The sequence below is a fragment of the Synchiropus splendidus genome, chromosome 12 (genome assembly GCF_027744825.2).
Source record: "Synchiropus splendidus isolate RoL2022-P1 chromosome 12, RoL_Sspl_1.0, whole genome shotgun sequence".
Lineage (NCBI taxonomy): Eukaryota > Metazoa > Chordata > Actinopteri > Syngnathiformes > Callionymidae > Synchiropus > Synchiropus splendidus.
Genome location: NC_071345.1, coordinates 15048201 through 15192379, shown reverse-complemented (window position 1 = coordinate 15192379; position 144179 = coordinate 15048201). Strand labels below are relative to the sequence as shown.

Here is a 144179-nt window from a genome sequence, read left to right as displayed (position 1 = left end):
ATCTCCTGTGCTCTGCCTTTGCTTAAGAGCCAAATTCGGTCTTTTGTCAGTGGTCAACTGTGTTTCATCAGATCTGAAACATATCGGCACAATGAGTCGACTTCTTTGATCTGGACTGAACTTTGCTTCAAAAGCCTGGTGAGCCTGAGCGAGTGCTTAATCCTGTAAACAAACACTGGAGTACGACGGCATTGTCCATTTGTTGTTGCGTTACTCGTAACCTGAAAGTTATCATGCTCAGATACACAACACAAAAAGGAATCCCCTTAAAAGTGGAGGTTTGCATAGATGAAGATACCGCCGACTTGTGCTTCCAATGGTCATAATTCATCATTTGCATGTGAGGGAAAAATTCTAAACAACACTCTAAGAACTTCATTAAACATATGTTAAAGCTCAGCTTCACCACAAATCTTCACTTAAACACATTTGTGTTGTTGACTTGTCACACAAACCAACCACTAAGCCTTTGCTATGAGGCACGCGCCAGTCTGAGCCCCGTACACTCGCCTCACCCACAGCTGGCCATGTAGCAAAACGTTCTTCTCTTTGTTCAAATCTGGCTCTTATGTGTCGTTTAAATTGTCACTGTGATATTTGATTTTAATTGTGTTGTTCAAACCTTTTATTGCCTTCAAGCCTTCTCGGTGAATATTGCTGATGCGGCAATATTTTCCACTATTAAGCTCGACTGCATTACTCCGTGCGTCAGAGTGAACATAAAACCTGTGTATGACTTAATCCACAGATGATTAATGAACAAAGTGGATTACAGCATCACACTTTCCATGATGACCGCTGGCCTTCCTCCGTCTGCTGAGCACGTACAGTCCATATGAACTCTGCGGCGAGTTTGTCCTGCTCAAGTTGTTGATGGGTGTGGCAGCGCTGGCTTAGGCACAACATCAGGGGTCGAAAACCTCATCGGACAAGGGACCAAATCTGAGTGGTGGAATGACTTGGTGAATGGATTTAACAGTGTTTGGTTTCATGTGCCTCATGTGTACTTTGTCTCGTGATGACAGTGTCAGTAGGTTCAACAGGTTCCCTCTGATCGCTTCATGTTTTGTTCCGGTCTTATAGCTTCTTCTTGTTCTACGTTGCAGTTCTCGATACTATAGTCCGACGTGTCATATAAGGACGTACATTGTGAGCTGTCAGATCACATCCAAGCATGGGATTGCAGAGCATGAGAAGAGGAATCGCAAACTGTGTTTCACTCTTGACTCACAGCACGAGTATCAGTACCACGTCTGAAGAAATTGCAAGGTCAAAAACAGCTGTGTTATCATTGCTATCCGTGGTGACACTGTATCAAAGTCAAATTGTAATTTTCAGTGTTTTAAATTTGATTTAGCAAGTGTTTTTGTCTGACAAGAATTGACTTTTTTTGTTTGTTTTGAGCTCATGCCAAACATTGAACTTCAACACAACGGCGTTTTTAGTACTTAAAAAGCATATACAGCATGTCGCCCCAAATCTTAAACCTCCCATCGCACTTCTATAAAAACTGTGAATGAGACGTCCCCACTTTTATTCATATAGATCCCAAAACAGTGGCCACTTAAAGTCCCTGTGCTGTTCTTGACCGGTATGTTAAACAACTGTCAAGAGCTGCAGCTAATCTCACTTTTACAAGGGTTCCGTCAGGACATGGCTTGTTCACCCTTCTGTGTTTCAAAAGCAGAAGACAAATCATTTTTTCCTGTGGCTGTGAAGGTATTTTAGTTTGTTCCATCTTCATATTGAGAATTATTTTCACATTGTTTGCATGCGCCTCACCAGGTTGGTCAACCGCGGTCAGTGTCGCTCACTCATCTGCAACATCAGATGCACTCCTTTGAATGACTTCAGTGTGAAACGTCCGAGGAGCCTCAACACTGTGTTTCAAAGGCCACAGGTTGGAGAGCAACTGTTTATAGTGGCGCAGGCAGACAGTCATCACGTGTGGCACTAGCCCATGTAGATCAGACGCGGCTGCGCGGTGTATTCAAGCCGTCCAAATCCCACTCCTTGTACATTACTGACCTGCCCCTCCTCCCCCACCCGCCTCATTACAGCTACATTTCCTTCCTAAAAGGCTCATTATCTGCCATTTAAATCCTAATTAGTTGCATGCGTGCAAATAGACTGCTGCCATAATGGAAACCATGCTAGTTCCAACATGATACAGTACTGGGCCCACGGTGTGGTCCATTGTTTACTCACGTCTCATGACTAATGTGTGGCTTTTTAATGATGTTGAAAAATGAGCAAAGCTTTGTCCAGTATGAGTAAAATCTGCTTTCTTAGTTTATTAAAAATACGTACTGTTATTTCCTTTGGTGAGCGAAAGATTGTTGATCCAAGAACCCCATGTAGATTTAGCACCTTATGGATGAAACAGCTTCACTTCTTGGCTCATGATTCACCAGACACAACCTCAGGGTTTTTCAGCAAAGATGGTGCTGAAGCTCTCCAGCAGTGATGGACATGGCCTGACCATTTTATCTCTCACCTCCTGTTTGGTGCTTCTTACGACAACACCATGAGTTACTTTGTTTCTTCTCTCTCTAATGAAAATGTGCTATCAGAGTGTAAATAGTCTAAACACGCTGCTGGAGTGGACTCTGGCGTCCTGTTGTTTTGTCTCACATGCTCACTCTTCGGAGAGGTTTGGTTTCATCATTGTTGAATGAATCTTAGGGGCTCAGATGGGCCTCAGTCGGTGAGTTTAACCCTTTGGGCAGCAAAGTTTTTTCAATGAGATATTCATCACTAGTTGATAAAAGTATTTCTAAAGGTTGTAAGCTTGAAAATAGAGATGAAGGCTCACTTTAAAAAAGAAAACTCTTCAGTGGAACCCAAAGTTGTGGCTGGGAGTAAATTTGCACTTTCTCATTTGTCACCAGGCGGCAGCCATAATAAATTACATAATTTTTCAGATGTTTTTCTGATCCACTGGAGACATTCCTCCTCATCTCTGAAGCAACAATGATGTGGATGATGATGGCTCAGTATCATCACTGTCGTTTACAGCAGGATCGTGAGCACCACTGCTCCTTTGTAGTTTCTTCTACTACATCTGCCGATATTGCCTCATTTTGTTAGCAGTCCTGCTTCTTCCATCACTGTCTATTTACTCCAAAACATTTGAATAAACTCACCAACAAGTGTTGCTCAGATTGAAATGACGTGTCGCCATCTGCTTGTGTGAAGAAGTCAATATATCAGGCTTTATATTTCCAGCTTGGCTTGTTTGAATGTTGCAGTTTTGTGACAATGCTACTTAAAGTGCCAACTCGAAAGAATGCCAATCTCTCAAAAGTTTGTTTTAGCTATGTCATCATTAAAACCACAATTATATAAGCACCATGGATGTGTTGGAGTGTCTTTTGTGCAAGATGCTTAACACATCGAGTGAGTGATGCCTTAGCTTTAGCTTAAAGTTAAAAGTGAAATTGTACTCTTCACATCCCTCTCTGCTTATAGACAAAATTCAGACCATAGATCAACCAACTCGTACTCTTCAATCCTCAAGTGGATTTCTATTACTTGCACTTTCTTGACTTTAGTTTCTTTTCTTTACTTCAGAGTTTAACTGACTGGCTTTTAAATGTCTACTTTTGGGTCCATTTATGGTCATTCTATTGTTCTGTTTTATTGATCTAATGTGTGCCAACAGTCCCATTGCCAATCACTGTACACAAAGGTCCTGCCTCACCACCGATGAGCATGCGCTCCAAGCCAGGAATCGCACGTGATAAAATGAAGTAGAAGCATCACAACAAGATGTTAAGCTAATATCAAACTGAATAACAGGGCCTCTTATTGTGCTTTTTGACAATCAACAATCCATATTATTGCATCGTAGTAAGGGGGATCGCACAAACACTGTATTTGCCTGTGTGACCCTACATGTCGGAGGAGCCGCCTGAGGTCAGAGGCATGAGTGGGAGGGGCTGTGGTGCGGGTTGGAGAACTCAAATTAATTCCCGTCAGATGCCATTAAATAAAATTAAATGTTTAAAATACATTTGGGTGGTATTGATGAGTGAGTTATCAACATTAGTTCTGACCCTTGTTTGCACCTCCTTTATAAACCAACATCTAATCTGCGTGTTCAGACGGTCCACAAACACAAGATTCTACAGTAGAATTGGGGATCCATCTCAATAGCTGAGTGGGAACTGAAGCGATCTGCCGGGGTGCACATCTCTTCCTGCTTGAAGGCAGGCTGAAGGGCGGTGTGGTGCTCGTTTGTTGTAGTTCCTGACATCGCAATATGATAGAAAACAGCTGGAGTGTGTGTGTTTGATTCCTGCGCTCCCCTCCATACTGTGTGAACGTACAGCATATATCGGCATCTGAGCTTTCTGTCATTTTTCTGATGCAGTGGAAATCCCCAGTTGCCTTCAACATCTGAGCGATCAATCTGGCAGACGTCAGTCAGGCGCACTGCAGGTCTGTAAACAGTGAGACAGCTCTTGTCAGGTCCACATGTGCTTACAGGACAACAGTCACTGTAAAAAAAACGACAGGCGGCAAATGTGCAAAACAAAACATCGCTGTAATTCCCCTTCACACGTGCGCAGTCACACTTTCCCCAAACACACTCAGTCAATGTGGGTGGCTTGAAACAGACGCGCTCAAACTAAACTGTGCAGATCATAGTCTGATCACATCATGATGGTGACTGGCGGAAACTGACGGAGGTCATTCCAGGACACACGGGCCTATACTGCACATGCAGGTGTTTGTTTGTGTGTGTGTCCACAATATTAATATCAATAGCAACCAAACACAAATGACTATAATTACAGTCATGTCCGGGAAGACAAGAAAATAATTGCTTTCATGTAAACACAATCAATATGACGCCACCTGTGGGAGTAGCACCTGTCAGACACTCATATTATGACTGTTTGGATTGCCTGATATACTGCAGTATAAACTGCCCCTCTGCAGTGAGTGTGACAGGATTATGGATATTAATTTAAGCTGTCTTGTTTCTTGCTTTTGGTTTAGAACAGGGGTTCTTAACCTGTTTGTTCTCGGGTCCCACCTTTTCCAAAACAAATATATCCGGGGCCCATTGACGGAATAGAACTGAAGCCATGTGATCAGCGTAAATATATTTGTTGTCGAACAGTCCAACCAGCAGCAGAACCAGGTGCAAGTCATGTTTATCAGATTTACTAAAGAAAAAACGAAAAAACATACACTTAATGCAAACTGTTGAGAAAAAAAAGATATGTCATGAATACAATTCTGAATAAAATTAATATAATTAAACAATGTCTAAATATCATAAAATATGTTTTCATAAAATAAAATAAAGTAAAATAAAATAAAACTAAAGTGTGAATTAAAGTATTGCCAATAAATGTTTGAATTAATTTTAAAAAACAGTGATCAGTTTTTACTGTTGGGGGGCGCCATCACTTTATCATTTTTCTTTTCAAGAACTTCTTCATAGTTAGTAACTATAACAAATCTGCAGCTGTCAAGTCATTTCAATGACACATCACTGCCATTATATGTGGCAAGTGTATTAAGAATCACTGGTTTAGAACTTTAGATAAAATGGTCTGGAAATGTTTGATAAAAAAACAAATCTAAACATGAGGTGAGAAAACACACAGCATAATCAAAAGCACTCATTTACTCATTTACGGAGTTGTGTTTCTATGCGTGTTTGGCAGCAACCTGTTCACACCGCACCGCATGCTAATGCAATATTTACACTGAAATTTGCACAAGATGCACAGGCTGGTTTATTTGACAACAACATAAACAAGCTGCACCCACAACAGAATGTGTGATAGAGTCCAAGAACACAAAACAGATGGGTCGAGGAAGGCGTATGTGAATCATGTGCCACTCGGAAAGTACCATTTTGTTCTTTGTTCAGCAGGTGTGATTCAGATTTGAGTTCAGCAGTTTTAATCGGACAAAGCCATGTAAGTATAAATATAGGACGAGAGGAGCAGCAAACAGAAATCGGAGAAAGTTCTCTGCTGTAGTGATGGCAGTTGATGAAGGTTCTCCATCATTTCTCATTCTCCATGATCTCACTCCCATGTTCAACATTGCTGTCCACACTATCCTGCAAGACCACCTGCACACACAACCAGACTCTGGGACTGTGCGAGGAAATGCTTCAAGTCTTTCCTTACAGGCAGGATCTAGATTGTCTCACAGGGAGGACATTAGTCCAGGCTTCACCCCATTAACTGTGGTGTTCCTCAGGGGTCTGTCCTCGGTCCCATTCTATACGTAACATACAAGCTCCCTCTCTTGTGTCATTACCACCTCACTTTAGGAGAGAAAATGTAGGATGAATGAGAACTTCCTTCAACTAAATACAGCCAAAACCATGGTTCATTTTATCAATGCCTTGTTCCAGGTCTCACTGCTCCACCCCCCTGCATCCCCAGTCACAAATCTGGAGTTCAGGTTTGACCAACTTCTCCCTCCGACCCTCATCAAATTCATAGATGCAGAGGAAGTATTTGTGTGAGTCACTGTTAGTGGTCATGGGTTTCATGAAACAGTGCCCTCATTTTCAGAGGCCATTAGATGGCGCTGTCTGGTTTGTAATCTTTGGCTGTGAGCAAATATTTAACTGAAATGTCACTTTCATTGCTTTTCATATTCATTCAGTAAGTCTAGAATAGACACATTCAATCAACCTTCCCACCTGTTGCAACCAAGAGCGCCACCTACTGAGCTCGAAGATACTGTCTGATGAAACCTCATCAATCGGTTGTGCATCTACATCTGACCTGAGATGGACCGATGACCTGTCCAGGGTGTCCCCTGCCTCTCACCTCGAAAATATGAAGGCTAAAGGTGAGCTATGAGTCCAGAGAGAAGACCTGAAAGAAGCCTGTAAAAGAGGGTATAATGTCAAACGTCTAAGGGATCGTAACAAATCCAAAGAGCAAGAATGTTATTGTCGTGCTCATGGTAAATTGTTAAGTCTAGAATGGACATGTAGGTTTGCATCTAAATGATCGGGAACAATAGGTGTCTTTCACAGTGTGGAATGAATAAATGATACAAAGCATCCCTGTGTAATATCTCGGTTTTTGTACTGTATTTTTTCCATTGTTTGTAGCACATACATAATTTGATGAGAATATTGCATTCCATGTTTTGCAGACATGTAATATTATCCAGTATATTTGATTGTAAAGTCTCTGATTTTGGTCAGAGTGTTTTCATATCTCATTGGGGGCGGGACATTTTCAAATTGGGAAATGGCTCATCTGTAAAAAAAATTGTTCATCTGAAAAAGCATTTTCCCTTAATTCTATTTTTAAAATGTTTGTTTCCCATGTATTTCAGTTTCATTCTCCTGACACCTGCGTTCCACGATGAATGGAAGAGGACTAATGATTGACAGCTGTTAAGCAAGTGTGTGTGCTGTGGATTCCACTAACTGCCAGAGATTCATGGAAATTGCTTCATCACAGCTGCGAAATACACAAATTTTCACTAACATGAACTTGGATGCAACAGATGTATTGTTCACTCCTGAGCATGTTCCTTCACAGACTTAGATTTGGGGGTTCAGCATCGCACTGCGAGCAATACACAGCAAGCTTTTGTTTTTTTTTAGTTGGACACAGCAGCCAAGAGAAATACAGCGAGTGTGTTTTCCCTTCGCTTGGTGTGTAGAAACATGGAGCAGAGATACACATGCACACAAGACAACATTTTATCCAGGTGACTTTTTGTCTTGCTCATGGCCATGAGCGGGTTTCTCAATTATCCCGTTCATGGCAGCTCCTCCACCCCCCACTGGTCTAGCAATGTATTCAATTCAACTGGGGGCTTGGTGTTTCTTCCCTCCGACTATTCCCCTAACCATTTCTCTCCTTCTCTCTCTCGCCGCTCTGATTTGGCAGAGTATCGTAATCCAATAAAAAGCCTCAGTGTGGGATTTACAGAGAGGCTCCCACAAACTAATGTGCGAGAAGAATGTTGGGAGACTCATGCGAGCGCGGAGTTTGCTCCCACTTTATTCTGCCATAAACACACTGCTGACTGAGCATTATTTGCGTTGCAAGAATCAGGTTTGAGATTGAGTCATCAGAAATGATCTGGTTTTTCTCAGAAGTTTTGTCTCTTGTCGATTTTCTTTCTCCAAACCTGATCAAAGTACAGACAGTTTCCAACTCTGGGACTAAAATATTGCATAATCTAATCTAATCCGTTATACCAGCAGTCAGTGTTCTAAAAAAGTGGATTACAAAAACTTATTTTCTAATGTTTGAGTGGCATGTGATCACTGTTATCCTATCAAAACATGATCAGTGTGAGGGGCCTCTTACAGTAAACAAACCCATCATTTACACAGGTGAAAGTTTCATAGAAGTCATCTTCAGTACCAGTGCCATCTTAAAATGGACAGTCTAATGATTCCATTCTTCTTTACGGGGGATACCAACTTTCCTGAGAGATGGGGAAGTTTGTTTTTGATGGAAGAGGACATACATTTGCTTTCCCAGCTTTGAAGGTTCAGCCATGGTTGTAGTCCTTGCTATGTTAATGTAAAACAGATTTACATTTTGTCAACTTTAATCAAACATAACATTTTACTTTTTATTGTTGTTGCAAAGCAACATTACGAGTATGTGAGATTGAATTTGTGTATATAACTGGACTGGACTCCACTGTTCAGACTGGATTCGTTTTACCTAGGGAAGTGGGGTAATTTCACTTTTAAGAGTGCAATTACATTACATTATATTTTTTGATTGTGACTCATAAAAATGTAGGATCATTTTACGTGCTGAATATCTTGGCAACAGAACTTCAGGTGAAACATGTAAACATGATCTAAAGGCTCTTAAGGTATTTTGTTCAATACATTTTATTTTAGTCATTTCCAGGGACAAAAATTCTGTTAAAATGTACATTACTCGCCCTACGAATCACATCCAGATATATATATATATATATATATATATATATATCATATTATTATATCATATTATTATAACAATGAATCTAATAATGAGCTCTATTATAATTCAAGTCGGAGTAGTAATTCAACCGTGACCTCTTGAGGGCCACATGAGTCGAGGCAAAGGGCCGCATGTGGCCCCCTGGATGCACTTGGCCCGCATCTGCTCAATCTTGTTTTTACTTCACCCCAGATCCCTAAGTGAAACCATTTGAATCCAAATCCGACTTGGAGCACCCCCACTGTTTTTCTCCTTCCAAAGTGATGCAGATATCACACTAGTATTCTGTCATTTCTCAAGTTCCGAGGTGGAGCCTTACAGTACAGCTAACATTGCCTGACTGAGATACGTACAACATATCATCCCACTTCAGATAGCCAGGGATTAGGCCAGGTTAATTCCACCAATCCCACCTCTTCTTGACAGTGCTTCATACCCTCATTTGTCCTCCAACCTCCCTAAATGGTACATGCTTCTGCTCAGTGAACTGACTTGAAGCAGACCCAGTTCTTGCCTCTTGTGTTTCCCAACAGCTCAGGCCCAGCGTTGCATCCAGCAAAGATGAACGATATCATTGATATCAATGTATGTTTACGCAGGCCAGCTTCCATTCGGGGAGAGTCCATTCATGCAGCAGCACGAGCCGAGATCAGGTTGAGTTACTGAACAAAGATAAGCAGCTGTGAGACGTCAGCTTCAGTCGATCCCTGCACAGCTTCGGCCAAGCAGCCTCCTCCACATGATTAAATACACAACACTCACTTCTTCCTGTCGTCACGCAGAAGTGAACACATGAACAAGCAGAGGATTCAGTGAGTGATGATTGTCTTTACTGGACGCTGGTCTTCTCAAGTTTCTTATGAGACCCACCAGGACACAGCTGATACGAAAAAGCTACAACACAAATATTCGGAGATTAATTCTGAAGCTCTCCTATATTCTTTTAGTTTAAATGTATCAATATATATTTTTTTTTTTTTTGCAAAGTCTTTGCAGATCCATTTAACCTCAGTATCATCTCTGCTGGCCTCCGCTCTTCCTGCTGGCGGCTGCAGAGTCCACGCTTCTGGCATAAACACCATTTCTGCCCTTTAAACACTTGGCCACTGGTCTCCTCCCAGTGCTCACTCCTGACCTACTTTTGTGGTTTACTCCCTGTTGTATCATCAGAGGCCACACACACACACACACACACACACACCCAAGGTGGTTTGACACAGCTGACTGCGGGTATAAAAAAACAAAACACTAGAATCAATACCAATCAACACTTGTTGTGGCGAGTAGATGTGATTTTCCCAGTGTTTATAGAAAGCTCAATTAACACTGTGGGAGTGGATGTGGCTGTTTACAAAACAAGATGGTGTTTATAGGCAGGTGGCAGCGGCTCATCAGCCTCAGCTGCTTCTCCGAACAGAAACCACAGATGCAACTGAATAAACAACTTTACTACTGTGATATTGTTTATATTTTAGATGTCAAAATGTGCTTTTTTTGCAGGAATTGAATGTAACCCACTAATAGAGTAGCTTCATATCAAAATTAAATGTAGAATTTTTTGCTTGTACTATTAAAGTAATATAGTAGTATCAGATTTTCCAAAATGGCCGCCTCCCTCAGAACACTCATCTAGATGGAGCAAAAAGGACTATGAAATGGGCAACACATCACGTGGGCACCTCTCTTTCAGATTCAACTGAGCAAAAATCTCAGTCACGAAAACATTTAAAGCAGCTTCAAATAATCTGTTGGTTGAAGAAAACAAAATAGACATGAGTTGCTGCATGTAAGTTGACGCTGATCTGTTACTGTGAATGTGTCAATATATTCTCTCCCTCTCATTTTTTTTTTGCTGTATATCCATTTTTTTTCCCACAAGTATTAGTATCTGTTGTCACAATCTATATTCTGTCTCTATTCAGTTTGACAAAGCTAAAATGAGCAGAAGAACGCCTGACTCTTAGTAATGGTGAGGTATGTTTGCTTGTTGTTGTTTTTTTTTACTCAGCATCCATTACATTAAAGAAAACATCTTGTGATCTTGCAACCTTTGAATGTCCCATGTCTGCAATGTCACCAGCAGCTCAACTCTTCTTTGTTTCAACAGGCCCCACGAGAGTGTCCCTCACCAAGGTTAAAACAAACTGTAAAACAGTAGGCACTGTCAGCTTATGCTGTGACCCGAGCCCCAGTCTGAAGGCCACCAGTTCACCTCAGCAGCTTTGTACAATTCCACACAGGCCGAGGAGGAACACCCTGGTGAGCGTCGCTCCGCACGTGTCAGCCAGACACACTGTTGCAAAAAGCCACACCCTTTGATGTTTAATCATCTCAAATTCAAGACGTATGACAGCGACAGTGACAGATCACATTTGGGCAGACAAAAGAATGAGGTTTCTTGGTTAGCTGGGAGACATGGAGAGGTGGGGTGCGAGCTCATGCTGTTGGTGCTGACTGGCAGATGTAGGTCAAGATGACAGCAACAGACAACAGGCAGCAGTTTAGAAAGGTCACTGTGGGGTTAAAGACAAGAAGGGCGCGTCCAGATTTTCCAAGGAGGGAGGGAAAACATATCAAAGCAAACATGTGGAGCCCCTCCTTCTCAGCTCAGGAATAGCTGTTAGTAGACCTGGACTGCTTTATTCTTGTCCCAGTTATCTCACCATCCTGAAGCATCTGCTGAACACCGTCATGAGGTGCATCACCACTGCTCATGTGAACGCAGTTATTTATTGTGTTTTCATTATTTGGCTGGTGAGTTTTTTAAGGACTCGAAATTGAGATGATTATTCGGGAAATGATGTGCCTGGCTCTGAGGGAGTTTTTTTCAGAAGCACAAAGTTAGTAGCAATCCATGTAAGTGTGGAGTCAATTGCGATCATCAGGAGAAGAGCATGAGAAAAAGGAGGATTAAAGTGTTTGTTTTGGCCCTGCCTGGTCAGGATCTGGGCCGCTACAAAGAAAGCTCTTGTGTGCCGTCTGAGAGGACCTGATTCAGAAGCTGAGCCACACGTTCTTCTCTCTTGTGAGCTGAAAGACCCCAAACTGTTCACTGCACTGTTGTGGACTCCTCTTTCTCGACTTACTCCCATCTTGTGATGAACGTCTTCACCAAAAACCAGATGGAATATAGAAAATTACAGCCAGAAAACAAAGAAAAAAGTCGACTAATGGCACTTAATTGTGAGACAAGTAGTCTGAAATTCAACCAGTCAAAAATAAAAAAAAAAATAATGAATAAAATCTGCATTATTTTTGGCTTTAAATTTCTCAGAGACACAATACTGGACTTTGATCACTGTTTAAATTCTGTCCATTTTAATGGCAATATATTATTCATTTAGTACATTTCTTTCACATGTCTACGGTAAGACAGCCAGCTGCACCACAAAGGGTTAAACAAGCTATAGAACTTTTAAAAAGCCTCTGTGCAGTCGCGGCCTCGCCATGAGACAGCTAATCCCGTGACCTCTCCCCAGGCTGCTGCCCCTAACCTTCTTCCTTACACGACTTATCACTTCGCCCCCTCGCCTGGCTGCATTCTTCAGACTCAACTCGGATCGCTTTATTGAACACCGGATATAGATAATTGCTCCTCTTGTGGATACAGGGCTTTAGTTTTAGTAGTTTTGACTTGAACACCCTCACAGTTAGCTCGGGTCTTGTCTTCATCACAGACAGTTTCATGGCCTTGCACACATTTCACGCATGAAACGCACTAAAGGAGGAAGCCTGCAAACAAGAGAGACATGTTTTCCACCACTTAGAACAATGGTGAACTCTCAACTCATTTCACAGCACTAAAACTCTTAAAGAAAATTTGCAAAATAATAAAAAAAGAAAAATCTAATTTCATCATGCATTAGCTACAACATCATGCTAAAGTTAAGGACTCATCAGTCTTTATAACTGGATTAAGTTAAATGCATTTATATTTTATAGACCTTGTTATAAGTTACCATACATGACTATACACATTCATTACTTAAACCATCCATCCTAACTGTACATTTGTTTTCATTACATCTTGTATAAAGGATTATAAAAGCATTATGATGTCTTATGAATGTGGTACTACCTGATAATAGATGAGACCCTGAAGTAAAGTAAAAGTAAAGTTACCATTTAGGTTGATCTGCAACAATGGAGGTGAGAAAAGATTTTGCGACTGCTTTGTTTCTTTTGTTTGGAGTCCAACATTTCATTTGAAAAGATTTCAGCATACACCAAAGATGTGGAAGTAAGACAGACATTGATTCAACAAACAAATGTAGGAACTTTGACTAACTGTTTTGGATTTTAAAATGTATTTTCACCAACACTTTGTTAAGAGTCTTATTCTTGTCATAGAACTAGACTTCGCTCATTGCCCGGGCAAGTTTGTCTATGTTTTAAAATGTACAGGTAACTATCCATTACTATATCTACAGACAGTTATTTTCATGTAACACGGATCAGATAGATAGATGCGGTACTACCTGATAATATGTGAGAGCTTTAAGTAAAGGGTGACCGTTTAGGTTGATCTGCAACAATACATTTCAGGACCGCAGCAGAACTAAAGTGAATCTTTGCTGTTGCCTGTAAAAGCGCCCTTGTGTGTTCTGTGTATGTGTGCTGGTGTCAGTCAAAGGGAACCTTAATCGACTTTTGCACTTGAGTCGAGCGCGGTCTGGACCAGTAACTACATAAAGATGTAGATGGATGAAATCTCTCAGGGGGATGCGATGACATACTTTTGCTCTGTCATGCTCAAAATTGGAGAAATGTGAGAGGGTAGTATGTACTGTATGGGGGAGCGAGGGGAGTGTATAGTTCCATATTGTTTCAATCAACACGGCCCACTGTGAGGGTTGCATCTGTTATACACTGACAATAGTCGATATGACATGTGGAGCCAGATCTGAGGCCAAGACGAGACTTAGAAGTCCATAGACATAGTTTCATATGAGGGGAAACAAGGTAAGGTAAAAGAGGGATTGGACACATCACCCAATGGAACTGGGTAAAAGGGGAGACCAGGATAAGATGATCAAGTGTAAAAGGATCAACAGAAAGTGATGACTGACGCTCAAAGAAAATGATGACACAACGGGGCTAGGAGAGGTCCAGACGCAGAACCAGCATCTCTTTGAACACATGGAAGGTCGCGGCATGGAAGTAATACGTTGTGCTGAGAAGAGCACCTCAGCTGGGCGGCAACCAGAAGGTGTCCTAAACCATCTGTACATGCTTCTTCTCATAACCACCACAGATTACATCCAGTCACCACGCAAAGTTTGCTGGAATGCAGGTCACACACATAAGGATTTTGAAAATCACAACTCTGTCTCAGAGTCTGGTCAGAAAGGAGCAAAATCAGGGCATTATTCTTATGTGTTGCTCCCTTAAATTAAGTTGTTGTTTTGTCGATCTAATGCATGTTGCTCCTTTACTCATAGATAAGACCCCTAAACTTAGCCTTCACCTTGGGCAGGACTTTCAATCTTTGTCTCTGACCATTTGACCTTTCTTCAAAGCAAAGCACAAGGCCTCAAAAAGGTGACAGGCTTCTCAGGTAGAAACTTGTTTCAGGTCAATAGGAGCAACCTCCTGGCCCACACAACGTTAATATCACTCAGTTTGCCTTTCACCTTGACACATGTCCTCAACATCCCCACAACACAGGCTGTGTTTATGAAATACGAGCGTGTCTGGCTTCACTTCACTCCATCAGGAAGATGATGCCAGGAGTCCAGGCAGGAGGGAATATCTGACAGAAAGTAGGTGAGATAAGAGGGAAGATTTCCAGACACAACAGGGCAGCCGTATTTTCAGAGAGGAACCCGAGGATGATTCCTATTTGAGTTCCTGTTGAAGGCGGCAAAAGTGAATTCACACCAGATGGAGGTGAGAAAAGATTTTGCGACTGCTTTGTTTCTCTTGCTTGGAGTCCAACACTTCATTTGAAAAGATTTCAACATACACCAAAGATGTGGCAACAACTTGTGGAAGTAAGACGGACATTGATTCAACAAACAAATGTAGGAACTTTGGCTAATTGTTTTGGATTTTAAAAAGTATTTTGACCAACACTTTGTTAAGAGTCTTATTCTTGTCATAGAACTACACTTTGCTCTACGCTCGGGCAAGTTTGTCTATGTTTCAAATGTACAGGTAACTATCCATTATTAAATTTACACTTATTTTCATGTAACAGACGGATCAGATGGATGGATGGATAGATAGATAGATAGATAGATAGATAGACAGACAGACAGACAGATAGATAGACAGATAGATAGATAGATAGATAGATAGATAGATAGATAGATAGATAGATAGATAGATAGATAGATAGATAGATAGATAGATAGATAGATAGATAGATAGATAGATAGATAGATAGATAGATAGATAGATAGATAGATAGATAGATAGATAGATAGATAGATAGATAGATCAGTTAAGACAGCATCAGTTAAGTGTGAACTAGTCCAAGCATCGAGCCATGTGGAATCCCATTTCATATCATGCCAACTTGGAAGGTTCTAAAACATCCGTGATTCGTAACTGCTTACAATTTCAACAAAAACCATCCACCAAACTGTAAATTTGTGTCCAAGAAAACAGTGTTGCCCACTCGTGTACCAGGTTTGACCTCCACTTACATAACACACTCACCAGCCCACTCCATGTTTAAAGGAATATCTGTTACACTCTTGGGACTCAGAGCTTCTTATTTTCCCTCTTCCTTCATATCAACCGCTCTGATCACTGCACCCTTGGAGAGCCGCCTTCGTCTGCCGGAGGGAAAACAATATTCCTGGATATTGGTTCCATAACATCCCCGCTGTGCTTTAAATGTGGCCTACTTCTGCCCGTCACATCAGTGTGTCAATCTGACATGCATGTTAGGGGGTCTAATCTGTCCAGTGTGTTACCACACACTGTCTGGCATGAGTGACCTACATACCACATTAACGTTGGACGATGGTGAGGTAGATGTTTCAGCTTTCAAGATACTATAACACAAGGGGGATAATGTAATTATATAGTAATAAAATTACATGTGATGTAATTATATAATAGCAATCACCAGAGAGTTATTAATGTTGTACAGAGTTACAGAAAAAAATGGATATCACCTGAAGATGCAGGTGATTTTCAGAGAGAAACAAGGCTTGGATGACTTTGACAGGAATAACAGAAGGCGAGTCGAAATACTGCTGGACAGTGGAAAGACTCACTCATTTCTCTAAAATAATGTCATTGATAGGGCTGCTCCTGATCCAAAGGATATGAGCTACATCAGTTAGTGAGACAGATGTTTCTCATTTTTTCTTTGTCCACATAGTGAAATTACAAATCAATGATGCTTCCAGATGAAACACAGAGTGAAATAAAGTTAAGATCTCCGGCTGTAGTTTTAAACGTTTCATCATTTCCTTGGTCCCCATTCGGTGCCAGAGAGGCACATGAATTGAGACGGGATGATTTCTTGGTGAGCAGCAGGGACAAAGGGATTGCGCTGTGCTTCATTTGCTCTTTTTATTCAATGCTTTTTGCAACACATTCTCACAGCAGCGTCAACTATCAGCTACTGTCAAGAGGAGTTTTACGTCCTCGGTTGATGTGGTAGTCAGATGTCTGCATTGCACGTTGGCTCTCAGTTGAACCATGGGTCATGTGTCAAGGCAGGATGAGGCTCCTTACTGAGCTGGCTTCTCAACAAAATGTAGACTCAATGGAGGAGTATGGAGCAGCTCTGACTCTTGGGTCATTTTGGATTGATGACAGCATCACTGACTATGACTATAGAGAAAATTGAATGCTTAATCGCTCTGGCCTGGGATTATCTTACAGGAACACTCCTATATACATCAAAATAAAATGAACCCCTCCGATCCAGAAAATCGTGCAGCCGCCACACACACCAATATTAGATAAATCACTGCCATGTCACTGTGGAGCAAGTACAAACGAAAACCTAATTTCTTGGACTAACTCAGCGGTTTAGAAATCTAGTTTACTCCGACCTGTATTGCATTAAATATGGCGATCAAACATATTTTAATTTAGTTTTTCCTTATCTTTAAACACAGAACATCTGTGTTTATGCAAAACGCCAGTCATTTATATAAAGGTAGATTGTGAGGTCACATGGCGCAACAAGAATCATATTGTTTTTATTTCACTTTATATGCAAGGGACGTTGTCATGTATTCATATCGCCACCAAGGCACTCCGGATCAGGAATCTAATAGTAGGGAAAGCTGGTGTTCAGTGAGTTAGTTGTAAGAGGGATGAGAGGATGAAATTGAGCTGTCACTTCGAAGAAAAGAAAGAAAGAGGGTGGACAAATGGAAACCATGTGTAGGTACATTGAAATCTGTGTCAACCTCTCACCTATTGGATGCGAGAGGCTGGTAGAATACGAGACAGAAGTGGGTGAGCGAGAGAAAGTGATCAGTCAGGCCGGCGGTCCTCTTATCCTCTGAGCTTTCCTGTCTCTCCTCGGTGATATAGCACCATCTGCAAGTAGGCCAGGAGGGAAAACACATGGGGTGAGAGGCTTCAATGACAAATGGCTTCCAGGGTTCTCTGGTTTGCATTTATGAAACCGAAAACACACCATTATGAAGCCGGTGGGGCCTGCACCGCTCCGCAACACTCCTTTCAAAACATATTGCATAATCACCTGGACTTTATGGGTGGAAACACAGGTTTATCACTCAGGTTTTACAATGAAATGAGTTTCAGTGTAACATCACACAAATGAGTCCGGTTGTTCTGAACATCCTTCAGGAATCTTGAGGTTCAACAGTGGTTGAGTGAACAAAATCCTACCCAAATGTATCCTTAGACCTGTAAAGCATCAGGTGTGGAGTGTCAAACCAGCTGAGTTAGTATTTGTGCTGCTTTGATCGTCTTTACAGCGAAAGGTTTAGCTCCTTAACAGTCACAGTGTTTAGGTCACAGCGGGCGGCTTTGTTGAGGAGCGTCATGAAAACAAGTCACCTCAATACTGGAGAACTGGAAGGCCAAGGTTTTGGTTTTAGATCAAAGAGTCCAATTGAAAAAAATGATCTGGAAAGCTTACACTTGCAAGTCTCCTCACCAACATCATCCAAGCTCTGCATTCATGAAACATACCGACTTCTTTTAGGCACCTAAAATTGATCACTATATTGGTCAAATTCATTGTGCACTGAGCTCAGACAGCAACGTTTTTTCAGCATTTTTACATTTGAACAATTTTGAGCTGAGGTGTTGCTTTAGCTTAAATTGCAAACAATAAATGGTCTCAGGATTGCATGAGTGAAACTATTACCTACATAGATGTTTATGTGTCACAGATATGACCATTGTGAGGTCAACATTAAAAGAGAAATAGAATATATTATTGCTTCGGATTGGTAAGGACTCATAATGTACCACGGTCTAAAGTAGCAGTATAGAAAGTCAACGCTATTATCAGCTGCAGTGGTTTACTTTTTCACAAGGCAGCAGCCAGTATTGGCTGCGAAAATCGACTAATTAAATGAGTCGCTGGCAGGTTCATAATTTTGAAATAAAATATAAGGAAAACAAAAACTATTTCAACAAAATTTTACAAAAAAATTCAACAAAAAAGTGAAAAGTGAGAAGCAATATTTAAAAAATAAGGCTCAAGACATTTAACTCTATACAGCAGTTGACTTCCTTTGTTTTGTTTTTTTTTTACAATTTACAACACTGCCATCAAACATGTCAATGTGCTGGGCGATATGGCCTACAAATATATTGTAAAATAATTTCTCCGCAACGTAAATCTATTCTTGATTTTATACAATTTCCTTATATGATTTTTCTTTTTTTCTTTTTTTATGCTCCTAACACGTATTTTAAAACCATTTTTTTCTTTTCTAATTAAATAAATAAATAAATGAATCACATTATTTTATTTATTTGATTTCACATTATATTATTTAAGCTGTAAGACTATTTAGTCATCGATATCTACACCTTCATGTTTCACCGTTCCCCTGGCACATAGGATTGAACCTATGTCAAGATCATCACATTGTTTGATGTAATGAGGTGTAATTTTACATGTCAAGCATTTTTATCATTTTTCATAAGATGCTTTATGGAAGAGATCTCTCCTATGATTCTAATACTTCGCTACGCTGGGTACTCCCCCCGGAGACTATCAATATACTTACGTTACACTCGTTGTCGGCCATATTTTTACTCTCAAAGCCCAATAAAAATATGCAATTGACATAATACAAGACTAAATAATGTTGGCATCTATGGCCTATGGATTCGCTAATTGACTTAAAAAGAAAAGAAAAAGAAAAAAGTCTCCGACTTTTCAAATACATGACGACAAATACAGTCATAATAACAAGGAATTCCAGTCTGTGGTGTGGTCCTTTCAGTATTATTGGATGCCCATAACTGGAATATAAAAATGCATGTCAAAATGACTTGGACTTGGCGCTCAAATCCGTTTCAGTAAAAAGGCTGATTCACTTATTATTGTTGTGTCCTTCTTGTCACCAAGACATAGAATGTGTGAATGTTGGAATTTGGGTCAATGTCATGCAGCTTTTTGGGCATCACGGGGATTGTTGAGTTCTACTTCACACGTTTAGTTAACCTGTTGCTCTTTCAGTGTGACGCCAAGACCTGCTGTGACCTCTAGACCCCTGACGCGACCCGCTTGAGAAGCCGAGTCAACCGTGACACATGTTTCGTCAATCATAAATTCACCTTCGCAGGCCTGAACAAAGCACCACATGTGCAGTGCAAGTTCCCCATGACAGACTGGTTAAATCGGAGAAGCGCCTCCTTCCTTCTCAGATCCCGCCCCTCCATCTTCCTTTCTACGTCTTGTACTTTCACACACCAATTTCCGCGGTTCTTACTGGGCCCGTAAACTTCCCTCTTGGTGTACCGATGTTTCTTTTGCAAGTCAGCTAACATCGAAGCCAGGTTATACATTAGTGATGGTCTGACTACTGTCTTAAATCTCACAGAAGATTTCCAGAATCCAAGTCCATATCCTTTAAAGAAAAAAAATAGCTAGACCATGACACGGTTGAGGGCTCCAAGTTTTGGACAACAGAGCCCCAGAAAAGGCTGTGGGGATTTGAAACCGCTTGTTTGTTGGAGTTATTCCTGGAATAAAAGTATTTCCCAACATCCCGGGCTTCCTTGAATTAACTCCCAATAATAAAGCCTTTTTTGAACTGTATTTTGTTTATGATCTCACGGCGCAGACTGATGAATCGATTGAATCAACAATCACACAGACAAAGTCATTGGCAGATAAACTAAGCGAGTTTGTGCAGAACCACCAATGCTACTCCACACTTCTGTCTAATTTGGAAACTCTGCTGATCTTGGACGAGGTGAGTCGATAAATAACAGTGTGGAGAGGTTGTACTGAGGCAGTGAATCATAAAACATGCAGCGCATCTGTAGCTGAGCGCATGTGTGTGCGGGGGCGTGAGACGTTTACGGTGATCACAAGAGTAGTTCCCATCATAAAAAATACATGAGATGGGAATCTTTTTTTATTCATTTTCTTGTGGAAGAATAAGTGAAAATTAGATCGTCTTCACCTACAATACTTGAGGTACACGGCATGAGACAAAAGGACACCATTTATTCACTGCCTTTTGACCAACTGCGCCTACTGTTTATGCTGCATTCATAAAACAACCCGTGCATCTAAAGCCCTATAAATAGTAAGTCATAATAATTTCACAAAAAAAGTTTTCAACCCAAAAAAATCAACAACTTTTTAAAAATCCGAATGGCTAAAAACATCACTCTCAACAACATTTATGTTATTTACAGACAAAATGAGTCGAGTATAAGACATTTTTTGTACTAACTTTAGCTTAAATCTGTTGCGACAAAAAATTCACAGCCTTTTCAAACTTTTTAAACATGAGACGAGAACACTAGCTCAAACAGCCACAACTACACCAGACTCCCTAACACAATCTCACTCGTATCGTCAAGTGAACTTCTGCGTGCGATGTTGACACGTAGGCGCCTTTTTGAACGTCATACCATGGCAGGGGGAAGATGATCAGAAGCTCTACATTGTTACTTCACTGCTCCCTTGAGGTTTCAACTCTGTTCCCAAGACTGCTTTGACATGCAACGTGGAAGGCCGACTCGCTAATGGAAGCAAACGTCCATTTCACAACAGTCAATTTGTTTGTCGGAGTGAGAAAGTGTCCAGCTTAAACGGTTCTTATCGGACTTCTGCGTCACTCTAAGACACAAAATGCACTTAAAAATCACCTGACACCCCCACCACTAAGCCAGCAGTGTATGATCCAAGCTAAAATTCCACACTTGTCCCCACTGCATTTTCTCCTCTATGTAGTGTCACGACTTTTTAAATTATGATTTGCTGAGGAGTAGAATTTGACTTTTCCACTTTGACTGTCCGACAAAAGAATCACCTAAAACCCCCATGGCTCTCCTGCAGGACCCCTCAGGGGCACGTTGTGCAAAAGAGAAAGACGATATTTGCTTCGTATTATTTCTGGAAATGTACTAAAATCAATCCTTTTTGCAAAAGATGGAAATCAAAGGAGGCACCACTCTGAATTGTCCTAAAGCACTTGCCGAAAATGTGCTGTAAAACACAACAGCATTCCATCTGAAGGCCATTAACTCTTCACATCTCTGACCCCTGCTGCCCAGCCTCCCTCCAACACTTAGTTAAATGTTGTGAGAGGTAACGCTGGTCATTTCGGGATTCGTGTTGCGTAATGTACCTGTGAACTGCTGCTTATGTTGCAGCAGAATGGCGTGGCCACATTCTCAATTCAAGTTTGGTCCAGTAAATATTTGTGTCTAATGAGTGAACTGCAACGCTCATGATATCATTTCTCATGGCGGAATTGCCAAAACATCTCCATCGCTGATTTGAATTTCAAAGTTTTTGGCCGGTAGCTCATGAGTGTGGTTTAACAGATGTGCATAACAATTGTGACTCCACACAGTAAGACTTTTGTGCTGCACACTACACTGGCACCAACGCACAATGCGCTTCTAATGGCAAGAGGCATTAGTTCAAGGGACTCATGTGCAAGGAACTCTGGTAGCCCTGGTTGTAATTACAGTCCTGCTTTATGGTGCCGCTTTACAGCAGCATCCTATTAGTCGGAAGGAAACCTCAACCTGCCATAAACTGTGTGGCCGTATTAGTTCGACGTGGTGTTTTTGAAACAGTCTTTAATGTGGTTTGTTCTTGTGATCACCAAAGGCAGTAAGAGTTTCCATTCATCACCGACTGGAGGCAGAGCTACCTTTTCACAGGACGCATCAACAGAAGTTTGTTATCCTGGATTATGGTAAAGAGCAGTGGCATGTCTGTAAACTTGCGTGGATCATGAATCACACATTCACGGAATTGCTCGTCTGAATGTGGTTTCAGCATTAATGCTCAATCCCCGCGCTGAAATGCGAGTCCTGCTTGCTGGAATCGACGGGGTCAAAAGTAAATTATCATGTGAAACAAGATTCAATCGTCATTGATGCAACATTCCAGGACTGACACGTCTCTTGAGTTTCAAAATGAACACTCAAGTCTCTCATGAAGCTGCTGTAGCTGTGGTTCACCTGTAAACTTAAGTTGTATCTATGATTGTATTTCTATTCAGTTGTCTTTAGCTAACATGGGAGACTCAGTCGTACCGAATCAATACACCACATTATCAATTCTCAGCCCCTCCTCTCGTGCACAATCTTAAGGTTATATAGAACGTCTAGTGCAGTAGCGGGTCGTGCATTTCAAACCTTGGCCTTCAGTGATGATGACCATGCATGACTTCCAACAATACCTCTCATTATACCAGGATTTATGGCTGAAATAGGATCCACTACCACATTGCTGCGCCTAGCATCGCTAGGCAATCGCTAGACTAGGCAAACTTTAACAACGGTAGAAGAAGGTGAAGGTGAGGTGAAGAGGGCCACATTTTGCGGCACAAGCAACAGCTCTCTTACAGTAGAATCACACTGCTGCACCAGTGTGCCCTGTTATTAACCTATTGAACGTGAAAAAAAAAAACATCTAATACGTTTGCACCAAGGGCTAAGCCTGGGGTAGTCGACTGAGTGGAAGGGGCGAACAAACCCTCTATTGGTCTGGGTTACCAAAGCAGTGTGGTTGAAGATGCAGGGACAAAGAACTGTGCAACAGTGTCATGCTAGAATGTCACTAAACATCTGCAATTTCATTGGTCCAAAGCTTCCAAATATGTTTACGCCACGTGGTTCAGAGAGCGAGAAAAAAGCAGCAGTTAGTCCCGAAATCACTTGTTCAACGTGAGGCCAGCCTGAAGGCCTTGCTGTCCGCAACTCGTGACCTGATTGGCTACCACAACTACACTGGAAACGTCAAGGGAAATAATTTAATTCAAGACTACAAACACATGCAATTGGAGCTATGCAGTGTGCCTGTGGATGAAAATCAGTCCCCTCCACCTCCACTGCCTGTGTAGTGACAGGTCACATAGATGTACTAGTCTTCCTTTTGCACATCCATGGGCCGAAATATCTTCCTCTCCTTCTTTTGCCCAGTACTTCCATGCTCTCTGTCTCCTCACTGTCCACATCCATATCAGACGGCCACCCTTATCTCTTGGTCAGAGGTCACCAACCTTTGAGGAACCGAGAGCTACTCCAAGTGCAGTGTGACCTGGAGGGCAACCATGGTTTCGGTAAACACTTCTGACATCACAATAAACAATGGTTGATAAAAAAAAGTATATAAAAAAAAATGTCTTTATTTGTGTAGAAATCAATATTCAAAATAATTTAGCCAAAATGTGCAAAAACAATTTATTAAGATTGCATTTAAGGATACTGAAATGTGTATTTATGCCTTGCTTATTCTGAGTAGAGAATTGTATTATTTTAATTGAACGGCCAATGTCATTTGTAAACCCAGGGAGCCATTTAATAGTTATAAATTGTGTTTTCCACAATGTCTCAGGTGTTGGTGCGTGTCGGTTGTGCATACATAGATACGGTAATTGTACAGTGCAACAGTGAAAGATGACAAAGAGGTCATTTCCCGTGCTCTCAGTACTTTTATTAATCGGCACTGTACTTTATTCTTATGTTGGATTCATTTAACCATCCACCATTGTCAGAGACAAACATCACTGGTTGGGTTTTTCCAATGTTTTTTTCAATCCCACTTGGTTCCACATCAGTCAATCATCAGGAATCCATAGATCAGGCCCCTGTGCAACATAGCCGTAGCAAATTTGGATGTACAAAATAACTGACTGCAGGGAACAGACCCAGACGTATTGGCCACAACAGTCTTCCTCATGTTCTCACTCTTTATTTTCGACACAGTGAGCTAATTTAGTCTGGTCAACTTTCCACTTGCTACCACCCACCGACATGATAACCAGACTTGAAGCGAGGGTCAAGCACACAAGGACGTCACCGAAACATCGTCCATATGACAGCAGATAGGACGCACTTGCCTGTCTTCTCACTCCCAGTCTGGCTTCTGTCAGCATGCTGTTTCAGACCAGAAGCAATCTTCAATCATAGAACACAGAGTCCTATCAAAGCGAGCGCTTCAAGTAGCAAGAAACGATCTTAAATCATCTCTTATGTAGCAGTATTTAAAATGCTCCTCAAATCCGGTGGACAATGTTCGTAAGCCGTGTATCGAGCTGCATGTGTGCACGATCCCGGGCGAGTGTGCAATCATGTGTGTCTCTGCGGGTTTTTCAAGGCAACAGCTGGTTCTTGGATCCATCTGTCTCAGCGCTCAGTGTGTCTGCCTGCGAGCAGCTCTGTTCTCATGGTCAAAAGTCTTTTAAGGTTAAACAGCGGTGTGCAACACTGGTGTCTGCTGTGCGTTTCCCATTCTGAGCAGTTGCCAGTAACTTCCCCTGATGAATGATTAATAGTTCTTCTCAGGCTCATGGATGCTTATATTTACATGACTGTGTTGGATGGATTGAAATGTTTTAAAGTCACAAGTCAGACTCAGTGAAATTACCCAATGGACGAGTCTTTTATTTAAATGAGGCCAGAGTTGTGGTCTGATCTGGTACATATGAGGGTGCCTGAAAATCTCTCCCGGGGGGGGTCGATTTTCTTTGCTAGTCAATGGTACCCTCCATATTTCCATCGATGCATGACAACACAGCTAATAATTAATATTTGTCTTTGTTTATCATGTATGGATCAACGATTGTTGAGTTAATGAAAACAGACCTGAAATAATGAGTCTGAGCTGCCGAGAACACATCACTGCTCCATGTAAACACGATACATCACTGTCCTCATCGGTCAAACCTGGAGCCAGAAGGCTGGGGAGGTTACGGGATTTGATCTTTAGGTCTGAGAAGCCATGAAAGTTTTATTTATTTATTCCTTACATTGTTTCAAGGATTGCCGTGACTTTGTGATTTACTAATGCGGCTGCCGTGCGCCAAATACCTCCTGCCGCGGCGCTGTAATGCATCTTCATTCCGTGTTCCTTGGGTTGTTGGGGTGTAGGGTCTTTCAATAGTTGATCCTGTCTCCACCTCGGTTCCTCTGCTCAATAGCAGCTATTCACAGATTAATGGTCTTAGTCATGATCGTTCAAGGAGTCTGACCCAAGTGCAGAATCACGATCAGTAAACAGAAAACCCGAACGACGAGAGTAAGAGTTAACAATGATCTTTAAGTTTGAACCTGAAAAATGGGAAACAAAACTCACAAGGAAAAACTAACACAAAGCGCTCGGTGGTGGTTCAACACGCACGCACGAGGATCAAATATGACACGGAGAAACAGAAAAGGCCAGTCTTAACAACTACACTCACACGCGATCAAAGAAGCTAAAAGAAAACAGGCGAGGAGATCAACTAAACAGGTGATAAAAGGATTCAAACGTGCATGTGAAAAACAGAGATATAAATAGAAGCAACCAGAAATCGGAGGGTCGAGAGAGTGAACGTTACCATCGGAACACAAAGTGACCATCTGGCAACGCAGACTGGAACCCAGGTGTAGAAATCCATGTAGAGTGGTCAGCCAAATGAGATACAGCTACGCTGCCATTAAGCTAGAAGTGAAGGGATGAGAAAACTTAACAACAAACCTCAACACAGAAAAAACAAAACAAAAGCACATGACAAACCTAAACATAAAAGTCTTGAGTTTTTGTTCTGTTTTGTTTTAAACCTGGATCCGAATGCCAATCTGGTATAAATGCTTATAAAAATCTTTTAAGAAACCTTTGGAAAATTCCAAGATTCGGAAAAATTGAATCGCGGGTCCCTTCTTCCAGTTTCCCCCGAATCCATCCACAACTTTTCAAGTTATTTCAAACACAGACAAACAGACCAGCGTGGTCGAAAACATAGCCTTCTTGATGGAGATAACAAACATGGAGGTGAGGGGCCCACTCTGAAGAAAACCTAAGATTGTCATATAGGGCTGCCAGGTTCTGAGGAATCTTTACTCAGAGACAGTACGAGAAACAAAGCATCTTGAGTTACATCTACTATACAACACCACTGACAATGTGTTGTAAGCCTCAAGGCTGTGTGTGTAATATCTGGAACATAATGTTTGTAAGCAGGACATAGCCAACAGGAGTGGCATCCCGCTCCCCTGACATTCCTCACAAGATGCACCCAAGTTTGGATTGGTAGCCAGCAGGTTTTGCCCTGGATCAACACATTCTTCCATTTTAGGTGTAACATACTGATGATAATCAAGTGGACATTGTGTTCCAAGTAGAAGGGTTGAGGTGAGGATGTGTGGAGGTGATGATCCTATCCAAGCCTTGACAGTTCGCCTTGAACATCAGGATGAGAACGTTTGGATTGAATTGAAACGCTTGAGCGTGAATATTGGACACAGAGGTCCACTTGGCACTCCTTAAGATGTGTCGCCTCAGGAGTAAGAATGAGTAGCCTGGACATGAGACAGTGTTGAGCTCAGACGGAGGATTTGTGGAGTGATGACAGGATGAAGCTTCAACAGCCTTTGGATTAAGGCCCAAGATCTTATTCCCAGAATTAGTTTTCGCCCTCATTCTGATGGCGGCAAGACGTGACGTCATATCCGTTTTCTGGTTTACAATTGGGAAGCCAAGCTCAAGCACGTCTCCTGCTCAACAACGCAGCCGATCAAACACACAAGTTGAATATTTGTGACAGGCTTTTATTTTCAAACACCAACTATTGACAACTGTAGACCAAGGACTGTTTGCAGGATCCTCGTAGCTGATGCCAACTGTTACTCCATATAATATAGATACATGATAAGTCACTTGGCTAGAAAGGTGAGAGGTGTGGCCTGACAAAAGCCTCTTTTGCTAGAGTTTTACACGCGTTACGAGAGTTACTTACCGTGTTAGCGCTCTGCGGGGAGAGTAGTTGGATATTGTTTATTTAATCCAGCTCCCACCGCATCTGCGCTGTAGTCCGTGGTTCCAAAATATTACTGTCAGAACCCGTTCTGGCCCCTTGTTATTGTACATAAGCTGCTTTGTATATTTACAAATAGTGAATAATACACTTTATAAATACACAAATACAATCAAGGTCACCATGACTTGCAAAGTCTGACAGAATGTGTCAAATTAGTTTGATCACAGATCCCACTGCATCTATATTGTATATGAGGGGAAAATATATCACTCCCAAAAAGACATGTCAGAGGAGTGATTTTGTTATTTATTTGTTTTCATTTTCATTGCTGCGCCTGTCAAGCTTTATGCCACACTGAGCAGACAGATTTGCAGGCAGAGAATAGTATTTATTGACCAGAGGAAAAGTGTCAATGCTGCTGTTACTAAGTTGAACAATTCGACCATCCAGAAATGAAAACTTCATGTTCATATTCTTTTTTTCTTGAAGAAAACAGATATCTTTGTTTCATAATAAAACAGATCAACTTTTTGTTGAAGCATAAAGACAACAAGTATATTTAAGATTGCAATCATCCGCTCCTCATCCGCACACAAACACACCTGTGTTGAATAAGAGCCTCCCAACAAGACGTGAGAGCACTCGCAGAGAACCTAAACAGAAGGAGACAGTGGGAGGAAGGGAGGGTGGCTCTCCAACCAATAGGAAGATTAGATTTGGAGTCATTCCTGAAGTAATTTTAGGGGGATTTCCCTTCAGAGCCGCACAGCTGATTGCACAAGGGCTTTGACTTTTAAAAAGGGCGATTTAGGTGAGCGAATGAGGGACAATGATGGAGAGCCAAAGCGATGTTGACAGTGTAAGCGCGGATGATGTTGGGATAACTGCCAGTCCGGGAGGGAGGTGGATATGAACAACAGCTTGAGAGGAAAGAGACACACAGGGAGGCTTTGAATAATGATGCTTCGGGCACAATATTAAAAATAATGACCAGGATAACTGATCCGCCGATCAAAGAAGAAATCAGGCAAAGGTCGATCCCAAGGTAAATAACAGTGTGACCCACAGCCAGACTCATATGTTAGGACTTAGACGCCGTATTAGTCTGAGGACGGTGAACATGAGGAGAGTCTACCTGACTATTTCTTTTTAAGGCTCAGATTAGATTGGCGCCAGCCACGTTGACGTTCTAGGTGTGTGTTCCTCTTCATAGGTCTTCTGTGGGATCAGGACTGAGATCCAGCGGTTTGTGTGTGAGTTAAAAAAAGCCACTGGTCAGGAGTTGGTGGGTGGCAAACCCATTTTATTTCCTCCGCTATTGATATGGACAGAGGAACACGCACACTTTCACCCTTGGCATCATTGGCGACAAGTATTCTGCCAGGAACCAGGGCATCATTGACTATTATTGCATAGGTGGTTTCTGTCCAGCAATAACACGCTAATGCTTTCCCCAGCCTCTCTCCTTAACCATCCAAAACAAATGGCTCAACTGAACCAGGACTCTGAACCAAACTGAAACCAAATTATAATGACCCCATTATCTTGATGCCTTCATCCTCACATTGAAGCTTGGATTTGTGGGGTCCAGCCAAATGGTCCTCACAAAGGCATAAGGTACTCACAAGGAGGTGTTATGGCAAGAACTGGTCCCCACAAGTGGAGATCAACTAGAGGCTCACACACTCACACAGGCTTTGCCAATACTGGTTGTGGACAACTCTTGTGTTTTTGAAGTGTGAAATTGAGCCCAGATGTCCAATAACACAGTGGGATCAAGAAGAAGTACGTGTGTGTGTGTGTGTGTGTGTGTGTGTGTGTGTGTGTGTGTGTGTGTGTGTGTGTGTGTGTGTGTGTGTGTGTGTGTGTGCGAGGGGGTTTGTGTGCCACCGACCAAGTTCCTGTCACTACATCAATCACACTGAACAGCAGGGATTTATCGACACTCTCTAGCTGGATGTGATCACAACTGCTTTTGGCTTTTGGTTTTGACCCTGAAAAAAAAAGAGGAATAAAACATGAATATCAGTAATTACAATCATTGATCATTAGGGTAACATTGGGTGCTCAACTGAATTAGTCTAAATCAACCAAAAATGAAAAAGATTTAGGAAAATAGAAGGAGAATCCTCAGCAAACTGGCTGAACCTCTTCAGACATCTGGCAAATTGGGAATTGTATTTGTTTTGTTAAAACTGGCTGCATAAATGTGGAGCAAGTTAAACATCCCAATTGTGCTATTATCAGATATAGTTGTGGGAAACTTGTGGTTTGTGATACTGAACGTTTGTGTTTGTTTGTGTGCTAATCAAAATGTGCGCAGAACGTGGTGACACTCGGAGCTCGGCATGGATCCGTTCTCGCCTGGTGAATCCACCATGTTCTTTGTTCCCTGGCAAACGCTGACTCAGCAGCACAGGCTGTCACCCCTGGTCCAAACTGCGGACTTCGAACCCTCATGCCGCTCTTAATGAGTTTAATCCTGCATGTGATGCACTCCCTGAAGCAACCACTTGTGGTGAAAAACAGTGAAGCTTCTTTGCCAACTGAGATGACACAAAGTTGGCATGATTATGGTAGATTTTTTACGATGCTCACGTACTGAACACTATGTTATTGTAGAAGTTTGCAAGGAGTGCAGGACCGCAGGTTTTGTCTTCCTTCAAAAACAGGTATTAAACAGGGTTCTGAAGCTTGTAGCAGTGCCAGAAAGCCTAAACTGCATATTCATTTCAGCAAAAAGACACTGCAAATACATGACCTTCAGAAGAACCAAACCATTGCACTACTTTGATAAATGGCTCCGTATTTTTATTTATTTTTGTGTCAGCAAACAGTCTTGGATGTGATTTTGGTATGACAAAGCCTTTCGTAAATCAAAGCCAGAGTTTTCAGACATGTGCATAACAAATAATTTTTGTTCTGTTTGGAGTCAAGAGTCTCCTTCAGTATTCGTCCTGACTGTGTTTGTAGTTTCTCCGAGGAAAAATCCTCTGTTAACCTTGAAGCTATCTGCTTCATGGATTGCAATTCTCTGGTCTACTGAGCTATTTTTGTTGGTTACCAAGGTGACCTTTTCAGCACTTTATCAACATGGAGACAAGGAAACTGTGGTAGTCTATATGGTCCTAAGTGACTACGCATGCAGTCCCCTGACACTGAAGCAGGGGAACTATTTCATTTTCTCCTGATAGATTATTTGGGAAATCAATGTATAGCAGGTTGAAATCATCAAATCATTGTGGCTAAAACCTTCTGTCTCCCTCTGGGTAGCTGAGAAATAATGGCTGTCAAGTCTGATCGGTTGACTGTTGCGGGAGTAATCCACAGCTGACCATCAAGACAGCTGTGAGAAGAAGAGAATTCCTGCTCTCCAGTGGAACATCCATTCAAAACAACGCCGTCTGAGTCGTCATTTTAAGCAGCTATCACAAGAAAATCACATTTAAAGGAGTTACTAATCCTCATTTGGACGTCTGACAGAAATCTGTTTGTGAGAAGCAGAAAAGGAAGAAGCACCCCCTGGGTGTTTCCCCCCCCCTCTTCTGTTCCTCTGCCAACCAGAGCTCTAAATGCATCCGGCCAATTGTGAATGAGTAATTGTTCAAACGTGCTGACAAATAAGCCGATGCAAACTGCCGTTACGTTGTGGTCACAACCTCACCGAGCGACCAGGCAATTAGATGAAGGTTATTGTGGACTGATCATTATACTACTGAATACCAAAAGTGTGGTGTTACGCATCGACTCACCAGGCAGAAAGATGGAAATTGAGATGACTGGCAATCATCAGAAGGTTTCTCACAAGCTCTAGCATCTCAGCTAGTGTGTTGGCTTCCCAATGCCAGCATGACAAGCTGTGGCCAGCAGCGTTGCTGCTTGATATAGTAATCCAGGCCCTGGGGGGGAAGCATGCGTGTGATTTGGGGGAACACAGGTTTTAAAAAAAGTTCAATACCAGGGTTCACAACCACAAAATTTGGCGATAGATATGTTAAAGCGACACACACTTTGATGGCTGGTTTATTCACATTGGATTAATATTGTCTGGCAAAGTGTTCCCGCACCTATTTACCAAAGTTGCCCACTGTCTTGACATGTTGCAAAGATTCTTGAGATGGGACAGCGGGACTACACTGAAATAGTTGGTCATATTCCACTTTACCTGATGTGCTGGGGATTCAAATGACACCCAATACCCAATGGTGACTCAAACGTCAACACCGGTGGAAGCCAAAGGAAAGGGGCAGGCTTTCCCAAGTGAAGGAAGTGAGTCGGCTAATTATTTCCTGGAAGTATGTCAGCGCACCCCTGTGGATACAGTCCATTAAAGCTACAAAATACGTATTAGATTTCATTGGATTTTAACTTTAAAATGTGCAGGTCAAGGGCATCCCACGTGAGAAGAGACAAATTTACTCTGCCTGTGTTGCATGTAACTGTAATACAAGAATGTTGTCCACACAAAATAAACCATGGCTCAGCAGCATCTCTTAGAAACACAGTCGGGCTACATAAACACATTTACTTTCGCAATTCCATCTTTTAAAGATGCATTACCCGACGGACTGTCAGGAGGTGATCTGGTTTTCTGAGGCACATTATATTCCTGGTGTTGCTTTTCACTTCTAGAAAGAAATGCTTTGTCTCTCTGGTGGCATTCGAGGCCCTTAATCCTGCGTGCGGGCGTCATGATGCCAAAGACACCAATGTTAAGCAACAACATGAGTGAGAGGATTTATGTTTGGCTGAGAATCTTCTCTGCAGAGTGAAACACAACAGCGCTTCACCGAAATTGGTTGGGACGCACAAATCTGCGGGGATCACTGGCTTTCCGCTAGAACGCCTCAGCAGTTGGCATTTTTTGAAAAGGCTGAGTGCTGAAATGTTAATGTGGTTAAAACATGTACAGATTTGACAGCTCTCGTCCAAGAGAGTAATTATTAAATAAATAAATCCAATGCCACACAGATTAACTCAGTCAGTGGTGGAAACTCCCCTCAACTGACCTCATATATATTTGGAGAGCAGGATTATATGAAACATGAGGATAGTTGTGTTTGCTGGGATTGTAAATTTGTCAATCGATCAACAAACAGTCATTTACATGGTAAAGAAAAGTGCTGGGTGGCAACATGTGGGGGCAAAAAACTGGTGTCACCCCAAGGTTGGTATCTGGATCTTGCACGTTCTGACAGAAGTTGGACGGAGGAGCGCAGGATCCTGCCAGATCCACGGGTGTTAAAATCGCACATCCATCGTGAGGTGAGAGAGAGAGCTTTAAAAACAAGCATCAAAAATGTTTAAGATCAATCATAAAACTCACTGCACTGGAGCAACAAAAGTACAAAGGTGATGTGTCCATATGTTCTGAACAAGCTGAAGGCGTGACTGGTCGAGGTTAGTTGTCCAGTATTAATCTTAGTCACACATAATAAATAGGGAAGGCTTGATACCACTTGTCCTCATCCCATACAGTAGCCTGACGGATCTGATCCGATACCTTCTACTTACTACTCAAAAAGTTCATGGTAATGTTTATGAATGTGAGGTGCTTAAGACTGACACTGAAGAACACCACCCCACCTCAGTATGGACAACTGTGCTCTCAAAATGTGAAGCCTTTAACAGCACTGGTAAACACAACAGACCCTGCATCTAGTGATGGGCCGATGAGGTTTCATGAAACAGTCTTCTCATTTTCAGAGCTCAGATGTTGACGCTCTTGGTTTGAAAGTAATATGAGGTCTCATTAAAATGGATGTTTGGATCCAATGATTTATGAGCAGAGAGCGTCATCTAGTGGGCTCTAACAATGAGGACGCTGTTTCATGAAGCTTCATTAGCGCATCACTACCAGCGTCAGTTCAATGTTTTTAAAGATAGATAGATAGATAGATAGATGGGTAGACAGACATACAGACAGACAGACAGACAGACAGATAGATAGATAGATAGATAGATAGATAGACAGACAGACAGACAGACAGATAGACAGACAGACAGATAGATAGATAGATAGATAGATAGATAGACAGATAGATAGATAGATAGATAGATAGATAGATAGATAGATAGATAGATAGATAGATAGATAGATAGATAGATAGATAGATAGATAGATAGATAGATAGATAGATAGATAGATAGATGACAGACAGACAGACAGACAGACAGACAGATAGATAGACAGAATTCACTCTCCTACAGTGTGAGGACTCACCATATTATGACTAGCATAGGGATGAATAAGATGGTTCAGTAATTGAATCACAATCTCCAGTAAATGTCGAATGCTATAATCCTTTTTTTTTTTGTATCAACAAGACTTGCTCTCTTTGTTCATTTAATTAACTCGGTCCACTGGGAGTGAAACAGATTAAATTCAGTCTTGATTGCAATCGTATATGAGTTTTTGAGGTAGACTCCCACACACGCTCACCCACACACACAGACACACACTCACGCTCTCACTGACAAACAAAAACACGCACGTCAGCAGTCGTCATCAGCTCTGTGTCTGTGTCACCTCATGAGTCAGAGTGACCAGGAACACCCAGACTGCAGATACAAGAGAGTAGTGGGCGTTTCTATCAGGACCCGGTGTGTGTGTGTGAGTGTCTGCGCGAGAGATTGTGTGTAGCTCAGAGGGGGTTTGTCCAAACAGTTGAGCAATCTAATCTTCAGAACACATTTTGTGAGGGAGAGTCGCTGCTTTCATTCACTTTATTGCTGTTTTTACTAAGTCTCTCCCACTGCTCTCCTCTTGTTGTCGTCCAAATGTGTGTTGTCCATTCGCGTGTGTGTCCACAATCGCTTCTTTTAAACTAATGGCGAATCACGGCACATTGAGCTATTGTTGTAGATTGGCTACTGAACGATGAGCTTGCCCTTTACGGAAGTGTTCTCAGGTTCATTATGTGTGAACATTTATTTCCTATTAGCTTGAGGTCTCTGGAAGTGAAAAATGAAAGGTGAATATTCCTGCCGTGAGCTTTAACCCTGGCAAGACAACGGTCTCCCGACCTTGGCGTCTTCTGTGTTTTCTCCTGGTTACCATATCACTTCATCAGTGCCGTCTGAAACCTCCACTGGTGCCAGCAACATTTGGGTGCCAAGACCTTAAGAAAACACAGGGTTCGCAATGAGCCAACAAAAGAGGCATATAGATCTTTATCAATGCGGAATTGAACTGGTCCCAGTCTTTTCGGAGAAACTATATGACGGGATGGACTGGACTTGATGGTGCGCAACAGGAGTGGTTTCACCCATCCATGAGTGCTCACGCCTCTGTTGGAAGTCACTTTAAACGAGCACATATGGTCTTATCTGGACAATTGGACATATTTTTGTGCGTTATAGCAAGAGGATTAAAGCTTCATGAAACAGTGTCTTCATTTACAGAGCCGGCTGGATGGCACTCTTGTCTCAAAAATCTTTGGATTAGAACAATCATTTTAATGTTTTTGCCTGAGAGCGCCACCTACTGAGCTCTGAAATTGAAGATACTGTTTCATGAAGCCTCATCAGCACATCACTTAGCCAGACTACCCCTGTGATGCCCTTCACAGATTAAAATGAGTCTGGTTTCTTGCTGAAGTAATCAATTTTTGGTTAAAATTGTTAAAGCCATTCTTTGCACGTGTTGTTCTCTCAAATAGCTCGCTCTGGCCTCCACTGTATATGCAAGCTGAGATGTTTTGGATGTGTGCTGGGATCGTGACTGAGTGCCAATTTTATGAAGCAAACTCTTCAAATTGGAGAGAGTATGATTTGCATGCTGTAAAGAGGGAGTGAAGTGAGTTTCTGCCTCTAATGTGATCTTTGTTTTTCGGCATTTCCCATCAGCAAGTCAGTCTTTAGTGCGGAGCCACCTTTATATTTAATGGAATTCAGATTTCTAGTAGTAAATACAAACTTGATGTGTCACTAATGTGGATTGTTGGTGGATGCAGAATAATAATATTTGACAATCCGAGTGTCAAATTCAATCACGAGTGAGGACAAAACATTTTTAACACTGTCCAAGTCGAAGGGCGAACAAGAATCTATGACAACTGACAGTCCTTCAACTGCAAATAAGAGTTTAAACAGAGTGTGTTGGCATAAACCCCCTCAGTGGTTAGTGTCAAAATACATTAACTGTCCTGTTTCACCAGTGTCACAAAAACACAATGGACACTCAAAGCTCAAAAGCAAATCAAATTCTCCCAGTTGATTCCTTTTTCAGAAGTTTAGGATTGACTGTTGCTGTCTGTGCTTGACAGTATTGAATTTAATTTTGAGCCACCTACGTATAGATATTCAAAGCCCTTTTGGACAAACCCTATAGGACAATGAGCCTTGAGTTTGACTGATGTTTTCTGAGCTTATTTTAAAGTAAAAATTGCTTCATTGCTGAGTTTTAGTAGGAATTGGTGGTGATTTTGTTTGGAAATTTTTTTCAAGGTCTGTTTCACAGGTAACAAAACATTTTTATTGCACACACATCCTATTGGTAACCTGCTCTGTTATGCAAGTGTTGCAGTGTCAACAGTTTTGTCATGAGTTCCGAGAAATGACTGTACAGTATAAGGAGCTAATGTTAGCATACCCCTGTACATTCACCTACCGCAATAGAGGCTCCTTTTGAAGTATGGAATGTCCACATTTCTACGACACATAATCCATCTTGATGTTTCATACTTTTGGGATGAAAGTGAATACCAAATATCCTTTTTATTATTGAAAACATGTAGCATGTATGTTCATTTTTTTGCATTTTGCAACACAATAAAATAGATCCTGTAGCCTGATGCAAATGCTGTACGACACCGGTGATAGAAAACCCAGCAACCAAACTATACCATGATAATCGAGTCCATGCACCAGCACTCTTAAGCTTCTTTTATGTCACATGTGACAGCAAAAAGAAATGCATGGTTTCGGTCCGTATTCTTTGGACAACTCTACTGCCCTCAGTGTTGTTTTGGGAGCACAAATTGAATTTCCCTGTAAGAGGATTAACACAGTTTAGCATCTTGTTCATTTGGAACACCTGACTCAATGCTAGGGATTAACTTGAATTTCCTTGTTCTGGGAATTAAACACTGGAACATTTTTTTATTTCCTTTTAATCAAACACATATGGCGACAACTCTGGGATCCCATCTCATTGATGCTGATGTTGAAGACTCAAAGATCTGAACTTTTGACACTCCCCTTCGCTGCTATTGGAAGGTTTTATTAAATTTAATTCTTATTTTTTATTATTTATTTACAATGTTTTTGTTATCTTAAATGAATTACCTCTAACACTACGGCTAAACATTGATGAATTCGCCTTCGATCCACTTCTCCACAGATATGAAAGTGTAAGCAGAGCTGTCTTTGCATGGCCGGCGAGTCAGATAAAAACATAAGACTGCATCTCTTGGGCTTTGCCAGATGTGCAACACAAGAAATTTAGGAAGGTGTGAAAAATAAGTCAGCGAATGAATATGAATCCCCAGGCTTCAGTGGTGAGTGGATACATAGTCATGATGTTGGAGGAATGCGGGTCGGGTTTTCTCCTTTACATTCTGTCACTGCCTCTCAGATCAAAACTCTGCTGGAACCACCACAAACATAAATATTTTTGTTTAACATATGTGGAGATGGTTGAAATACATATTCATTCAAGGAGATTGACTGTCGACAATATCACTTTCCACAACCTACTTTTTAAATAAACAATGGCAGAAAGTTTTAAAAGCAGTTACGAAATCGAGAGACCTGGCCGAATTTCCCTCCATGCGAGGGACTGAATATTAAACATGTCACAAGTTTGCCTGCCAGTTCCTGTATCTGAGACCAGTTGAGACCAATTCAGCACCTTGTGTACATCAAATGTACGTTTGTCATGAAAATTTATGATCTTTTTTGTGTGTGTTATAAAGGCTTTAAGGTCTTTGGAAGAGTTTCTAGAAAATCCAGTTTCTAGAAAATGGTCATGATGAAATTTATTTCGGGAAATTTTCTGAATTCACATATTTCTACTTCACTTTAATGGACTTTGAGCGAGCCATTTCAATGTCTCCATTGCAATCAAACGCTCAGATTGACTTAGTTTTACCGGGTGGCATCAGGTGAAGTTAAAATTCGCCATGTCAGCCATCTTTACCCCACGTTTACCAAGTGTCTCATCTTGAATGATAGATTTAGCATGTCATTTGTGTGACTTTGTGATGCTGAACCATGGCATTGAAGTGCTCCGAACCCAATTTAACTTGGTGGTGGTGAATCAATTGCTCAAGCTTGTAAACCCTTAGGCCCTGTCTCAAACTCTGTGGAAACATGAATGTCCATTGTCACTGAAGTGAACACAATGTTTTACCCACTTAGTAAACACACAAATAAGCAACTTAAAACGATCACTGGGCTTTGTGTTTTTCATTGTCGTTCATGTTGAGACATGTGAAGTCAGGATTAGTTATGTTTCTCCTGTTAGTTTGGGATGTTTCAGTCGTATTATCATCTACTTCCTGCTTTATTTTGGTGAGTTTTGTCTCATCTTCCTGTGCGCACCTCGTGTTCCTCAAATCTTGTCATTGTTTGTACCTATGTTCCCCATACCTGCACCTCTGTTCATTGTCCTTGTCTCTTGTCTTGTTGTCAGGGGTGTGTAGTCAAGTCAAGTCAAGTCTATGTGCATTGTCAGTCAAGTTGAGTTTTGTCGTCCTTCCTGGCAAAGCACCTCCAATTGGAGTTTTTGAGGCGTTTAAGTTGGACTTGTTACTGCACTCCTTTTGTGGTCCTCCCTTTGTTCATTGTTTTCCTCTTGCATCTCGGTCCTACCCAAGACGGTCCCATGTCACTCTGTGACTCTGACAGGAATACGACATTGAGCGCAGCGTTGACGCAGAATAAACGCCACTGCCAGGACTAGTGTAGCACACATAAGAAGCAACACATCACATCAGTGATGCATCGCTGTACTCCAGCCATATAAACTGGTGAAACAAGGGGCTTCTCCTGCTGAAGAGATGCAGGTATATTCAGCTTCAGAGGCATTATGATGGTTCTGGTAAAGACAGCTAACTACCTCTTAGATTCATGAACATAGCAGTAAAAAAACCTTTTCACTTATAATATTCAAATAAACAAATGTATTATCAGAATGTTGCTGTTCAATTCTGCAAACCCAGATTCTCCTCTTGCATTCCAGCCTTCCAGTTCCCACTGTTTCTTCTCCTCTAGCTGTTTGACTCCCTCCACATCCACAGTAATCCCACATTTCCCATTCCTCCTCCCTCGGATTCTGTTTATTGGACTCTTTAATCTTGCTCCTCTATGTGTTCATTAGTTTACGCTGTTTGATTTATGGCGGTTGTCACGGGCAAGCAAGGTCTCACATCTGGCGGATCACGGACACCAAAGCTAAAGCAGCAGAATGCACACACTCAGCAATTAACATACACTTATACTTGCAGGCAGAGAGACTTTCCAACACACAGCCGACATGTCTGTATCTATTACCATGACAGTGATCAATAACATTCCCACCCTTTTCTTTGAAAAACCCCTAAAGACCTATCACACTCTGACGCAGTTTCTTGCACAGCCAGTTTAGTGTGGGGCAGTAAAAGAGAACACACTCGGCACATTTAAGGCTTAAGCATGATAAACATACTGATGTGGTTGCTATATGGTGTGTCACTATGTGCCTCAAGCTTTTCCCAGATGTTGGGTCCTCTCATGCTGTCGCATTGTCGCACTGTTTACCCTCAAAAACTTCACACAACCTGAGTGGAAAAAAAAAGTTTTGTTTACAGGTGGTTGTCCAACACATTCTCACTCCGACTGCGTCACATGTCAACAATACTCAAGTGGGCTTACATGCGCAATCTTGCATTTTATGACATTCTAAAAGAATAACTGGGGTTTAGGATGGGAACAGTGGGGCTCATGAGCTTGACTCACCGTGTACACTTCTCAGCACAGTGAGTCAAAACGAAGATTTGAAACTATGTTGTTGTCACCGATCCCATGCTTCCATATGTTCCTTATGTTAGTATTGCTGTTCAGCAATATATCCACCAGGGGGAGCAGCTCAGAATCAAAAGTTTATGACAACAACAAACACCAAAAGCAACATGGAAACTGCAGAAGAAGAATCGATAATGTACCTCTTGCACAAAAGACCGAACAGAGGCAGCATTGTAGGAGGATGATAAATTTATCACGACTGGAGGATGGAGGATTTCCACCATTTTTAAGTCTTCTGTCTCATTTGAGCGACATATCAAGTAGTGACAGCAACACTGCCACCACGGTCTGAGGTGGTACTGCATCATTAAAGGCTGTATCCATAAGCTTTATGCAGAAATATCTAGATCTGTATGCAACATTGAGCATAAAAGGGCCTTTAGGAGTGATTGTGTTGTTGCATCTGGTCTTCAGTGTGTCCTGTTACAGTATATTCCACTTCTTTTTGTAGGTCCCTTGTTCTCACTATGAGCTTGACTTTCTCATAATGGCGCACACCTGGAGCAGATTATCATCAATCTAGACATAATGTTAGAAACCCTGTACTGTGCACCAGATCGCCTTTGCTACCATGCAGGTGACTTGGCTTTCTCATTTGGTCTTTTATATTCTTCGTGTTCACCTCCTGACCATTGAGCTTTCACAGTTCTACGAATGAGTTCTGTTCTGCCCCACCCTTCTACTTCATGCGTGACTTTATGATAAATTATTTTATTCTCATTGTTCGACTCTCTGCAGCTTTTTACCACTCGCCTTTGGGTTCCACTCACACCTAGTCCCTGACAAGTCCATCTATCTGGTCTTTGGTCAATGCCGCACTGTCCAGAAAGATTCCCTGTCCTTGGCTTGTCCCACGGTTTGGAAAAGTAGTCCATGCATCTGGTCTTGATTTTGTTTTCCCATGGTGCTAAGGAAGAGGAAGTGTATCGGCTCTTTGGTTTGTCCCATGGTGTCAAACGCTCCCCATGACTGGTCTCTGTTTTGTTCCTGTGTCTCATGTTTTGTCCGTCCCCCTGTCCTTCTCTTGGAAACTCCAAAAGACAATGACCACAGACAGGATCAACAAAAAGCATGATGAACATGATGCTGTCAAACTCAATATAAAGGAAGCCATACGTATTTTGTGATGCTCTAAGTTATTGATGCAGGGCCAATGGTTTTAGCGTGATGGGAGGCTCCTTAACTGAACCAATTTTTCTTGGTCCTACATACTGTCTCCTAGTTGAGAAAACATGCTCATGCGGCTTGACAACTTCTGTAGCCAGCTTTAGGATGGATTTAAACCAAGGAAGCAAAGACCCTCTCCAAACCCTCAAAACACATGTGGTGGTAGTAGTTGAGGAGGAGTTGATCTGTGGTTTCATATCATTGGGGGAAAAAGTTCTACTGGGAGAGTGAATACCAGGGAGAGGAAGTGACCTTTGACTGATGAACTTGGCACTAGTTTCTATGATTCCCAAAAGGAGACTCCCATAGGAGTCTCTGGTAGCTTTCATGTGGGTTCTCTCTACCTGTCTGCCTGCCTCCAACTGTATTAGGTTGTCCTTAGGTTGTCCCATATTCAAGGCTGAGAAAAGAAAAAATATAGAAGTATTTTACAGCGAAGCATCCCAAAACACCTTGGACTTCTTTCAGAGGGATATGTTGCAATTGGGAGACTGTTTTTGGGGGTGGACTGAAGCTGCTCGACAGGGGTTTGCGAACTCCGAGTGCTACATCCATATTTATGGTGAAACCTATCATTTCCCTGGTTACCCCTCCTAACACTTTCTCAACAGTAAAAACAAAAACATTGTTCTCCTGAGCCGCTGCTTCATGACACCACAGTAGGAGTCTTCCTAGCCACAACTGCCGTCTTTACACCTCACTATCATCTCCACTTTTCTCCCACTGTCTCTTTTTATTGGCAGTCATCTCTCGTCCATTTCAACTCAACTGTATCATAACAAACATATCGTCGCCATGGTTACTTTCCCCACAGAAACACGATCACGGTGAAACTCCGCCAGTCCCCTTCCTGGTGCCTCGTAATTTATGTTTGTTAGGGGAGACCCTTTTTTTTCTCAAGGGTTGTTAATTTCATTTTTAGAAACATGCAGGTTTTTAAATGCCCATTACAGCACAGCTCGCGTCAGAAGGACCTTTCTCTGTTACGTCATTCAGTCTCATGTATGATTTTCCCAGATGAGCTCACCTTCCATATGCTCCTTGACACCACCTGGCTGACGCCGACGTCTGTTCAACATAAGTGAAAGTAAGGGGTGGGGGGAGAGGGTTGCAGGTGTTAGTGTTTCTTCACATTGTTTTAGACTTTTAAACCGTTATTTATTTGTCTGTGTAATTGTTCAAAACCTCATTTCTGCAAGTGAAATGTGTGTGTTTGAGTGTGTGTGTGTGTTACAAGCACGGGATTTAGGTGTGGCACATTTAAGAAGGTCAAGGGTGATCTCATATTCTCGTCACTGGTACTGTGCTGAGGTTGGGAAAACAAAGCTTTTGTTTGAATTGCTGGCTGAAATGTCTTTCTTTTTTCAATAGAGGCGATTGTCAGTGGCATAAAATATATTTCTGAATTTGTATGTCTACATGGGATGATACAGCTCTGCTGACAGAAAGCAGGCCAGGTCCCTGGTTCGCTCTGACCTCATTTGGTCGCCTGTGGAGGTCTCACCTTGTCATACGTTGTGTTCGCGAAAGTCCTTGAGTGGTTTGCATGACCTTGTGTTGAATCCCTGCAGCCGATTACGGCATCACGTAAAGTCACCCGTGTTTCTGTGAATCTTAAAATGCATGCATGGGAAGGTGCCGACACTTAAGATCACTCCCTCATTTCATGTGGTGACGGTTCCTGTCATGGCACTGTAAACAGCATTATAGGTCTCACACGTTGATATATTCACGAGTGATAGGTCAGATATCAGGGGTTTCATAGCTGTGGACTCTGCAGCCAGCCCATCTGTTGCATGAAGCTCCAAAAATAGGCTTTTCTTAGGTGCTAAGTGAGTTTTGTCTGTAGTCAATGAATTTAGGAGTAAAGTAATGCAGTACTGTGGTTGGTATGTATATGCCAATTGTCAACACACAGACTGTAAATATGCTGAGTCAACACATGCTACAAGTCCGATATTGCACTCACTATGAGAAGTTCTTAACAGTTACTCTCACTCGACAAAAATCTAATTTGCGTTCCTGAGAGTCTGTTTCTAAGCAACTTTAATCTTGTTTACAACAGCGTAGTTTGCTCCCTCTGACCTCGGTACATATTGTGGGGAGTAAATGGATGAATTAATAAATGTATTGCAATTTATGAAAGGAAAAATGTGTTATAAAAAGTAAACACTATCACATCACTGGAGTCTCATTTCAGCAAGATGGCACAGAACCCTTGTGAGTCTGTCAGTCTGTATGCCAAAGCCACAAAGACAAACCAATGAATTACCACCTGAATGCAGAGTGGGCAGAGCCTTGTCTGTGAGCAAGTGTACTCAGAGATAAAAGTCCACAATCTGGTCACCTCACAAATTCGCTCATAAAATGCATTTGTATGGACAGATCAAGTTTTGATATTGTACAAAATATATGTTTTATTCTTAAAATGTGTGCATTTCTCCCACACCCTTCATTACTTCTTGTATTTTAATGAGTTATGAGTATTATTATGATGACTTATATGTGTTTCTTTACTTTACAAAGTGATTTATAAAAGCGTAAAAAGTTTTTTAAATTTTTTTTTTTTTAGGCTAATGTTTGACATAGCCATCCAATTAAACAGTAAGGTGCATTTTTTGAGCTGCCTTGCAAACTCCAGAAATCAATGTAAAAATTTGAAAAATGTGAGTGGAGGAAAAATTCAAGCTTAACTGTCATCATGCTTCTTGGTTTTTGAATATTACCATGAAAATTGTGTTCCCATTGGTTATGAAATGTAATATCTTGTTCCTTCCTTCGTCAACATGTGTGCAATTTCCTTTATTTAAAGCTTTTTTAGTGTCAGTTCAGCATCAAGTGAATGATGAAAATAATCTCATGATTGAGTCTGAAATATTTATCTTTGATCCAGACTTTATAATAAAAAGAAAGTCATTTTATTTCAATATTTATCAAGGGTGTCTTAAAGTTACCCTTCAGCACTGATTTTTGAAGTGTGTTTGGAGCATTACAGTGTAAATGGATGGTGTGGCCTGAATGGTACCGTCGAGGCTGAGAAAACTTAGAGAGTCTCCTCCCTTGTTTTCCCTGGAGTTCATGTTTTCAATCCCAGCGTTCCGGGAGAGCCCTCTGTCTGAGGATATCCAGGTCACCCTTGTGCACAAACACACCAGTGGTCAGATGTGTGCAGGTTCACATGGAGACATTTTGCCCTCCTGAGGACACAGGAAAAATGAACACCACAAGCTAGTGATGTCAGTTAAATACACACTGAGAAAAACAGATTTGTTCCTGGTAACATCAATGAAACTTGATATGCCATTAAACACAACCAACCGTGACCATGTTTTGTCAACAGTCATTAGCTTTGTTTTTGTTGTGGCTTGGCTTAGAAGAAGGACTTCGCCGAAGCACTTGAAATAGCAGCTTCGAATGTGACGTTCTTGACACTCGTGGAGTGACAGTCAGTTTTCCAAATCCAAACTTGGAGTGGGAAATGAATGTCATGGAAGACGGTGTGTGACGTGGGGTCATGATGGTTTTCACTTCACGCAGCGACATGGAAAGGCTGGTGATCTCATGGAAGGGGTTGCTCTTCTACAAAGAGTGAAACAGCTGTTAGGAGAATTGTCTTGAACAGAAGAGGACAAGAACAAACAGCTGAAGCTCTTCAGGACACCAGCAGCAGACGACAAGCATGAATGCTTAACATTGAAATCTCCAAAGTAGCAGAAGTAGTGGGCGTGTACACCAAGGGTTGCAGAACTATTTTTTTTTTTCAACAAAACAAAACTTAAAACCAAAAGTGTGGTCAGCATATAACAGGGTGTCATTCTCCAATGACAATAAAATCATTGGTCCAAAACTCAAACAAGGGAAGCAAAAATGATCAAGTGATCAAGTTGCTGGCTCTACAGCATATATTGAAGAGTCTGTTAATGGCTTTCTTTGTAAGTAAAAAATGGTCACAGGAGACACTTTGCTTTGTTGTGCATACAATCATTTGTTTAAAAAAGAATTTTCCAGATTAATTGTTAATATTTATTACCTCCACATACAAGCCTGTCGACAAGTAAAGCTTGAAAACTGACTTTTATTCAGGCCATTGTGCGACGACGGCCTGATCAGGACTCTTGGGAGCTGATGTGGGTAGTAGAATAATGTGTCACTGCCAACAGGGCGATGTACGGTGATCCCCGGAGTCCTACAACTCAAAGAGAACAAAAGAAGTGAGGGGTCACTGGATGCTGCTGGGACGATAAGAGTGACGATCCTAGCGGATAGACGCCTCAGATGGATTCAGCTCAGGTGATGAGCCAGACCATCTTTTCCTCTGGAAAAGCTTCGGGAAAACAGGAAGTCAATAGACGAAATGAGAGCAGGCATGAAGACACATTACTTATTTGTTTATTCATGTATGTATTAATAAATGTATTATTATTGATATATAATATGATTATTATTATTAGTAGTAGTAGTAGTACTGTAGTAGTAGTAGTAGTAGTATAATAATAATAAAAACACAACACATATACTTGTTTGCTGCAGTGCATTACTTAAAAAAATATTAGATTAGATGGCATTTAATAAAAAAAAAGCACTATTTGAAATGATGATCATGGTTTTATTGACAGCTTTCTGTTTGTTTATTTATGTGCCATTCTAGTAAAGAACGCACAGTCAACAGAATTTTGGTTGACATAGGTAAACAGACAATATTGTCCGCAGTGAAAGTCGCTGACATCTGTTCAGTTGAATCTATTTGGATTCCATCTTTATAGACGTGTGACAAAGGGCCTTCATTCACCATTTTGTGTTACCCATGTGCCCTGCTTTTGACCCAGCAACACGGACGACACGTGTTTACTCGACCTAATCATTTATTCCAAGTGCTTTGAAGTATGTTTTGGTGGGTTAGAAGACAAATTGAAGGCAGTGTTTACAGCGCTGCAAAATTTGGGGCCCTAACCCAGTGACCCGGCGGTGAGGATTCGCCAGGGCAGGGTGAAAAGGATGAGATGAGAAGGTGGTTAAAAGAAGAGCCTGGAGTAAAAGAACTCCACAATGAAAAGCTGTTGATCAAGGCGGAAGAGTCAGAAAATTGATTTCATTTGAATTTAATACAGTTAGCTGGCGCTGTGGAGACGGCTGCCTCTCCAGTAGCTCTTCAGTCTTTAGCTCTTTTTTACCTTTTTCAACTTCTTTTCATCTACTTTCTTCACTCTCCCGGTGGAGTGATTGTGTGTTTTATGTATCCTATGGATACTTTAGACTTTTTAACGAAAACAAGAGCCAGTTTCCTCACCTACTCACGCGAGGACCTGCTGGCTCTGCAAACAAAGGGACGAGCCGGGATACGACATCGCATTCCGGTGGAGCTGAGGAGGAGACCTCGGGGCTGCAAGGCTGGCGCTAAGCTAAAGACCGAGCGTACGGAGAATCGGAGACGCTACAAGCCATCAATTCCCTCCGTCATCATGGGGAATGTGAACTCGCTGCCGAATAAGATCGACGAGCTGTCCGCACTGAACAACCAGCGGATCTACCGGGAAAGCAGTCTGTTCATCTTCACGGAGACATGGCTAAACCACCTCGTTCCGGATGCTAACGTTGACCTGCCTGGATTCACTGCTGTGAGAGCTGACAGAGACACTAAGGCAAGCGGGAAAAGCAAAGGTGGGGGTCTCATCATGTATGTGAACAACCGCTGGTGTAACCCAGGTCATATCTCCGTAAAGACAATCTCTTGTTGCCGGGACCTCGAGCTGCTAGCTGTTAGCCTGCGGCCATATTATCTGCCGAGGGAGTTTAGTCACGTGATCACCGTCTGTGTTTACATCCCTCCGAGAGCGGACGCAGCCACTGCCTGTGAGAAAATCCACGCTGTCACAGCAAGGCTGCAGACACAGCACCCTGATGCACTCATGATCATCTCTGGGGACTTTAATCATGCAACTTTGGACTCTACTTTGGCTGCTTTCAACCAAGTTGTAGACTGTCCGACCAGAAACAACAGGACAATTGATCTACTGTATGTTAATGTACGGGATGCATACAGAGCGACTCCCCTCCCCCCACTAGGGAAGTCTGATCACAACCTGGTCCAACTACAGCCACTGTATATCCCCCTTGTCCAAAAGCAACCGGTTGAAACCCGATCCATCAGGAGGTGGTCCCCTGAGAAGGAAAGTGCCTTGAGAGACTGCTTTAACACCACAGTCTGGGATGTGCTGTTGAACCCGCCTGGTGAGGACATAGAGGAGATGACACACTGTCTGACAGATTATCTTAACTTCTGCATCGACGTGGTCTCCCCTGTCAAGACTGTCCGCTACTACCCTAATAACAAGCCATGGGTCACGCGGGAAGTCAAGACTGTCCTCAACAAGAAGAAGACTGCCTTCCGGAGTAGAGATAAGGAGGCCATGAAGGCAGCTCAGCAGGAGGTGAAGCACTGTGTGAAGGAAGCTAAGGACAGCTATAGGAGGAAGGTGGAGCAGAAGCTGAGGGACAACAACATGAGGGAGGTCTGGCAAGGTGTGAGGACCATCACGGGTTTCAACACAAAGTCCAGAGCCGGCGGGGGGACAGTGGAGAGGGCAAACGAACTGAATGACTTCTTCAACAGGTTCAATCAGCCCCTGCCCCCCCCACCCCCACCCTCACCACAGCCATCCCACCCTCCCCCCTTCACACAACAAAGCACAACAACACCCTCCTCCTCCCCCACATCAACACCATCGCCACCACACCTCACCACAGACCAGGTCAGAGGAGAGCTGAGGAAGCTCCGACCCAGGAAAGCTGCAGGCCCAGACAAAGTGTGTCCAAGACTACTGAAGACCTGCGCTGCAGAACTGGGGGAACCAGTACAACGGATCTTCAACCTCAGCCTCCAGACTGGGAGAGTGCCAACACTCTGGAAGACATCCCGCATTGTTCCAGTTCCGAAGAAGAACCGGCCCAGCGAGCTGAATGACTTCCGACCAGTGGCACTCACTTCACACCTGATGAAGACGCTGGAACGGCTCTTCCTCAGCCTCCTCAGACCTCAGGTACAGCACGCCCAGGATCGCCTGCAGTTTGCATACCAGCCAGATGTTGCCGTGGAGGATGCCATCCTCTACCTACTCCATCGAGCCCACTCCCATCTGGACAAGGGAAGCGGCACAGTGAGGATTCTCTTCCTAGACTTCTCTAGTGCCTTTAACACCATCCAGCCTTCTCTGCTTCGGGACAAACTGGGCAGGATGGGAGTGGACCCCCACCTGGTGGACTGGATCTCCGACTACCTCACTGGCAGACCACAGTACGTCGGGCTGAAGGACATCACGTCTGACACTGTGGTCAGCAGCACAGGAGCCCCCCAGGGCACAGTGCTGGCCCCTGTTCTCTTCACCCTGTACACATCAGACTTCTGCTACAACTCAGAGCTGTGTCACATTCAGAAGTACGCAGACGACACAGCCATTGTCGGGTGCATACGGGATGACAGGGAGGAGGAGTATCGGAGACTGGTCAGGGACTTTGCTGCATGGTGCCGCACCAACCACCTACAGCTCAATACCTCTAAAACGAAGGAGCTGGTTATTGACTTCGGGAGGTCCAAACCAAGACCGCGACCAGTCCTGTTAGAGGGAGCTGAGGTGGAGACTGTGGACTGTTACAAGTACCTTGGGCTGTGGCTGGACAATAAACTGGACTGGACAACACACACCAGCCACCTGTATAGGAAGACACAGAGCAGGATGTACTTCCTGAGGAGACTGCGGTCCTTCAACATCTGCAGTAAACTGCTGCAGATGTTCTACCAGTCTGTGGTTGCCAGCGTCCTTTTCTACACCGTGGTGTGCTGGGGGGGCAGCATATCCAAGAAGGACACTTCCAGACTGGACAAACTGATCAGGCGGGCCGGCTCTGTGGTCGGCATGAAGCTGGACTCTCTGGTGACCGTGGCAGAGTTGAGGACTCTGGACAAACTGCTGGATATTATGGACAACACCAGCCACCCTCTGCACACCGTCATCAGCAACCAGAGGAGCTTGTTCAGTGAAAGGCTGCTGCTCCCCAAGTGTCGGACCAACAGACTTAAGAACTCCTTTGTACACCACGCCATCGTACTCTACAACTCCTCACTTGGGGGGAGGAAGTAGTAGGGTACACCACGCTTTACCACATAGAAATGGACACCTGCTCTTACAATGTGCAATACCCATCTCAATGTGCAATAACCATCCCTACGGTGCAATAACCCTTTTTAACCTAGTTTAATTTTTAACTTTTTTATTTTATTTTATTTTATTTTATTTTATTTTTTTATTATATATACATTTTTTTAATCTTATTTTATTTTCAATTGTATTTTTACTTCCAGGTTATTAGTATTATTATTTTTATTTCATTTGTATTTTCTTTCTTATTACTCTGTGTGATGCTCTTCCTAACTGCATGCCCTTCCTTGCCTCTATTGTTACTGGAAACGTAAATTTCCTGGAGGGAGTCATCCCAAAGGGATCAATAAAGTCAAGTCTAAGTCTAAGTCTAAGTCTAAGTCTACAGCCAGTATGTTAAGCCTCCACATGGCAGCCAGAGAAGTGTTTGGCATCAGATTACTTTCATAGCACAATTCCAGATTTCTGTTTCATTATTTAAGAATCGTATGAGAACAAAAAGTTGTTTCTCCCGTTATGTTTTTTTTATTTTTGTCGCTCATTATTAACTTCTTATCAGTCTTTACTTCACAATATCACTTACAGTCAGACACGGTTTTCTACACGGCAAAACAATGAGCTATTCTTTTTTCCCCCCAACAACTACAGGTGTAAATGTGAGAGTGAGTGGCTGTTTGGCTTAGCAGAAAGCGTGACCTTTCTCAGAGGTCCCCCATCACTCGCCCCATGACTCACACTGGCTCAAGAGACCCTGCATTGCCAAGAAAAGGAGCTGATGATGAATAAATGAACTGACATGCACGACAGCGATTCCTTGTCTTACATGCAAGAATAAGAGATTTTCCCAAATTCAATACCTTGGAAGCAACAACCACAGTATGTTTTTGTTATTCTCAATATTCTCTTCGTCGCACGCCACAGTTCATCAATACTTTCACTTGAATTGTTGAATCCCTATTTTCACCTGTTTAAGCAACAATTGACAAAACAGTTCAGGCAATTAAAAAAACATAAAACTGATTTCAAAACATTTTCTTTGTTCATGTTTGTGCTGCCTGGGCAATTCTGTCATTAGCCATTACTTCAATGGTCTTGGCAGCTCTTGAACATCTCACTCACACCTGTCAGTAAACTGATATTCCAGTCAGGAGTCCAAACCTCTGTGACCTATAAACCCGAGGACAGTACCAGTAGTTGAACTACTTGTGCGATAGCTCGCAGCGACGGACATCTGCTGAAGCCAAGTGTTAGATGTGACTCCTGCTGTTGCTGTAACATGTGACAGCAATTTAAAAGCTCACAGCTTAACGTTATTCACTTTCACAGCTTTGCTTTCACTTATAAAAATGCAGGTCACACTGACACACCTTAGGTTTACATCGCTACAGAGGAAAAACACTGGTGTTTTTATGAGCCCAGGGTAGACCTGCCAAACATGTGATGCACAGGACCAAAATGCTTTTCATGGCACCAAACACCAGGTAAGCTTTTCTGTTTCTCCCAGCATACATTAAATCCAAAGGCAGCCCTAACTCCAGACAACTTTCTGTGGGAGCCAGTGACCTCTCGCACCTAGTGGGCGATCACCCGAGGGGCATGTTGTCTGTCTGCTAGTCTGAATGGATGATTGCATGGCTGGTTGCTTGGCAGACTGTCTCCCCACCTCTGACTCCAGCCTTTCCAAACTGTTTCAGAGTAAATTCATTAGATGATTTCAAAGAAGGGTGAGGGTGAAAAATTCATCTTGTTATCCTGATTCTTGTCTTATCTTTAGGCCATCTGCTGTCACTGCAGATGTAGATTTAGATCCACATCAGCGATCAATAACAGTTACAGTCATTATTTTATTTCTTCCTGCCGAGACGAAGCAAATGTTTTGGGGTTTTTTTTCATTGAAGACAGAAGAAAAAGAAATAACCACAACAGATCATTGCTGTTATGCAACACATGAACATTTGTAAAAAAGAAAATATATATATATATATATATATATACCAGGTGAGTTTTCCAGGCAATGAAAGTGAGAGCACTGGTTCCTCTGAGCACAGCTACCACTTAGCAACACCCATCTGTCTGAGCGTGACATTCAGAACGCTGCGCAAACGGCCCAAGAAATAATTATTAGTTTCCCCAAGCTAGATGACCAGAGTTTCTCACCCTAACAAAACCTGAAGAATATATTTGTGTATGATAGAGGACTGTACTTAAAGATAATGCAAGATATATCATGTTCGTTTTCATGTGCTCTTATTTTGTCGTTCCCCGCGTGTGTGTTTTCGTTTCCTGTTTTTCTCCCTATTGGCTGATCAGGCCAACTGTATATCTACACCTTGGTGCCAGTTCGTGTTGCCAGATGGTTACTTCGCGTCCCTATAGTAAAACTCTCCCTTTCGTGACTCAGACATCTCGTTCTCTCATTGTTCCTTGTTCGTGCGTGCTTGCTCTTTTTTTCAGCCACCTCTGTTACACTCCTCGCTTCATTTTGTGTTTATCTTGCTTCTCTTTATAATCCCGCATGAGTGTTTTGTGTAACTCACCTTTTGTTTTCTCCCGAGAGATTTATTCCTCGTGTGTATGTGAGTATAATTCCACGACCAAGCACTTTTTGTTGTTTGGGTCTCGTGAGTTGATTCTGAGTGTGTTTCCTGCATGTTTGTCTTCCTCGCACCACGTTGTTGTTGACTCCTTTGGTTCTTCGTTCCTCTTCCTGTGTCATTTATTGTGTATTAGTATTAAAGCTTATAGTTGCATCTACTCTCATTGTTCCGAGTCTTCTGTACTCCAGAAAGGATTCAGCACTTGGGTCTGACTCCTCTAGCCACCGTGACAAGATAACGTCTCTCAGCTGATCATAAAACTTTCTGGCCCGAACCTAACACAATTGTAATGCCACTTTACTTTACAGCTTAGAGCTCTGCTGCTGTATGAATTGCAAGTATGCAATTCATACTTACTCAGAGACACCATTCAAAAAGTTTGATATATGGCCACATATATATGCAATGAATCTTCTTATTTTCCACTGTAGAACAATTAAACAGTAGTATGGTGATAACTGAAAGATTGTTTCCTTGCACAGTGAGCAGATGATGAATTTTATAAACACTAAAAGTCTGCCTATGTGCATATGAATGTTGGCAGCTATCTGAGGAATGAAAAAGAGCAAAACAAACTGCCGCTCTGTGGTCTTGTAACTTTGACGTCACTTTTTTTTAACCTAAGACACATCATGAACTCATGCAGGGATGTGGCCTATATTCCTGCTTTGGGTTACATCCAAACTTCCTGTCCCGCGAGAGTCATGGAGTGTAAGTGTATGTGTATACATGTGCATGCGTATGTGCGCCCACAGACAGCCATGACAATATTACATTAAAGCACTTAAAGCATAACACACGAACCATTTCGACTGTGACTGCAGCCAAAGAAATGCACATTTGGCGGATAACAGCAGAAGACAAAATAGATCTGAGGACAATGTTTACATGACTGGCTGTCTGACTTTCAATATTTGGATTATGTTGAGATTAAGATAGAGGCTCATGCGTGGAGATTCAGGATGACGTGAGCTCGGGGTTTTATACCAACTCAGTTGCAACTTTGATGGGTTTGTTCATTGAGATTTTGACGCTGCCACACTGCACTGATTCTTTACAACCAGTGATGATGCAGCTTGAACAGTGTTGTCCTCTTACAATGTCTTTATGCGCTCTTATTTAACATAAGCTTTTCTTTATCACTCACCTGTCTAATGTGGTGGCAACATGCATCAATGTAAAACAATATACCTGTCATTATGTCGATGCAAAGAAATTTATTGTTCAGCAGTACTAACAAAGTGCAGTGCAACAACTCAATGCTCGTGTACATTTCCATTCAAATATGGTGTAGAAATGGAACCTGGAAGTCAAATGTAAATCAAAATCTCTCCTTTCTTACTTTCACTATGAGAAATATCAGGGTTCTGTGAGGCATGATCCATCCCTTGTTATCCATTTAATTCATCCTGACAATATGACAGAATTCTTCAGCTTGGATGCGCTTATAGTCACCAGAGCGTGTAGCTCCAAGTAGAAAGTGGTAAGTTTTGTGTTCCAACACATTATTGTTGTTGACTTATTGACTTGCAAAGAGCAATTCTGTTGATATTGAGCCAACTCTATTCCCAGATGGCAGCTCTGACTGGCCAGTGAGAGAGCACTCCATTTTTTTCCTTGGGTCCAAGCACAAGTTACGTGAAATGTATAGTTACAAATTTATGGGTGCGTTCCTCTGTGACTTCAAACTGATTTTCTCTAAATTTACTGTCATATTATGTTCTTCACCCAAACACATCTTCATCCTATGGTTTTTTTCAACGTCATGAAAGGCCACAGCAGGGGACGCCACTTGGTGCGTCCAGGTGCAACACAGATGGTAGAATGCATCAACAGAATCTTGTAGGAATGGGAATATGTCGATGTGCTGACGCTCAACCCTTCAATGACACCAGTTCCAGTCCAGTTTCCGAAGCATCCACAATCCACTTCTACTATTGATAGAGTGGATTGTTAAAAGCATGGTGTCCACACTTTGATTCGCATTTTACTCAACACCAAGGTGTCATATGCACTCTTGATCCGATGCATCAAGGACGACGAGCAAAAGTGATTTTAATAAAGAGCAAGCATTTGAGACATGGGTCGGACTGGACAAGTGATTTTTTTTGCTGGTTTATTGTTCCCTTAGAATGACCACAGGGCGCCAACTATTGCGTGATGTTTCAATCCTCCCACGGTAGAGTGAACTGAAGAATCCAGCCACGGCAGTGACTCTTGCTGGGAAATGCTACTGGTGGCACAGGGCGCTTGGTGGGAAGCTCAGCATAGCAACATGATGTAGATGCTTTTGGAGGAATCAAAGTGACAGGATTAGAAACGGTACATACACTGTGTGGCCGTTGTTTGGAGAATCCTGAACTCCTTCATGATTCCCATTGCCTAGTAGGTGGCCATGTGTGGAACGGTGGAAGCAATGGGAAGAAAAAAGTAGAATTATAATGAGACTCGACTATTATTATGACTTCAGGTCAGGGATTGTAATCTGCAAAGATATGGATGGGAAAGAAGGAAATACTAGATCCTGGGGATTTAGAACACAGAGTGGCTTCAAGTCATTTGGCAAATTTTCTGTTTGCACTCTTTCCTCCCCTCTGATCGACCCGCTGAAACAGTGTTGCACATTTTGCCTAATCCATTAGGAATAATGTCTTTTAGTGAGCAAGATTGATGGGGAAAAAAGGGCCTTTTATCGCTTGTCTATGTTTTTTTTTTACTTGAGCTCAAGAACAGCAGTTCTGTCGCACACATAACAAGTCCTCTGTCCAATAAGGCAAAGAGAATTCTCCAAAATGACAAACATCTTGAATGATTTTAATGTTGCAACATGTGTGTGATGAGGGAACCCTGCAGCGCTGGAAAGCCCCGTCTCATAATATACTGCGTTCAGTCCGCAGTCTGACGTTAATTGCTCTGCATCTGGCCTTTCCTTCAAACTTTGTGGCGGATGATTCGTGTAGTGAGGATTGTTTATTTACTCCGGGTTTAATTTAACTTTGAATCCATTTATAATTTACTGCTTCTTATTATGGTTTTTTGCCCTCACTGTATGACTTCTCCCCGAAATGTGCAGCCTGGCGTGAACCTGCCTGTGTGAGCCTCTGCAGGTGCCGCTGGTCGATGTGTGGGTCAGCGAGTTATATAAGACATGTAAGACATATACACGTTAAGTCATGCTGACAGAATGGCGACACAAGTTAGATCTACTGACCTAGAAACAGACCTGCTAAAACTAGGAAGCACGGTAGAAGCCTAGTGAATTGGTGATATGTACTGTGAAAACTACCACTGACACTAGAATGCATTGCACGCTTGTATTGTCCAATTGGTCTACACCAGTTGTCAACTCAGGTTTTAATCCAACTAGTCAAGCTAACTAGTTCTTAAGTAATCATCTTATCGTCAGTCACCAGATCGGTTCAACATTATGTGCGTAACTGGTTGGATCAAAAATGTCATGATTCGCTTTTATTTTGGTCTCTGTAACTTCCGTTTTGCGTTTCCTTCCTTCCTGGTTCATTTGTCATGGCATGTCAAGAGCTTAAAAACACCTTGACTCCAGCAACATGTGCTAGATCGACTTCATTTGTATGCCTGGTGAAGTGGCTCTCCTTGCTTGCTCCCACTCCGTCGCTCTTTTATCTGTTTGTTGACTTACTTTTGTTCGCTGTTTCTCTAACCCTGCAGCTCTGAGTTTGTAGTTAGTTCCCCTTTGTCTTTCTGCTCCGTGTGGCTTCCTGGTCTTCTCTTTTTCCTTGCTTGTGCGTTCGTTTTGACGACCACTGTAGTTCGTGTTTTACTCTTCATTGTGTTTGTTTCCTCTATTTGCAGACTCTCCTCGCATTCGTTCTCCTGGTTCGGTGACGTCTTTTGTTGGACTTTATTCCATTGTGGACTCATCCCAGTTCGGCGACGTTTTGGTTTTGGACTTTTGTTTGTTTCTCCCAGTTTGGTGACTCCTTTTGTTGTACGTTTGTATTGTTGTAATTAAATTATTATATGACTCTTCCATTACCGCACTTGGGTCCCGCTCCGCGTCTCGAACACAACAAAAAACCTGCACCACCACAGCCCTTTAAGGACCTTGGCCTATACTGACAGTAGGCCGTTTTTATGCTCAACGTTATGTACTGATCCAGATATGGACGAAGCCTATCTGCTTTGTGCTCATTTGATCCATATTTCTGCATGTTACCACAAAGCTAAACATACAGAAGAAAAGGAGCAGTATCACTGGAAACCATAGGGTCGGTGTTCCTGTTACTAGCAATAACAAAGCTCTAATGAGACACGAAGAAGACATAACTAAGGCGGAAATTTTCTGTCCAACGGAAGATGAATTTAACGGCCTCAATGACAACACTGGCTCCGTTTCATCTGATGTGCAACAGGTTGATTATCAATAAATACTCCACATTTGCCATGTTATTTTTGGAGTGCTTCTCCTCCTGGCGGATATATTGGTGAACAGCAATACCAATGTAAAGAATGCATAAATGGACAGCTATACCTGGGAGGACCTCGGTCACCTAAAAGGAATCAAAGATCTCACAGAGTTGCAATTTTTACGCAAGTGAATGAGCAGAACATGCATGCCACCTCATCACGCTTGGACAGAAATGGGCTCTGGTGTCACCTTTTAGCACAAAACCACAACAATATTTGGTGAGACTCCTCTGTAACTGACCTGCAGCTGCGCTGGTGAATGAGTAGAACTCCTCTTGGATTCCGCTGTAGACAAAGAGCTTGATGAATACACGCAGGTACATAAAGATTTTAAATGTACCAGAGTTCTCTGCTTGAATCACATTTGTTAGCATGAAACAATTGCAGCGACTCAAAGAGGCTGAATCGATCCCCATAAACAATACTCTTTTGTGTCGAGGGGCCAGGGTTGTTTCTTAATGTGATTATGAGTCTGTCAGATGAAATAGCAGTCATTTGTCTTCATGTTTGGTCTGCAGCATGCCGGCCATCATCGTTGCTCAGGGAACACAGCTCAGCCAACTTGGAGAATTACAATTCCTTCCTTCGCCAGTTCGGAGATTTCAGTACATTAATCTTTTGAAAAGTTTATGTTTTGACAACAGTTTCCCAGTTTGCTGACCTGTTTTTTCTGTCTTTCTCATCTATGTTGAAACTTCTATGCCAACTATGCGCAAGGCCATTTTTATAGAAGAAAATAAAATCAAAGAAAAATATTATTGTAATCCATTGTCATGAACTGTTTTTACAGGGTGAAATATATACCACGCAGAAATGAATGCATACAAGTTTGTTTTATAGTTTGGAAGTTTGACCAGGAACTCTTGGTGTTGTTGAGTTGAAATGTTTAAAAATGTCTCATTAAAAACATGTTTAATTCATTCATTCTATATGAAGCAATGTTGATGTTTCGCTTTTCTACAGCATATCAAAACATCCCACTACTCTGCGGATATCGCAACATAAATGTCATCCGCGCTCTCTTCTCGCCAGTAAAACACAGCAGACAATGTAAACATGAATCAGCCTGAACGTCCACGCTAACATACACATCCATGGTGAATTACAGCCAGCAGACACACTGACTCATGACCACGTCTCGGTCGCTGAAGTGGAAAGGTGTAACCCGTCGGTCGGTAACAGGAAACACCTGTCGCTGATTGAGGTGTGGCCTTTAACTACAAATGCCAGTTCACTCTGCTGACACTTCTAACCTGTCAGATACAGTAGTGACGCAGGATGTGACTGATTGCCAGATGTCTCGTACGAAAATGTATAATCAGATACTGACAAAGAATCATAATTGAAAAATGATGCTGCAAACCATAACACAGAAAAATGCAGCTGATATCATTTTACTTTGTGCATTGAGTTCCAATATGTTTGAAAGAATGACAACTACCCAGAACTATTTATTATCTGTCTGACCTGTCAGTTACTCTGGATAATCATGTTCTTCTTTTAAGATCTTGTTTCTTACTACTGCATGAATAAACTGCTCTGCATAGGTCGTAGTATAGTAGCAGCGGTATCCTTGAGTATCATAGCATTCCTCAGTTTTCTTCAACCAGTGTGCAGAGAAAGATCATCAGATGAGAACGTATCCAATTTTGCCCTGACTTCAGAAGAAAGATCTGAGGATTTTAGAGATGAAATTTCATGTCATCATATGTGATAAAATGAAGTGGAAACATTGAAATGAGTGGATGACTGTTTGTAACCTAAAAAAATCCCAAAAGAAACATTGTAGTAACTAAACAATAGGAAAACTGCGGAACTAAAGCCGCAAATCCCGACCACACGTATCAAGAGACGAACCAGGTGAAGACGGCTACAGAATGAACTGAGACTCACTTTTCATGATCAGCATATTAGAGTTTTTATTGTCATCAATTCAATAAATGTCACAACTCCCTGTTTGATGTTTCTCTGTTGGTCCTTGACTGGCCGTGTTCGATGACTGTTACGTTTCGTCTTCCTCTTCTTCTATGTTGTATTTTCGGACACAAGAGTCTGATGGATCGAGTGTGGACATTCAGCGTGAGCAGTCAGATCACATCCGAGCATATAGAGTAACAACAGGAATCGTGAGCTGCGAACTGAGATTCACTCGAAGTGTATGAATACTGCACAGCTTAGTGTTCATTCTGCTTTGACTCTGGCCCTTAAAGGTGTCAAAGGTCAGTTTGGAAATATGCTTAACAGATCAGCCAATAGTTGAAGTACTAGTGTCAACCAAGAAATCCTTGCTGGATCCGTCCAACAAATTCTGGTATCTGAGATAGAGGTACGCAGAATCATTTCCAGACCCTCTCAATACCATCAAAGTGATCAAGCACTGGGTCAAGAGGATGTCTCATGAAATAATCGCTTCCGACTAACTAAACACTCTTATCTCAGTATGCGCCATTAAATCTTACACACTGTTGATCGATTTAAGGGTTTGTTGGCTGAGATGTGCTAAACAGATTTACAAACTTTTGAAACAAATTTACTAACACTTTACAATTTACAAACAATGAAATACATTTACAACATTTCAAACAAATTTACAAACTTCTTCAGCAAACTATTTCTTTCCTGAGTTTGTAAGAGTCTTTCCAAATCAGTAAATGTGGTTCCAGTGTATGCATATTTTCCAAATTACGGACGTGATCCGGAAGTGGTTGCTGGAATGTTGGAATGTCCCAAAAGTTTGTAAATCCATTTTGCACTTCACAGACACCGTATAAAGGGGGGTTTTCACACTAAATGTCGGAAAATGTACACAAAAACGAACAGGTTTTAGGTCAGTGCTTGTTTCCGCCTGGACAGATCTTTGAATTTTCAGCCGGAAATGATCTGCAGCAAAAGTGGGGAAAACAACTCCATAAAAGACACTGTGACCCTGCGCTTTTCAACCATGTCAAAAGTGAAAATTGTTTTCACTAAAGGATAGAGACACTCACCTGACCGCTGAGACTCTTGTCTTGTGTGCATTTAGCCACTTTCAAACAAAAGTTCTGGGAACGCTGCCCCCAGCAGGTGAGAGAAAGTACTCAAAATGGGTGTAATCTCTCGCAGCAAGAGGTCGCAGTCTGCAGTGCGGAAAAAAAATGAAGCTACCTTTTGTTGTGTGACATTATCATTGTTGCTTACATCTAACTTGGCTGAATCGCAATGGAATAACTCCTCCTTCCCTCTTAGTCAGGACGTTCTCGCTATGTAAAGACAAGATATTTTGCAAGCGATAGTTTGACAACTTTCCTTTGAATGTTTGGGGGTCACATCAAAAGTGAAATATGTGAAGTAGGTGGATAATCCAGAGAGGAACTGAAGACTTTTGCATGTTCTATCATGAATCACACCGAGTAAATCCTGTAGCAGCAGGGGCATCATGCTTTGCCAGACACACGCAGAGGCAAGTTTGTTATTTCAATTCTTTCTGTTGTCACTCTACAGAGACCGGAGTCGGAGACACACATGGAACTCCTGAATCCTGGAGAGGTTATGCAATATCTGACCACAAGGTAAATAACCAACTCTGCTGTTTGTGCAGGAGGGAACTCAAATGCAGAATCAAGAAGTTCTGTTGAAGTATTTCAACTATGTGTGTTATCCAGTGATTTGAGCGATTGTTTGGATTTGAAGCTGTTTCTGAAGTGCTACTTGAGCAATGAAGGGGAAAAGTCTGCTTTATGATGATGAAGACTGACAGCCCACATTTGTAAGAACTCATTACACACCGTTTGAACACTGCGACAATCTTCTTTCGAGTATGTTCATCTGTAAACACATCAGGCAGATAGACTTGTGTGTTTCATCCACGATGCTCTAATGTCAAGGAGCTGCAGGACGGGGGGTCCACCCACAGAGGCCAGACTGAAACAGTAATCTCATCAAACCTTCTAAATGATGATGGACGGGACTGATGGGGGAGAGATGGGGCTTTCCATTGCCCTTCTTCTTGAGTGGGGGGGTGTAACTCTGACTCTAGTGACTGCGACTACATTTAAGGATGAAGGAAATATAACTGTAAATACTGATGCTACACAGCTGTGCCACACTCTCCAGCAACTCTTGGTGCTGAACCAGGGAACGAACAGGAGCAGAAAGAAGAAGTTTTATAAAATCTGCTCCTTTTTTAAGGACTAGTATTTCCCCAGACAGACTTTATGTTTATCTTATAGAGGCCAGCTCACTTTAGCAGAGGCTTGTAATTTATCTAAAGGGGGCCACACATAAGTGATGATAATCTGGGTGGGATTAATAGGAAATTTATCTTGATGATTGTCTCCAAAAACGTCAAGGGCGGACAATCATAAATGCTAAACTACATTAATATTTACAACCAGCAATTGTACTGTGATGTTTCCACTCTTTTTGTCATTTTCTTTTTTTTTTCATCACGTGATCACGTGAGATTTCTGGCTTGGAGCACCAGCTTCTCAGTCAGACCAGGGACAAAATCTCTGTTTATTTGTCTTGAAAATATTTATCTTATTACCCCTTAATTTTATTTATTCGTCACACGTCTTTCGCGTTACCAAAATTACCAATTCACTTATCTGTTCTGAAAGACTATGTGCACCAAGATCCAGAAGAAAAAGAACCCCTGTCCCAGATTATGGTCCGAACAAAGGGCCTGAGATGATGAAGTGCCATGTCTTCTGGCTCAGAATATGCCATCATATTCATCATCATCTCTTTGTAACCTTGACCGAAATTTGCTTCATTTTTTTCAGCTACTTCAACAACTTCTACTGTATGAGAGGTTGTGGTTATCAAGGTGTTACTTATTTATTCTGATATGTTGTTGTCGTTCCTTTCTTTCACTGGTAAGATCTCCCTGTCCTAAAGCTTTTTAATTTCCACCTTTATTTTGGCAGTTTTCTGCTTTTTTTTTTTACTTCCTGTTTTACTTCATGTCCACCATTCCTTGCTTATATATACACATTTTCTCCTGTATATTTTTTATATTTCTGACTGAATCGCTACTTTGCATTTTATCCAACCAACTTACTTCCAAATCTAAATTCAGTGGAGCAGCCAGTGCTTAGATCTCTTCTCAGATCCCCGCTTTTTTTCCTTCTGATATTTTGTACAGCCTTCCCTGCCATAGTTATTAAACATAGCTGTGGCTGACCTCAGTTTTCTATAGATTTAGTGGGTCTCATTCAAAAGTTCTCACCTGGTGCCTTTGTTCAGTTGAATGGTTCAGTGATGTTTTTAAAGTCATAAAAACAGGGGAAAATGTTGCTCATTCATTTCCTGTATGAATAATCAACAGATCTTTCCGCGCTGTAAACACCCAAGTTGACCCTGAAACCAGTGTTGCCTTCAAGTACTTGACGCCATAACCAGCCACACAAGCCAAGACAGGAGATGACAAGAGATTAAACCAGAATTTGTGCCTCCTTCTAGGTCAGACTGGGGCGTAGGCTGCTCATGTTAGCTGTCAATTCTGTCAGTTTGTGATAATGTATCACACCCAGATTTTTTGCAGTGAGTGAAGGGTTGACCACCAAGCTGTCAAGGGTGATGCCGAGGTTTTGGTTGGGATAGCCCATTACTGGAAGACGCAACTACTCAGTCCTCCCAAGTTTGAGCTAGTGACCAATCCAAGTGAGTTTGTGTGCAATGAGAAAAGTACAGGACCTACAGCAGAGCAAAGCCTATGGGGCTCAGCTATAGAACCTCACCAGGTTACATGGTGTATGTGCAAAGTTAATGCAAGAGACACCCAGATATTGAAGGATCCGGTGGTGTCAAATGCAACAGAGAGAGCTCAAGACAGGACCTTTGAAAGTCTTCAGTCATAGAGGCAGTTTCCATTGAGTGACCCGCCTCCAGAAGGTGAGGAGACTGGTTTGTAGATCTTAAAAAAATAGAGCAGAGGAACAAATCACCCCTATGATTCCAAAACACACTGAGATCACATTTATCCATGAAGCATCTATGCCAGTTCATTGGACAGTTTTTACCCAACATTTTGGGGTAAATGAGTTCTTTCGTGTTACAAGTTGATGCATTGTCCTTTATAGTTGCCAAGGGAAATCGACTGATGGAGTCAAAACAGTGGCATCATTCGGTCTTGCAGAAAGCCGTGCGTCATCCGTTTTTACACGGACACACAAGGCTGCAAATCTCCAAAACGGCAAACTGAAAACAGATGCCATGTTTGTTCAAGGCAAAGTATCTGTGAGATTGACAAAGCAGTATGTCATTACCACAGATCATGGTAGCTGTTGTATCCTGCCAGCCATCTACAAAAGCAAGAGGTGAGTGATCACTTCTGAAGTTAATGTGGCTGATCTTACGTGTCACCACATCAGAAGACACTTAATCTGGTGTCTTTACTTATCCAGGGTGCGATCCAGGTATCTGTCACTGAGCATGAAGCAGTTCATGATCTGCTGGCCTGACGCCCACACACACACACACATCTGATGAAGTATACCTGCACTATATTTTCAGATCCAACATGTGGTTCAAATCTGACCTGGATCACCCTCCTCATTTATTTACATCAAGCAACTACCTTTGCATTAATGTAGGCGCACAAACGGTATCCATTAGGAGATAATACACCAGAAATATTCAAATGGAATTATGTCTTTTTGATACGAGCAACCCTTTATCTACTCACACTGCTTGTTCACCCTCATAAAATACGCAAAAGTACCACTTGGTTTTAGATTTGGAACAAGGAGGGACAGCAAATTAGGGGCGCTGGATTAGGCAGATTTAATCTTTTGTTACATTTGTGGGACATGCTGAATTTATTTTTCTTTGTTTGTAAAGCAGCCATCACCATAGTGATGACGGGGACGTGGTCCAAACCCAGAAAAGCTGTTGCAACACTGAGGGCTCTGATTGAATTTGAATGGTCAGGGAGGGGTGGTGGAGGCAGACAGGAGGAGAGAAGTGGAGTGACTCCAGGACCATTCCTCCAGGGAGAACGTCCTGGGCCTGGAGGGCAAGGCAGCTGCCTTCCCAACAGGGCGTTTTGTCTTCAGTTTGTCTGTCATCAAACACGTTAAGCCACTGGAAGCGTCAGGAGACTTTGTCTTGTTTTCACGCTCGTCCAACTTCATCTGGTCAGAAGTGAAAACTCCTCACTGAGACCAAAAATATTGTTGGATTCAATGCATGACTTGATGGTTAACACTCTAAGATTTGAGAGTCTTTTTTGAAGCTTTGAATTGTCACTATCAGGATTCATTGACATTCATTCGTCTTCACTATGTTCCAGACGTTCTGTGTGGAGTTTGCTCTAGTTTCCTCTCAAAGGTCAATAACTTGCATATGTTAATCGATTACATATTTATTCGTGCCTTATGATTAACTTTTTTAGGGTAACTCCATTACTTCCCCCAGGGTTCTCTCTCCTAAGGCATCTAATATCTGCCATGTTTAAGTGGACTGGAAATAGTGACACATTACAATTTGAAGAACATGCTTCGCTTTCCGAGGCGATTTTCATCAGCATCGGCAGCATGTCATGAAAAAGACGACCGCAATTTTGAACTAGCCGGCGTGTTCAGACAGAGAAAAAAACTTGGTTGGAGCTCACGAACCGTGACATCATTGGTGCGTGTGTCGCGTTTTTCTGTTTACGAAATGAGAAGGAAGTCGTGGAAGTATTGTAAATTATGTTCAACTAAATTAAATATATGCGTTGGTCGCTCTGCCGTGAGACAGATGTATTCGATGTATTCGTCTTCTGTCTCCTCATCGTCTAAAGTTGTCGCATGCTTGATTGTTGGATGAAAACAAATGGTTCCAATGAAGCAACAAATGTTTTCAGTATATCGGTGCGACTAATCATGTTGCCTGTGTGATGTTACCGCCCAAGTAACTCTTGTTAGTGCCCACCCACTTTGGTTCCGCTTAATGGCAGGTTCAATAGAAAGTCAACACATAGATAATACTGAGGATATTTCAATGCGCTTCACTTTGTTTACCAGAAATACTCTCAACACAACTGGGACTACAGTAAAACTAGAACAGAAAAAGATAGTTTCAAAACAATTTCTTCAGATTGAATATCAATGTAAATGTATTGTTGTGTATTTGATAGTGACTTGACCATCATGGACGCCTTCTGTCTCATCATTATTTTTCATCAATTTTCTCACAACTTCATCTTTGTGTCCTATTTTTGCAACTGTTTTTACACCAACAGAACTTTCATTATCGCACACTTGAAATCTGTTTGGTTTTGTCACACTGGCGGTCGACTCGCTGAGCTCTGTTGTTACACCACTTTAAAATCACACACACACACACATTACTGTACCCCCACTTTACCTCACGCTCCCTCGCTCCTTCACCACACACTTCTCTCTAAGTGGGTTGTATACACATTGCGGTTAAAGCCATTGAAGTGTGTGTGTCCTGTGAGGCCTCTGTTATGTGTTATTGTACAAATTCATCACCATTAGAGAAAATATACATTCAGGGGCCAGGACGAAGAGTGTGTACGCTGGAAACGCTGGACATGAGGGTGTTTTTAAACCTAAAGCTGTGTGTGTTTTGGATCTGTCTGTGTCGAGAGGTTAAGTTAAGGCAATGTTTTTGAAGCCAAATTCGCATGTGAGACTATAGGCGTCACAAACAAATCACAGTGCAGCTGTCGCTGTGAAGAGGGCGAGGTACGCCATGTTAACCTGCTAAGACAGGAGATATGACAAGAATTCTTTCTCCCACAGCTGTGATCATTGATTAAAGCGCCATTTGTCAAGATTTGGCGGCGCTTGAATGACCAAAGAGAGACCTGTTTTGACTTTATTCCATGTAGTGAGTGAATGTTTGGCAGACTGAAACCACAAGAGGAGACCAAGGGAAAAAGCCAGGGATTTGGTGCCGTAACAGCTCACACAAATGTGGGATTTTGAAATTATTGGAGATGAAATTCAATTACAGAAACAGCACAAAGGATTAAAATGAAGTGGAGGATTAGGCTCTTTTGGATCAGTTGCAAATCGGAACCATTTATTGGACCTTGACAGCTTTATGGTTGTATTGTTGTTGAATGACTGCTAAATTACACTTTTTGTCTGTGCGTTGTGTGAAAATTTGGATGGCAAGTTTTCTTTTCAGTGACCCAGTCACAATAATAGCGCATCTGTAAATTCTGATTCTGCGAAAGGCTCCGAAGTCACCATGAAGAAATGATCAGTTTACCTGGCACAGATCTTTGGCATTCATATGCATTTGCATTATTTAAGTTCTATGTATTTGTTTTGTCTAGTTTGTGTAGTTTAAGCAAGTAAAAATCAGTGACATGTTCTCAGCCACATCTCTTCCTCACATATGATCATGTGTGAGTCAGATCTGAATCAAAACTGCAAACACTGCTTGTCAATTAATGTAAATGTTAACCATTCATGTGAGCCCACTTTTGTAGAAATATATAGTCATTAGTCATTATAGTCATAGTAGATTCTTGAATGTATATAGTTAGCAAAGGTTAGGATTTAATATTGCCAATTCTCTTAACTCAAGAATCACACAAAGATGGGATTGATCTGATCCACTATCTGATACTTATGTTTTTGACCAACCTGAAATTGCTGATCCAGTCTGAGTCTGAGCTCCAAGTTGCTTGCTGAAAATTGGACTTGCTCACTGTAAACTGTGGGATGGATTTCCTGAACATTGGCACATCTCAATGGGACACGGAGCAATGACACGGTTTCTTTCTATGGGCCTCAAAGTGCCTCTCTCCCTTGAAGTCACCTAAACTGTATCGGATGCTGAGATCTTCAAAATGACGCTACTGTTTGATTTTTAATTGCATATTCGCGACACAGTTTGGATGTACAGAGAAGCTCACGGAGGGTTGTGTGGGGCGTCGTAGATCTTAAGAAAGCTTGTGACAGAGTTCCTTGAGAGGAATGCTGGTACTGTGTCATGGAGTAAGGAGCATGAGAGGCTTGTGCAGGACATGTATGAGGGCAGTGAGGTCGCGGTGAGGTGTGCATGCTGGAGAAAGGTATTCAAAGTGAGTGAAGGATTACAGCAGGGAACAGCTCTGTGCCCATTTTTGTTTGCCATTGTAACAGAGAAGACTAGCCAACAAGGATGGGGAGTCCATGACGTTTGCTGATGTGATCTGTGAGTGAGTGTTAGGGAGGACAGGCTCAGATTGTTGCGACTCATGGATAGGAGTGACAGTGGGCTTGTCAGAAACAGATTTAAATTCAAGGATGTGGTAAAAGACGGCATGGATACTCGGCCGATTTGTTGTGGCAACGACAATTTTGTCATGCATCACCTTTTATCTCTCGAGTGCAGTATTGTTCCCATTAAATTAATTCCTTCACAACCAGCATCTCAAACAAGCACTGGGTGACGCAGTTACAGGGTCAGAGAAACCAAAGAATCCAAATCAAAACAAAAAATTATCTCCCAAAACACCAGTGATATTTATTATATTACATATCAATTATGAATCCTCGGTTTATTGACATGATTCATATTGAATGTTTCATCTTGAACATGCTGGAAGTTTGTGTTTTAACTTCATTTCAAAAGCGGATTTTGCCAAAACTAACGTCATTGTCCTGTAAAATTGTCGTCAGTCTCAGACTCCTCTTTATCTCTCCTGCTTTATTTGTCTCTTGTTTCCTCTTAAATTGAAACTAGGCCTCAGTCAAGTCTCAGTCTTCACACGCAGAATTGTGTGTGCTGATATATTCATAGTAAACGTACTGCTGAATGAATATCCTGCCAGCTGAGCTGCTAAGACCTGAAGTTCACAGAGATTCAGTGGCATCAGGTTCCAAAACAATAGTTTTGTTACTGAATTTACTGTGAGACGCAACACAACTTTTGATTTCTTCCACGAAGATCTCATTTGAAAGAGGCGACGCATGATTTTGCCAAGAATAAACTGAGGTTTTTAAGCTTATGTTGTTCCAATAACATGATGACAGTGTTCTTTAGTCAGGTAATGATGGGAGGATGTTTGAAAGAACATGTATTTTGGTTAGAGCAGTACCAATAATGACTTACCGAATGATATGGGTCACAAATCAATGGCTGCTTGTCTTCTTATTTGCCTTTCCATTTTGGGATGTGGGAGGCAGACCACACACACGCTTGCACACAAGCACAAATATACATGTAAACATGCTTCCAGCTCTTCATTTGCAAGTAAACCATTGGAAAAATGTGGAATAAACTGACACGATTTTTCCCTTTAAATATGTGTGAATTTTATATTTTGTACCTGTTCAGGCAAATATAGATTTTCACACTTAATTCCAGAAATGGTCACAGTGATATTGTGAAAAAATATTTCTTGACTATCTTGTGAGTGACGATAATCCCCTTAGTTAATGATGGAAAACTTTCTCAATGATTTTCAGAGCTCTCTTTTGGCAATTGAGTAGCAAGCTACTGGCATCCAGGAATTATACGACCCCCTCCTCCCTCACTGCATCATTAACTATGATCATTAGTGGCTTATCCACAGTCGGGATTAGTGGTGCGTGCCACGGCGAGGGCTGGGTTCAAACTAAATGAACAACTGATGGAAAGGAACTGCATATAAAACGTGACTGCAGCAGCTTTGGGGTTGCGTTTAAAGGTTAAAGTCAAGCGTCACGTATCTCTCTGAATTTGTTTCTCTCTCTGAGATATCAGTTCGCTCAGCACTCTGGGTGACATTTTCAAAAGCCTCCAACAATGACATCTGTCTTAAATCAATGGTGGATCGCTGTCTCACCACCGCCTGTGACGATGAACATGTTCTGAAAGCATCACACAATATCCACCCTGAGAAAATGTCAGATGTTGTTGTTATCAAAAGCGGTAACTTTTTTTTTTTTTTCACCCGCAGCCAGCGAAAAATGCTTTTATGTTATGTAACAAAAGTCATTGAAGACTGATGTTGAAACTTTAACTGATGATTTAAGGTGGTATACAAGGAATAGTGGTTTCTTTAGGGTAGTCACTGTTATGTCGGTTCCTGTAAAAGAAATGTTTCATGAAGCTTCATGAGCCCATCATGAATTGAGATTTTTTAACCCAATATTATCGCCTATTTTAAGTACATTATATGATTATTTTTTTTAGGTCAATATCATGAAGGGCTGCTGAGGCTTCTTGAAACAGTGTCTTCAATTTCACAGCTCAGTAGGTGGCGCTCTCGGTTTGAGGTTTCAGTGTGAGGTTTCATTGAAATGGTTGTTCCAACCCAATGATTTATGGGCTCTGAAGATGAGGACACTGTTTCATGATCCTGTGGCAAACATGGGATTAATTTACATTAATATGAACACATTTATGTTTGTTACATTGTTCCACCTTTGATTTGATTTTGATTATATTTATTTATTATATGTAAGTATGTCATTTATCAATAAAATATGTATTTGTGATGATTTTTTTGACCTCCAAATCCCCTCAGGAGACCTCACCCTATAGATTTCTTTTTCTGTATCTCAGCATCTGACTGGGATTCAACCACGAAACAATGTCAAGTCACACATGAAAGGGAAATGTCAAGAATGTGGCCACATGTCGAGAAACAGTTTAGTTTGCTGTGTAACATTGCAACAACGGTACACACACAGAGGAGAAGCCAACTGTGAAACATCAGCAAATGTAATGATTTCCTTCAATGCACAGCCGCCCCTCATGTTAACACCCCCGTCAAGTTCTATTTTGTACGGAGGTAAAGCTCTTTAATCGTTTCTTTCAGCGTCAAGATTATTAAGACACAAGAATAGACACTTCATAGTTGTGTGTTTGAGTGTCTAAACGCTACATCAGTTCCGTTCCTGGCCAAACTCACCAGCTAAACAGCATCCTTTGTAATGCGTTCATATTTGCCACGCTATCGCTGGGCCAAAGCACTATACTACTGCCACCTAGATGTCAAATGAACGCAGTATGGTATTGAATGGGTCTGTCAGATCACCATTCTCCATTAATGAACGGGTCTTTGTCTTTCAAATCTAACAGCTAATTAATATTTGACCTGTAGTTTGACACAAATGGCCTCATGGCGCTCGAGACGCGACTTTCTGACACGGCAGGCTGGCAGCTAATTGGATCAAAATATTTCCTCACATTCTTATCAAGTGTTTATTTCGCTGTCTTCGACTGTGACACAATTTCCCTTCAATCCTCCAGTGCTTAACATCAGGATGCAGTGATCAAGTTTTGTTTTTCCGACTGAATATATATATATATATATATATGTTAGTTAATTTTTTCATAGCCAAGAAAAAAATTAACTCAGTTAAGGAAGGTCATATTATCACTGTTAACATATTGACTTATTGGATAAGGAGTCTGCAGAAAAACACAATTAAAATTTTTGCATTAATTCTGTGGGATTACTGGAGATTATGTCGGAATCTAAGCAAATTAATGTGGGATTTTGCCCTCATAATGACCTGCAAGCTGCTTACAGTGAACCTTATTTTCAGTCACACATGTGTGGACTTAAGACTACGTGTCTTATCATCGTTTTAGGGAAGTTTTCAGTAACTTGGCAAAGTGTGATGCATGCTGTGCACATGCATATAACTCACTTGTAATTTACGACATACTTATAATTTACTATCATGATATATCCGCCATGTGTTTTCTTCTACCTCAGTGTACTGTAAAAGATTGAAATTTCATGATGCTCTCATGAAGCTTATATTTTGCCAGAGGACCATCGCTACTTATTTTCATTCTTTTTGTCCTGAAGAGATGCTTTCTTCACCAAAATGCAAATGATGAAGATTTTTTTTACATAACCAATGCACGTGTCATGAAAGTTCCTTCAATTGTATTTGCATTTCTGAAAGGATAAGTCAAAATTTTTTACATCCTACTTTAGTAATGAAAAACATTATGGGCGGAACATGACAAACTATAATATTAATCTAAAAAAACAAAAAAATATTACATGACTATATAACAATTTTAAATATAAATAAAATCTGTCAGCCAAGCATTGTGTGGGATATTTTTGGCCATTAACGTGTATGTTCGTTCACAATTATACAATCATTTGTAAATGTACATCAACAGTTAAGAGTTTCTTACATATTTATCTCTTACATATGTGTAGCATGTCATTGAACAGTCAAGCAGTACAATCTCAACTGTCATCTGAGGACAATAGAGAGACACCAATATTTTCAGGCTGCTAGCGGTATCTTCTATCTGGAGACTGTACAGCCAAATGCAAGTACACTCATAATTTTGTGGTGACATGCATTGAAACATGTATGTGTGTGAGTTCCCAGCAACACAGCAAACCACTTCACTTTTGCCCATTTGGCATCAATTAGCCTGCAGTTCCCTCCAGGACCAACTTCCTCTTTCGGTTCCCCTCCTCCTTTTAGCTCGGCCTCCCAAACCATACGTCTTTGACACAGTTACCTCCAGTAGCCGGCGCGATCAGACTGCCTTTGTTAGAGAAGAGAAACCAGAGCAGCATGCTGCACATCTGTGCATCTGACTCAGTTCAGGGGCACATGTGTGTGTGTACCTAGTCCCCCACTGCCTTTTTCCTTAACAGGCCACCACCGAGCGGACCCCCTGTCTGTTTAAGACACAAGAACTCACAGACGGAACAAAGCTCGCACAGTGAGTCCAGTGCAGTGCAGAGGGTTTGGGGACTTTAAGTGTTAACATACTTCTCCCACTGCTGTGACCCGACCTACACCAACTTCAGAGCTGCTCACAAGAAAGTCCCTGTCGTTTCCCAGAAGTGTTGTACAATATATTCTCCTTTGATCGGGCTGTTTGATCGAGATGAACTTCCTCTTCTTCTGTATATTCACCAAAATAAAATCCCAAATTTGTTTTGCTTTATCGATCCGTGGTAATGATTACTCTGCGAGGGGCCTGTCACTTAGTTGTTTAAATCTAATTGACCTCTGACACGGAGATGACATCACTGCTGACAAATTGACCCTCCAGGACATCTGACCTCAAATTCAGGTTATGAGATGTTGTGTCTTGGTGCAGATGGGATCAAGATGAGCAAACACCTTTCGCTCACCCAAGTTAGCGTTTAAACTGTGACTTGTTTGATCAGCAAATCTTACTGGTTTTATTTGAATTGTTATGTTAAACTTTTTTTTAACAAAAGCATTAGACAGAAAGCCCAAATGTGCCGATGCAAATTTCGCGCAAAGCTGGCAGAAACAAGCAGCAGGATCATCTTAAGGTTGCCAGCATGGATCAGCCAGATGATGTGTTGGTGAAGGGTTTCTCTAATCCTCCAGGGCCTCGTGGCAGCAGCTAGTCAGAGATGGTTAACCAACTTACTGCAGATGAAGAGCAGATCAACTCAATGATCTTGCTGGGGAGGGGCGGCTGGCAGGTGAAGTGGTGAGTCAAGTCACTGAGAACAGCGCTGACACTAGAAGTATCAAAACCGCTGAGCTGTCGCCTAAAGATGGCGATACTGCCAGGTATTATCACTAAATATTGCTTAGTTAAATTATTATGGATTCTTATTTTGACTTTCATCATTGCGCCGGTGCCTCCCAGCTACAGAGGCCTGGAGGCCAGCGACACCCAAGAAAGATTGGCACTCTAATCGAGAATCAACTCAACTCATTCAAGTGTATATTTGTTTTGGACTGAAAGACAAGCTTAAAGAATGGAGGGAGTAACATGAGACACCCCAGTCATTCATCGATGAAAATGAAAAACACTCTGAAGTTTAGTTTATACATTTAGCATCCATTGGAAAGTTTATTGGTTCATAGCTTGGAGAGGCTTTCATTCGGAGGCCTGTGGTCTCTCCTTTCTCCTTTTTCTCAAATAAACAGCGCTAAATGGGCAGTATGATGGTCACTGAAGCGGACGAGCAAAGACTGAAGGCAATAAAGACTGGCTCAGGTGCTTTGCTCACTCACCAATCTCATACTGAAGTGGACTTTAGTGTCATTGTTGACGTAGAAGTCAGCCATCCGTTTTTGCGTGTTGACGAATTAGGGCAAACTGTTCCAGAAATGGCTGCAGTGGGTGCAGGTTTTTCTTCCAACCAATCAATAGGAAAACTTTTCACCAATTGGTTTTCTTGTGAGTGTAATTGGTTGAGTGTCTGTCTGGTGTTGCTTGTTTCAGCTGACATCTGATTGGTTAAACTGTTCGTGCTTCATCGGTTTGAACCAAAACCTGCACCACCCCGGCCCTTTGAGGACTGGTTTGCCCATTACATTAGGACAACAGTCATCTAACAAAACAAAAAGAGTAAAGATCCTCAGTGCAGTCCGATATTATAGAAAAAAATCTATTGCACCCACAGACCTGCTGAAGCTCCTGAAGCAAACTCACGTAATGGCATTAATTAATAAAAATGTATTTGCTTGTTGAGCTGTTTTGGCCTATAGCTTTACCCGCGAAACCTAGTGAGGTTACTACTGTCATGTCCGCGTTGTTCATGCTTTTATTTTTGTGACTCCCATTTGTGTCTCGTTTCCGTTTCCCTGTTTTTCCCCAGCTTTCCGAGTGACACGGCTAGCATTCATCGGTGAATCAAGTCTTCATGGATATCAACACCTCGGTGCCAGCTCGTGTCACCAGATGGTTACTTCGCGTTCCTACGGAAAACTCTACAAAGACTCCACTCTCTCATTTGCTTCTCAGAATATTCTAAATTCTGTGCGCGCTTGATTCCCTTTTCAGGCGCTTCTTTGGTATTCATTTTTCTTGCTTGGTTTTCTGTTTCCACGATTGTTCTCCAGTAGATCCGCGTGAATACTTTTGTACATTTTCTGTTGATTGGGCCTTGCGACTTGATTTCCGAGTGTGTTTGTGTTGTTGCGGTCTCCCTGTCCCATTTCTATGACTGTGCATTTTAGTATCTGATAGTCTGACTGACTGTCCGACGCCCAGCAGGCCCAAGATCAGACAATGGCTATAGAACATGTCAAACTCAAGTCCAGGAGTCCAAATCCAGGTTGGTCCAAAGTAGTTCACCTTAAGTGAGAATTCTGAAGTGATGGGATGGATCGCCATTCCACTCAAACTTAGATATAGATATATTTATATGGCATGAAAATGATAGCATTTAAGTTTTGTTTTATAACAGTTTTTTCATGAGTCATATTTGGGAAGTGCTCTTCAGCCATAAGTCACTGTGTTAATTGTATGTATTATCATTATTGCGGCCCTACTTCTCATGACTTTGTCCAAGCTTGTCCACGTTCCATCGGTGTAGTCTTAAAACAGCAAGGTCCAGAGCAAGCTGAAAAGCTTCCCATAAACCCTGAAATATCATCAAAGGCAGGACATGATATGCTGACGCCAGCCAGATGCTTAAAAGGAAGGAGTGGCGGCTATTGCTGCCAATGTTAGTCATCTCCGCTCCAAAATACAGAAGTAGTGTTCTTTGCATAATTAAAATTAAATTAAACTGAAGGAAGTGCGTTCTTTTGGCTTGATGGGGACGTAATGAAAATCATACCTCGATCCTTCTAGAAAGTTCAAATGCGGTTCTATGCGCAGACGTTTTGCGTCTGATTCCCACAGTTGCTCCCAGCTGTTCCTCCCCATTGTCTTTATCATCCCCACTGTCTGTGTTTAGTTTCCCCCCACACTGTCATCATTCTGAGTTGACTTTATGTCCTTTCAGAGCTGCTATGTGTTCCCTACAGTCCCTGTTTATTTGGAACGTTTCAGTGTATCCACCCTGAAAATAATGTGACGCAAATTACTCTTTGATCTCTGACACAGAAATGAGATCAGCTTCATGTGACTTCTTTACAGAACAGACATCCAGTTGTTTCTTGACCTTAATGTGTGTAGTTTTCCTACGCATTTTATTCCTTTTACTGTACAACAGGCTGTTGGACATCAGATAATAAGCACCATTGAATAAAAGAAATGTTCTGATATATATATATATATATATATATATATATATATATATATATATATATATATATATATATATATATAGCATTTCAATATTCAGATCCTGTCCAGGTGGTGGGTGTAGCAATACGAGCAGTGAGCCACGCTCAGTTTCCTTCGTAACATTCTGAGGACATCTGAGACTTTCTGTTACGCCCAGCCTCCTTCAAGAGGTATATGCTCCAGGGATGTACACAGATGGACCCATAGTGGTACTTGAGCACCAGCCCTTTTTCCTTCATTTTTTCATTTTTTCAAAAAAGTTGCTCTCCCATCAAACGCGCCCCAAATGTATCGTGTTCATTTCAATGAATGAATGGTGGTCCGACAAAAGTCACGTGAAGATAGTCAGCATCTGGCGCCTTGGGAGGAACGATGGCTTGGATGAAGGCAATCTGTGAATGACAAAAACCTTCAGTGTGACCCAACGTCTCGGATGGGCGTAACTTCACTCATCTAATTTGTATAGATGAATTCTAAAACAAGCCAGAATGACGATATAAGGGCATCATCACTGTTGTTCTACCACATCTGCTGCTATTCCCGTGTTTATTTTACATTGCTAATAAACTATGACTTGACCATGCTCCACTACGAAAGTGGGGGAACCCAGACTATCCTGTGTGCCGCCCTTGCCTGAACAACAGCCCAAGAAACTAACAGTAACTTCATGATCACTTAAGCACTGGTAATCAAAGCCCGTTGTAGTGCTTTGTATGAGGAGATCCAATGACTCTGGACAAGTCAATAGACCTTAAAGACGTGTTAGGTTATATCAAAAGACAGAATGTTGATTAGTGCCTGTTTAAGTCTGCGTTTGTGTGAGGTATGAGAGGGAACCTAGGTCAGGAATCTCTAAATTAAAGCTTCCTCCAGATGCTGTGGCTCTGGTTTGTGTGGGTCACCTTCCAAACGCTTGTATACATGTCCAGCGGTTTTTATTTTGGGTAAGAGTGGGAACAGGCTAACCAACCAGGCAGTTGACAAATGGTCTTCTGCTTTTATGGAGCAAGAGAAAGGAAATCACCGCACCACTTTGCTTCCTCTGGTTGAACCACACTCACACACAGACACACACACAGCGGGACACTGACATACTTGCCGTTCAAAACGAATAAATGTGGTTATATTTTCAAGAAGAGCCTGAAGTCCCGCGCAGATTCATGACGTTGATTTTTTTTAGAGATATTAATTTATTCTTGAGAAATAACCAGAACCACTACGGAAAGCGTGCACCCTACAACCTTTCCAGGGTGTCCGCCTATGGTGCCCGATGACAGGTGGGATTGGCTCCGGCACCCTACAATCCGGTCTTGCCAGGATTAAGCGGTAGGTGATGAATGAATGAATAACACCTCTCACATTAAAAACTGTGGTAACTTCCAGAGTGACCTGCCAAAATGTTCCGAGTTCCAAAACACCAAGAGGAATCAGCGTGAAATCAGATATCCCAGCAAATCTCATACTGGACTTCAAACAATGTTCTCAGGGTTTAAACAATTTTCCCCTTCAGCGGCCACACATCCATTCTGCCCGGCTCCCGTCCAGCGCTCGGAGAAGTTGTTTAACAAACGTCTGCGAGCACGGGTCACTCATTAAGTGACCAGAGTGGATCTGACTGAGTCAAGCAGGAACAAATCCTGCCGTCCAGGTGACTTCTTTTCAAGTTGACCGGCTCAGACCGCAGTCACAGCAGTGTCCCCGTTCACTGGTTTGCTGGGACTCATTCACTTGGCTGTAAACAGATGCCATTAGCCTAAAGGCTTGTTAAGCCACTTAAGGCCAATTAACTTTCCTTTTACACGCAAGGAGCGCAGCTGGACAAATCATGTTTTCATTTTTGCCAAAGAAGCAAATGAGAGGAAGGAACACAAGATGTGGAAATGTTTCATTTACTTTCACATTGCTTCATCTCCAAAGCTCACTGTTATTGTGTTGATTACAGAGCAACGGGGAAACATCTTTGCCGATGATCCCCTATGGTTTGTGGTGAGGGTGAAATTAAAGGTAAAGGATGGAGCGGCAGTGTATGAAAGGACAAGGAGTCAGGGCTGGGAATGTAATAATGTGAATGAAGGGACAGAGGACTAGTGAGAGAAGAGGGAAAGATCAAGGCAGATGATCCACTTTCACACAGTAAACCTTGGTTCATTGAATGTAAAACCTTCATAATCACCAAGGTCTCATTGCTTTATTTTACAATTATTTTTGTCATTTGTTGACTTCAGTTCATGAAACAGGAATGTGTCAGTTTTTGTTTGTTTTTGATTTTGCAACATCAACCAAGAGTGTATTTTACAATGTTTATTTTAAAAATTAGATTGGCAAGGTGCACTTTTAAAGCTCCATTTTAGAGGCCCAACTATATTCAACTGCCCTCCACCCAGTAGGTCAGTATCTGAACAACTTTGTTATTTATTTATTTATTTGTCACATTGTCATTAGATTACAGTGGCCCTGAGTGGAAATTCACAAATGAGTAGTGCAATTACAAAAAGAGAGAACTGCAAAAACAATAGCACATTTTTTTTTTTCTGAAACAAAGTACAAATTATGAAAAAATAAATAAATAAAATACATTATAATCGCAAAAGTTAAAATGCAACAGCAAAAACTCACAATTAACAATGAGATCAAACAAATGAATACAATAAAAAATAAAATGCAAAATAAATAACCCAAAAATACTTTATCCTCACAAATGTTCAAATGTTCAAAGCTTCTGGAGACTTTTTTTCTCAACAGTAGTGGTAGAAATGACTGTTTGGGTTTAGTTGTAAATCATCTTCTATCAGCTTCAGTCTTCAGTTTTTAATAAAAGGGAACACATCAGGCAAGTTAAGTGCAGCTAGTGCAGACTACAGTAGCACGGTAGCTACAGTTAATCCTTAAGTAACATTTGTCAGTCAGGTGAATAATGAACAGGCGCTTGACTAAGCTGCAGGAATTTGTCATGAAGGCCAGGTTGCCAGGGTCACTTGCGCTATGATGCTCAGGAGCGTCGATATGTTTGGCAACCTTAGTTCCACAATCACTTAATGGGCAAACAGCCGAACCAATCGGATGCTGTAAGATGATCGACCTTTAAAATGGTGGGTGAATGGCTACATCATGGTTTCTTTAGAAGAGGCTTGAAGCCAGGAAAGCGTGGGCACTTCTGACTTTTGGCGACCTGATAGTCAGTGTTAATAGCAATTTAAAATAACGTGATAACTGAATAAATGATTTTTAAAAAGCCAAATTATTTCAGTTTTTCAGTTCCTTTACTTTGATAACTGAAGGGACGTGGAGTTGGACATCCTCTTGCTCATGATTCATCAGTGTGTGTTTCACTTATGATCACACGTTGAAGGTAGCAGATGATAAATGAATGAAAGTGAGGTGAAACTCCTGCAAGCCTGTGCTGAGTCACATCACTGAGACACGATGTGAAAGTGCAAAGTAGAACACAGACATTCTAATCAGGACTAAACAAACCAACGACTCAGAAAAGCTGTTTATTCCAAATAACAGAGGGAAATGAAAGAGAGAAACGTGACTTTAATGACCCAATTAGAAATATATACAAAGGAGAGTGGGAACGGCCGGATGGAAAACACATTCTGTGATGATTGAGCATCCTCTCTCTGAGATTAGAACCCTGCAATAAAAACTTTGTAAACTCTGGAGTGCTGTATTTACTGACTGTATCCATGGCAGTGTTTGCAGCTTTGGCTTTATTCTACTGCTGGACGAACGTAAAAATCCCACCGAGGTGTGTTACAGGATACGCTGCAATGAAAGAGGGACACTGACCATAATGATCGCTGCAGATTACACGCTCTTGATCTCGGAGACTCTGATTACAGATGAGGAAAAAAAAAGTGCACCGTGCTTACGCAAACTAAGGAGTGAAACGTAAGAAAGACCTGGACATTGTTTGCTTCGCTGTCAATGAAACAAAGAGCGAGTGATCAGGGAAAAAAATGAACAAATGTGAGACGTCTTGCACTTGAACTGCATGGCTTTTCTATCAAGACAATAGGAGGCTATTGTTTTGGGGTTTTTTTGCCAGAAATGATGTCAACACACTACTTTGTTTTATGTCTTGTTGTGTAGCCACTACTGTATTTGTTTGCCTCTGACCGTTTGGTAGGTGTGCCCTTGGTTTTCCTGGAAATACATTTTTGTATCGTCTCTATATAGACAATGCAATACACAATAATTTGTCAGTGTTGTTGACCATACCCAGGAAATTGAGGTGCGTCTTTGGAAATCTATATTTTTTTTTTGACACAATCCATGCGGTTGTTGGGTGTCGTTTTACAAGACAAATATTGTAGAAATAAAACCAACAGCTTAGCTTTCCTCATCCTTTGTAAATCTTTCCGTTTTGTTTTTTTGAGCAGCACTTTTCAGGATGGCGTGTTTAGGGTCAGGCCATTTCAGCTCAATTCATGAACATACAAATGTAGCATCGACGATACTGTTGCAGCACAAGTGTCAAGTGAACCTTTCTTAGTTGTACTATATTACAAATGAATTGACCCAAGAATTGCATGACATGATTAACCTGCAACAGTCCGGACATATTTTCCCTTCCTGCTTCATTCAGATGAAGACATGAAGTTGTAAAGAAGTAGAGATGGCCCTTGTACTTTGGGATACTTCTTCTGTTCACTGCAAAACGTTTCTATATTAGTAGACATGAATTTAAAAAGTAAAAAATCAACTTACTCAACTTACTCAAGACTAATTTTGTGCATGAACAGCCGACTCTTCTCTAACTTCACCAGAAAAAGGGAATTGTATTTTTCATGAATCATAACTTCATGAAATATAAAGCACAGTCATTAAAAGCTGAATAAGAGCTAAGGATTTCAGTACAATCACTGAAATCATTGCAAATAACTTTACAAAATACGCCCAACAACAATGACACTTCTCTCACTCTCTGTGGTAAATATGTTCATCTGTAGTTTCTCCTCCTAATTGTGTGGGAATGACCCAAATTACTCTTTAATCAAATGTACTGACAACTGCATGAACAGTATTTCTCACCTTTGAATGAAGTGTTTTTAGCACACACATAAATAGACGCAACATAAAAGCAACTAGTTCACGTTGCAATATTTCTGCTTCCTCTTCAATCGCATCTGAAGGGTGTCAGTAGAGCTACATAGAGATCACCTTTAAAGCAGATTATTTCACATAATATATTCACCGCCGCGTAAGATATGTTGTTTTTATTTCCATTGAACCAACCCTCCTCCGTCTGGAGACATTTGAGGAATAGTCTGGAACTTTTGCCAGTCATTCCCAGCTTGAACCATGTCGCTCCATTGTTGACATTACTTCCCTGTTATCCACGTTATTCACCGTCTTTGTTTGACCGTCATCCTCTCCATCTGCCTTCATCTCAGCTCCGCCACGGGCTTTAATAGAAATCATGTGTGTCTGTGATGTGAGCACTGACATATCAAATGTAGAAGGCAACAGTAAACACTATTGAATGAATGAGACCAAATTCTGAACTCAAAAAGGAAGCAATTTCAAAGGGTGTCCTCTGGGTCGCTCTTATTGTGGTAAATATTTCACTCTTGTGGCTGTGGGACGTGACGCTATCCAACATCTCAAGCTAAAGCTATTCGCTAAAACGCACTCGCAAAGCATCTAAGGTTGCACTTTCCCAACGCTGGTCCTGTGAGATAAGACTTGTTGGTTAAACAGAAACATCAAATAAAAAGAAAACAGGCTCAAATCTATATTTTTCTCGCAAACTCTATTCAAGACATGTGGCATTAGAGTTTAAATCCCAGTCAAGACCGCCGCTATTAACCTCAGTGCTGTTCTTTTTAAGATATAATTTAAAAGCAACAACGGGGATTTCACTGTTGTTTTTAATGAAAAGATGCGCTGTAAAGAGGCAGATTCAAAACACGACATGTTTCCTTTTTGTGAGGCCTTCACTGACTCTGTTTAGAAAACCTTCCAGCAGTGTGAACTTGATTAACCTCCTGAATCTCTGGACATAATTAAGATTTCGCTCGCTCTCTGCTCTCTTCAGTTGAGCGTGCCTCCTCAATATTAAATTAAAATCCCTTTCCACTCAGCGCCCTCATTAAAGATTACAATTCCTTCGATCAGATTTGTCTTCTCCCTTCCTTGCGCTTCCTGTGTCTGATCCCTGCCTGATTTTCCCCTCCTCTGAATTTGCTCCAGCGCAGCCTTATCAGCCGATTCGTCACGGCTAAACCTGAACGTGGGAAAGGAAGCGGTTTGTTGCTGGAGTGGTGATAGCAGGATTTAAGAAGAACCACTGTGTAAGCTGCGCGTAAACACATCTGCACACAACAGCTACTTTTGTCCTGAACTTTATTAGAGAGCAGCAACGAAAAGAGTAAGCACAGGTACGGATGGATCTCTGCACCCTCCAAACACACGCTCACGCTTGTTGAAAAAACAAAGATCCCATTCATCTCAAACTGTACTCAATTTGTTCAGCAGCAGCGACAAACCTAGTGGGCACTAGGCACTCTGTCAGCCGGAGGCTGTCGCATGGGATTTGCGCTACATGTACATGTACTGCGCCCTATTATGGTTGTCTACTATGTTAGCAAGATGTCACCTTAACATATACTGAGTATGACCACAAGACCTTCATACGATTCCAAAAAATTAGCACACAAAGCGCTTTATTTTGCTGCTTCCTTTTGCCTATGTAATTAGAACGGACATCATGAGATCTCACTCATGAACCTGCAAAGTATCATGGGATTGATGACTGGATCACTCAGGGGGCACATTTATCTGTGAATAACTATTGTCTTCAATGGTGAAGTGTGTATTTGGCTGGAGAAACAGTTGAACGGCAGGCTGTTTTACCAACATGACCTGGAGCTTTTTTTCAACGACGATGTGTGGATCAGAACTCGATTCGTCCGAGAATCGGTTTTCGCTGAAGCAGCCACTGAAGTGAAGACATGATTTTGCCACATACTGACGCATCAATAGACATCTTTTGGATGAATCAAGCTGAAGCGTCTCAGTCGGGAGTTCGTGCAACATCATATGGTTTTTGTTGTTCTGCTGCCATGTTGAAATGCAGCGACTAAGATGGCATGTGAACATGTGAACGAATGTCAACAAATAAAAACTTTGTCATTTGAATGGCTGAAAAGAAAGATTTTCAACGCTCCCTTGGACCTGCAAGATGGGTTATAATGATGTGACTGTCCTCAGCCGCCATGAAGAGATGCATGTTGCATTTGGAAAGTGATGGTGTCAAGAGGCTGTTTAGATGAGAGCACAGCTGAGCATCCACATCATGGGAACAGAGGAAGACTGGTTGACTCAGTGTTGTTCTGGTGTGAGTTGTGGCCAGCAGCGGCCTATGATCTGACTTTAAGCTGGCCTGCTCATTTCACCAGAGACACTCCAATGAGACTGCTGGACTACAATGTGATAGAATTAATGCTGAGGTCAGCACTGTGTATTATCAGACAAAATAATTCTGATATTCTGCCTGATGTTCTGTATACTGTATCACACAATGAATATTCACGACTATGCCAACATTCAGTCTTTTTAATATGTTAATAATATAATACTGTTTGTTTGTTTTTTTTATTTAACATCTGTTTAATGCAACTGGTGTACTACTCGGGATCGGTCGTGTGTCTCAAGCCCGGTCTCTTTTTAGGGTCTTGGCCCTCACTGGGGCTCATTTGTTGATCTCTTTGAGACTCCTTATATATGACCTTGTCTCAGCCTCCTGTCATGGCTAACTGTGGGATCGGACCCAGTTGCTGAATTGTTGTGGACTGACCGAAGGCGCAGAAGAGCGAGAGTAGTTTTAACAAGGTTTATTGACAATGTCATGAGAACTCAAAAGACGAACAGGAAGGGAGGACCAAGGACGTCGGAACCAGAACACGGACCGAGAAATACAGTCAAGAGCAAGGGAAAACCTGAAACAGATAAGAGGCAAATTATAATCAAGCCTAACTAAGGGGGACATAAGGGGGTCGAAGGAGTGTTTACCGTGAGGATGCAAAGCAACCATCTGGCAGTGCAGACTGGAACCCAGGTGCACAAATCAGTGGATTCTGACAAGCGGAATGGGAACCAGCTGCGCTGCTGTGAAGCTGAAGAAAGAGAAGAAAAAGGAAACAACAGGAAGACGGGAAGTAACAACAAATATCGTGGCCTTGTCTTCGCCTCGACTCTCCATTCTCAGTAATGTCTCTGTCTCGGCTGGTCTGGTCTTGACTACAACTCTAGCAACTACATCAGACAGTTTTAACTATACTCCATCTGGTTTAATTCTGAGGTTTTTATATGCCCCAAGCATCCATGGTTACTGACAAGGCTGATGATCAGGTGTAGGGGAATTTTGGAAGTATGAAGTCATCTCATGTACTACGCATCTGTTTACATATGATGTCCTCTGCCAGTGTGACAGAGGTAGTTTCCAAATTAGGGCTGACTGAACGGTCGAGCAAAACCACTATTACATGCTTGGTGTATAATTTTGCCTTTGACTGACACAAGTGGAAGCTGCAATGACAGATTGGACAAATTAAATTGAAGGAGTCTGGTTCATCACACAAATTATCTGGTGATACCAGAAAGAAGTTGGTATTTGAATAATTTATTTAAAAACAGAATTACCCAAGTAGAAATTATGCTCTTTCATTCAAATGGGAGGCATTCGTGGGTTGAAGACTCTCAAGATAGTTTAATGTCCCGGGAAAAATCCCTCCCGCTTCCAAATTTCAAAACATTAAATCGCAAATAAAACGTCAACACAAGAATCCAAGCTGAAATCTCACAGGCCACAGTTACCAAGTTTAATTATGACCCTGGGAGATGTTGCAATGGCGTCGCATGTCATCAAAGAAAATACATTTTATAGTTCATCACTGGTTCCATATGTGCAGTGATGGTATATCTTTAGTCTTCTGCTAAATATTGTAGCAGTTACTCAGCACTGACCGTGAGCTCGACAAGTGACCCTTTCACTGTCGGTTAGAAAGTGTAATGACTGCCGGCAGTGAGATGTTCTGCCCTGATCTTTTGGGTTATGAGTCTCTGGCGGAAGGTTCCCTCCATCTGTCGAGAGTCATCACAGTCAGAGACGAAGATGTTGTTAAAGATGTTCTCAATTTAGTCAGCAGCCTCCTCTGCAACCAGCCCTGTTTCCATTCCACAATGGCGCTGGCCTTCTTCAGCCTGCTGGTTCTCCTAGTAGCAGTAGAAGCTCTATCCAGGTTCCTGTTGCACTGGTGCCAAATCAGCAGTTTTGATTTGCAGTACTTGTTCAGAATGAATTTTAGAGTCCTCCACCTGTCGAGAGACGGGAGGCATTCTGGCAGAATGGAATGGAAAGATAAACAGTGCTCTCTTTCATCACGTGTATCCAACCCTCATATGGGTCACTGGTGCCGCCCTTGTTAGGGAGCTTCTAAACACAGTGTGTCCCAGACTTGAACCTGGATGCTGTTAGATTTATTCAGTTCTCACTGACAACAGTCTGTCTTGACGGCGAGCACACCTGTATGGGTTCAAAAAATAAAGATTACATCATCGGTTATACAGCCAGAAATGTAACCTGTAACCTCTTTCAACATTCAGGTGGAAGCTAATGATACGCTGCACCGACCCAGGAGTGAAGCAGGGTTATAGGTTAGCAGGCACTTTGGAGGGTCAAGCCTCACCCGCAAATTGTTCTGGCCTCTAATTTCCTCTATTTTCTCAAGTAAAATCCCGGGAAAAATCCCAGTACTCTCAATTCAGTATTAATTAATTCAGCGCACTCATACTGATGCAGCATGTATGTCTCAAACTAATGCAACTCTCAGTTCATAATATTGACATTGAGGCTTTTAAACCATGAGTTAAAGAATCAAAATATAGGTACATTGAAGCAGTCAGTCCACAACGGTACAATGAACCCACCACGCAAGTGAATCTGAGCACAGCACTTTAGCGCCATCTAGTGTGCCGTTAGGTAAAATACGTTTTCAGCGAATTAGCTTATAACAACGTAAGTTGTTTGGTTAATTTAAAGCGCACTTCGACAGCATAAAAAGAAAGATCCACGTTCAAAAGTCTAGGGAGGATTGGATGTTTGGACGTTAGCTCTTTTTTATTCACTCGTTTTCTGTCATTTTATGACTGTCTTGGTTTATTTCGATTATATGTATTTGTTGTTTTATTTTATTTGGGTGTATTTAATTTTATACTTGAATATTTATAATGTGTATATTCGTGTGTCTCGTTTTGTTTTGTTTTTTAGCTTGTTATTATTTACTGTTTAATAATTCAGTACAACTTTTTCAATCATTTTTGTTTAAATACATATATCTTATAATGGCAAGTATTTGTTCTTAACCCAAAGCACCATGACACTTTTTTTCTTTTCTTTTTTTTTTTTTTTTTTTTACATAATACCTATATTTGAATAACATTATCAGACTGGCTGAAAATATACTACAAATATCATACATTTCAACAGTCAATATTTTCATATATTCAGTTCATGTGTTGTTCAGTAACAGATTTTCGCTCGGTGTTAATCTCACATTTGTATTTTGTCATTGCTGCCACTCACAATTTATTTACAGTAATAAAGATAGATAGATAGATAGATAGATAGATAGATAGATAGATAGATAGATAGATAGATAGATAGATAGATAGATAGATAGATAGATAGATAGATAGATAGGAGACGAGGTCTCTATGACTTTTATCAAGTATTTGGTCCATTTTATGTATTTATTTTATTTTATCCTCGTCACAACAAAAATGTATGTTTCCTACCTGTTTTTTTATTGTTATTATTATTTCAAACTCATCTTTCATATTTTGTACTCACAGTACAAAATATGGCCCCCAAGCAAATGCAATTAATGAATTGCCCACCCCTGACGTGGAAGTAATGTAGTGAAAACAAACGTGTTCCTGCATTCGGAGTCAGTCATTCAGAAGAATGGACAGAGGTCAAAGATGCTGAAGAAGAGAGTGCAGCCTCGGACAGAAGCTGTGTGTGGAAACACCCATTGTTTTTATCATTTGCTGCTTGAAAACAAACCATTATTTAACAGAGTCTCCCTGTCCCCTGTAATCTTCTAATACACTTAAAATGACGTGACACAGTCGAAGACCCCAGTACTATAGCTGTTGGGAATCGTGGAGGTCATTGGTTCTGTGACATCAGGAGAATGGTGCACTCAGTGACCCAGGCCCACCGCAGTTCAGCCACTGGAGGTCGCTGTTGCACACGAGCTGTCAGAGGCGTCTCAGTCTTTTGAGGACACAAACACTGAGGGAGGATCAGCTGACCTCAGACTCACCTCTGTGGCTCCAGATGTGTGCGCACCGTGAATAGCAGCTTATAACGCGTCTCCATCGCTGCGCGGAGGAAGGACCGCAGCAGCTGCAGCGCTCTCCTCACATGGCAGAGCTGGAGCGGCGGTGGGCGGGGCTTCTGGAGGAAACACACGCCTCTCCGATGATTTCATATTCAATCAGGTCGAAACGGGGACAAGTTGACGTCCGTGACCAACGTCATTCATGTCGACGCCGTACTTTACCCAACTCGCAGCGTTCGTCTCGCCCGCCGGCTCACGTGCTGCCCACTTCCTCAGCCTGCAGCCTAAACTTTCCCCGGCTCCGCCAGCACCGAGCGCGGAACCGCTGTGGACGGACACCGGCTCGGCATGCAAATACGTCCTCTGACGTCGGCGGTCATGTGGCTTTTGGCGTAGATCCTCCTAGTGATCGCCAGTTTTCGCTTTTCTGTCGCCTGTTGTCGGTCCCGTCTCGGAAGCACCGACTATACGGAGGCAGTGCGAGGATCCGGACTCGGACCTGAGCATCACAACAGACCGCGGATCAGGTAAGAAGCTCGGTAAAACAGTTGAACTGGCTTCGCCAGCGCCATAAAAGTGTCTCAAGTCAAAGCGGCGTGGAGTTGCCTCGCTTTGCTCGGTAGCGTTTAGCTGCAAACGTTAATGTGTTAAGTTGTCCAGCCGCATGAACTTTGGCTGCTCCGGTGTTTACACCTGCGGACGGACACCGCGACCCCCGTAACTTCAAACACACACGTTCGCCCCCCGCGCTCCACTTTGACCACCGTACGTTGTATCGGCGCTGGTAGGAGGCAGAGAGGAGAGACGTCGTGTCTACTTTTTCCTCCGCCCCGTGTCGACATAACCAGCAAAACATGGCCGTCCTTTGCCGACATGTTGTTACGTCGCTGGCGAGGAAGGGGGGGCACATTTGGGGGAAGAGTGTTTTTCTGCACCGCGGTCACATCTCGAGGTTTGGCCGCTGGAAACTGCCATCGCTGCTGCTCGCGTGAAGCGATCTCCGGTTCTGAGAGCAACTTTTCGAGTGCGATGTTGTTTGTATATTTGTGTGGTGCTGTGTGATGTAGGCGTAACGTTACCCCTGGTGACGCCCCCTCCCCTCCGAGTCCCCGGCGGATACCGCATGCAGACACACACACACACAGCAGCGGCGGCAGCAGCAGCAGCAGCAGGCCGGGTACTGCTCACAGCAGCCAGGCGTGGTTAGACCAGTCACCAGGTCCAGAAGTTCAGTTCTGATCCCAACTGTGATCCGGATCAGCCTCGTGGAGAGTCCACCTCGTGAAGGATGACTCCTAAATCAACCCCACAACCAGAGCAGAGGGGTGCAAACATGAAGAAGCACAGTAACAAATCCGATTTTACTCAATAGAATTAAACAGATTTTCAAAGAAGCAAAGCCTTCAGAATAATAATATTGTTTAAAATATAGTGAAAAATCGATACAGGATTTTTTTTTTATTTTAGTTTTTGTGGTGCTGAGTACCAACAATATATATTAAAAATGCAATCCTTTATAAGTGGTAGATCAATTAGGTTATTATTTAACTTGTGTGTACCAGGTTGGTGATATTTCATTTGAATTGTAACTTAAGTAAAAACTAAATGAATATATCGTATTATAGTGTGCGTTGATGACAGCAAAAACCTGATTATGTGTGCATATTCATCACAAACATACATTTGAATCTCAGTCTACAATGTGAATTCAGACACAATAATTGAGAGCATCATAGTATTGCTGAGCCGTCATAGTATTGCTTACAAACCGTGTCCACAATGTCTTTAAACGTCAATGAAAATTCATTCTTATTAGTATAGACTATTGTCTCTCAATTGTATTTTTAAACAGAGCCTGAACCATGATTGTTATTCATTTGGTTTGCATGTTAGTATGATTATTTAGGGTTCTCCCCCAGATTTCTACCAGCATAGGTGGTGTCACCATAAGTAGAGTGAGTTGTACATTCTTCAAGCACAGTCCTCCTGAAGCTCCTCAACCTTAAAAGGCGGAGTCCTACTCCACAACAACAGTGAAGGAACACTGACAATGCATAGACAATCTGAAAACTCCCGCTATTTTTCCCACCTGCTAGAACGCTGGAGAGAACCTTGTTATTGTACAATTATTAGTCCTTACTAAAATAATTTGTGTGTTATGTTACTATAATTCAAAGACAAGTGGCAGTAACTATGTGCTTAGTATTACAATCATTATATTTGTTCATTTAAAATAATAAATAATCAAATTATTTGCGTTGATAAATGTATGTGCATGTGTTGCCCAAGCCAGACTTTTACAAGAATTTCTCACCATAAATATCAAGCCCACTGTATATTTTGTTTCCCAAAATGATTGCTATTTAAGTGCCTTTTCATATCCTGACAGTAGGGGTCAAGACTGTGCTGTCACGTATTACAATTCTTGCTTGCATGAATGTATTCAGGATTGAAGTTCATAGATGGGCACCCCCACCTGCTGGCAGCATCCAGTTTATTCACTTCTCCTCTTTGAGGAAACACCTTTTTCATTCTCCTGATATATAACAAAAAAATATGTATATCAGGTGACATTTCCGAACGTTCCCGTGTTTCTTCTCCACCAACCAATCAGCGACAGATCTAAGCGAGTCTGATCACAGCACATTAACCCGCCTGTCAGAACCCAACCAGGTATTCCTCTGGGTATCAACTTCCATTCACACACAAAGCCTTGCACTCCTGCTCTCCCCATGCGCAGAGAAATTTGGCTCATGTTTGTTCTTCACATGTTTTCCACTTGTGATGTGTCAAGTCTGAGATAACATTATATAATGTAGAACGACTGGAGGCCCATTCCATTGCCGCTGGAATAATCAAAGACTATCAGCCCCCCGTTGATCAAAGTAAACCTTCAATCATGGAGACACTCTGGAGGCTGTTGCAGGGGTCTGTATTAGAATAATGCTGAAGAGGACGTTTCGCTAGGGCTGGAGTGTTTTTGAGCTGTGGGCAGGAATCCTCTGCTTTACACCAAGTTGTGTGTTATGTTTAGGATGATCGGATCAAAATCTATTTTTGTCTTATTTTGGGGTGAAGAGTATTCCTCGTGGCAGGGATTATGGAAATGTACAGATGTCACATTCTACCTTTCATAAAACGCTGGGGATTATCCCATCATCACCAAATTCACATCAGCATACCAACTGTTTTTGTTATTCCCGGCTTGGTGTTTGACAGCTTCAGTTTTTCATCAATTGTCAAAAATACACCCTGGGTGAATGGCATGTCCTGTCGCCCCGGCTTTGTTTCTCAATCTAGTGTGACCTCGCATGATATCGCAGCCAAAATGCCCAGCTGTGAGGTGTTGCGGCCCGCGTGTTCCAGAGGCGCTCAGCTGTTTGCTTTCATGAGCTGCGTCCGTCAGAGAAAGCTAGGTCCTCTTTTTAAGCACGCAAGTATGTACTTGCTAAAACAGTTGTTTCATTTACAAAAAAAAGTAGTGTTCATGCCAAATTTTCCATTTCACTGTATTTAGAAAGTCAAAGACAGTCACCATGTTGTGTGTGGATACTTATGCCTAATGTTTTTGTTGCCTTATATAATTGAATAACCAGTAACTGGAGCGTGAAGACACTTGTGCATTGTAATTACAGTTTCCTTGTTGTGAGTTGACGTCAACAAAAAGTTAGATATTTATTCAGTGGATTGTAAGCATGTCCTTGTGAGGAGAGAAAATCGATCCTCACTGGTTGACAAATCAGACTTGTATTGAAGAGAAGGCAAGGCGCCTGAATTCATTTCATTCCATGTGGGGAACCAATTTGACGGTGGAGTGTTCGTCCTCATCTCAGTCCATCAAGGATCAGAAGACACAGTTTTTGTTTTTTTTAATAATCCTTTTTTTTAGCATATCACTCTAAATTTCTGCACAGTTTTTAAGACCAACCTCATTTGCCAGTATTCCAATGCTTCTTAAAACGCTAAATGTCCCTAATTCAGATTATAATCTTTTCCAGATCCTGGAGATTATTTGAACTGGAGTATTCCACATTTATATTTATGAGTATTATGGCTGACCTCTTGTTAAATTTAGCACAACCACGGTTGATTTCTGGCTGGTTACAATGCCAGAAATGACTGGAACGATTGTTTTGTCCCAATTTAACTGTCACTATTCGGATATATTGTGATTCATCAGTTAACTCATTTTATGTACCGTTCATGATAAAGTGCGTGTCTAGCTAATTCAATATTTACCATTTGACAGAAAAGCTTTTATATAAAATTTTTGAAAAATGGAATGATAAATCTTACTTTTTAATATTTCAGTTCATAAATCAAGTTGTTTTTTTTTCACATGAGATTGTTTCAATGTTTCCTCATTGTTTTGTCAGGTGTAAACATACAAGATTTCTGGCTTGGATCAGGATGCGCTTCCTGAATCACTCTGTGTGTGTGTCCGTGCTACCTTGAGATCATAGGGACACACCACAGGCATTGCAATTAATGCTATATTTTCGTACCCATTTGCCACCAGCCACTCTTGACCGAAACAGGAAGCAATTTTAAGTTGTTATTATGGTCTGTAAATGTACACAGAGAGACTATATATTTATATGATCGATTCATACAGTCAGTATTACATTTGTATATCGAAAAAAAGATTGTTATTCTGAAGCCGTGGCAGTGTGCCACAATCATTTACATGTAGCAGAAACTCTGATTCTCTCTCAGTTCTCTGATCCAAGCTGATCAAGACTACCTTCTTATGTGCGTACTCACTTGTGTAGGTATCTGATATGTATATCAGAAGGCAACTAACATTCAATCCAATAGCATAGTGTGAAGTCAGTAAAACCTCAGACGAGTGATGGAATACCAACATGCATTTGCTTGCCTGTTTGTTTTCCAGTATAAGGCACCAGACATGGCGGAATATTCACCCGCTCACCATATGACGTGTCCATTCGTGGGCTTGTTTTTTTTTCGCCCTGTTATGAGTCACCACAGCTTGGGAGCACGGAGGTTGCTGTCATCACATTCAGCAGAGACGTGCTGATGACATCATAAACCTCCACACTAAGCTTTTATACCAGCGTTCTAGAAACTGGTCGGCCCTGCAGTGCCCTCAAGTCAGGCGAGTCGTCGGGTGACTCAGATAACCCCAGCAATGAGATCATCAGCTGTAGGTGAAGCTCAGAGGTGGGAGGATGACGCAAGTGTGCGATCAATATTGAAAAGGTTACATGGTGTTGGGTGGGAAGACAGAATTATATCGACAAAGGACAACAGGTATCTGGGATGGAGCCTGTTACTATACTACTAAATCCACATTTTAAAGGATGTACTTTAAGTATTACGATATGGTCAAGTCACTGACTTAAACAGCATTTTGTTGCCTAGTGACTTGAGCTTTTTGTGCCCGCAAAGTTCTCAACAAATATATCAGTGCCACCAAAGTGGGAAGGAAAAGATGTGCAATCCAAGTTAGTACTGAATGTCTGATTTCCTTTTGCCCCGAGTTTTCTGTTTTGAGTAACTGATCCTGTTACCGCTTTGCAGGTGTTCTCTAGGGATTGTTTCAGGTGTGTTTATTTTGTGCATTGTAAGTTCATATCTTGTAAAAAATCTTGTTCCACAAAGTCTCCGGATTGTGTTATCAGCTCTACACTGTATTATTGACACGCTGTGCAAAAAAAAGCGTCTATTATGTCAACATGCTTCATGTTTTTCCCATTTATTTTATTAAATTTTTACTTTTTTTTTTTAATATACATTCAGGTTTTGTAGTGTAGCTTTTACTCTTTGCAGTTTCAATGATTTTAATGTACTCATTATTGTTAGATATAGTTTTGATTGTCTCTTTGGAAGTCGACTCGAGTAAATGAGACTTGCGGGGAAATGAGGCGCTGGATCTCAGCCATTGTGATGGAGTAACAGGAGATGACCTGGTACTGGTGGACTGGATCAAGCGCATCACTTCTTTCCATCAAGTCCATGTCTTTTCATTCCTTTATTTCAATTGTCGTGGCATGGTTTGAGAAGCATTTTGAAACCCGGGACACTTCTGTTTTGTATCCTGTTCTCATATATATTTAAAAACCTCTGCAGTTGGGTTCTATAAGCTGTAAAAAGGTTCAGCTTCTGCATGGCATGTAGGTCAATCATGCCTCACCATGCATAGAAATTGGCTTCTCTCCCCCACCAAGTCTCAAGTTTGGAAAAGTGGGATGGAGGAGGGAACGGAGAGACAGAGGACTCACTGACTCGGTCTGCACTGCACCACGTCAGCGACTGGCAAGCCACAGTCGTGCCCCTCCTGCCAGCGTGAGAGCAGTGACGGGGAAGCTGGTGACAATTCACATGCCACAGTCACCGCAGGGGAGCCTGAGAATGGCAGGTGGGAGCGTTGTTAGACACACTGGAACCCTGTTCAGCCCCACAAAAACTTACCCTGGGGTTGATGACATCCAGTATTTGGGAAAGATTAACTTTTGATAAGAATCTGTTTTTGAAAAGCGTGAAATTAATCCGAACATTTGATCGTGATTGTGTCCTATGGATTAGCTCCAGCTGGGTTCAGGGGGAATGTGAGTTCGTGTTGTGCGTGTTTACCCCATTCTTTTACAAGCGTACTTCCTTCCACTGTCCAAAAACTCTTCAGTGTGAGTTGTTATGTGCCCTGTGATGGACTCTTAACCTGACACAGGGCAAGTCTCCCACTCCTCCAGTGATGTGTGGCAGAAAGTGAATGAAATAATATCAAAAGATCATAACTGATCTGTTCTTTGTGCCCACATTGGTTACTGAACTGGGATTCAAACCCACCTGCCTATTCCGCAGTGAATCATTCTTTCCCACGCAAACAAATCACATTTTATTTATAAAAACAATTTCTACTGAAATGTAAATTTCCCATAACGTCTCTTATATAATAACAATATAATAATATTACGAAAGCAAGTCATATTCGCCGACATTCTAGTGTACCTTGGGGTATCAGATATTGCATTGATAACTCAGTAAGTTGGAAAATGGGATTTAATAATTCAAAGTAATTCAAGAGTTGCAGTTTATTTATATTAGAAAAGAATCAATCTTAATTTGAGCTTTAAAATTCCTTTAATGGGAGTAGAATGTCAGCACAAGCATAAAAAGTCAATTCATCATTTCTGTATTTTGTTGTAAAAACACAACATATTGACTTTGAGTTGCGCTAAAAAGTGCTTTAAATGCCCCCATGTGTGCACGAGTCTCTAATTTTCTGGTGCTAACCTCGTAAAATTAACTGTAAAACCCTATTTCTGTCATGTAATCGGCACATTTTTCATAGTAGCATTGAAAGGTTTTATTTGAGTTGTTTGTCCTCAGTCTTCTTATGTAATGGTTTTCTCAGATCTACCATGAGCTGTCATTGATATGCATCAGCTGCATTCTTTACATGTACATTCTTGCGGTCACAAGGCGCGTGGTAGTCATTGAATCTTAGGAAGCACTTCTGATTGCCAGTGTTCTCTCGTTCTCTTTATGCCACTATTATTTTTGGATTGGTCATCTATAGGCTCTGTTGATCTGTTTTTCTAAGCCGGGGTCAGGTGCAGCGTGACCCGTTGCCTAAACCAACTCACATGATGACTACTTGCCCTGAGATTCGAGTGCAGAGATGAGAATCCCCGCAAACTTGGAAAATAGCCCTTGTTCAGTACAAGTCTAAATGTGCAGTTGTCCATGTGGCCCGGCACCTCTGCTCCACAGACCATCTGCTTTTCATTCCCACTCACAGCCTGTGGATCAAATGAACACAGAGGGACGCGTTGGCCTTCGTCGTAGTGTGTGTGTGTGTGTGTGTGTGTGTGTGTGTGTGTGTGTGTGTGTGTGTGTGTGTGTGTGTGTGTGTGTGTGTGTGTGTGTGTGTGTGTGTGTGTGTGTGTGTGTGTGTGTGTGTGTGTGTGTGTGTGCGCGTGTGTGCGCGTGTGTGCGCGTGTGTGCGCGTGTGTGTGTGTGTGTGAGCCTGCATGTTGACAGGGTTGTTCCGTGACCCGGTGTGTAGAAAATATCTCAGCCTGATGTTCATCTGGCAGCACAGATTCTGTATTTCGCTGCAGATTTTGGAAAGGTATTTATCGTTGGACGGACTCTCTACAGAAAGCAAGACGTGAAATCTCAAGTATTCCGTGGAACACAAGGTTCTTCGGGCCCGAATGTGTCTCTCTTGCCACTGTGACACTGATTGAGCACTGCTGGGTTTGTACTGCTGGATACGAGCTCACTCAATTGTACACTTGCGGTTGTAACCATAGTAATGGAGCCATCAGCCCAAGAGTGGGTGACACTTGGATATTTTTATAACTTGCCCCCTGTAAGCGCGTGTTGAGGTTAAAAGCAGGTTTTGCAACAGCGCTGCCGATGCAACAGGGACGCGATTTACATGAGGCTGGATTCGTGGTTGAATACTCGTACCGTATATAGGCCACTGTGCCTCCTACAGTGTTCTGAGACTGAATAAGGTCAAAGCAGTGTTGGTTGTTCCAGTAGACTGAGGGATTTCTGAGAGAACAGGGCCATGATGTCAAAGTCACTGAGGGACAAGTCATCCTCGGATAATAATAGCTCCCTTTTTTAACATGATAATCATTGTGAGGTGAGAATTATAGCAGTCACATTAAATGGCGTCCAAATATTTTTTTTTTTTTACTTTTCCTGAGTAAAAAATTGGAGAAAACGTGTGTACTCCTGAAAGAAGGGTAGAATACAAAATTGCATGTACACCTTATTTTTGCTTTTGCTTTTTTTTTTTTCACAGGAATACAAAAGTTGGTGACAGCACAAATACATTTCAAACTTACTCCCACCAAACTGTTTGACTGTTCAGTTCGCTGAGGTGTCACATTGAACATGATAAAACAGGGCTGCGGCATCTGAGTGAGACCTGTCCACCATTGCCATGACCTAGTACCTGTCTGAAGACAGTATGGGCGGATGCAAACGTGTTGGTGAGCTGCCGTTTCAATGAGCAGTGGCTGGGAGGAAGTAAATATAAACCCTGGCGCGCAAGAGCCCCAAACTCGCCTGCGATTGTCTTTACTACACATTATTAGCCACATTCATGCTCGCGATTTCACAGGCTAAAATAGTGAAGCGTGATTCGCACCTGTATTTGTCCCTGTGTTATGTGATCATTTCTACTGAGTTAGACTTTGAAATTGCACTCTGTAATAGCATATTTATTCTGATGACTCTCATATTTTATACAGTATTTGACATATTTCAGTCATCTATTCATGAAATTCACAGAGGCCTTTAAGCATTCTATTAAATTCTCTGATTCTTTTTCATATTTAAAATTCATCAACCGCATTTGATTATTATCACTAAAAACCTTAGAAACAAGTGTTACAAAATAAAGAGCCTATAATGGTGAACAATTGTTGAGTTGAAACCTTGTTTTGTTCAATCCTACGAGTAATACATTTTGCTACAATAACCAGCGTAAAGCTTTTCACTAGAGGAAGAAATGTATCAGCACGGCGGATGATATCACATTAATCTGGTCCAACATGTTCTGCATAGCTGTGATGCCAAATGCTGCTCCTTGTGTTGAATTAAATGTCAGACCTGGCTTCATGGAGCCCGAACCAACAACTGAAAGCAGGTATCATGGCGTGATAGTGATATAACGATGAAAGATGTTGTATCAAACTGTCTGAACAAAATATTTAGTCCTGTTCTTGACTTAAATGCAGTGTTGACTTGATACAAGATGCATGAAAGGATGCAAATACTGAAATATAACATAAAAAATGCTCTCATTAACCAGTTACCCATTAAATTCAATTTATGTAATTGCTCTGGCAACTAACTCGGTGCTTTGGAGTATATACACAATATCAACCAACCAGTATTTAAATATCCGACTGTCCAATCGTAGTTCCCGGACGGAAGTGCTTGTACACAAAAATCAGATTTACATATTTAAATCGAGGATGTATCTGATGATTGTGGTTGTCTTGCATCATCCATCCACAGTTTGAACAAGCGAAGCCAAACTGCTGCTTTGTTGCTATGCAGAACAAGCCCAGCACTTGAGCACGGTGCAGCACTTTGCTCCAGAGGAGCCACGTGATGAGATTTAAATTAATTCTGCAACGGTCCGAAATTCTGCCTCGCTCTTCCCTGCTGGGACACGGTGTATAAATGGTGCTGGTGCTTCTCTTCCCTTGCACGAATCCTATACACACACACACACACACACACATTGTGCTCTCTGCAGCGGTTGACTTTCCCAGTCAGGAAGGGAAACACGCCCAGTACAATACGTTGAGGAGCACTCTCCGGCTGTGTGTGGTGGGATAAAGCATCTAGATTTTGTGTCATGTAAATGGTAACTCTTAAGACGGATGTGGTGATTTTGTTGTTGGCCTGTTTTGCCTCTTGTTGTGTACCATCTAACAGGCTGCTTTGCACATAATACATGGCCTCAAGTGCAGGAGCACATTCTTTTTTGTTGTGTGACGACCGCACGCATGAAACTCCGGGCTTTTCTCTCTAACAGTTTTCCAGCATCCCTCAGCAACGGCTCATTCCCTGCCAGTTGTTTTGCTTGGTTGCCCACAAACAGATGATGATCACTCACACTTTTTTTTTCTTTATTTCTCATCATTTGTGTTTTATTATTATTAGTGCACCAGTTAAGGATTCCCTCTAATCTCAAACCAGCTTCTAACAGCCTCTTCTGGCTCGGAGTAAATAGAAACAGTGCCTCTCGAATAAACTTATGACCCCCAGTGGTGCTGTTACCATGGCAACACATGAACAAAGTTGTCTATTTACGCTCCTCAGTGAGAATGAACAGGTTGTTGGTCCTTTCAATTTTCTTATTGTTGTTCTTATCAACATATTAATGTATCTTATTCACATATGAATGTGAATTCTGCTGTTGTTTTCTACAATGTTGTGTATTTGAGTTGTGTTTTACGCTAATAAATGCAACACAATACATCACAAATTCTGAATTGTTGGCTTCAATATCTTATTTTGTTCTACACAAATATGTTTCTTTTTGAAATATTTACTTGTGATGAAGCTTTGTTAGCTCAAAATTTTAATCAAGTTGCCTCATTGTTGGTCCTTAGATTGTTGTTCTCAGAATGCATTTACTAAGGTTTATTCTTTTTCTTTTGTTTACCATGTGCTAATGGAGATTAAGTGTTGACATGTGCATTGGCTGGGAAAAAAAACAGAATTAGCAGAGCCTCTGTCTCGGAGCTAATTTCACAAGCATTTGTAAAATACTGCATGAAATAATGTCCATTTAGCACCTTTCGTGATTCAAGAATAGTGCTGACTCACAATAAAAAGAAGGTCCATTCACCAGGACGTCCGGGGTTGACCAGCTAAAAGCGCGGTCCAGGACATTAGGTGTAAGTGACTCCCATAAGGGCCGTTTCGGTGCAGTTTTTTTTGTTCCAACCGATCAGGAACACACACTTTAACCAATCAGGTGTCTGCAGACCATAATCAGTTGAGTGTCAGTCTGGTGCGCCTCTTCCACCGCGGCCTTTGTGGCCATGTGGTGTTAGCTTTAGACCTGATTTTACGTTGAATGAACATTGAAAATTGAATGATTTTATGAAGTGAAGTTCTGCGGCTGTTGCTCGATCTAACGGAGCAGCTGTTCAAACCCATCCAAGTGAATGATGATTCCTTCAAAACCATCTTGGATCCAACTCCAGAACATCAATGCAATCATCTGTATTTAGCAACATTACCTGACAATTTCTTTCAGCTCACAAGTCGGGTTTCTCCCCAAGATTTTTCCCAGCGTAGCGGTGTCTCCGTGGGTTGTTGGGTGCTGATGGCAGTGGTGTGTTGAGTGCAGAGGGTGAGGGAACCCTGGCACACTTCAGTTGTAGACAAAAACACCTGGGATTTCTCCCCCTACGTTACGTCATTTGATGTTATTCATTCTCAAGCTTTTTTTATTACATTGTCACATAACTAAATCTCTAAATTACACTACAACAGTCGGTCATTTTCAGTGTCTGTTATTTCAGTGAGGCAGAAAGTCTACCTAGCCTACCAGTAACTGTTTATCTGGTTTCCTCTTTATCTCGACTGTGTAGTTAACTTTGACCCCATCATCGTTGAGTATGACACCTCTGACTAAGTGGATATGACTTCCAGTGATAGATCAACTATTTGGCTTGTTGGTATGTTGTTGACTTGTCTTTGGAATGACTTTGCTTTTTCAAAAAGAAACACCTGTCATCATCTCGACAGCTAACCATTTTGTTCATAACCCAGGGTTTTATGGATTCAATGATGGTTTGCACAAAAGTCATCTTCATTTTCATGGTGTTTTAGGAAGTAGAACTATTACAGCTGCAGATACCTGGCGTGGCATGGTGTCAACCTACTGGTGTCTTTCGGTTTTGACCATCGTACACACACAGATAATTGGAAATTAATCTTTGGCCGTGACTCTTTTCGACTTCCTGAATCCTCGCTGCAGATTATATCAGTTAATCACTTGCCTGTCTCCATCTTTTAGCCAAGGCGATATTGGTCTGCAGTGATTTTCTTTTCTCCATATTTCTTTATCTGATCACCTCAGTGATGCGTGTGTGTTAAGTTGAACAGACCCCCGCCAAGACCGATAACGTTATTCGCTATTGTCCTTAAAGACAACTCCTTTAAAGGCAAGGCTCCACCAGTACAATGCACCAGTCAGACAGACATCCAGACAATAGCCAAGTGCAGACAGACGGGCAGGCAAGAGGCTGCCAGGCTGACTATTCATACAAGTTTAATGAGCATCCAGACAGTAGGGAGTTACGGCTCCAGCGCGGCGATCCCTCAGCACACAGACTGTGTAGACAGGGTTAGATACACTCGCAAACAGGTGGGAGGCTTCAATTCACAGTGTAAACCCAACAATTAGCTAATATTGTCTGTTTCAGTATTTCATTTAAAGGGGTGGTTAATAAAGTAACCTGCAGTCAGTGGACTTCCTGCAGTTTCTCAGCTGAGACAGTTAAAATTGGGCAACTAAGAGTGGGAAAAATCCAGGCGCTTTTCAATCCTTCTACGTGTAAGATTGTTATTACAAGGCTAGACTGTGTGCTGAATGGTTCTGTGGTACTGCTCAATGCTGCTCTGTAGCCAGCCAAGGTTTCTGAGCCCCTCCCTCATCCACGGAACACGGCAGAGTAGAGCGGAGGATGCTGCCAGTGCCAGTGGATCCTCTGTGATTGTCTCTCTTAAACAGAATCTTCGCTTTGTTCCAGACAATCGGCGGAGATAAGTGTAAAGACATCTATACAATATTGCAGTCTGCGTTGATACGGTACAAACTTCAGCCTTCTCAGATCAGAGGTGCCACTGACTTGTATAGTCAGTCTCCAAGCTGCTATTTTAGATGTTAGGTTTATGGAATTTTGAAATCCTTGTTCATCTCTGTTTGTGTGGGATAAAGGTGCCAAGTGGAATCGGGCAACAACTTAAGTTTTTCGCTGTCATCCCGCTCTGTACATCCAAAAACCGTTGCGGCTGCGTCAGCAGTGAGGCAGCAGAAGTTCAGCCGGTTATATAAAGTAGCACTTCAGATGCAGCTGACAGATGCATCTTCAGTTTCATCTCTCCGGATACTGCTGGGTTTTTGAAAGGGCCGCGAGAAACAGTTTTGCCAATTTTGCAGCACCATGCCACCACGCACTTAACTGCAGTCCTCGCACAGTCTCCGCGAATCGGATAACGCTGCACCTCCCCTCTCTGGTGCTCACGATTATTCCGAGAAGTAGAGCTTTTTCTTCATGTGACTGTTCCGTGACCTTCTCTGCCAACAGCGAGTGTAGCTGAGAAATCCCACCAAGTGATGCATCACTTTGAATCCTGCAGGAAGGGGATTTTTCAAGCTTTCATGTCAGCCTGTCAGCTTTTCTGCCAGATTTGTATTTTGTACCTCTTCACCACCGATCACACTTTCATGGAGTCAAATACAGTGGTGTGTTTACTGTACACGTACAGTCTCTATCAGTGACACAGATGTAGCGCCTACTTCGCTACAGCTCCACTGTTGCTATAGCGACACCATGATAATGAGTCTGCATTTTAATGACGCCACCGTGGGTTGTTTGAAGAGTTGAGATATCTTGGGACAATAAGACGACAGGAGAATGACAGCTTTGATTTGATTGGATGCAACACTCGTCATTGATGTGACCTTTAAATTGTCAAAGCGCCGTCTTGAAAACAGAGAGTTAATGGTGGCTCGGGTTGTGTTGATAACGCACTTTAGAAACGGTAATTTTATGTATAAATAGTCGTAGACTGAGGCGACCTGTTTTTTAAAGGAGCCTCATTATCCGCCGATAGAATTGCACCGTTGCTGCGTCGACTCATTGGATTTTTACTCATGTGTATATGAGTATGAAGCCTCAGCACAAGGCCTCTGGAATACCAATCAACTATTCCAGGCAGATAAGCTCCCCTCGCTCTCCACTGGCCTGTCTCCTCATAATACCAGGGCAAAGTTTCCCTTCCATACGGTATCGGAGAACACCGGCAGGCTGGTCTCGAGGAAGCATGTACGGATGGCAGTCTTCTAATTGACTAATGGGGAAAGGCTGTCAGAGCAATTCCTGGTTCAGAGTCACGTTCAAAGACGATAAGACGCAGGACTCATTAACTGATTGCTGACTACCTTGAGCTTTGAAGTCCCTAATCTAATGATAACCCCCAAAAGTTTGCCGTTGCTGTTGCCTGATGAATTTTGTCGGCGTCAGACCAGTCTTATTAGTCCTTATTTCTCAGAGGACTTGCCTTACTGATGGGATTATTTGCATATTGCCTTTGTCCTCCAAGCTCATTTGTCAAACTTCACTTGCCCAACTCAAAAGGTCCAGCAAGGTTCTGTGCAATTTTAAATAAGCCAATGGAAACGTTGGCCCATGGAATTTACAGGATAGGAGGCCCACAGGTTAGACACTGGCTGCTAGCCACGCTGCTGGTGCTGTCAATCAAACGACATTGTAATAATAATATTAAGGATGCTCCGATCAGGGTTTTTGCTGCCGATCACTGATACCGATCACATGGATTGATGATTAATTTGTTATCAAAATGATGAGACCTTCTATGTACATGATGTGAAAATATGAACCATTAAATTATTTTAATTCAGATGTTTTAACATACCTCTACAGGAAGGCAAAAAATACGAAGAAAATAAACTTTGTTCGTTGCTGTTTGGTGAGTGTCTTGAGACTTTGCTATGTTCTTGAAATATTTACACTCTGGCCGCTGGTAGCGGGACTCTGAGACAGAGAGCACTATTTATGAAAGTTTCAGATTGAGGTGGCTGACAGACGCTGCACCCGACTCCAAAACGGCGATGCAGCCAACTGTTTCCGTCTCCGCATAAGAAATTAATGGTGATTTCTTGGGCAATTAGCTTTGCGTTCCGAATGTCACGCTCGGACAGGCTGGTGTTTGTAAGCGTTAGCTGCGCTAACAGCCTGCTGCTGAGGAACCAACGGTCTCGCTTTCATGAGCCCGGAAAACTCTGTGCTCCGTCAAGTGCTGAAGTTTTAAATAGTATACTTCATTTTAACGCGCTTCCCTGTACAGCAGTTTCCCATGCGTGTACTGCAGGATGCAAACTTTAAATGACACATTGAAAGAATCTTCACTGCGAGTAGGGAAGAGCGGACACGTCACGACCAGCGTGGCTTCATCAGAGCGCCAGCTGTCACACGTGGTCAGTTGTTGTGATCGGCAATGACAGGTAGTGATCGGCATTCACCATTCAAGCTGAAATCAGCCGAACACAGTCGGTGACCGATTGATCTGAGCATCCCTAAATATTATCTTGGATTTATTCATGGGAGAAGTTAGTGCTCTTCTCTGCCTGACTCGGACCCTTTTCTGACAGACGTCTTTGACCGTGTCCGACAGGGGGTGCAGAGATTTGCATGTTCAGGCGGAAAGGTGTATCTTTATTGTATCGATATTCAGATATGAACCTTCAAGATAGTAATGACAAAACATCAACAATAGCTTTCCTCCACTTATCCTGCATGTAAAGTAATGGCAGTAGCAAGCGTCAGTTTTGCGCTTGCCCTTCAACATACAGATAAGAAACACCGAATGTCAGGGTAGTGGCTCTGCAACTGAAAAAAATCCTGGCAGAAACCCTGCTTTTGGAATCATATCAATATCACAATTTTGCCTTTATTGTTCAGCCGTAGCCCGTGCGGTGACGTGAGTTTTAAAAAGTGGGGTGTAAAACAAGCTGTCCAGTATTAATGAAATATTTCATGCTTAATAGTCTGTATGAGAAATATGGGTGTGAATCAGCTTATTGCATAGGTTGAAGTTTGAAAAAGAAAAGCTTCATTTTATCTTCAACCTGTAGGTAAACTGAGACCGAGACTCAATTCCTACATTCCAGTGCCACATTTTTGGCAGTCATTGCTGGAGCCTTGTGCCCAGCCAGTAGGTGTTGGTCAGCAGGAAGGGATCATCAGCATCACATGCCAAACCCAAGGGAGACAGGTGAACAACAGGTCGAAGTCTGGTCAGTGATGGCAATTTATTCTCCTATTTTACACCACCCGACCCGAGATGTCACCGGGGTGTTTTTTCCTCCAGTGTGGGTCCACTTCACTTGAGGATATTGGCTGGATGGTTTCTCTTTGTGTCTGGTATTCCTGAAGATCCACCCACTGGCTTTAGTTCTGAATTTGGAGGAAGTACTTGATGGTGCTCTATTATACTGTTCAAGGTTTAGCAGCATGAGGCTTTTAAACATTTTTTTTTGAAGTTTAGAACAGGGGCAGATTGTCTGACCATCATGTCTGAAACGAGTAAAATGTGTTTCCCCCAAAATGTTTGTCTGACTTGTTGCCCATTGTTCCATTCATTATTTTTACTTTATACTTCTAACCAGAAATGTTGGTGGCTGTAGTTAGTTGAACCAGTTATCTGGCTGCTAGAAGTGAATGTTTTTGTCCAAACTTGTACTGTTGTTGTCTCCAAACACGTTTTGAAAAATCCTTAACATCAGGTACATGGTGGTGCACCACCATGGCTTAAATCAGAGCAGCCACGCCATCAGAAAAATTATAACTATTTTTAAATATGAAATGTTACGTGATCAAACATTAAAACGAAGTGGAAACATCGAAACAAACTGCTAACACATAGTGTGTCATGGAGGTGGGCGTGATGTTGTCTTGACAGTTTTCACAGTGTTATTCATGGAAAAATCCAGAAAGAAACATCATAATGACCAAAGTCCGTTGCTCGCGGAACTCAAGTCGTGCATTCCAGCAGGACCTATGAGAAGACGGCCCGAGTGAGGACAGCTTGGATTAGAGGCAGATTTACTTCTCATGATTAAAAACCAGCGTTGATACTGAAACATATTCAGTGAATGACATAACGTCCCCCTCTGTTTCTCTATCACTTCTTGATGGGCTGTGTTCCATTCTGTTCCGTTGTTTGTTTGTTTTTTTGTTTGTTAGTTTTTTACCATTTTCAAAAATCCTGGTGGAAACCTTGAACATCACAGCGAAATACATGTTTCAAGCAAGTCCAGTGGCAGGGTCATTTTGGACTTCACAACGTTGAGATTTAATGTATTCGCACAGTTGACAGATGAGAGTTGACAGGACATAAGGGGGCAGGAGGTGAGAATGATGCGGGATGACAAACACCAAAGGTCCCTCAGCTGGACGTAAACAAAGCTGGGAACCTTTGCGCTGCTCCTAAACCTCGCCGACATCTCCCTGATGCCCTTCCTTGACCCCGATTAAGTCACTCTCCCAGCCACATCATTTCTTCTTCCTGCTGCTCAGCAGTTGTGGCTGCAATAATTGCGTCCTATTCTCCTGAACACAGTTCACACAAGGTCTTTACAGAGACATGAAGTATGTGCTTTTTATTGCTGTTAAATTGAGATAGCCATGCCTAATGCTGATGGTTGTTCATGCTACTGATTTTATTAATTTCACTGTCACGGTGCCGCTGTGAGACACAATACAGCGCCTCTTTCTTAAAAGAACTTTTGTTAACAGCCTGATTAGTTCCAAGCTAGAAACACACATGTATGTGTCGCATTCATCCAGTCTGTCGTCCTCACTTGTGGCTTGCCAAACACTTATTCGTTTTTTTTACGCTCACTGTGTTGACTGGGTGCCTTCAGTACACAGCACATGCTCGGCAAACTCTGCAGCGTTTTTTTTTTTTATGCAGGTCACATTTCTCAACCGGCTGAATCTTAGGCCTTGTTTGGAGTGAGCTGCTCCATGTGTTGAGCCTGCTTCTGCTATAACACCAATGTGCTTTCTACTTAATATGTTTTGCATTCATTTAAGATGAATTATACACAGGGCAACATAAATTGCACGGCATACTGTCCTGTGAGGATAGACTAAGCTTGAATAAGCCTGCGAGCATAACTTGAGTTATAGATTATAAAATGTTTGTTCTTAAAAATTCAAATAAGTATCCCAAAATTGCCCTTAGTATGATTTTGAGAACTTAATTTTCTGTTAGCCTTTGAGCAGGTTATTCGTGTATTTGTTTGTCTGGTTCTTTTTGAAATATATGTGAGGGAGAAATGAGGAATAATTTGATAACATGTTTCCCACCAACCATGTATTCAAAACAAAGCCATATTATTTCTGTTTCTGACATCCCTAGTTTTGTAGTCTTATGAGAACATAGAGGAACATAGTGTTGATTCAAGTGACAAATCATCCAATGTTGAGCTGCACATTGTCCTGCTTGACATCCAGGAGAAGCCAGCAAGACATTGAAATGGCTATTCATAACCAATTATTTTTGAGCTGAGAGTGCCATCTAGTGGGCTCTGAAAATGAAGTCACTGTTTCATGAAGCTTCATTGGAACGTTACTAATTATTAGTGTTTTATTGTTGATGGATCATTTGGATTTGAAGATTTTCCCTCACATTTTTGGGGGCAAATTTACTCGAAAGTACGTCCCCAGCATAATATGCGATTGAAAGAAAGAGAGATATGTTTAAGTCGAAGAAAAGCCTCAGTCACAACCAAAAGGGGCAACACCACAACAGCCCAACAAACTGTCCAAAGCCTGCACAAACCAAATGCAACTGTATAAACAAAACTCACGAGTGAGAGGAAGCGGCAATGTTAAAAGCTGCCAAAAACTTCATGACACCAACTGGCGGGAGGATGAGGTTGCTGATTTAATAGTGGGTGCTTATTTTTGTTTTCTTGTGCTACTATTGCAGGAGGCGTCCTGTGTGGAATGTCCAGGAGGTGTGTCTGCACTGGAGCTGACACTGTCAGCGGGTCCAGCCTGCACCGATACCGTCTCACCTCTACCAGACCTTCACCTTCTGCTGCCCCGCTCACTCTCTCCAGGGATTGATCCTGCCCCTGGGAAGAGCCCGACTTCTCTCCTCATCCGTTCTGTCCCACTCTGACTCTGCACATCTGCATACCAGTAAAAGACATTACTCTTTTGCCGCCCTGCCTCCTGCTCCCCGCCTCGCTGCCGTTACACCCCTGGCTGAGTACAAACAGCAGGTTAGGGCCGCTGTCCTCCAGGACGAACCCCGCTGTCATCATGTCCAGTCGCCGCAAGGCTTCCACTCCATGTATGATTCGACAAGAGAAGACCATGGTGGAGCTCGATGATGACGCTGATGAGTCACTGGAGGTGCGTTTGGCTGAGATCATTCAAGTTAAATCACTGTGGGGGCCGCTCAGGTTAAAGGGGTACAGTGGACCATTCGTCTCTCAAAAGCAAGATTACATCATGAATATTGGAAGTTATGTATTTATTTATTGATGGTTTGGAAACGGTGGCACTGAGGAAAAGACATGAGGGGGAGTGAGCAGGATGGATAGGACCAGGAAGCAGTAGATCAGAGGGACAGCACATGTCAGGTGTTTAGGAGACAAAGTCAGACTGAGATGGTTTGGACATGTACGGAGGAGAGAGAGCCAGTACATTGGTAGGAAGACCTTGAGGTTTGAACTGCCAGGCAGAAGGTGGAGAGGAAGGTCAAAGAGGAGATTTGTGGACATGGTGAAGGAGGACATGAGGTTTGTAGGTTTGAGAGAAGAGCAAGCAGAGGACAGGGTGAGATGGAGCAGGATGATCCGCTGTGGCCACCCCTGAAGGGAGAAGCCGAAAGAGAAAGAAGGAGATATATTTATTTATTGAGCTTGATTTAAACGTAAGAAGTACTTTGCATTTCGTTCACCACAAGGGTCATTGCCAAATAGTTAACATCCAATTTGATATCATGGGTTTTACATCTCACATACACCTTCACTTGTCACTTATCAAATGTTTTTAATAATTTTTTTATTTTATTTAGCATTATCAATTTAAATTTTTCCTTTTGGTCCCTCACAGATTATCAGGGAGAACCATGTGGAGGAGTATCCTATGGAAACAGAACCCTCCAAAGAGGCTGAACCGCCTATGGACCTGGACCTGATGGACAAGACCTCTGAGCCTCTGGTGACGTCAGACATCTCAGCGTCTGACGCGTCAGATCTCTCCAAGCCCTCGCACAAGCAGCAGGGGGGTTACGAGTGCAAATACTGCCCCTTCTCCACACAGAATCTCAACACTTTCAAAGAGCACGTGGACACCAACCACCCCAACGTCATCCTCAACCCGCTCTACCTGTGCGCCGTTTGCAACTTCAACACAAAGAAATTCGACTCTCTGACGGAACACAACGAGAAGTGTCACCCGGGGGAGAGCAACTTCAAGTTCAAGCGCACCAAGATGAACAATCAGACCGTTCTGGAGCAGACGATCGAGGGCTGCGGCAGCAACGCGGTCATCTATAACTCCTCCGGTGCTGGCAAAGTAGACGAGCTCCCCTTCAGCAAACCTTCCACAGTCAAGATGGGGAAACCAAAAGGAACGACTGCTGACGCTAAACGGACAGAGTTGAGTGCTTTGACCTCTGACCTGACCAAGAAGCCAATCACAGCAGTCAACGTGAACGGCACAGTTATCTTCCCAGAGTCTGCGCTCCTGAACGCTGACAGCCTTTCTCACATCATGCCTTCCCTGCAGCGGCCTCTCAACTTCACACAGGTATGCTCAGAATGTCCGACTGATAGAGCTCTAAATATTCAGCAGGAATAATCAAAAATGAAGCTCTTCTTTTCAAGGTGAAATTGATTCTGAATAAGCACAAATTCACTTTCTTTTTTTTGCGCGACACATCCATGGAATTCCACTTGACGTTTTCACTTCAAATCAAAACAAAGTTCTTGTCATAAGTGGGGAGAAGTGGCTCATATAATTCCACTCGGTTCATGAAGCAAAATATAACTCCAATATGTGTTTGTGAACTTTTACAACCAAAAAAACGCTGCCTTGTGTGTTTTATGTGTCTTAATCCCTCAATATTTGAGGTCTTTTTTGGTTTAACTGGATTTTATTGGGAATTAGAGAACATTATTATCATGTTTATATTATTTATTAATATATCCATTTAATATGCCAATTTAGTTTTTTTTTTCTTTTTTTCATAATGTCATATTTGTTTTTGTATTTATTTGTAAAAATGACTTTTAAAAACATTGTCTGGATTAGGGGTTAAAGCAAAAGTCTGTATTTGCGTTTTAACTGTTGCAATGTATCTTGGCACATTAATATGAATGTGTTTTATACCCGTTCACCATTATTGATAAACTTGTTGCAGGTTAAAGGATTATTTACTGCTTTTTGAACCTTAAAATTGTATGTATGCTCCAACATTAAATACATTTTTTTGCCAACTATGAATGCCAGAGAAGAGTTTTGTTTTTGTTTTTTTTCTTATTTCTTCAAAGGACTTACAAATATTCTCATTCAACTAACACATTTCCTCCGTATGGTTCCAGGTGCCGAAGATTGCCGTGCCCCTCAACACCACCAAATACAATCCCTCTCTGGACGACAACCTGACGCTGATCTCCTCCTTCAACAAGTTTCCTTACCCCACACAGGCGGAGCTTTCCTGGCTCACTGCCGTCTCCAAACACCCAGAGGAGCAAATCAAAGTCTGGTTCACCACACAGAGGCTCAAGCAGGGAATCAGCTGGTCACCAGAGGAGGTACTGCAGCAAGACATTTTGGCACCAAGTAGATATATTTTTTTAGGCGTTACACAAGCACAGTGAGACAATAAAAACCCACACCGTCAGAAGCTGGGTGCAACACCTCAATTGTCTAACTTCAATGAGGTAGATAGATGGTAGTTTAATAGGATAAAATATATATAGATTTTTTTAAAATCATGGTGGACTATGTGGCCATGAAGATGACTTCATCCTGGGTCCATCATGTCCGTGCTCCTTCCCATAAGATAGACATAATCACCGCATGACATGCAAGCTTTCAAAAAGCCAGATGAATATTTAAATGTTTATATTACACAGTTGAAAAGTGCATTGTATTGTCGAGATGGATTTCAGCGCTGCAGCCTGGGTTTCTGTGGAGTTCCCCTTGTGCTGAAGTGGGTTTCCTTCAGGCACGCTTCCACCCACAGCCCAAAACATTGTGGTGTATACGTTTTTACTCTGCAACTTTTCTAGACAATTAGTTTGCTAGGTCTTAAAGTTATAAATGTGACATTTACCCAACAGATTTGTTCAAGATAATGTGTTAATAATTGATGTTTATTCCAGGTGGAAGAGGCCAGGAAGAAAATGTTCAATGGTACAATCGCATCTGTACCTCAGTCCTTCACTGTCGTAGCCCCACCCCTAAAGACCACATCATCCACAAACTCATCCGTGCAGACCTCGGCCTCCAAAACGGCGCAGCCTGCAGCTTCTCTGCTCCAGTCCCTGCCCTGTCAGCTGCTTGGACAGACCAGTCTGGTGCTGACGCCCGTGGCCAACGGCTCCACTGTCACATGTGCACCACTGGCACTGACCGTGGCCAACCAGGTGCAACATGCTCACTTATTTCTGTTTATTTAGCCACACGTACGGCATATTTACCCCACTTGTCTGCAGGTCGCGCAGTCACTCAAGCGTCCGCTGGCTTCTCCCGTTGTCGCGTCAGACAGCAAAAGACCTTCAATCATTCAAACCATCTCTGCACCCATGCCTACGTCAAAGGTCGTGTCGGCCAAGGTGCTGAATTTTACCGTCGACCCCAATAAAACGGCTGAGCAGCTCTCTGTTCTGAGGTCCAGCTACTCCCATTGTCCCTTCCCAGAGGAAGATGAGGTAGGACAAAGATTTTTACAGCCCGTGTTCACGTTCCCCTGCTTTATTCTGCTGCGTCTGCCTGTCAATAGATCTACAGTCTAATCGAGACCACTGGGCTGTCCCGAGGAGAGATCAAGAAGTGGTTCAGTGAACAAAGGCTCCTGAATATCAAAGGTATGAAGTTTATGAGTCAATTTTAAATCTCTTTTGCTTTTGTCTTTTCTAATGCTGACTGTATGTATTCTGTCTGAAGGCGTCCCCCCGCCGCCTGTGTCGGTGAAGGCGGAGGTGACTCCGGCTCTGAGAGAAGCTCCTGTCAAAAAGACTGTGCCTACACAGTTCCCCCTGCTGGAGAGAGTGAAGGGGAAGTCGGCAGAGCAGCTGAAGGCGCTGGAGGAGAGTTTTCAGAAAGTCAGCTCTCCAACCGAGACGGAGCTAGGTACCACATTTCCCCACCAGTCACTGCTTAGAACAGTTTAAATGCAAAAGAAAGCGCGGCCATTAATAGAAAAGGGAAAACAAGAAAAGCTTTTCTGGAGACAACATGCCTGTCTGGTGACATGCACCACTGTTCCAGCCCAATTAATCTGTTCAATTAATTGCGAAACTGGCTTTTGTCTGCAGCAATAATGAAGCGGGACAATCAGTGCATTTGTTTCAGCACTCAACTTCACATCAGGAGGTCGTTTTCTGGGCTCTTGATGGTTGGCATTTTTTTTCCATGTCTATTCCGTTACAATTGTGTAAAATATGTGCTTTTTTTTCTCAGATCCTTCACTAACGTGAGAGAATAGCCGCTGAAATTATCATTTATTTTCAGAGCTTGGACTACCGCATTGAATTTCATTTACTAAGTAATTGAAAAATACCCCAATTTTCCGGATTTCCTATAAGCCGCTGCAGTTTATACAGTGACGCAGCTGATATATAGATATTTTTACAGGCTAAAGAGTGTCATGCTGGCAAAATTTTGAGCATTTTATTTACCTTAAAGTGCTCAACAACAGAGCCCAGTCTCCTGGATCACCATAGACGGGAAGCAGTTGAGACGAAGAACTTCGGACACGCGGGTGAAAACAGTGCATTTTGATTTACTTTAATGTAAATAAAACACGTGAGGAGTTCATTATTCTGGTTCAGAACATTGCCGAGTTTGTTTCATGAGTCATTCTCAGTGCTGGACCCCGTTTTCATAACTGTGATCCTTATGCATTTGTAAGCACCACTGGCCTTTCTACAACACAGACAGCACCACTGCACCCACTTTAAGAGCAATATGGCTTATGCATGGACAGGATCTATTTTCCGTCTTAAGTTAAGTGGGTGTGGTTTACTATTACGTTGCGCTCTATAGTTCAAATAGAAACAAATAGCAGAATTATTTTTGCTCATATACAACTGAAATTTATCTGCACATATTTAATGCATCTACAAATTGACAATTAAAATATATTTTTGCAAAAATTGGCAGGAATGACAAGTAAGTTTCTGTATGAGATGCAATGCCATGAAAATGTATTAAAAATTTATTTAAAAATCAAACTATTTTAATGTCATTGAGATTGGGATATAAAAGGCCCATCTCTTTATGGATGCATAGATCGTAGTTATGCAGAGTCATGCAGTTTCCCTAGTCTCCCTGACACATTTGTGGTTTTGTTTTTTATATTCCGTTCACTGGAGTTTTTGGCAGAGACGGGCTGCGCTCCCAGTCTGACTTCTAATTTGTTCTTTGAATGTAAATGACGGCTGCGATGGCGCTTCGCTGAGAATAAACTTTTGTAGAACTTTCACTCTTCTTTTTAAGTTCAGCTCTGCCAGTTGGGTCAGATTCAGTTTAAAATCCTCCCATCCTTTGCTGTTGCGTTAATTTGGCATCTTTCCGATGCGCTCATGACGAGTGTATCTTCACCCCCAAATGTCTCTGGAGAGTCGCTTCATGACAAGAAAAAGAAGAAACGGTTTTAATGAGCCCGTGCCACAGTCCTTTGTTTAGAGACAAAACTCCCAAGTTTCCGTAAAAAGACTTCACACATGTGACCCAGTGAACTGTGTTATGCTGCAGACCAGCTGGCCCAGGAGACACGTCTGTCCAAGACTGAGGTGGACTGCTGGTTTTTGGAACGCCGAGCGCTGAGGGACAACATGAAGAAGGCGTTACTCACCATGGCCTCCAAGAACAGCGACGACAGGGGGGACAGACCCGCCGCTGTGCTCAACGGGGCGTCTCATCGGGAGCCTGAAGGAAGAGCTCCCCGCTCCTCTCCTCACCCGCCTGTCCTCTCCTCTTCCTCGTCTTCCTCCCCTCCCGTGTTGGCCGTCTCCTCCCCCCTCCCTCCCACCCTGTCGTCCTCTGCGTCTCCCCCGATCCTCACGTCGTCGTCCTCCTCTTCTCCCCATCCTCCCATCCTCTCCATCTCCAACAGCCCAGCCCCCATCACCAGCCGCTCACTCGCCCTGCTCAGAGAGGTGAGAGGAGTTACTTCGCTTTATTTCAGAGAGACATTCAAGATGTTCACCGTTCTCCCGAGTCGCACCTCTCCTCCTCACTTATCACATCCATGTTGGTTCATCATCTCCTTTGACCTGGTGCCTCCACATCCTTTGTTCACTGCCTCTACGCTTAGTTTAAATCAGAGATGATTTGCATAATGAAGCAATCTCATCCAGAGGTAGAGCTTTTTTAATTCTTCACTTGTCTCATTTAATGTTTCAGAATGCTCTCATTATGACTCCTGAACTTCATTTGCTGAGAAAAAAAAAGATTATAGACAAAGATTATGAGTAAGGTTTGGTGTGTGTGCGTTTCATTGTGAAGATGAATTTGGTGATATTGAAACGGTTCTTGTAGGTGTTGATGGTAAAATAGTGAGGACATTCGGTTGATTTCTATTGATCCAAACACATGGAGAAACACAAAAGGAAATTTTAACCTTTCCTTGACCTTCATTTACTTTGAGAAATATCATCTCAAGATTTTTTTTTTTCTTCAGTAATTGTTGGTCAGGTTAGAGTCAAATAGTTCATCATCATTTATACTGTGTCTGGCGTACACACCTCAAATGACGGCTAACTCAACCGTTTTCTCCCGCTTATTCCCTGTTGTTGTGTTGGGGGTGGAGCATATCACAGGAACTTGGCGGTGGGGGGAGAGACCTAAGGAGGTCACATAGAGGCCACTGAGCCTACTGACCATGTCACCTGGTCTGTATCCGTTTGGACTCTGGGAGGAAACCAGAGTGTCCAGAAAGTCCACACAGAAAGGTTAACTGCATGAGTCGAGCAGGAGTCATACCAACTGTACGACCTTCTTGTGAGGCTGCAGTTTTTGCAGTTATTATTATTATTACTATTATTGTTACTATTATTATTGTTGTTGTTATCATTTAATTATTATTATTATCATTGATAATAATAATAAAGGTAGTAGGAAGTCAATCACAACAACCACTTTCACCAAAAACATTTGTGTTTAATGGAGGAGCTGAGTATTTGTATACTGATATTATAATGCATAAAAAAGACTCTTAAGAGCTTTTTGAACACAAGTACAACATTTATACCTATAAATAATGAACATAGACTTCATGAAAATGAATCCCATGTTCAACCTTCATCCCTTCTCTGTCTGTGTTGGTGCGTCTCGCTCTGATGTCCAGTCATCATACCAGCAGAGGTTCTGTTACCTAAAATGTTTTCAATGACAGGTGTACTTTAGATTTATTCTACCATAAGTTTGTCGCATAAATGATGACGATATGGCTGCTTTGTTGAAGTCATATCGGTGTGTCTTCTTGTTGCAGATGTTCTGCCGGACCCAGTGGCCATCCCCTGAGGAGTACAGTCAGCTGGAGGTTCAAACCAGCCTGGGTCGCACTGACATTGTGCGTTGGTTCAAAGACCATCGGTCGGCTGTGAAAAACGGGGAAACACTGGACTGGATGGAGGCCCAACAGAACCAGAAGTCAGATCTGAGGAAGCCCAGCAGCGAGAACAACCACAGCTCAGAAGTCAAGACTGACAAGGGTAGGTTTCCGAACTGGGTGTCTGCGACAGGTCAGATTCTCATTTGTTCTCACTCGACACACAGCGACAGAGGCTGCGGAGAAAACGGCAGCAGTCAAAGAGTACTACAAGCTGTCCGACCAAGATACGGTCCAGTGGCTGACAGACAGACTGGCACACAGTGTGTCCGACCTGAGCAGGGCCAATTTGGACCAGAACAACTCGAACGGTGTGGAAAAAGGCAGGTGGGTGAAGCGAAGGGTCCCCAGAAATCTTGACTGTATATGAGGAAGACACTTATGAACCTGCTGCTCGTGCGCTGACAGGTGGGTGAAGGTCACTGTGGCGGTGGGACAGGAGAGTGAAGGACTGGAGCGACAGAAGCTGGCGACTAACACAGAGGTTCTGAACATGGAGCAGCCCGGGAGGGTCACAGGGTGAAGACAGGTAATACAACCCCTTCAAAGGTCCATTTTAAAAGGAGCCCAACATGAAATTGTACTTGAAAAATGCAGCAGCTTATTAGTTTAGGACGAGGCACTCCGATGTTCTTTGATCGTGATCTGTTCATCCGTACTATGGAGAAGAAGCCGAGGCCAGCCAAGGTATCTCACGTCTTAGATTGGCCCTCACGAGAGGGCTCAGCAATAAATGAACATGGCTGGCCAAAAACCCACACTGCAGCATTGTCAAGCTGTGAAGCTACAAGCTACAGGGCTGTGGAAACCAAGGAGACCTTCGACCCTCACATGACAAGAATCTAGCCTTGTGTAATATTAGGCCTCTATCCACCACAGCATGGTGGTTTTCCATTGAGAATGAATTTCTTTTTTGTATTCTAAAAGGGTTTATCATGAGTTAGCACAAAACCTTGACTCAGGCTCAATATAAATAATTAAAATGTGATTCGCTGGCGCTTAGAGCCATGCTTCTCTTCTTCTTTGCGCCTGCCTCTGTTGTGAAAGCCAGTTCCAGAGCGCTACTGCCACCTGCTGTCCCATGGACCTTATTGCTCTCTGCTCAAATTATCAGCATATAAAATAAATGCTGGGCAATAATAGTCAGTCATAAAATAACAGTATGGTTTTAAATGTAGTGCTTTTCCGGTTTCAATATCAAATATTTATAAGGTTTTTTACTTTATTTAAATTTTATTTTCTTAAACAAAAGATGTGGTTTGTGCCAAAAGAGCACAAGGCAGTTGCCTCTTAAGTCATTAAAATGTGACTGTTTTGCCAGTTTTTTGGGGGGGAAAGAAAGGTGAATTATGAAGTTTAATCCATGTGTTGTGGCTGATAAATTATGTATTGTATTTTGAACTGATAGAGCTGGAGGTCAATTTTTGCGCAGTGCTGTTGCAGAAAGAAAGTAGATCCGTGTTCTCTTGCCGTGAGACCCATTTGCATTTGCAAAAAAACAGATTCCGTTTGTTGCAATATGTTTCCGATAATTTTGTGTCTTGAAACAGCACATTGCCTGGAACAATGTTTTAGGTGTTTGCTTGGGAAAACAACTGTGAATTACTTCGCTTGGATTTACACAGCAGGATTGGAAAAAGTACATAATTTATTTTTATAAAATAAAATACCTAACATCACCTGGATGTCTTCATCCGTCTGCTTTAAAAACTGCTACAGTTACTTTTATGTGGATAGATAAATGAAAAGAACAGATGTTTGGTAAAGATCACTAAATTATTTTCCTTTTTTGTAATGCGATTATATCTGGACAGATATATACAAAGAATTGGCAAATGTTTTTATCCTGATCAGTTTAAAAAGTTGAAACACAGCATCTGGAGTTATTAAAGTGCTGATTCATTACATTGAATTAAGCCGAAGAGCTGAGGCAGCAGGTGGAGTTCACTTCCACATGATGACTGTCAAGACCATAACTGTGGTAATGCGGCAGTCCATATAGTTCTAAAACTGTTGAAGTCGTGAAATAGCTGAATAGTTTTGATGTACAGCCTAATCTGCCTTGACTTTACTCCAAACCTGATGCACAGATTCAAGTGTTGAGCGTGGAAATATGTTGCTGCGGAAAAGAAATGTCAAAGAATAATGCGTCCTGTTGAAGTTTCTACTCCAGGCGACACGGCGACTGTGGAAAAGATGTCGTTTTGCCCTGGAGGCAAATCTGGTCTCCACAAACATATTTATTTGTCATGTAAACTGTCAGCTTCCTTCCAATGTTTCCATTAGCGATGGGTGGGAGCTCTGAAGCAGTTGTCACTCTTCCCCAGTGAGAAATGAACTTTGACCCGGACAACACCATCAATTCCTGCCATAGAGCGCAGCTGTCAAAATGAAGCCGCATTTAACGTTGCTCCTGGTGGCCTCGACTCAGCAGCATATGAGGTTCAACAAGGCCTTGCTTTAAACAAGTGTTGTTTAGGAACAAACAGGCAGAACAAAACCATTTCAAACGTCCTCTTAAATCACCGTTTATTTGGAGGAACCAGTTGCTTAATTAGCCGTGATCGTCACTCTCAGATCCTCCGCAGGAGCTGGTGTTTTCCTAAAATCCCTCGTGAGTTTGGAGAACTTCCAGCACCATCTGATCACCGACGACACACTCGCTTTTCAGTCTCGATGAGCAGGCTGCCGCGTTGCGTGGTGTCAGTGAGGAGAATTCAATTGAAGCGTGAAGCGTGTGTAACTGAAGGCTGAAACGCCGATGACATTGGAGGATGTGGTGACGTCAAGGCGCCACAGCTGCAGCGGGAAGCTACCCAGAAAACAGCAAGGCTGTTATTACCTCCAGTGGGTTCATCGAGATGCTAATGATAGTGGGCTCCAAATATCAAACTGCTACACACACACATGCACACACACACGTACAGACTCTGGAGGAACATGTTCAATTGAAGTTGGCTAAGAATTACGGGGTGAATTCGAATGCCCACTCTGCTACTTTTATTTATCCTCATTATTATAATTATTGTATTATTATTGTAACTAAAGTGTTCGTGTACACCCTTAAAAGACACATTTTTTTCTACCACCTTTTTCTTTCTGCCTGTGAAATAAAATAGCAAAATAAATCATGGATTATCAAATATTAATAAAGTTTAGACATGAGAAAAGACGAGCTTGGAACATTGTTGTATTCTGTGTTTTTACACACATTTATTCAGATTTTTTTTAACCTCAACATGGGTGCCCATATTCAATAAAACATGCAGGATTATTTGGAATTTGACAAAGTTTGAAGTGACTTGATTTCAGTGGCGTTGAGTCAGTTTGTTTGGATATCCCCGTTCGATCCCCTCACTTCTGGTCACATGACCGGATCCAGTTAAAATGCCAGGTCAAGTTTTGGAGGTTTTCTTTTTCACCTTATCCACGGGGCTCCGGAACGCTACTGCCACCTGCTGTCTGGTTGAGCACATTGCATGCTGAATATATTGGTCTGAATAAAATACACACAGGGTGAAAATGAGCGGCTCGGCGGAGGTGTCCGCCTCCTCAGCAATAACCATCTGGATTATTAGTTTTTACTCTCTGTTGCGCAACATGCGCGAGGCCCGAGCGAAGCCTGTCATTGCTGTGAGCAACAAAATGAAAGGTCGAACTGCTCAATATTTAAGTGACTTGAAATAGAACTGTTGCTCATGCAGCCAATAACCGAAGAAAACAGCCCTGGCTCCTGTTGGTTCACACCTGCGTCTGCTCCCTTCCAGAACCCAGCTCCTTCCTGTGATGTCATCACAAAGCACTGGGGAGTCCTGCTGTTGAAGCGCTGACGTGTGGCGCGCGCACGCTAACGTTGAGAGCGAGAGAGAGAGAGTGCCAAAGCTGGACTTGACACATTGTTCTCAAGAGACTTTTTTAAAAGAGGGACCTTTGTAAATATGTTTCTGAAAAAGAGCAAAGTTTGTATAGTTTAACGGGGGTGTTTTGTTACTTTAAAAAAAATGGTGCCCGAACTCTAGAATGTTTTTGCTTTGAAAAAGGACCTGTAAATGACTTGTTTGCTAGAGAACAAACTGTTTTTTTATCACTCCCCGTATGAGTAACGTTTGCTGGCACTTGCTTTGTTTCTTTTTCGTTGTAGTTCTTTGGCTCGCCCGGCTCATACACACATGTTCTCGAAGTAAATGACCTACTCAGTACTTTTAAAAAAGGCGTTTTGTTTTCTGAGCTGCACACAGACCAACACTGCGCCACAACACCAACAATTGAATGTGCTAACTTGTCGTACGCTTTTACTCAGCTGGGGGGGGGGTGAACAGTACAGAATGTACCGAGTCGTGCTTCACTCAGAGCTATCGAGCTGGTAGCAAAGCAGCAGGAAGTGTTTGACTCACTGTTTTTCTATGATAAACTACAAACATGGAAGCACCACATGCTTGATTTAAAATAACAATACCCAGAAACCTCCTTTTCAAGTTCAACAGACTTCACTCAGTGTACAGTTCTGTCGAGCCACCTCTCCTTGCACCAAGCGGTGACGGAGCGCCGCCCTCATGGACAGCGCCGGCGGATGCGGTCCAGCATGGGGGCGACTCCGTTTTTTGTTTTTTTACTTATTTTAAAGGGATGTTTTATCGCTGCTTTAGTTCAAGACGATCTGGGAGACTGTACATGGCAATTATGTGTGCGACAAATAACGCTTGCATTATTTTCATTTTCTACTTTCAGTCTGCTGTAACTCAATAAATATATGATTATACTTGTGTGTTTCGGTTTTTGACACCAAGGGGAAACTTTTGATGGCTGTCTCACGGTTGCAAAGACCTTTTAGGATTTGTGTTCTTTCACCCTCTGTACTGCAGCATTGTCCTCGCTGAGCCTTTAAAAAACTAGAAAGAATTCTTATAATGCAAAAGGTACATCTCTGTTTAAGGTCCGTTTTATTATTGCTATATTATTAGGGACTCCTGAAGTCTCCCGAGTTTTTTTACTTCTGAGGTGATGTTTTCTCCATTGGTTTTCTAATGAGCACAAAATGTATATAATTTTTGTAAATTTTAGCTCCATTATTAGATCTATTTTTTTTGTGTATTTCATTCTGTGCCCCAGTTTCCTTCCCTGTTTAGTAAGGCATGAAGTGCACTAGACCTCGTACTGGGGGAAGAGAGTGTTGAATTTAAAGTCAGCGATCAGCCAGAATATGTGACTGGATTGCTAACTTTCAGTTGAACGTGGCAACGCTGTGAAAAATTAAACACCTTTGTTAGGAATGAATTATTAACACTTGACAAAGACCTTGTTGTTCCTCCGCACAAAAAAGTCCCATAATGCACTGCAACACTTAAAACAGTTCAACTGCTTAGTGTTGTTTTTAAGTTCTCTCAATGGTGACTTCGTGTACACACATTGTTTGCTGAGGTGACAAAACAAAAACTAAAAATGAGGATATTCTCTAATAACAATAATGTAATGCAATTGTTTGTAGCAATCTTTCCAACAGAAACTTTGGATAGATGGATTCATTTTCTTCAGTTCAAATGATGGTGGTGACAAACAGGCTCACCCTCAAACTTTAGCCAGCAAGCAGCACCACCCTGAATGATGAGTTGTGTGCGACATCCTTCAGTGCCTATACATCCCAGTAGCACGAGCTAGACAGTAAATATCAATGAGTTTTTGACCCTGTGTCTCGGTGTCAAACCATTTTCAAATAAATAATGTGCTGTAAAACCAATTGAAAAAATGGAACAGCTAAAACCCACACATAAAAGTGCAGGCTGACACATCAAATACATTAGCATTAGCACATTCTGTCAAGAAGCAACAATGTATTTTAGAATTTGAAACACAGCCACGACCCATTAAGGAAGTCTTCAAGGAATGTGTGTCGATTTAAATGAGTAATTTCACGCGATGACAGACTGAAGAGTCTTCCTTACTAATTATAGCCAGACGCTGCAGCTCTCATTAAATGATCACAAGCCGACTTGACGTGCTTCAGCAGAGTAAACACGGCTCTTTAATTGAGGATCACACCGCTCGGCTGCCATGTTTAAATGTAAACTTGAGTCATAGCTGTCATGCAAAAATAACCACAACGTGACTTGTAGCTTTGACTTTCTGTTGAAACTCACGGTATGAATCACGACTTCAGGGCTTTATATTTCTGTATTGACCCCGAAACACAGACAGGAATGACGTCTTGTAAATAACTGTTATATTTTTCAGACTATTTGTTGTCTTGTTTCTTCCTTAACATAACTAGTTGAACGGTAATTATAACATGTTCAGGACTAAAATTCGAAATTTTAATTTCAAATCATTTTACATGTCTTCCGTCATTTTAGTGAGTATTTTTTGTTCCTTAAAATACATTGAAAGAAAATTGAAAATATATTTTGAAATTAATTTCCTTTTAATATTTCATAGATATTCGTGCTATCGTTTCATTATTATTATTTATATTCAAATTAAATCGCATATTAAATTGAATATTTTTATAGGTTTCATGCCATATTTGCAATTCTTAATATCCTCTCTTTAGTGGTTCATTTTGTCCTTGTTACTCAACATTTTTTTTCCGTCACGTTTCGTCATCGGCGCCTTTCTGTTGGCATGGCGGCCCCTCACAACAGTCACAGTTTATAATGTGGCCCTTGTGGAAGTTTAACCGCCCACCTCTGCACTACAGCGACCAGGAAGATGAAGTGGCGTCTGGCTGGCCTGTTCACACCTGCGTGACTTACTCATTCTGAGCTAGAAGACACGACACAGACAGGAAGGACGTCTTGTAAATAACTGTTATATTTACAAAAAAGATCAGATACATCTCAGCTGTCAAAAAGATAATCCATCACACAGAACTCAAAATATTTTACACACATGTATATTCAATCCAGAGCTCATCGGTTTCTTACTAACAAAAGGAGGAGGCGTTCAAGAGCAGCGCTCTCTGTAGTGCAGATTATAAAGTAATCTGATATGGCATCACAGAGGTGGAGTGGGGTGAGAATGTCAAATTAACAAGCCACATATCTCCTGACTGAATGAATAAAGAGAAGGGATTACAATATATAACTTCATCAAGACTCAGAAAACATCTCGTCTTCAGTCCGGCTGTTCTCCGTGGTGAAACACAACACCGCTCCGTAATAAAATATTTGTTCTGTTTACTTCAATGAGACTAAAAATCTGCATTTTTTTTTTTCAACCCGACTGATCGATGGGGTTTAAGATCAGGGTCTACTCATCAATCGTCACCGAGGCGGAAACCCTGACCCCAGTTGTGGCGTCGCCCTCCGCCGGCCGCCTGCTCAGGGGCAGCTGGTCTCCGGCTGGGAGGGGCTCCGAACCCAGAGACTCCTCCTCTTCTGTTGGGCAAGAACCGATACCTGAAGAGAAACAGGGTCCAGAGGTCAGAAAACAAGCAGCAAGAAATGACACGCAAATATTCAGGTGACAAGACAAAGAGTTGCTACATGTGTTTTGTTTCGGAGTGACTGGATGACACACGCTGGCACACTGGTGGCCGAGAACTACAGTCAACCCACAAAAAAACAGTTAACTGTAGCATCATACAATGTTTTTGTTGGAATTAATAAATAGGTTTAAGATTAGAGATGGAAAAACAATACGTCAATAGAACATAATATTACGGGTGTTATGCAGCTCAATAAGTTACAGCAATGTTTGAGTTTAAAAGAAAAAAAATTGAATTCTGTTCACTGTAGACAACACAAACACAACACAAAAATGTTCATGACTAAAATTTCTTTTTGTCTGCTATTTTAGTGAGTATTTTTTGTTCCTAAAAATACATTGAAAGAAAATTGAAAATATATCTTAAAATGTATTTCCTTTTAATATTTCAGAGGTATTTGTGCTATACTTTTATTTATATTCAAATTAAATTGCATGTTAATGGAATATTTTTATAGGTTTCATGCCATATTTGCACTTCTTAATATCCTCTCTTTAATGGTTATTTCGTCCTAGTTACTTAAGATTTTTTTTCTGTCACGTTTCTGAGTCATCGGTGCCTTTCTTTTGGCATGGCGGCCCTCACAACAGTCACTGTTTATCATGTGGCCCTTTTGGAAAGAAATACTACAGCAACCAGGAAGATGAAGTGAGGTCTGGCTGGCCAGTTCACACCCGCACTCCTCTTTCTGCCACCAGTGATATCAGTGGGCAGCAGCTGGGATTCCGCTGCATGTAACGGATCGTGGCGCAGAGCCACGGCTTAAATGAGAGCCACCACGCCTTCACAGTAATGATCACTTTTCAAGGATGAAAACTCACTTGATCAAACGTATTAAAATGAAGTGGAAACATCAAAAGCAGTGGATGACACAGAGCATCGTGGAGGTGAACATGACTACGGTGGTTCTATGCGTGTTTTTAATGGAAAAATCCAGAAACAAACATGTCTCAAGCCCGTTGCTCACGGAACACTGTAAATTTCAGACATGATTCCACATGTTCACATTCATGACAACCTTCCAAGAGGAACTTCCATTCGTAATTGTATCCACTTGTACACATATGAGACGACTGCAGGGGAGCAACTGCTGCGTGGCACAGCAGCTTTCACACAGCAATTGTGACTCAGAATACTGCACGAGTGTCTGCTTCTGTGTACTTGTGATGGCTGTTGTGTCAATGTTGGGGGGGGTAAAGTTAGTGGAATGCTAATATGGCAGACTGGAGAAGATAAATTAAAGCCATTTATTTAGCCCTTTAACAGCTTCACTTCCATTTCACTTCTTTGTCTTGATGAATTTTCTCTCTCTTCGTATGTCTCGCTGCAATCTGAGCTCAGGCTGGTTGACTGGTCAACAGTCTCCAGAAATGTGTTGCTTGAAACATGACTGGTCACCTCAAAACGTGTCACATTCTTCTCTCTAATGTAAGTAATGCATGTGCATCCTGTGGTGTTGACAACTGAGATTTATGTTCACCTGACTTCACAGTTGAGCAGAGATACTCACATGAACTCTGGTGTTGTGAGGAAGGAGCGTCCACCCAGGTCCATGGGGTACTTGAACATCAGGAAGAAGTAAAGGTGACCCACCAGGTTTCCTATGAGCTCGTTCACAAACCTACACAGAGGCCCCCCAATTAACCACCGACAACAGAGGTTGACATGGACGGCAACAGCAGTGACTTACGAGCCTCCGATAAGGTAGTTGAAAATCAAGATCACCCACGGCAGGTAATGTGCCTGCAAAGGAATACATGCAGCATGACACCACCATCATGTTAAAACAGGAAGACAAAACTCACCTTGAACCTCGTGCCGAACCAGAAAGAGACTATCGTGTCCTTGTTAAACTGAGCCCAGATGTACAGGACAGACATAATAAGAGGGATCATAAGGAGCTGAAATCATAATGAGAAAAAACAAACTTAGTTCAAAGTCATACGACTGATATATATGTGGAAAACATTAGGATCTTACCTCCATGTTTAAAAGCAGCCCAGTAATCTATAGATGCAGAGTTAAGAGAAATAAATGCGGATTTCACCACCGGTGTTTCATACATCTTCAACTACTGTGTCATAAATATAAAGTAATGGTGGAGTGAGAAGTAAAATATGAAGCTTAATGATCTTAAACTGTGATATATTTATATTAAAGTAAAGCAGCCACAGCATTTCTGCCAGAGAGAAAACTGTTTGGCGGAGCTGCTGGTGTTGCTAATGCCCTATATTTATCTCTGCAGGACCTGAGAGATACTGAGGTAGTGGCAAGGAGCCACACTTCCACAGAAGGAGACTGATGGAGGCAAAATATCAGCAGAAATAAATGTGGACAGAAGGATACAACAATGCAGATCCAGTTAAAAAGTAGCAGGAAGGCGTAGTCTGCGGGTCTGCCATCAAACACCCCTGCAACCAAAGAAAAACATCTGAACATGGCGGAGAAAGAGGTGAATAAGAGCGGTATGTTAGCCAGTGTTCTAACCTGTTTCTAATCGTGTTGAATAATGGTACAGGAAGTACATGTTGACCAGGAAGAGGAACCCAGTGTTAGGATAGACCGGGAAATATAGGGCTGCTGTCACAGGCCTCCAGAGCTGCAGGGAAAGACACACACACACAAAAACATGAAGATTATTAAATGATCAATGACACAACAGTAAATCAACAACTTTATGACACTGTATAAAGGTCAGCTACAATAATAGCCAACTGAATGTTTACTGTCTTAATCGAGGAGTACTTTTAAGTGTATAACGATACGGGGGGGGGGGGGAATACAGTTTCTCAATCTATATGAACCGAATATTAACACAAAGTATTTACACCTTTAAAGTCGCTTCGGACACCTCATTTTGTGATTGTTTTGACGCCAATGTCAGTTTCAGAACGCGACTTCCTACGTCTCGCATTCTGATTGGCTGTCAGCACTGGGGCCCGAGTGAGTTTAGCCACCTGCTAGCTCACAAAAACGCAACATTTCAGTTCGAACATGTCGACACAAAGAGGCACATACGTGGAATCTGTTCAAGAACAAGGTCGGGGACAGGAGGAGATTCATTGGGTTGATCAGCCCTAGCTTCCCAACGAGGGGGACTGCAATGGAGGCAGCGAACCAGGTCCGGGTGATGAGGGGGATGCTTCGGAACCAGTCCCCAATGTCCGACATGTTCCCATACGATGGCGAGCGAGGCGATACGGTGAAAGTGCTAGTCGAACCCGACCACTGTACTCCAGCGAAACGCGAAGCGCGGTGTTCCTTGACAGTGAAAGCGCTACAGCGCTAACTTTACATGACGTGGCTAATCGCTGTTAGCTGTTTTTGAAATGAAGATACATCGGACATGACAAAGCACATCCGGTTGTACTCTTCAAAATAAAACAACTCGTGCGCGCATTGGCTTTTTTAACTCTTTTAATCCATCGATATAGAATCAACAATGTATGTTTTTCACTTCTTTCTATACCATATATGAAAAAAAATGTGCCATACCGAAAATAAGGATGACATTGATTTATGCACCGTGGTTCCGTACTTTATTTTGAATGCAAAGTTGTATGGACGGGAATTCATCACATTTCATCATTTTGGTAATGTACTTCTACAAAGGAAAAAGTTTCACCCCCTCAATTCGCGCGAAATTATGACGTCACATTGTGTTTTTAGAATTACAGTTCGATAAGAAAAGGTGTTTTACGTAGTTGCTTTGTGACGACATCCTAAGTCCATCTCTGTAACTGTTGATTGGTCCGCTGAGAGCCTACACTCCCTTGTAACACTACATCTCCCATCATGCACCTTCTGAAGCTACTTTGTACGCAAGTACTGTGCGACAGGTTTTCTGTTTTCGAGACAGATCAAAAACCGTCCAGACGGAAGCCAGAGCTCAAACTACTTTCTAATCTTTCAACTTTCTCGTCAGCTTCTTTAACCTATTTTCTTAAACGCAACGGTTATCATAACCGACCAGGCCGTGAGGTCGCATTTGAATACTGCAGTGAATTTTAAATTTCGCGCTGTTTCCACCACCAGTGAACAAGTTACCAGGCTTTCTGAAATGACTGTTTAATGCGCAATTCCCCGTAACAAATGGAAGTGACAGATATCGGGAACAAGGAGGAGGGGAAGATATGGCATCGAAAACCAACACCAGGAAAAAGGTATTGGTAAAAACTTTTCTAATGTCGAGCCAACTGTACTGTGACTCTTAAGAGTAGCTATTGTGTAAATGGAGAACAAACAGATTGTCCCCCGCACCGCCTCTTTAAAACAGCAACACAGAATATATTGACTAGAATGTTGAGTGTAGTATTCTAAGGATAAGCCATTATTCACTTTCACGCACTTTTGAGTGCGTTTTTAGCCTCAAAAGACATTTATTTACGTTCTATAATTCTTTTATTATTATTATTGTTGTTGTTAATATTGTTATTATTATTATCAATTCTCATAAAGTTTTTTTTTTAATCGAGCAAAATGTTCAAAATGCTCAAATCCAACTCTTGTCTTGCAGGGTGCTGGCCAGAGTGGTTCGCACCGGTCAGAAGTCCAGGATTGTCAGGTTTCTTCATGTGGCCTTTGATGGTAATGGAGAGTCCTTCCTGGCTGGTGATCACCATGGCAACATGTACATTTTTGACATTAGCAGAAACAGGTGATTGCTGATTCATGAGAAATCTAAGAATGTGGTATCTATTATCTATTTATTTTTGACACCAGACCTTTTTCTTTCCAGATTTTGTCTCGTGCAGAGGACAGGACAACCTTGCACCGCTCTGGCCTACAACCTGCACAGACAGAAGGAGTTCCTCGTGGCCCTTGCCGACAACAGTATCAAGTGCTTTGACAAAGGTTCTTCCTCTATTATTTTGCATCACAAGCTGACATATCAAAGAGATCGTCTTTGTGCTTTACCTACTGTTCCTTTGTACAGACACAAAGCAGATGGTCAGCTGGATGCAGGGCCATGAGGGAACAGTTTCGTCAATCTCGGTCCACAACTCAGGACGCTCAGCAATCACCACGTCGTCAGATGTTGCTCAGATCTGGGACCTGGACACTTTTGAACGAAAACGGAAGCTCAGTGTCAAAAAATCTGTTGGTATTCAAAAGGTAAAGCATTTTTTTTTTGAGATACAAGACACTGATATCATTTTCTGGTCAGTGTGTTTTAAATAAAACATTTAGGAGTTTTCATTCAAATCAATGCTTTATTATTATTTTATTTAAAACTGACAAGCACACAAATGAAGTATGTCCTGTCTGTTACCACATACAGGTGTTCTACATCCCTCACAGCAACACCATACTTAGCTGTTTCAGCGACGATTCTGTTTTTGCATGGGAGAGTGACACTCTGACCTGCGAATATCAGCTCCCTGCTCTGGACTGTGGCCCAAGAATTTCTTACAGGGCATTCGCTGTATCTCGGTATGTCTCTAATACTACTCTTTTGCACATACAACTGTTTCATTCACTTTTGACAGATGACTAAAGTTTTCCTTGTTTCTACAGAGACGGCAAATTGCTGGCCGCTGGAGGGCGCTCCTACTTGCTGCACTTGTGGTGTTTAGAGAGCAAAGAGCTGGTGAAAGTGATCCAGATGCCAGATGAGGTTCGAACTGTAAAACAGCTGGAATTTCTGCCTGACACCTTTGATGAAGCAGCTGGTCAGGTGAGCCAACCGTGGGTATGGTGAATCATAACACTCACCCAGACTTCCACATGAATTGTAATTTTACTATCACGTTGAGTGTGCACAACCTATATATAAATGTATAGTAAACATATATATCCTCGGCATAATGGATACCTGAATTTCTTTTTTCTTAGACTCTCGGTGTTCTCAGCCAAGATGGCTTGATGCGTTTCATTAATATTAACTCCTGCAAGCTGCTTTTCCACCTCGGTTCCCCCGATTTGGCCATCATTTCTGTGGCTGTCAGCCCGAATGGTCGCCATGTTGCTGCTGTTCTGGATAATGGCAGCATCAGTGTCTACAGCATCCATGATCTGACACAAGAATCAATCAAGGTATGTAACAAGTCCACGTTGTTTCTGACAAATTCATTGGTTTTGGTTACTTTTTTTTCACCCTCATTTCCTCCAGGTGGCAGTAGGCACAGAAGCTCAGGAATTGTCAAAGCTGCATGCCAAAGATAAACCAGAGGTCAGGCAGAGGTCAACCAAGCCCTGGGGAACCACATCACTGATGAAGAGAACTAATCCTTCTGCTGAGGATAAAGAGGTTACCAATGTAAAACAAAATAGATATATTTTTACTAACATTTTTTTACTCACTGGTGTCTTTATTTTGAAAAGAATGTGTTCCCTACTGGCTTGGACAAGGAACGACTGGACGCTTTGCTCAATGAGTTTGGAGAATATCCTGCTAAATATAGGTAAGAATTAATTTAGCAATCTGACAATTACAATGAAAAAAAACAATGTATTATTATTATTTTATTTTTTGCATGTTGCAGGATGTTTTTGTGGCGCTCTTTGCTGTGCCTGCCAGAGAACTATGTAGCATACAGCACTCTCATTGACAGAGGGCTCCACCCAGCCTTTGTATCGCTGCAACACAAGTACCCCATAAAAAGCCAGAAGCTCCAGCGAGGTCTTCTCAGGTACGTTCTCTTGTGGTTTGCTCAGCACCTGAAATGTCAGCAAATCTCTGAAATGATTCTATCTTTTCTGTTTGAAGAGTTTTGTCTGCACTCGCTCACTGGGCTGCTATCTTCGGTGAGGTAGAATATCTTCCACTGGTTTCCTTCCCTTTTGTCAAGCTCTTTCCGAACAATCCTCTGCTTTGCTTTGAGGTGGTGGCAACTGTTATCGGTATGTAATAATAATAATAATAATAATAAACTTCAAACCTCCTGACTTTGTCTTGTGTTTCTGGATAGCTTGTATTGGCATTGACATGAGCTTTTATTTTGCTCAGTGAATTGGTGTCAGCATTGGTTCGAGTACTTTCCCAACCCACCTCTGAACATCCTGAGCATGACGGAGAACGTTCTGGCTTATCATGACCCTGGTCTTCTGCGCCACCTGCTCAAATACGGCATCTCCTCGCAAGTCAGTTCACGTTTTTTCTTTGCATTTATATTGTATTGTAAAGTGGACAGTTGCGTGCATAAAGAAATTAGGTCATGCAAACAGATGCTTCAGTACAGTGGGTCTGAAACAAAAAGGTGATTGAAGCATTCAAATGCATGTGCACTATGAAGGGGACTAATAAAATGTGTTGTGGTGGTTACTGTTGGGAAAAGCAGTTCAAACCTGGTGATAATAGTCAGATTGAACTAAAGACTTTTGATATTTGATGGACAGAAGTATAAATATTTTTAAACATATCTGAAGTGGATGTCACTGATATTGTGCACTGAATTAAATAAATGTTACAGCTAACAAATCTTCAATGTGTTTCAAAAAATGCACTCCTCACTCGACCTTCTGGTTGTTTTGCAGCTGTACGTGTGGCCCCTGTTGGAGACGTTGTTCTCTGAAGTTTTGACTCGTGACGAGTGGCTTCGACTCTTCGACAACGTCTTCTCAAACCATCCTTCCTTCCTGCTGATGGCTTGTGTAGCCTACATTACCTGCTGTCGCAGGCCTCTCCTTCTTTGCTTCCAGAAGCAGGACTTTGAGGTATCAACCCGGCTCCTCCTCCTCCTCCTGTTGTTGTTTGTTCCCACTCCACAGTCATTGGTGCGCCTCCTCTGTGTTGGCAGTATTTCTTTCACCATCGGAACAACTTGGATGTGGGCGCCATGATCAAAGAGGCCCACCGGTTGATGAACAACACACCAAGTGACATTCATCCCAAGATGATGCTGAATGACTTTACTCCTCTGGCACATGGGCAGTACCCCATATTCAACCAGTATCCAGAATTCATCGTGGAGTATCGAAGCCAGGAGAGGAACAAAATCCAACAGCAGGAGGCAGAGTGCTTCAGAGAGATGTAAGATTTTCAGCACTGTATTTCTACCCTTGAAGTGGAGTTGGGGTTTGGCCCCAGCAGCCTTAGGTCAAGTTTGAATGCTGTGCTTAAGGAGAAAGTTGTCTGTTTTCTATAGACAGGATGTGTCAGTGCTGCGGTCTAACTTTGTGCGGCGCCAAGCAGAACAGATGGCATTTTCCTCACACCAGGTAAACAATACCCTCTCTGAAACCCAAATGTTCCATCAGATCAACAAAATATTTGGTGTTTGGTGAAACAGGAGCTACTGCAAAAGGCAGAAGAGCAACGAAGGAACATCTTGGCACGAGAGGAAGAAAAGCTGTCTGAGCAGATGAAGAGGTAAAAACAGATGTATCACAGAGGCTTTAAATTATTGCATCGAAGTGGAACCTGATGGCTCTTTTACTTCATAGGTTGGCTGCCATGAAGAGAGAGCTGGAGGTGGAGGAGTTGGGGCTGCTGGATCCCACCAAAAGAAGCTTCCAACAGCATCAGGAACTCGGAGGCTCGCAGATGCAAAGAGTGCAACAGGAAAACAGAAGAAAGGTGCAGAAAGAATCTCTGTTTTTATATTTGCTTTTCATACTTAGTTGATGCAGCAGTCCTGCAGTACAATGCCAATGAGCAGGACTCTGAATGCAAGGCAATGTTTTTGTCTCACATGACACTCTCTTCTGTCGCCCCACATCTGTCCCTCCAACAACACTTCTAAAAGGTCTCAGTCTTCATTCTTGACCCTCATGTCTCTCACTCGCGCCAATACGCTCAGAACACAACAGTCCTTCGAAGGCTGTCAGCGCATCATGTACTGTACATTTATGATCTTTAAATAGCAAACAAAATATATGTACAAAGACATGTGTAGCATATAGCATATAACACAGCAGGGCATGGTAGCATGCATGTTTTCTACATAAGGTTATTAGTTTAAAGGTTATACTATCTTCAAGATAATATTGTCAGCAGAGCCCAGTCCGTCTGTTCACATTCGTCAGCCGTCATGTTTCCTACACACCTGGACAGACATCTTGCACTCGATCATCATTTGAAAAAGTGGGTGAATTCTTGTTCCTACAACGATAGTGAAGTTGCTGCACTTGTGTTTGCTTAAACTATGTTGCGTTAGAAATCAGAAAAAGCTTTATTTACAATGTTCCAAGGAAAGTGCTTCGGTACACTGTGTAATAATGAACAAAATAAACAAATAAAATCTGTATAAATTACAAATAAATGAATAAAAATAAACCATAGTAATAGAAGTAACTAATAAATAAACTACAAACAACAAAGACTGATCATGAATTCATCAATCTGACGGCTGAGGGGAAGATGATGTTCCTGTGACGGGAGGTTCTGGTCTGTGGATCGACCGTAGCCTCCTGCCAGAGGGAAGAAGGACACACAGTCCATGACCAGGGTGAGAAGGGTCGGCTCTGATCCCACCTGCACGTCTCTGGGTCCTGGAGACATACAGGTCCCGAAGAGGAGTTATACGTGATGTAATGATTGTGCTTTAACAGAAAGATGCTGATATAAACTACATATAAATACATATGAATATAGAGTTATCTGTCACACAACAGTCACTTGGCTCTTCTCCTTGCTGCCAAAGAGGGATCAGTGTGAGCGAGATGCCCTTGAGGCATTGAGGGATGAGCTAGTCAGGTTTGTTCATGTAAAACCTGCAAATGTGGCCAGGGCAGTGTTGAGTTCTATCAAATATATTTGAGTTACAGTGAGTAGTGAGAAGGAATTACTCACAGTTCCAGTATTTATGTGCGATGGTTATCCCTGAAATGCTTTGATTTGGTCAGCTGTTGCTTCCTGCTTCCACTTGTCCTCTTCTGATTATTGTCCCTCATTGTGGATCACTGCAGCGCCTGTCACAACAGCAGGATACTGAAGAGGACGAGGGGCTGAGGGTGAGGAAGGTTGATGCAGAGACGTCTGGCTCTAGAGTACCGATCCAGAGCTCAAACAAAAACATGCACGTGAGTCAAACCGACTGTAATTTCTGCGCGTCTCAGCATGACTAGTCAATAAGCAGTCCTTCCCTCGCAGGTTTCTGTGGTCCGCTCATGTGTCTTGTCTCACACAGGCCCGGGAGGAATGGCCACCCAACGCTTGCCAGCGGAGCTTGGAGTCAGAGCGGCGAGGGGCGATGGCACCGCGCCTGGAGCAGAGCGATGCCACTCGGGAGAGACAAGTGGGGGCACTGGCAGGGCTTCACAGGAAAACTCTGGCAGATCAGGAGAGGCTGGCGGGACAGAAGGTGCCAACAGCTGCAGTGTCAACACGATTCGCGCCGTCAGATTCATAATTTGCTAAATTGACAATCACAAGAACATGTTCAATTGTGTTGATGATGTGTCACAGAGGCAGGAAGTGGCGAGAGCCAGAGCCCCGGTACAAGAGCAAAGCCAGCCGCAGGCTCCGTCAGGCACAAGTACGGTATACAACACACACACAGTCGTTTCTGCGAACACATTTGCATCCCCAGTTTCCTTTTGTCAGAAGGCCTGACTCAGCAAAGTGAGGTGCCACTGCATTCACAACTGCCTGCTGCAGCTGGTGCAGGCAGCCCGACAGCTGGACCTTCAACTTCAGCGGGCGAGAGGACCAAGATGGTGTGTCTCAACAGTTCCACTTCAGAGGACAGCTCCTCCTCTTGCTGTGAGTCTGAAACCACCTTTTATTTTCACTCTGACGACAGACTTATTGACATTTGACAATTCTTAAGAGAAAGGCCATAAATGTTCGATACAACCGAACACTGACACCTCTCAAAACTCCATGTTACTAAGTGGATGCCCTAACTAGTGGAGTCTTGGTCAATTTCTAAAAACATTTCGACCTGACACTCCAACTCTCTTGCACACTGAGCTGTGCACTCGTCATATGCGCGCGCATGTCTCCTTCCGCTCAGAGCACAGCGTCAAATTGTTTATAAACCTGATGCAGCACTAACTTGACAACATACTTTCATGGCAGAATGATGGACAAACAGTCCACTGACGTTTCACTTCACGGTGCGTGTCGTTTCTTGATAGTGGCCTCAGAACTCAATGTAGCCCAAAAAAAGTGCTCCAAAATGCAAACACTTAAAAAATGATGTTACGAAGCGAACAGAGACAATGAAAGTTAAGGATTTGTCTTAAAACTGAAAATAAAGATGGGAAAATGACTACTTTTAGGACTGTTTTACATATGAAATTATTTGGTGGCACTGATCAGAAACTTGTATATTAGTCACAAAAAATACATGTTACATCTGTCTTTTTGAAGTAAATCATCTTAATCCATAAACATCTAATTCATTAAAGCAACATCATTCCAACAGACGTTTGCTAATCAGGGTTTTTGTAACAAAATAACATTTTTAATTTCACATTAAAACAACATGAAGGAAACACACTGCAGATACAGGCACACTAAGCTGTACAGTGCAGCTCGGCACCGGTTGCTTAACTCTGTCGCTAAAATAGGTTTATTGCTTCCTCATAAACATGTTTAACACTCACAAACAAACAAATTCTGGTAGCTAACATGAACAAAAAGTGTTAGTTCTGGCAGTGCGGTTCCATAAAACTAAATAGGAGCCGGACTCGGGCCTCCGGAATTCTGCTCATGGCTATTACATACTCTGCTGCTTTACTGACCCAATAAGCCTGCAGGGTTTACTCAGGGTCAACAATGGGAAAAGGGCTTAAAATAAACTGGTTTCTCTGGTAGTCTGAAGTTATTGTAGTTTTTTATTTACTGATCATATTTAACTGTTGAAGTACAACTGTGATGTGCAAATAAGTAGAAGGCTACATCTAAAAACATACCATTCGCTGAATCTTCTTCTGCTTCCTCTTCTCTCAAACCTACAAACCTCATGTGCTCCTTCACTACTTCCATAACTCTCCTCTTTGGCCTTCCTCTCCACCTTCTGCCTGGCAGTTCCAACCTCAACATCTTCCTACCAATGTACTGGCTATCACTCCTCTGTACAGGTCCAAACCATCTCTGTCTAACCTCTCTGACTTTGTCTCCTAAACACCTGACATGTGGTGTCCCTCTGATCTACTGCTTCCTGATCCTATCCATCCTGCTCCCTCCCATGTTAACATAAAATAAATATTCCCTTTGTGTATTACTGAGTATATATATCCAGATGGAATCACATGATAAAGTTCATATGATGACATGCTTCGATCCAAAATCTTACATTTAGACAAAGGTGTTTGCTTGTATTTGTATCCACATGTGACAGTGTTTGTGTGTCATCTGGTGTCGTAACCAAGAACAAGGAATTGATCAAACAGAACCAATATCACCCTGCAACTGTTACTGTTAAGATGATTGTGCTGCTGACAAGATATCTGATACTCAAGATGCCCGGTTAACCGTCTCCGGAAGATGAAGCCGATGAGACTCTTGGTCATGCTTGTTCTCTGGTCTACGTCAGTGTCTCTGGACCGAGGACGGACGCAGCTGGACACCAGTGAGAGACAACTGCTGAAGGAGATCCGAGAACTGAGACAGAAGCTGGCGGCCCGAGCCAGGGGTGACTCAACCTCCTCATCCTAGTCCGTCACCTCACCGTGAGCCGGCAAAGTTCCTGAAGATGAACTGTTCCTTTTATTGTGTTTACTGACGTAACGTTTCCAGGCTTTTACTGCTTTTATTATTTATGAATAGATTTGTATTAAAGACGTCCAATCAATTTCTTTTCTCCATTTTTTTATTGCTCAAGTGAATGTTTGCTACTTATTTTTTTATCGACTCACTACCTTAAATGCACAAATGATAAGAAGGCCACAATAATGGACTGACTGATCTGATCATTCAATGGTTAAAGGTCAGTGTGTGAAGAAAGCTGTCGAACAGCGATGCGTGTGAGAAGTGAACAAACATCACTTGCATGTGTGTGAACACAACAGCATGTTTAACATGAATAGAAATGACATCCATGATCATAGCTGTCACTCATTCGTTGTCTCCTCCCCGCCCTCTTCACGCTCACCTGCGGCCCGTGGAAAGAGTCCAATGAATCATTCTCTAATGTGAATATTTTGACAAATAAAGGTCACCTTGAAAGTGCAGGTAATGGTTCAGGTCACACCGCATTATGACCTCAGGGTCATTTTTGGAAAAACAGGATGTGTTCTTTCAACAACAGACTTGTTTTTTCACATAACTCAGTCCACTCACTTCATATCTGCGTGAAAACAGCAAAACATCTATTCACCTGCCACAGCACATTATCTCTGCAGTAACCATCTAGCCTTGAGCCTGGGAGGTTCTCTGCTCCGCTTGCTCCTCCTTCCTTATCAGTCACAGAGGTGTTTTACTGCTACCATGAGAGTCGGCGCCTCTCTCCTGTGTTGTGCATGCAAGTGCGATGGACAGCAGCAGCTTGTCTGTTCTGTGCTACATGAGGTCCAAACCAACAGGGAAGCTGAAGCGACGCATTCAGGACCTCCGCATCCCGTCCTTGTCCTGTCGTGAGTACCTGGCCAGCCGCCCCCCTCTGGACCTGAGCCACAATGAGAGCGCCCGGCTGGCTGTGGACTCCCTCCTCAGCTGCGGCATGGATGCATACCACGAGGTGCTGAACACGGAAGGAGAAGTAGACTTTCTCTCGCGGTCAGAGAAAGCTTTCATCCAGGAGAATGGACGGGATTCACACTTCGGTTTGACTTTCAACTTCAGCACCTTCATTCAAATTCACCGTGAATCTCAGAACTGTTGCTTTTACAGTTAATCCTGGCAGTGAGGATGAGGATGAGGATGAGGATGATCACGACGAAGTCAGCGAGTTGGAATCTGCTCTCTCCGAAACTACAATCCATGATCCACCAAGTCGCTGTGAAGCTGACCAGACAGGTATTTCCATTTCAAGCATTGGTGATGTTCTTCAGATCCACTCATCTTTTCTGCCGCTCTCATTCGAAGCAGATGTTGCAACAGGTGATCCAGGTGTGGAGGTGTATCTGCAGTCTGATGGTAGAGCTGCCAGCATGAAGGACGTGGTGAGAGAGTTCATCAGGAAGGCCAAAAAGGTAAGACTCCCTTCTCTCCTGGGTTTTCAGTCGCCCCCTTGATAATGTAGCGACCGCATTTTTCCTGCATGTTTGTAGGACCTGGTCATAGCAACAGACTCCTTCAGTGATGTGGAGCTGCTGTGTGACCTCCTGGAAGCCAGTGGAAAGAGACACGTGCGTGTCCATCTGCTGCTGGATCACCTCAACCGGAGTCTGTTCACCAACATGTGGCAGGAGCTGCAACTCAAGAGCAGCAGCTTTCCGGCGAGTCCAGTTCAAAATCAAACATATGATCAAAGTGAAACTTGGGTGTCGAGTTCTAGTGTGTGTATGTGTGTGTGTGTTCGTCTCTTTCACGGTGTGTCTCACTATTTCTGTGGAGTGTTGTGGAAACAGGAAGTGTACTGTAAAGCTGAATGTTTGTGTGCATCGGTAGACCTTGTTTGTCCACAGCGTTGAGGGACAGACATACTGCTCACGCACTGGACGGAGACTTACCGGCCAAATCTCAGAGAGCTTCATCATCTCAGACTGGGAGGAAGTGCTGACTTGCTCGTGCAGGTAAACCCACAGCTTTGGTTAAAACTGTGTACATCTACACACTGAAGTGCCTTGGATCCGCAGCTTCTCCTGGCTGTCCTGGCAGCTCCACCGCGGCCTTGTTGTCATTCTCAGGGGCAACTCTGTCCCTCATTTCCGTCGGGAGTTCCTTCGTCTCTGCAGCAGCTCCTGTCCAATCCCTGGCTTTATCAGCGTTTCCGCTAACACTGCGCACGCTTCCACCACCTCACCGGCGCCTCAGGATCACAGCATTTGCAGCACCGGACCCAAATCTCCCCTCTGGAGAGAAACAGTGCAGCTCTGGATTGAAAGAATGGACATGGAAAGCTCTTTCGATAAAGCTGCTAGGACCCAGATGCGAAGTCATTCGAAGCATCCGGGCCACACTCAGCCACATTTTAACGGTCTCAGCAACTCGCACGAGCCGGGCCAGACTCTGAGGAGTCGTCCTCTCCCCGTGAGCTCACCTCCTCATCCTCACACTTCTAAAGCAGGTTTCACTCATCCCAGACGGGCGAACACCACCAATGCTCACTGGCTGGACGCACAGAGAGGACAATGGAAGTGCTCTGCCAAACTCCATGAACACTCTGATAGCAGGTTTCCTCTTCCACATTCTTATGCCACACAAAGCAAGGCTGCACACCAGGCTCCCCACAACAACACGTCCAGGTTAGACAACATAGCAGTGACTCTGAGATCCAGGACTCAGACTCAGCCGCACCTTTCTTCAGTTCTGATGATGAGACCGGATCATAAGCATCTCCAGCCGGGCTACAAGAGGAAGCCCAATCCTGGGGTTCCACTGCAGGCCACACCACCTGCAACTAAAGACTGGAGTCACACGCGACGAGGCGCTCACACTCAACACTTGTTTTACAGCACCTACAGGGCGGGGCGGAAGGAAGACGCCCAGGTGGTCCTGAGGGGTGAGATCCACAAGCAGCCAGGAGGGGTTTACACCACCTGACACAAAACACCGACGACACCAGCAGAGAACAAATAACGTCTGCCCCGCAGGAATGGCACTCCTCACAATACTCGTGATTTAAATCAGAGAACTTAGCTTTGGTTTTGATTCACAAGTCAAGTCACCTGATTCAAATTCTCCGTATGGATGATGACTGAGAATGTGCACAACATTTTGTAATTAAAACTCCTTTTTCACCAGCTGAAATGGCTCCTAATTTTGTTTCCAAAACACAAGAAAATGGCCGCTGACACACTTTCAATTTTGTTTGAGAACCACGAGAAACTTTCACTAAACAATAATGCAATGAGTGCAACTCGTGAATAGAATATGCACAGTTATCTATATTATTATTAGTAGTAGTAGTAGTAGTGTATTTGGAGTGATCTTTGATTTGGCACTTTATTCTTTCCAACCAATACAAATTTGTTTGGAAATAATTGGACAGAAAAGTTTTATCCTAAAATGACCTTTTCCCATAGACAGCACCATCTAGTGGTCCGTTTGACGTACAACGCCTACAGCTATTTAAATAAACCATTTAAGTCAGGAATTGATCAATGCATTGTTATTGAAATACACTTTAAATACGGTTCAAACGCTTTAATATTATTATATTAAGGAATTAAAACTTGAAAAGCTCAGTGAAATAATTTGAAAAATATGCGCAATTTTTATTCGTTCGCATCACCGCCGCCGGCTACATTTTAAACAAGCAACATTGAAAGATAAACAATGTTCGCTAAAGTCCCGAAAAAATCCACAAATATCCGCCATTCCCCTTCCTGTGACGTCACGCGCGTCAGAGTCAAAAGCCCGACAACGTCCTCCGCTCCTCGCCGGGCGCGGTGGCGCGCGCCTGTAATCCAAGTCACTGGGAGGCTGAGGCTGGTGGATCGTTTGAGCTCAGGAGATCTGAGCTGCAGCGGACTATGTCGATCGGGTGTCCGCACTAAGCTCGGTATCGATATGGTGCTTCCGGGGGAGCTCGGAACCACCAGGTCGCCTAAGGAGGGGTGCACCGGCCCAGGTCGGAAACGGAGCAGGTCAAAGCCCCCGTGCCGCTCAGTAGTGGGATCGCGCCTGTGAATAGACGCTGTAGTGCAGCCTGAGTAATACAGCGAGACCCAGTCTTTTTCTTGCCTTCTGCCGCCGCGACACATGCGACATACAACTCACGCGTCATGTCCAACACGTGCAACTCTTTCATTTTGTGTTTGTGGGTCTCACTCGTCTCCCCACGTCACTCACTCGCTAATGTGTTTCTCCATTGGCTGCACTGCCTCCTCCTGGACAAGACCAGAACTCCACTCACACGCTGCCGAGGCTTACCTGGGCTCAGCCAATCACAGCCACGCATACTGCCTTGAGCGAACGACGGTTCGTCCAACCAGTGCTTTCGTTTCTGCTATGTCTGTCCCGTATTTAAATAAATGTCCTTTCAGCTATATATATATATATATATATATATATATATATATATATATATATATATATATATATATATATATATATATAATATTTTATTTTAGATATTTTAATTGTTCTAAGGTTTTTGAACAGAGCGAAAAGGAAAAGATGAAGAGTGGTGAGGCATCTGTTGAACTCTGGAAATCTTTGCCAAAACAAACATTTTGAATACTTTAACCCGCCACGTTCAAGTATTATCTGTATTTACTGCGTACGCACTGCAGATTTTTAACTAACAACGAATACGCCTCTCGAAAGTACAACTTATGATCAATATTCTCTTAAAGTATATTTACCGACATAAAAATAGTCATTCTTCATGAATTGCCTCACACTGTGACATCGTTCCGTTTATTGGCAGTGTAAGAAGTTATATTAGTTATTTGTCTCTATCACTGCACGTGGTTCCGTTTTATTTTGAAGGTGTAACGGAAATGGGGCGGCTGTTGATGGGGTTGTCAATAAAGCGAGCGGCAGTATTCTATGCCGGTGTTCAGCGAAACTATCTCGTTCTTGAGTACTTCTAAATTCCGCTTCTTCAGAACAGCTCGGCTACAGTAGGTACCTGTAACACGCATAACCTGCCACCAGCAAATACTGCCGGAATCTACTCTATCAACTATCAGAATCAGAATCAGAATAGAATTTATTGCCATGGTCAGTGGGGAGCCCACCAACTAGGAAAGTGCTCCGAAATAAAGTGATGTTAATAAAATAAAATAAAATAACACGAATTCAACAGTCTGACGGCTGAGGTGAAGAAGCTGTTCCTGTGGGAACAGGAACTAGTGGGGCTCCTTAATTTATTTTTATTTAATAAATTAATTTAATTGAAAAAAAAATAATAAAAACGATTAAACGTGTTAAACGCTAAAACGCACATTTTAAAACACCGTTATCCATGACGAACACATATTCACGTTTCATTATGTTAATTTTTAAATGTCAATAAATATTTTCTCGCTAAATATTGGTGGTGTCCGACTCAATAAAAACGAAGGCACTGGTTGGACGAACCGTCGTTCGCTCAAGGCAGTATGCGTGGCTGTGATTGGCTGAGCCCACGTAAGCCTCGGCAGCGTGTGAGTGGAGTTCTGGTCTTGTCCAGGAGGAGGCAGTGCAGCCAATGGAGAAACACATTAGCGAGTGAGTGACGTGGGGAGACGAGTGAGACCCACAAACACAAAATGAAAGAGTTGCACGTGTTGGACATGACGCGTGAGTTGAATGTCGCATGTGTCGCGGCGGCAGAAGGCAAGAAAAAGACTGGGTCTCGCTGTATTACTCAGGCTGCACTACAGCGTCTATTCACAGGCGCGATCCCACTACTGAGCGGCACGGGGGCTTTGACCTGCTCCGTTTCCGACCTGGGCCGGTGCACCCCTCCTTAGGCGACCTGGTGGTTCCGAGCTCCCCCGGAAGCACCATATCGATACCGAGCTTAGTGCGGACACCCGATCGACATAGTCCGCTGCAGCTCAGATCTCCTGAGCTCAAACGATCCACCAGCCTCAGCCTCCCAGTGACTTGGATTACAGGCGCGCGCCACCGCGCCCGGCGAGGAGAGGAGGACGTTGTCGGGCTTTTGACTCTGACGCGCGTGACGTCACAGGAAATGGCGCAGACGAAACGAATTGTAAGGCGCTGCAGACTGTCTGGATTTGGTCACGTGCCATACATACGCAACTACAATTTCGTTAAATTGAATTTTCAGTAAATGCGGGAAAAAATGAACAGGTGATGCCTATGATGCTGTATGTACAAAGGACCATTCTGCAACTTGCGTTTGAAAAAAGATTTCAATGACGTTTATTGGCCACTAGATGGTGATGTTTAGACAAAACTGACGAGCGACTTAAACAGACAAGAGGTGCCAATTTGAACTCGGTGAGTTCAGATTATGACTGTATTTTTTATTTTTATTTTTTGAGAGGGGGGAAGTATGTAAAGCAACAAAGATCATATAAAAAAAATACATCCAAAAAATTCAAAATGATGGAAAGAGTAGATGAGATGGGAGGAGTTCATCTCTCTTTCCCCCACATTTAACACTGTTGATGTGTTCAGCAGCAGAAAATAAATGAAGGCACATTCTCACTCATTCCATTCATATTTATTGATCTCACTGTAACTCAGAATTTCAGACAGAATATTTTAATAATTGTTTCATTAAAACCGATGACAGATAGGGTTTACTACAGTTAATATCTATACTGGTGTATAAATAAATTGATAGATCCGACTTCATAGACATCATTCATTAATAGAAAAAAAAGATAGAAAATGGGTTTAGTTTCTGGACAGTCTATGGTTACAAATCCATTTCTCCGTCTCTCAATAAACACAGTTAAGATGAGAAGAATACTTCCTCCAGAGACTCCAGTCGTTTTTGGTCCATCACATCTGCCAGGGAAACCAAACCAGAACATCCACAGAACGCATTTCTTCTGTTCATGTTTTAAAGCTGCCCAGATTCTCCCTCAAAAACAACAAGGACCTGAGGTGTGGATCGGCTCGCCGTGTAATGACTTGGTGTGACTTAGTTGCTGTGGACCAGCGTGACGAAGAGGAAGAGTGAGCACAGGGAGATGGCACCAGTCAGCACGGCCTTCACCAGCAACACCGTCCAGCTGCCCAAGACGAAGGCGTGGATGAACAACCTGGACACAGGTGAGCATTCAAAATGAGAGGTTCACGTGCAGCTGAGACACAACATATAAACCAGAGGAAGATTCTTAAAATCAATTAGAAAAAAAGGTCACGGAGGCTTTTGTTTGGTGACTCATCAGACCCAAAGTCAGACAGGAAACTCTTACTCACTCTTATTTTCAAGCCGTAAAATCCTCACACTTTCTGCGTGTGTTTACTTACTCCATTAAGAAGGACTTGTAGACACAGAGCGCCAACAGCACAGTGACAGGAAGACGGAAGCTTTTGGGTAGATCATAGCGAGTGAACATCCACACGACTGCAGCCATCGCGATGTAGTGAACCTTTAAACACAAGCACACATTGGAATACAGTGCTGAATGACAAAGGCTCGACATATACAACTGCTAAACTCACATGAAAAGAAAAAACTAAATAAATAAGTAAAACACTTACTAAACTGATGTTGGAGTCAAAGCTCATCTGGATATATTTCCAGTCGAACTCAATGCCTCTGGCTCCCACCCACAGGGGGAGACACCTAGGATGAACACACCGAGGATGAGGTTCAGAGTTGAGGTTTGCAGACACATGTGAGTGTTTTCTCACGTGTCCCTCAGACTGCATACCTGGACATGACAAGCTCGGCTGTGGCCCAGCCCATTGCCGCCACCATGATCTTGTATTCACCCTTGCCAGCATTGCGCGACATCACCAGGTGGAGGCCCAGCAGGTCAGCCAAGTCCACAGTCGCCTTCATGAACTCCTGTGAGACAGAAACGCAAGCTGAGCAGATCGTCCATGTGACCGACGGTCACTCTGGTAAAGCTGCAACACTCACCCCAACAAAATCATAAACTCCAGCTCCGCCCTCCCAGGTTGGGAAAAATGTGGCAAGAAACAGCATCTGGGACACAACACAGAGATGTGGTTTAATCTGAAGTGAACCACTGTTTGTAAGTTCCACAGCTTCTGTCCACCCAGTTAAGAGAGGATCTTGGTGGAGGGGGCACCATGTCCTGTTTCACGACCAAAATAAATTCCTAGTATTTGTAACTCTTTTCATTCTTATGACTAATATGTTGAGTTTCTACGGCAAAACAGCAATAAGACAGGGGGACTTGTGTATTACCCTTCTTCACATCATCAAATGCCAGTCCTTTCAGTTCTAAACAAACAATACAACTTCCGCTGCCATTGCAAAAAACGTCAAATAAAACATCTCACAGAAAAACGATCCTCACCTTGCACAGCTGAACAAACAGGTATGTAGCTCCGGCCTGGACACATCTCCAGAACGCATTGTATTCTGAACTGTAATAAAAAAATATTACAAATTGTTTTTACCTGTACTTTATAAAACATCATCAACTCAATAACACATTTTTGTATGATAAAGGTTTGACAGAATACTCAGGCATAATTCCTATTGACCATGTTTTAAGTTATGTATCAGGTCTATCGAAGGCTCAAAACTCAACAGACAAAACAAGCAGCTGCAACCAGCACAGTAGCTATTGGCAGGATTATTTCCCCCACACTACACAAGGACTAATCTGATTAGACTTTTTGGCTTTGTGGGGACCTGCTACATTACACTGACAACGACCACACGGGAAAATCTTGTTCGGCAATTCAAGCGACAACAATACTTACAGGCCACTGCACTTGTATGTGATGAAGTAGGGGAAATACGCCAAAGCAAAGCAGTTTCCAAAGTGGAATAGAGTCATGATGTCGGGCCTCTTGACAGCACGTCCTGCAGAGGCATGAAACCAACAAACGTGTGTGAACAATACAGTGACATAGTATGTATATATATGAGCTCGAGCGTGTGTGTTTTAAAAGTCAGAAGTTGATTGCAAATGTACGTATCACGACGTTTTCCATCGAAAATTCTTACATACAAAGTAACCTTTCCGACCCATTTAAAAGGGTGCCGAAAACGAGTTCACTCTTACGGTTTGTTGAAGGACACATTATATCCTCGATAGCTACAGCTTTATTTGTTACTTCATTTAAACGGTTGTAACCGAAAAAGATCTTATCCGACAGCGATCTACAGCCTCCATAAACAGACACGCAACAACATCGACCACTGTTAGTTCACGGTACCCTTCCCTGTGAGGAATACAAAGCAATCATCATTTATTCGGAAGATGAACAAGAGATTTTTTAAAACCACTTACCGAACTGAAAAGCCACGACAGTCGGCGAATGACAACCGGAAGAGAGCAGTAGTTCATCACCCAAATTCTTCCGCCGCACGGAAGGCGTTTGACTATGTAAAACGTTCCGCTGCTGTAAGTTTTTTTTTTTTTTTTTAAACAGAAACGACTCGCAAAATCAATACAAACCACAAACACATTTCTGATAAGACGATGGTGGAATGCCTTTAACGGAATTGGGACCGTTAGCGTTTGTATTTTTATTTTTATTTTTTAAGCAAAATAATGTTAAACAAATAAATAAAAGAAAGACAAGGATGTGGTGAGCATCATTTTCACATGATCATAACCAAAATGGATAAAAAGAATTATGTACATGAGGAGTAATCATCATATTGTTTCTTTTGTGTCTTACATTTTAGTGGTAATATATTCCAAAGAGGCTTTAGCTTTATAAATCCACTTATTTTGCATTCTGAAGTTCGTACTGGAAAAACCTTTGTATCTCATTTTTATTGTATTTATTTTGTATCTAAACATCTAAGTACAGCAAAATTAACTTCCTCCATCTGGGTCTTCTCTGCAGCCGCCACTGGGTTGTCCCATAATATACCTTATTTACATCCACCAAGCATCTAACCAAACGAATTATTGTACGACTTTGTGATGCCATTTTCACATTTCCTTTTTATATCTCAATGTAACTTCTCTCTGCACAATGGTGGACAACAATTATTATTGGTTCATAGGTAATCCTACAGTACTGTGCATTTATATATGTATTTTCGTTTCCCTGTCTTTTCATTGCTTTCTCTTCAGTTGCCTGTATTGATGAGTGACACTGAAATGAAATGCTTTGTGTTCTGTTTTTTTCTGTAGGTATATATATTCGGTATAAGTACTAGTGTAACCGACTTACAGCCATTTGAATTGGCATTTATACAAAGACGTCATTTCCATTTCCATTTCTCACGACACTGCAAGTTTATGATGTGGCAGCATTTTATTCCCCACCCCAGAAATAGACAGAAAAGGACGCTAAAACTAGAAGCATGTTTTTGAAATGAAGACTTCATAGACATTATACTTCATAAACAAATATTTCCAAGTTGTTTTTCAACAAAAGGACTTTAGGCTGAGGAACATTAAAAAATACCCCAGATAACTAATCATCTTCTTCAACAGCCACCGTTCTTTTGAGGCAAACAAAGTTTCTTTTCTGCATGCAGCTGCCTGTCAGCCAGTTGTCCGTGCTGTTCTTTGATATGATGCCGCAGTCCCACCCCTTGGTCGGGCATTCAGGAAGGTTCTCTGAGTCCGCCGCATCTCCGTTCATCCACCACCAGGTCCCGGCCAGAAAGCGCAGACCTACAAAGACCTGTCCGGCAAACATTTTTTTAGGAAAGGTTACAACTGTGGCGCCAAAACATTCAAAGTGTGTTGATATGTATTGGTTTTTCTTGCCAGTAGTTTGAGTTGCCTTTGACCTGAGAATGGTGCTGGCTAATCTGATGTCTTTGGGTGAAAACTTACTTCACTTGTCCCGGCAGTCTGAATCCTGTGTCTGACCACGTCGAAGTCTGCCTCAGATGTCAGGCTCAGTAGCTTATAGCGATACATGCAGGGCTCCTGCTCGTCCATGCATGGCATGGTCAGGTTCTCACAGTAATCCAGGGCTTCCTCCCATGTCATTCTCTTCTTCACCAGCAGCAGGCCGTCGTCAACACAGAAGAACGGCAGCTTCTCCGAGCACTGGCGACTGTATGACTTCTTTTTCGTTGGATCATAAGAGGCACAGTCTTTGACAAGAGGCTCATTTTTATTCCAGTTGATGTCTTCAGAATGTCCCTGGCTCCAGTTCCAGTGATCCCCACCCACTCTGTAGAGTCCAATCCAGCCCGGGACTTTATACATGTGCTGTGGGTTGTAGGTCGCCAGGTCTAGAGACCTCTGCTGACAGTACTGCCGAGCTTCATGCCAGCTTAGACGTGAATCATTAAATGTAGGTTCACCTGTGTTTTTTGAACAGTAGAAAGTCAGTGAAGTTGAACAGGGTAGACTGGAGAACTGTCTGTTGTCCACTACAGCACAGTGACTGGTCTGTTCGTTTGTAGCCCATTTGCTGCTGTGTGAGAAGTCCTCTCCAGTGAGTCCCACACCCGTCCTGCAACAAAAACAGAATCAAACCACATGTTCTGTTTGGAAAGTACCACACGCTCACCTTAGATTTATCCACCTCCAGGCGGTGTCCTGATCAGGATCCCGGCGCAGGCCGATCCAGTACTTGGATGTGTCGCTATGAAGTGACCACCTGGTTGACATGAAGGAATCCCAATACCTCAAGTGCAACAAGTCAAAGTGATATTCTTGACAGTAGTGTCTTGCATCGCTCCAACTTAAAGTCTCGTGTACCATGTAAAATGTTATCGCGTCGTCTAACAATCCAGAGCAAAGAGTAGCAGCCAGCAGAAGGTGGGTGACCTGTGTGCCAGTGGGCCGCATCGCTTTTGGAGCAAGAAAGTATGTTTAGAAGCAGACAAGTTTCTGAGCTCCTCTGTGATCCCTGACTGTGACTCCAGGGCTATATAGCACTGAGGCCACTTCCAGCTCAGATCAAGATGATTTACATGTTAAATAAAGTAGACAAATACGCCGACTCCATGTCCATTTCTGCTGTTTTGCATGACCTTTTTGTGCTGGAACGCGATGCAGGAAGAAATAATGGTTGACTAAGGCTTGGAAAGAATGTGAAATGATGAG

At 42.3% G+C, this 144179-nt stretch overlaps 6 protein-coding genes across 7 annotated transcripts; 3 read left to right on the top strand and 3 right to left on the bottom strand.

Annotated features, from left to right (window-relative positions):
• Nucleotides 1-85159: 85159 nt before the first annotated feature.
• Nucleotides 85160-117433, top strand: zhx2a (zinc fingers and homeoboxes 2a). Its single transcript, XM_053882040.1, has 13 exons — nt 85160-85515; nt 104249-104679; nt 105385-106083; nt 106878-107090; nt 107664-107927; nt 107997-108212; nt 108284-108368; nt 108448-108633; nt 110260-110663; nt 111998-112220; nt 112285-112444; nt 112526-112646; nt 115885-117433. Exons 2-12 carry the CDS (start codon nt 104587-104589, stop codon nt 112638-112640), a joined length of 2658 nt encoding a protein of 885 aa, XP_053738015.1. The 5' UTR covers nt 85160-85515; nt 104249-104586; the 3' UTR covers nt 112641-112646; nt 115885-117433.
• A 1470-nt stretch (nt 117434-118903) lies between these two features.
• Nucleotides 118904-122947, bottom strand: derl1 (derlin 1). Its single transcript, XM_053882063.1, has 8 exons — nt 122616-122947; nt 122085-122196; nt 121944-122008; nt 121578-121604; nt 121403-121498; nt 121288-121340; nt 121108-121218; nt 118904-119508 (listed from the first exon to the last, which is right to left on the bottom strand). The coding sequence occupies exons 1-8, from the start codon at nt 122766-122768 to the stop codon at nt 119367-119369; spliced, it is 759 nt and encodes a 252-aa protein (XP_053738038.1). The 5' UTR covers nt 122769-122947; the 3' UTR covers nt 118904-119366.
• Nucleotides 122541-132294, top strand: tbc1d31 (TBC1 domain family, member 31). 2 transcript variants are annotated; one of them, XM_053882038.1, is made up of 22 exons: nt 122541-123760; nt 124114-124254; nt 124336-124451; nt 124534-124712; nt 124879-125030; nt 125115-125274; nt 125433-125633; nt 125710-125847; nt 125922-126001; nt 126083-126229; nt 126307-126440; nt 126547-126680; nt 127074-127253; nt 127337-127569; nt 127685-127757; nt 127829-127908; nt 127983-128115; nt 129447-129560; nt 129668-129841; nt 129946-130015; nt 130084-130242; nt 132023-132294. In XM_053882038.1, the coding sequence occupies exons 1-22, from the start codon at nt 123690-123692 to the stop codon at nt 132142-132144; spliced, it is 2991 nt and encodes a 996-aa protein (XP_053738013.1). In that variant the 5' UTR covers nt 122541-123689; the 3' UTR covers nt 132145-132294. The 2 variants fall into 2 exon arrangements, with proteins under 2 accessions (XP_053738013.1, XP_053738012.1); XM_053882037.1 differs by having other exon boundaries at nt 125710-125856.
• A 691-nt stretch (nt 132295-132985) lies between these two features.
• Nucleotides 132986-134347, top strand: LOC128768845 (protein FAM83A). The gene is made up of 5 exons (XM_053882060.1): nt 132986-133250; nt 133318-133443; nt 133516-133619; nt 133698-134162; nt 134226-134347. Exons 1-4 carry the CDS (start codon nt 132992-132994, stop codon nt 134058-134060), a joined length of 852 nt encoding a protein of 283 aa, XP_053738035.1. The 5' UTR covers nt 132986-132991; the 3' UTR covers nt 134061-134162; nt 134226-134347.
• Nucleotides 134348-138699: 4352 nt separating this feature from the next.
• On the bottom strand, nt 138700-141506 carry tmem147 (transmembrane protein 147). The gene is made up of 8 exons (XM_053882065.1): nt 141441-141506; nt 140908-141010; nt 140496-140565; nt 140093-140158; nt 139881-140017; nt 139708-139792; nt 139474-139595; nt 138700-139262 (listed from the first exon to the last, which is right to left on the bottom strand). Exons 2-8 carry the CDS (start codon nt 140982-140984, stop codon nt 139142-139144), a joined length of 678 nt encoding a protein of 225 aa, XP_053738040.1. The 5' UTR covers nt 140985-141010; nt 141441-141506; the 3' UTR covers nt 138700-139141.
• A 998-nt stretch (nt 141507-142504) lies between these two features.
• LOC128768843 (macrophage mannose receptor 1-like) lies at nt 142505-143860 on the bottom strand. Its single transcript, XM_053882058.1, has 3 exons — nt 143641-143860; nt 142953-143583; nt 142505-142797 (listed from the first exon to the last, which is right to left on the bottom strand). Exons 1-3 carry the CDS (start codon nt 143832-143834, stop codon nt 142585-142587), a joined length of 1038 nt encoding a protein of 345 aa, XP_053738033.1. The 5' UTR covers nt 143835-143860; the 3' UTR covers nt 142505-142584.
• Nucleotides 143861-144179: the final 319 nt, after the last annotated feature.

What these genes read in the sequence shown, in the direction of transcription:
- zhx2a (XM_053882040.1), top strand. Translation starts at nt 104,587, where the DNA reads ATGTCCAGTCGCCGCAAGGCTTCCACTCCATGTATGATTCGACAAGAG. An exon ending in TCAGCTGGTCACCAGAGGAG is followed by an intron (nt 107,091 to 107,663) that starts GTACTGCAGCAA and finishes TGTTTATTCCAG; the next exon opens with GTGGAAGAGGCCAGGAAGAA. An exon ending in CACTGACCGTGGCCAACCAG is followed by an intron (nt 107,928 to 107,996) that starts GTGCAACATGCT and finishes ACTTGTCTGCAG; the next exon opens with GTCGCGCAGTCACTCAAGCG.
- derl1 (XM_053882063.1), bottom strand. Translation starts at nt 122,768, where the DNA reads ATGTCGGACATTGGGGACTGGTTCCGAAGCATCCCCCTCATCACCCGG. An exon ending in TTCAACACGATTAGAAACAG is followed by an intron (nt 122,009 to 122,084) that starts GTTAGAACACTG and finishes CTTTGGTTGCAG; the next exon opens with GGGTGTTTGATGGCAGACCC. An exon ending in CTCACAACACCAGAGTTCAT is followed by an intron (nt 119,509 to 121,107) that starts GTGAGTATCTCT and finishes GTTTCTCTTCAG; the next exon opens with GTATCGGTTCTTGCCCAACA.
- tbc1d31 (XM_053882037.1), top strand. Translation starts at nt 123,690, where the DNA reads ATGGAAGTGACAGATATCGGGAACAAGGAGGAGGGGAAGATATGGCAT. An exon ending in CTCCAGCGAGGTCTTCTCAG is followed by an intron (nt 126,230 to 126,306) that starts GTACGTTCTCTT and finishes TTCTGTTTGAAG; the next exon opens with AGTTTTGTCTGCACTCGCTC. An exon ending in GCAGGCTCCGTCAGGCACAA is followed by an intron (nt 130,016 to 130,083) that starts GTACGGTATACA and finishes TCCTTTTGTCAG; the next exon opens with AAGGCCTGACTCAGCAAAGT.
- LOC128768845 (XM_053882060.1), top strand. Translation starts at nt 132,992, where the DNA reads ATGAGGTCCAAACCAACAGGGAAGCTGAAGCGACGCATTCAGGACCTC. An exon ending in CTGTGAAGCTGACCAGACAG is followed by an intron (nt 133,444 to 133,515) that starts GTATTTCCATTT and finishes CATTCGAAGCAG; the next exon opens with ATGTTGCAACAGGTGATCCA. An exon ending in TCATCAGGAAGGCCAAAAAG is followed by an intron (nt 133,620 to 133,697) that starts GTAAGACTCCCT and finishes GCATGTTTGTAG; the next exon opens with GACCTGGTCATAGCAACAGA.
- tmem147 (XM_053882065.1), bottom strand. Translation starts at nt 140,984, where the DNA reads ATGACTCTATTCCACTTTGGAAACTGCTTTGCTTTGGCGTATTTCCCC. An exon ending in GCCGAGCTTGTCATGTCCAG is followed by an intron (nt 139,793 to 139,880) that starts GTATGCAGTCTG and finishes TGTTCATCCTAG; the next exon opens with GTGTCTCCCCCTGTGGGTGG. An exon ending in TTGACTCCAACATCAGTTTA is followed by an intron (nt 139,596 to 139,707) that starts GTAAGTGTTTTA and finishes TTGTGTTTAAAG; the next exon opens with GTTCACTACATCGCGATGGC.
- LOC128768843 (XM_053882058.1), bottom strand. Translation starts at nt 143,834, where the DNA reads ATGGTACACGAGACTTTAAGTTGGAGCGATGCAAGACACTACTGTCAA. An exon ending in TGGAGGTGGATAAATCTAAG is followed by an intron (nt 143,584 to 143,640) that starts GTGAGCGTGTGG and finishes TTTTTGTTGCAG; the next exon opens with GACGGGTGTGGGACTCACTG. An exon ending in AGACTGCCGGGACAAGTGAA is followed by an intron (nt 142,798 to 142,952) that starts GTAAGTTTTCAC and finishes TTTGCCGGACAG; the next exon opens with GTCTTTGTAGGTCTGCGCTT.